The sequence below is a fragment of the Bos javanicus genome, chromosome X (assembly GCF_032452875.1).
Source record: "Bos javanicus breed banteng chromosome X, ARS-OSU_banteng_1.0, whole genome shotgun sequence".
Classification (NCBI taxonomy): domain Eukaryota; kingdom Metazoa; phylum Chordata; class Mammalia; order Artiodactyla; family Bovidae; genus Bos; species Bos javanicus.
The window spans coordinates 20609081-20753259 of record NC_083897.1 but is presented as its reverse complement, the minus strand read 5'-3'; the positions used below and the strand labels follow the sequence as shown (position 1 = coordinate 20753259).

Genomic DNA, 144179 nt, shown 5'->3' with positions numbered 1-144179 from the left:
ATAGTTTTGGAAGTCCTAGCTATAGCAATCAGAGAAGAAACAGAAATAGAAGGAATCCAGATGGGGAAAAGAAGAAGTAAAGCTCTCACTGTTTGCAGATGACATGATACTATACATAGAAAACCCTAAAGATACCATTAGAAAATTACTAGAGCTAATCAGTGAATTTAGCAAAGTTGCAGGATACAAAAATCAATACACAGAAGTCACTTGCATTCCTGTATACTAACAATGGAAAATCAGAAAGAGAAATTAAGGAATCAATCCCATTCACCATTGAAACATTAAGAATAAAATACCTAGGAATAAACCTACCTAAGGAGACAAAAAAACTGTATACAGAAAATTATAAGATGAAGGAAATCAAAGATGACTAAACAGATGGAGAGATATTCCATGTTCCTGGGTAGGAAGAATTGTGAAAATGACTATACTACCAAGTGAAATCTACAGATTCAGTATGATCCCTATCAAATTACCAATGGCATTTTTCACGGAACTAGAACAAAAATTTCACAATTCATATGGAAACACAAAAGACCCTGAATAGCCAAAGCAGTCTTGAGAAAGAAGAATGGAGCTGGAGGAATTAACCTTCCTGACTTCAGATTCTTCAGATTAGGAAGAATCAAATTTCCTAATCTTCAGACTGTAGATTATACTACAAAGCTACAGTCATCAAAACAGTATGGTACTGGCACAAAAACAGAAATATAGACCAATGGAACAAGATAGAAAGCCCAGAAATAAACCCATGCATCTATGGGTACTTTATTTTTTACAAAGGAGGCTAGAATATACAATGGGGCAAAGATAGCCTCTTCAATAAGTGGTGCTGGGAAAACTGGACAGCTACATGTAAAAGAATGAAATTAGAACACTTCCTAACACCATACACAAAAGTGAAAGTGAAGTCATTCAATCGTGTCCGACTCTTTGCGACCCCATGGACTGTAGCCTACCAGGCTCCTCCCTCCATGGAATTCTCCAGGCAAGAGTACTGGAGTGGGTTGCCATTTCCTTCTCCAGGGGATCTTCCCGACCCAGGGATCAAACCCTGGTCTCTCGCATTCCAGGCAGACGCTTTAACCTCTGAGCCACCAGGGAACTCAAAATGGATTAAAGACCTAAATGTAAAACCAGAAACTATAAAACTCTTAGAGGAAAACATAGGCAGAACATTCGATGACATTAATTAAAGCAAGATCCTCTATGACCCACCTCCTAGAGTAATGGAAATAAAACAAAAGTAAACAAGTGGGACCTAGTTAAACTTAAAAGCTTTTGCACAGCAAAGGAAACTATAAATAAGGTAAAAAGACAACCCTCAGAATGGAAGAAAATAATAGCAAATGAAACAACAAACAAAGGATTAATTTCCAAAATATACAAGCAGCTCATACAACTCAATAACAGAAAAACAAACAACCCAATCAAAAAGTGGGGAAAAGACCTAAACAGACATTTCTCCAAAGAAGACATATAGATGGCTAACAAACATATGAAAAGGTGCTCAACACCGCTCATTATTAGAGAAATACAAATCAAAAATACAATGAGATATCACCTCACACCGATCAGAATGGCCATCATCAAAAAGTCTACAAACAATAAATGCTGGAGAGGGTGTGGATAAAGGGGAACCCTCTTAAACTGTTGGTGGGAATGTAAATTGATACAGCCACTATGGAAGACAATATGGAGATTCCTTAAAAAACTAGGAATAAAATCACCATATGACCCAGCAATCCCACTCCTAGGCATATACCCTGTGGAAACCAAAATTTAAAAAGACACACGTACCCTCAATGTTCACTGCAGCACTATTTACAATAGCTAGAACATGGAAGCATGTTCATTGACAGATGTCCATTGACAGATGAATGGACAAAGAAGTTGTGGTACATATACAAAATGGAATATTACTCAGCCATAAAAAGGAACACATTTGAGTCAGTTCTAATGAGATGGATGAACCTAGAGACTATTTTATTGAGTGAAGAATGTCAGAAAGAGAAAGGTAAGTATCATATACTAATACATATATATGAAATCTAGAAAGATGGTACTGATTAATTTATTTACAAGGCAGCAATGGAGAAACAGACATAGAGAACAGACTTATGGACACAAGCAGAAGGGAGGAGAGGGTGAGATGTATGGAGAGAGTAACATGGAAACTTATATTACCATATGTAAAAGAGATAGCCATTGGGAATTTGCTATATGTCTCAGGGAACTCAAACAGGGTCTGTGTATCAACCTAGAGGGGTGGGGTGGGGAGGGAGATGGGAGGGAGGTTCAAAAGGGAGGGGACATATGTATACCTATGGCTGTATTATGTTGATGATTGACACAAAACAACAAAATTCTGTAAAGCAATTATCCTTCAATTAAAAAATAAATAAATTTAATTTAAAAAAAAACAAACAGGCAGTGAGTAAGGTTTGGTGTTCATGTCATGGCTTGCCAATCTCTGCTTTAGAGAAGTCCTTATCTAATATAATCTGTGCCACAAATGCAAGCCACAGAGGTAACTTTAAATTTTTCTAGTATCCACATTTTAAAAAGCCAAAAGAAAGAGGTGTATTTTTTTAGTAGTGTATTTTTAGAGGAGTACATTAATAGTATATTTCATTTAACCCAGTATATCAAAAATATTATCATTTCAACATACAACAAACAAAGAAATTATTAATGAGATATTTTACATGTTTTTTATCATACCAAGTCTTTGAAATCGGTTAGGGGCCAAACTGAATTTCTCAAAAGGGTGTTGAAGCTTTAATCCTCTGTACTTGTGAATATGATCTCATTTGAAAGAGGGTCTTTGCAGGCAATCACACGAAGACAAACTCATTACAACGGGCTCTAATTCAATAGTACTGTTATCCTTATTAAAAGAGGACATTTGAACACAGAAACAGACACATACAAAGAGAAAAAGCTATGTAAAGACAAAGGCAGACATTGGGGTGATGGAGCAGAAGCCAAGGAATGCCCAATATTGTCAACAAAGCACCAGAAGCTAGGGGAGAGGCCTGGAACAGATCCTCCCTTAGAACTCTCAGAAAGAACCAACCTTGCAGACATGCTGACCTCAGACTTCCAGTCTCCAGACGAGGAGGAAATAAATTTCTGTTTTTTAAGCCACTCAATGGGTGGTGCTGTGTTACATCAGCTCTAGGAAATGAATACAAAATCAAAGCCTTTGTATTTACAGCACAACTCAACTGATACTAAACATATTCCAAGTGCTCAACAGCCAACCAGGGCTAGTGACTACCTACTGGAGAGTGCAGCTTGAGAGGCAGCAATTTGGCTTCCCCTCAGAGTGGGTTGAGTAGCTTAGGGAAAGAAAGGCATCAGGGAAACAGGGAGTTTGAGGACTAAGTATAAACAAAGAACTTTTTACAAATCTTGACCTTTCTTGAAAATGTATTAAATGGAATAGTGCTAGGTGTTTACTTTCTTTCAATAGTTTAGGGCCCTCAGGAACTGACCACGGCAAAGCCAAGGAGTACTCCATTTTCTTTAGTTTGGGCCAAAGTCATTTCATTTCAGAGTTCTGTTTTTGCTTCTATGGTGTATGATCATTTTTAACTCCCAACTGATTTCCTCTGAACTCAATATGTGATATTTTCCCTTGAAGTAATTTGGTGGTTTCATCATTTTATTGATCTTACTTTCCCATTAACTGTATTCGAGTATGCAATATATTATCTGAAGTGACAGGAAGATGGTAACAAAAAGCTCCATTGTTGATGTCTGACTGCTGACAGCTTTCAAGCTACTTTCCCCTTTTCCCCTTCTGCCCCACATCTAGTAAGCCAATAAGAAAGGCTGAGCCCTCTCTCGCCTGGTGCTGATGAGAAAGCTCAAACCAAGTACACCCCGAGCCATGTTCAAGACTCTTCACCCCAACCCCATCTTCTACCCACACTAAAAACCAGAGCCTCTCACCACACATCCTTTGCACAAGGCAAGTGGATGGGCTTGAATGCCAACCCTACTCTCTCCAGAAAGCCTCGTGATATGAATAATAAACCTTTTCACATCCTCTTGGTGCATGTGTGGCATCTTTGGCCTCAAGATTCAAACCAATTTGGTGTGTGAGTAGCAGGTATGATACTGCCCTTTCACAGAGGAACTCCAAGATGGTTGGTGCTGAGAACAGTAGTGTCTAAAAGATGCCCAGCACCTCCTGAAGGCCTTTCTTCTACTGCTTCCAGTTAACTACCTGGTTCCACAGCCTGCAGGCAAATCTGCACTCTGAGCTGCTCCCTAGGGCCTGCTGCCTAGTGTGCTCTTTGAACCGTGCTGCTACCTGCTAGTGAACTCACGTTAGAGTTGCTGCAGCATTTAATAAGTCCTAGCAAGCCTCAGTCACTGATTTAATCTACCCGAGTCAGAAGATTTGCATTTCAGGCCAAGACTATGGGATTGGGACCCTACTTAAAGTGGCCCTGTGTTGGGTATCTCAGCCTGTACCTATTGGTCTCAGATTGAGTCACGTGTCTCAATTCCTGCACAAGGTATGACTGATGCCATACTCAGGGGAACAACTCTCATCCAGTGATTGCTGAGTGTATGTTTCAACCAGGCATTGGTCCTATTCTATATAGTGTTCAGGGAAAAGACTGATAACATGTGCGATATGATGGTCATGGGTGGTCACTGGGGTAAGAAACAGTTGTCATATGGAATGCTGAGGTCACATGCCTAAAAGCAGATGGCATATTAGGACCCTAAATGACTCTGGTGCAACAAATATCTTGATTTTCAGTATTATAGTAGAAAGCATGCACCCCTGGTATCCCTGTGGCAAAGACCCTTATGAAAAACATCCTTAATGCTTTATTCCCAACCCTCTTAAAGAACCAGGGGTCACCATCACCTTATTGCTGCTGCTGCTGCTAAGTCGCTTCAGTCGTGTCCGACTCTGTGTGACCTCACAGACAGCAGCCCACCAGGCTCCCCGTCCCTGGGATTCTCCAGGCACGAACACTGGAGTGGGTTGCCATTTCCTTCTCCACCATCACCTTATCAGATGGTTGCAAAATGGATCAATGAAGACTCTGGGTTCAACTGAGTACCACATGTGATCAATATACCAAAAGGTTAATTCAAACTCAATTTAAGCCCAGAGTCTCTAGGCCCAATAAAACAATAATTGCCCTAACAAAGGTCCCTAACCCTGATAATACTGATTTGGGACGCTTTGGAGGAAGAAACTTATAAACATGACCAGGGTAGAGAGGAGTCCTCCAACACAAGGTATATCCAGTAATGACCAAAACGAAAAAACGAAACAAACAAAAATTGATGTGGGATGGAGGAAACAGAGAAACTACAGTTGAGACCTGCAATTTGACTCAATTGCATATCCAAATTGTTGGAAAACAATTTATGCAACAGAAAGCTAAAAGTGTGCTGATTGGGTTTTGCACTTCTAAAACGTTCTAAATTAATTTTAACATCTGCTGAAATGAACCAACTGGCAAACTTCCATGGCCTTAATTGATACTGGGGCCCAAATTAAAGCCAACCTGTAGGTCTCACTAAATTTAAACAAGGTATCCTCTATATTTTCAGATAATTACCAAACATAAAGTAGAGGTGGGGAAAGGTATGCCTCACCTTAACCATCAGGACCGCTGCCTTGACTAAGTCCCCATGGTCACACTGCCCACTTCCCTAATACATCCCATAGCGGGCATGGATGCTCTGATCAAATGAGTAATAAATTGAAATAAAATTAAATATTTGGTATTTACAACTGGTGTGACAAAATGGAACCATATAGACCTCCTCCCTGATGAAAATCAGCCAAGGGAAGAGACACATGGGACCAAGTTCCTCCAAACTGGAGCTTCCAGTTGTCCTCTCTCCACAGTCAAGGACAGCATTCGTTTCCTGGCATCAATATGTGACAATATACATTGAGTACAGTCCACGAGGGACGCTCACCTGAGCCTTGAGTCCAGAGTCTTTAGTGTTGCTTGATAGTACACCCCTGGCCAGCCGTCCATATGGCTGATCTCAAACTCCAGTCCCTCCAGAAGTCAAGTGAGACCTCATGAGGTCTCCCACACTAAATCAGACTGTTACTGTGACCCAAAGTCCTGAGACAAATGAAGATATTCCTATCGGGCATGGCATTTCAAGGGCTTATCTCCAAGAAGCTAAGGGAAAAGGCTGGACCTGCCTCTGGGCAAGGTTACATTCTTTACTACACAGCTTCCATAACTAATGTTATTGAAATTACTGGACCCAATCCACAACTGGCAAATGTTCTGCTACTAAATATTTGGTGAATATGCTCTACTCAGTGCCTATTTCCATAGTCTCTCAATTGAAGTCTGCCCTCATCTTCAAAGAGATATAATACACCTTCACCCAGCTACACACAGGGTATCTCAACAACCCTGCCATGGCACACACAATCTTTGCAGGGAAGATGTCAATGACATCCAACTTTCCTCATGAGCACAGGTATAATATCCCACTGATGACATCTTCCTCTGAAGAGATTCATCTGACACACTGATTCAGGATAAAAAATTTCCACAAAGGAGCTCACAAAGGGGGATGAGCTATTGCCCCAGCATTTGGCTAAACTCCTGGAAATCATTTGGCCAAAGGGCCACTCCACCCCAATACTGTCAAGAAACAACTATTGACCGTTTCAGCAGCCACATCATTAAAACAAGCCAAACATCTTTTAGACATTTGGGGGTTCCCAAGGCAATATATTCCTTCTTTACAAATTTTACTTCAACCCACTTATGCTGTTACTTACAAATCAGCCCATCCTGAATGAAGTTCCCACCAATGAAATGCACTTGAATGTGTCCAAAGTGCAAGATGGCAGGCACTCTCATTACTGTCTTCCAGAGAGTCTTTCACTGTAGAGGCTTGAGGAACCTCCTCTCCTGCCTCCTGGAGTCTCTGGACCACCTAGGATGGCCATAAGTTGTCTATGCAGAAAACCTTTTTTTTCTGGTGCAAAAGCTGCTCCTCAGCCCCAGGCTACATGCATTAGAGCAACAACTGCTGGCTATTTGAGCATACCAGGCCCTTCTGCAGATGGAGACTCTCACAGGAGACTCTCCACGCCAGCTGCCCAGGATGCTTTTGATCATGGTGGCAGCACCCCTCCTTATTGAAACGAAAATAATATTTCCACAATAGGGCCAAACCTGGGCCTTATAGCATAGCTCACCTAGAGGAATGGGTGGCCTCCTCTGTCCCCAGGCCCTTGACAGATCCAATGATGCTGAAGGAGATTACCTTCTTCCAGATTCAATGATCACCTGAAGAGCGCCTTGGGATCAACTTCAGATCCACAAAGGGAACTGGGACACTTTACAGACAGCAGCACTGCTGGAGAGCTGCTGCTGTTCATCATCCAACCTGGACATCCCTAATCATGGACAGGACTCAAGAGTCATCAAAACTGAGTCAACTACAGGCCATCATCTTAGCACTAGAGGATACCCTGGACAATCAATCCCATAAGCATTTGCTTGGTTGGTTTTTTTTTTTTAATAGACTCTTGGGCCACTGCCAATGGTGTGGTCACCTAGTCCAACCAACGGCAACAACAATTCCTTATCCAAGGTTTCCCCTTTTGGGTAAAGAATTCTGGGAATTTATGGCTTCGCAGTTACCCAAAATATAAATCAAGGTCACACATGTCTCTGCAAGGTCCCAGCAAGACACTCCTTATCCTCTTCAGAGTTCCAGACATCATTGATAGTGAATAAGGCATTCATTTCACTTTTCAGAATACACAATGCTAGGCTCTCGAAGCAGGTATTCAAAGGAACGTTCAAGACCCTCACTGGTCTCAGGCTGCAGACCTCACAGAGCACCATAATGGCTTACTTAAACAAGTTCAAATTCAATTAAATGAAACACAGCATAATTCAGTCATCAGTGAAACATCAGAGATGAATTACATCAAAAATAAAGAGTCTGAACCCATGTTTTATGCTTGCTGATGGCTTTCTAGCCCACTCCCTCTTTCTCATTTGTCCCAAGTTTGCACAACTCTGGAATAAAGTCCAAGTGATCCCTCCCTTCATGCCAGCAGGGAGGTTCAAACCATCAAAATTTCAAAGGAACCCTCACCCTTACCACATGCCCAAATCACAATAAAACCAAAACAACCACTAGCCTCTTCCTTCAATCAAGTTAAATGGACATGCTTGGGAGCTTGCCATGCTCGCCTTATGATGGAATAGCTTTTTTGTACCATCTTGGCGCATTATGACATCTCAGCCTTGATTTAAAAACCAATCTGAGGCTGAGATGATTCTTTCCTCATCAGGGCAACCATAAAACCAAGATTCTATCCATTAATAATAGAAAATGTACATCTCATTTCTGATGAAAGCTGACTCCACCTCCAGAAGTAACTGACTTCTAGTCACAAAAGGAGATTTTTGCAATTGTATCCATGAAAGAAGAACATGTTTGAGAAGTTTATATAATGTGTCACATACCTCCCCCACTCCCACTTAGTTACAGATTAATTTTCCCTTAAATATATTTGCAAAAGCTTACTTTTCTAGCCAGGCAGGAAAGAATGCAACATTCAAAGCCATCGTCTGTACAGAAATCCTGGTAAAGAGTTTTAAAGAACTGCAATGTCACAGCTCACCTGGTATTGTTAATCCATGAAAAGGAGAGTCAGCATTGCCCAAGAAAGCTTTGTTAATACTATAACCATCACACACTTAGCCAGCAAAAAAAAAAAAAAGTAGCAATAGTAGGATTGAATCTTGAGTAGGTTTTATAGAAATGAAGGGTCTGTAAGAGGTTATATAGTGAAAATGATACTGACAAATGCCATAGCAACCAAAACTGCTTGTTGTCTCGTGAAAATAAAAATCTTCCTGATGGTCAGGCATCTGGTGTGTGTCTGTAGATAAGTGTATGAATAAAAAGGTTCCCTCGAAATAAAATCCATTCCAGGGCTGCTAAGACTGTTCAGGGAAAGGGGTAACTTCGATCATGGAACTCTTTTTTTTTTTTTTTTCAGTCTAATCCTACACAGAAGGTATCAATTTCAGTTTCCGATGAAAACAGAAAGGAGAAATCTGTATTTATGTGAGGATGTGAAGCAGCCACTGCACCGCCTGCCTGCACAGCTGGGTTGTGCTCTCAGGCAGGGCTCTTCAGAAATACTGTATTTCCACAGAATGAGATTTCATTTCCTCCTTTTGCTAAACACTGCTCACAGCCCTCACTCACAGAGTTCTTTCTGGGTCTAACTTCCATTCTTCTTGCCCTGGTTTCAGTGCTTCTCATTTTTCTGGAGATGGTTTTCCTTTTACCTTATTGGTAGATTTGGTAAGTAGATTTGAACCTTATTGGTAGGTTCAGCATCCTGCCACTTTGAGATAAGTCCTTGGCTCTTGAATCCAGTCCTGTCCACTGGTTTATAAACTCAGAAATATTTCCATTCCATCACTATGCTCACCCTGACATTAGTCCCACTTGAACATGAGTGCTCCTCTCTCTCTCTCTGCTAGGAGTCACTGCAATTTGCTATTTCCATCTCAAAGGAATTCTAATGGAACTCTTCTTTCTCCTCTGTCTTCTCCCCTTACATACACACACTTCACAGGATCCACATTCCCAACAAAGTGGAAAGCACTACTATAACTTGAATGCATCCTATGAGCTGTCCACTTGATGAACCCCTCTGATCCTCACTCAGCCTTACAGGTTGTCATCCTCCTTCTCCATATGAGGAAACTGAGGCTGAGAATCAAAGCAGAAGCCTTGCAGCACTAGCGCTCTCAGTTCAACCTGTCCATTTTGAAGGAGATCAGCCCGGGGATTTCTTTGGAAGGAATGATGCTAAAGCTGAAACTCCAGTACTTTGGCCACCTCATTCGAAGAGCTGACTCATTGGAAAAGACTAGCACTATACACAGCTGAAATTCCCAGTTTAACCCCTGGGGCTGCCACAGCTCCCCACCATCGGGCCTGGAGATCAAGGGCAGAGTCTCAGACTCTGGGTGGGGCAGGCCACTCCCTCCATCCTCCCTCCTTGAAAAGTGCTAAAAACACCATGAAAATATCCAGTGGTCCTTTCTGGGAGTCCAGCCTTAGGTCCACCAACCAGCCACATCTCCCAAGAAGACCAAGTACACAAAACAAAAAAACCAAGGCCCCTGGGGCTCTCTGCCACTTTCTCTTGGTGGTCCAGTGCATGTCCCTCTAAACCCAAGGTGTACGTACAGACCTATACTAAGTCCTGAGCAGTGGAAGTGGCCTTCAGTATTTTTCCTGCTATGCCTTCCCAGATTTTCCCCTTGCAGGGAGGTTGCACAGTTACAGAGAAAAGCAAGCAGTTGAACACTGGCAGAAGAAATCAAGTTTGAACTTTGAACTTTGCATATGTGCAACAATAAAATTAAAAATAGAGAGGATAGGTAAGGGGGAAAAAGGAAGAAGAAAAATGTACATTTAAGAAGGCCCACACAATGGCAGTGCTTCTGCAAGCCTTGGGTTTTCTTAAAAGTGACATGCAATTGTTTCTTGCAATTGTATTTCTCTTATCATTTTCTCTCTCCAACCTCTTACAGATCTGCCTTTCACAGAAACACATTTGGTGATGGGTACTGAATTGGAACACTCTACTTGTGATAAACCTGTCCTGCCGAGTTCATATAAAAGGAGAGGGGAGGTGCGAGGAAGGGGAACTCAAGTAAGAGAAGATAATGCCATAATTGAGACAATAGTAATTCTTCTTCTTACCTTTACCGTTAAAAACATTTTAACATTTGAAGGGATGAATACATAGCCTCTCAGGCTCTGCTATTCAATAATACAATTCATTACAAGAGAGCAGAGAGGAATCTCGGTAGCATTAAGAACACCAAGCAAGGGGGAAATGAAGGCCGGTGTTACAAGCCCTATGGCCAAACCCAGAAATGAATGACAATTAGATTGCAGTTCGAAACGCTCAGGCGATCCAGACACACATTTTGAAGCCCATCCATATTTTTCAGAAGGAAGAGGGAGACGACGCCTGGAATGTTGTCTTTCAAAAGTATTAATGATGCACTATAAATTTCGTCCACGTATTAATGATAATTCAGTCCTCATTAAACGCCGGGTGCTGATAGCAACCCACATTTCGGCACAGCAGGCCCTCGCAAATTTATTTCCCTTTGTGAAACCCAGTTTTCTTTAATAATTTGTCGAAACATAGACTGAAGCTGCGCAGGGGTGAAAATCCATTTCTACGTCTGATCAAACTCAGGGTTTTCTAACCCGCAGCGCCTGCGCTCCACGGACCCGCGGGCATCTTCCTGGGGCTGCACATTTCGTGTGGTTCCCAACAGGGTACCAGAGAGAGAAAGAAGCCCCCCTTTCTCCTTGGAGTGCTTCCCCAAACATAAATGGTGGCGAGGGCAGCAGATGGCAGCCTCCAGGGCACTGCGGGATGGGGGCTGGAAGTGGCAGCTTCTGAGCCTGGCGGGCACAGCGGTCCCGAGACGGCGCGGTAGGGACCCCGGCTGCACGCTACTGAAGGCGCTGCCCTCAGGGCCAAGACCGAGCGCCCCGTTTTAAGCACAGTTTTGCTAAAGAAATAAAAGACCCGGAGCGCCACCCCCTAGGTCTGCGTCCTGGGGTCCAGGGGGACCCAGGACCCCGGGGAACGGAGATGGAGGCGCGTGGCGGTGCCAGGGGTCTTCGCAATCACTCTCGGTGATCCGAGCGGGCTGGGGGCTCGGGCACTCCCGCAGTGACAGCTCCGGGACACCAGAGGGCGCCGCGCGCACAGCTTGCTTTCGCCGCGAGCCGGGGACCGGCGGGGACTTGGGGGCCTCCGGGAGGCGAGGGACGGAAGCGAGGCTTCACCTGCCCTCCCGTCCGCCTGAACCACCGCCCCCTCCACCCACGCCCCCGGTAGCGCGCGGCCCCAGAGCTCCCTCTGCAGCCCACAGGGAGAGGCCTGCGCTTCTCGAAACATCGGATCAGGTAACCTCTGCTAACAAGCTGGCAAAACGCAAATGAAGGAGGGGGAAGCATCCATAACACCCACGGGAGCTCAAGCAAATGTCATTTTTAAACGGCTGAGAATGAGCAATTGCCATCAGACCACATCCTGCCGCACCTCGCAAATCCCTTAGCGCTGGCTCTGTCCTGAGGAATGTACCCCACCTCAGAGATGCCAGGTGCCACCCACCAAGGAGGCGTCCGCTAAGGACTGCATCACAGTCATCCGAAAAGCACCTACTATTGTACTTGCCACTGTCGCTCTGAGCACTTGCACATCAATCATTCTATTTAATCCTCAAAACTATCCCACGAGGCATTCTCAGCCTGACTTTACAGAGGCAGAAACTGTAGCTCAGAAGGGGTATAGGATCTGTTCAAGTTCACAGAAAAACCGTGTATTTTTCATGGTCCACACCGCCTCCCTGATGGGGAACACAGCTGGCCAAATGACTGCTTACACAATTCTTCAATCCAGCAAGAAATACTGGAGCTAAAAGGTATGCATATGAGAGTTTTTAAAAATAACTCAGGCTCTTAATTCCTTTTAACTTGGAAATAACCCCCAAACCTTCTTCTGGTGTCCTTTGAATGCAGTATCTCAGACTGACTGAAGTAAGCCTTCCCCACTTGAGTTAGGAAGTGATCGCCCACACCAGGAGCCATAGTGGCCCCAGACACCCAGAGTCCTTTAGACTCTCAGGCCTGGCTTCTTGCCAACATTTGCAAGATCTGCTTTCTGGGCACAGAATGGAAAAGCATCCAATAAGTGGTCCAGAGGTATCACTAAACACATTGGCGTAAACTACTGATGCCAGGATCTTACCTCCTTCCAGAAGCTTTTTCAGCCCACATTAATTTCTGTCTCTGATCTCCTCCTAGTACTTAATGTAGGAGCCACCCTGTAGCGACTTGCTTGTTTCCATGTCCTGTTCTCTGATTCTCTTGTGTGTGTCTGTCTCCACAGAGAGCTGGCAAGAACCACGGGAGCAAAGGCCATGTCAGCACTGGACAACCAGTAGCTCTTGGGGACTTGTGAAACTGAATTAGGGCTGCATCTCTACTCACAACATCTATCACTTTCCACCAATTAAACAAGGTGGCCCTGTCTGCTTTTTCGTCTAGTTTGGGGGTTTGTTTATTTGAAACACTGATGCCTGCTGACAGGTAGAGTTTATAAAAAGACAACAGTAATGGTGAAAAGGTGAATTATTTCCTTGGCATGATGTAATGTTCACTGTGTCCTCTCTTCTTGTTTGGATCCCTGTTTCATCTTTCTTTCACAGCTGTATTTTGATAACAGGTACTCACTATGCTATAGAAAACCAAAATACAAATGAATATTAATAGGAGACAGCACTGTCTGGCGAATTCCCATCTTCTCCACCATTTGCTAGTAACGCACTTCAAGCAGAGTGCTGTGTAGCAATCAGATGCGCTGGGCTGGATGTCTCTCCCTCTCTCACAATGCAGTAGCCAAACAGGCTGTTACTGATAAGAAATGGAAAGATGGGCGGTGAGGAGGAGGAAGCAAGAACTGATAAGGAAACGTGATGAAAAAGGGGTGCTGGAAACTGGGAAAGCAGCATGGCAGTATGTCTGTTGTGTGTAATCAGTCACTCAGTCGTGTCCAACTCTCTGCGACCCCAGGGCCTGTAACCCACCAGTCTTTTCTGTCCATGGGATTTCCCCAGCAAGAATACTGGAGTGGGTTGCCATTTTCCTTCTCCAGGGGATATTCCCGACCCAGGGATGGAACCCGCATCTCCCGCATTGCAGGCAGATTCTTTACTATCTGAGCCACCAGGGAAGTCCCAGTATGTATAGACAGAACCCCATAACTTGAAAGATGAAGTGCTATGCACTGAATATTTGTGTCCCTCCCCCCAGATTCATATGTCAGAATCCTAACCCCCAATGTGATAGTGTTGGGAGGTAGGGACTTGGGGAGATGCTCAGGTCACAGAGGTGGAGGCCCCATGAATGAGGTTAGTGCCCTTATAAAAGACCCCAGAGAGCAGTCTCATTCCTTATACCATGTGAGGACACAGTGAAAAGAGAGCAGTCTCTGCACCAGGAGGCAGGCTCTCACCAGACACTGAATCTACTGCTGCCTTGATCTTGGACTTCCCAGCCTCCAGAACCATGAGAAATTAATATCTGCTGTTTTTTTTTTTTTTCATTATGGCAGCTCAAAATAATATAGAGAGGAAGACCCAAATAGTTGGCACTTCTTGCTAGACCAGGTATGCCACCCAAGCAGCTCCTTTCAAAATGCACACATTTGCAGAAGCTTCAGAGTTTCCAGATCCACCCCACCATGCTGCCTCAGCTTGAAAATGAGTTCCTCAGGCTAGCTAGGTACTTTGAAGTGAAAAGGACAAGGAGAATTTCATTCAGGATCCATTCTAGTTAATAATCCCCAGTGGCTGCTAACATCACAAAGAGTGAGATGACCACACAACACGCATCTCCTAACAGAGGCACATGACACCATCTCTGTGGAACTCTTGCTGAAAGGCAAATGTGAGTCTGATCAAACATCAATCCAGCTACCCATTTACAGGAAAAACAGAGGACAGAGGAACATGTTAAAAGACATCATGGGGATGCAATCAGCAATATCCAGACTCCCAGAAACTCTACATAACAAATGATCTCATTTCTTCAACAAATAAATTGGAGAGCAAGAATGAGAGAAGATATGGGGAAACCTGTAGATTAAAAAGCTTAAATAGGGGATTCCCTAGCAGTCCAATGGTTAAGACTCCAAAGCAGCAGGCATGAGTTCGATCCATGGTCAAGGAACTAAGATTCTCGCATGCCACACAGCATGGCCCAAAAAAGTCATTAAAAAATCTTAAATACATATCAAGCAATTGCAGTGTGTAGATCATAATTAGAACCTGATTCTAACAAAATATATAACTAACAAAATCCCATAGCATCTGAGAGATGATTGGAAACTTTAATCTCATTGGAGAGCTTAGGGTATTAAAGAATTATTATTAATTGGTTTACATGTGGTAATGGTGGTGTGTCTGTGACTGTTTTTAAGACTCCCATGCTTGATCTAGATCTACATATCCAAGTATTTACAGATGAAATGATAATATCTGAGATTGGCTTCAAAATGTTCTAGGGGTGAATATTTATAATAGTATTATTCATAACAGACAAAAAGTAGAAACAACTCAAATGCCCATCAGGTGGTAAATGGAGAAGCAAAATGTGATATGTCCATACGATGGAATCAATTCAGTTCAGTCGCTCAGTCATGTCCAACTCTTTGCGACCCCATGAATCACAGCATGCCAGGCCTCCCTGTCCATCACCAACTCCCGGAGTTTATCCAAACTTATGTCCATCGAGTTGGTGATGCCATCCAGCCATCTTATCCTCTGTCGTCCCCTTCTCCTCCTGACCCCAATCCCTACAATGAAATACTATTCAGCAATTAAAAATGTATGAAGAGCTGATACACGCCACAGCTTCAAAAACATTATGCCACATGTAGAAAGCTAGAAGCAAAACCTGCATATTGTATGATTCCATTTATATAAAATGCCCTAAAAACACAAATATATAGAGACAGAAAGCAAACTGGTGGTTGCAGAGTGCTCAGGGTGAGAAAGTTCAGGAAAATGAGCACAAGGAATCTCTTTGGGGGTGATAAAAAATGTTCTAAAACTGCATGTGGTTATTGATAGTTCTACAACTCTGTATATTGACTAGAAGCCATTCAGTTTTACACTTCAAATGGGTAAATTTTTTAAAATGAGTAAATTCTATAGTTTGTAAATTATAACTCAATAAACCTATTTTGCTTTTAGTGCTTCAGGGGATGGGAGGAAGAAGTGGGTGGGAATTAAATGAGACAAGATCAGCCATAATTGCTTAAGCTGGGTGATGGGTACATGGGGTTTATTAAGCTATTGTCTTTAATTTTGCATATATCTGAGAATTTCCACAGTAAAAAATAATTAAAAAGTGAGGGGAGGAAGTTGGAGGAAGTGGAAATTGAAAGTCATCAGGAAGTGAGGTTTCTCTGGAGACCTGCTACTCTCTGCATTTCTGTCTCTCATGTGTCACATTACCTCTCACGGTGTCCCGTGCCACTCGAATGACCAACTGACAAAGCCGCTCAACATTCTCTAGTCCAAATTCCAGATGGCACTGTCTGCATGGTCTGGCTGATTGCCAAGGCCACTATTAGGCCAAGCCCTTGGTGCCAGTCCCGGTAGGATCACTCTTGGGTCAGGTGCCCATTTCTGGTCCAAACAGTGAAGAAAGAAGGAAAGAAAGGAAGGGAGGAAGAAATAAAGAAAGAAGGACATGACTTCCCTGATGGTTCAGTGGCCAAGACTCCGTGCTCCCTGGGTTCCATCCCTGGTCAGGGAACTAGATCCCACGTGCCTCAACTAAAGATCCTGCATGCCACAACTAAGACCTAATAAATACATAATTTTTTAAAAGAAAGAAGGAAGGAAAGCGAGAGAGAAAGGAAGGAAGGAGGAAGAAAGGCAGGAAAGGGGAAGAAAGAAAGACATGCAAAATGATATGCACCGAGTTCCCTGGGGAGGGGGCTGTAGAATAGGCTGTTTGCTCTAGAAGTGAAAGCTGAGTGAGACGCTAGCATGTCCTATATAGACCCCATTCCTGCTGCCCATAGAACATAACAGAAGGTGCTACCTTTCGGGAACTGCCTTTCCTGCATGCAGCTCTAGCAGTTGAGTCTGAAACTCAACAAGCAAGAATGAACGAAAAGTGATGGGATGTACCCTAGTCTAGCATTGGATGGCAAAGGTTAAAGAACAAGTCAAACTCCTCTTAAGGGCCCACGGATGTTAAGTGTGAACCTAAAGAAACTCAGGAAGTCCCCAGCAACCTATAGAGGTCAGTAATTCAGCAGGCCCAGCACCTCTCCTCAACGCCTTTTCTCTGGTAACCTACTCTCAAGAGTTTTCTCCCAAAATTAATTGACCATAAAGACCATAAGAGAGATTTAAGAATTTGGGAGAATGGCATTGAAACATGTAAAATATCATGTATGAAACGAGATGCCAGTCCAGGTTCAATGCACGATACTGGATGCTTGGGGCTAGTGCACTGGGACGACCCAGAGGGATGGTATGGGGAGGGAGGAGGGTTCAGGATGGGGAGCACATGTATACCTGTGATGGATTCATTTTGATATTTGGCAAAACTAATACAATTATGTAAAGTTTAAAAATAAAATAAAATTTAAAAAAAAAGAAAAAGAAAAGACTTCTGGGTGGCCAGACTTGTGTCTGCCTTCTTGTGGTGGGGCAAGTAAGTGACAGTGAGTGGTCGGTCCGTTAGCAGCAGGTCACCCCTGCCACCTCTGAAGAGGCTGATTACAAACATTTCCCTGGTTATTACCCCATGAGCGCACCTCCCACCTCCCACACAAGTGGCGTGTTGCCTTAGGCAGGGAAAGTGCTACATTTGAGCAAAGAAAGCTATTCAGCCTCCAAGCCCCATTGGCTTGTCCTGCTTGAATACATCACAGGAAAAGTAGGACTCTCTGCCTGCTGCAGTTACACTTCAGCTGCCACTCCAGCTCTTTGGCTGGGTCAATGCCAGCCAAATGCTGGGGCAAATTCATGATGCCAAAGAGATACTCAAGACTGCCACAGTGAATTCCAACTAACTGACCCCTTTTCCCTCTGCCTGTAAGTGCCAAAGGAGCATGTCTCTGAAGGGACCAGTCTAGCCAAAGCTGCTGCACAAGCTGCGTATCTTAGTCACTCTCCCTAATTGCTCACCATGGTGGATGTGAGGAGCTCAACACAGCTCAGCCTTCACAAAGGACATTCTGCTTCAAAATGGACCAGACTCAGGTACATTAAGGACAAGTGTGCATGCCCTGAAGTGCTGTTTGCCCAACTCTTAATCTCTACTTTCTGGATCCCAGCTTCCCCCCTCACGTGAGCTCCATGGCACACATGAGCAAGCTCTCCTGAAGGAAATCATGATGTCTCCATCAAGAAATAAAATATCAGGATGAGAGAGGTTTGAACTAATAACATTTGCCCTCCTCTACCATTTACTTTTCATTAGGCTCACTGCTTTTTTGTGTCCCTGGCTCTCTAAGTCTATTCATTTCATCCACTAGTCCTTCACCTTCAAACCATGGCTTTGCATTCAAACATAACTTCACTATTAATTGAGCTTTTACCATACTCTTGCCTGTTTTCTTCATAGATTTTGGCTGCTATAATAGAAAGCAATGGAGTCTCTTCCCCATTTGCCAGCCACAGAAGTACGTCCCAGTGATCCTATATCCACCAGCAAGCCTCCCATCACAGATAGCACCCTGACTGAGACGCCATGAGAATCTGCCACTTGACGCTCCTTCCCTCTCCTTTGTATTGTTGGTGGGGCTCAGCACAGAATTATTGTCCAAGGGCAAATGACTCCTTCCAGATACAGTCAAGGCTCTGGATCAATTCTGGTGGTTTGCTGATCACCAACACTAGTCCTAGACCATGAAGTCAGAGCATAACCAAGCTGCAGTAGGGGATGCAGAGCTCAGCACAGGCCAGGAGCCACCTTCTAGGGCTGGAGCAATGAACCCGGGATCCTTAGACTCCAGATTACATGGACTTGCCTTCACAGGTCATGAACCCCCTACAACTATATTCAGATTGGTGTGTCTGTATGTGTGTGTGTGCGCGTACATGCAATATTTGGTGGACAGGGTCCCCAGCTTTCAGTAGTTTCTCAGAGGGGTCCCTGATCTAAAAACCAAACAGTTTAGCATCACTGTACTCAAAGAAACACTAAGCTTGGTCAGCAGTTCTCCCATGACATTGTGAAGAAGAACAAAAAGCCAGTGTACAGGGCCGGGCATGATGAAACCAAGGATGAAAGTTCAGGGCCATTTTCTTCAGAGCCGCACAGCCCAGTCCCAGCCACCAATCCAGACGGAAATCCTGGCTCCAGGGTTCAGGTATCTCAGTGATCTAAAAATCTTGCCTGATTGATCCATGGACAAGAGTGTGCACTGAAAATGTAGTAATGCAAACTGAATCACTGGGATAACATTTACACATCCCTGTCCTTCCTATGGGCCAGTCCTCTCATTAAAAGGATGAAACTGAGCCCAGGGCGGGGAAATGGCCTACCTACTATCATTCAGGAAAACTGTGACTGAGACTGGCTACAAGCTGGGTTTCTCTGACACCCCCATATTACCACATAGCACCTATTGGTTTCACCTGTCCTCTCCCTGCACCCAGGGCCCCTGTGGAAGACAGAGGCCTATAGTTAGTAATAGATACTGATCAGGTCATTTTGAATAAGGCTTCTAAAATGCTGATCCTGGAATAACCAGAGTCAGCATCCCAGCGGGAGAGGGAAAACCAAAAGAAATCCACCACAGACTGACTGACTTCATTCCAGCAAATGGAACCCTGACCAAACATGAGCATTCCTTAGGAAAGAACACGAAAAGGTTAAGTATGGCTATAACCACAAGAGGGCCGTAGATAGTTTAGAAAGTACCTTATCAAAAACCCAGGGCAATGTGTACCAAGAAGCCAAAATATCAGAAACTTTGAAAGAATTACCTTTGAGCAACTAAGTAGCCAAGTGAGAGAGAGAGGAGCTGTAAGATAAACGCTCCTTCTCCAAATGGAAAGGTGGCTCAAGCAAGGAACAAAGATGCTCTTGAAAAGTGTCACAACAAAGGCACTACAACTCAGGGGGACCAAGGGAACTGAAAAGGAACCAGACGAGTTACCTAAAAGCCAAATTTGAGATCTAGCCTAAGGAGAATGCCGGCAAGACAATCAATGGGGACAACTGACAGTTCGGATAGCAGCCATGCTTGGGAGACCAAAAAGCGAACAAATACCAAGCAGAATATCAGTGGGATGTCTGCTCCCCCGCCCCCACTAGAAGTGTCCAAGTCATGAGACTAGATAGTGGCAAATGCTGTGGATGTCCAAGGCCTACAGAATAGCTTAACTCTGCACCCGTCACTAGGACTCAGGGGCAAAGCGTCTACGTGAAACTAGGTCCAAAGATGCAGCCTATCCTCAGCAAGGGCCCCACGCCAAGACTGCCACACTGCCAATACGAGCTCCATTCATAAAGTAGGGTCCTAAAGAGATCCCAGGGCACAGGCTGGGCAACACATAAGTTTTAAGTCAAAGGATGAGCTCAATGACCATTTGGACAACAGTTTACACAAGATGAAGTCATGCCAGACCAATCTATCAGAAATTTTTAAGCAGTAAAAATACATATGGATTAAAAAGGGAATGTGAAAGCAAAAGATTTTGACACAGTTCCAAACCACCATTGGAGTGCAAGTACAGTTGTATCAGGATAAATGATGGGCACAGGGACAGGAAACAGGGAAGAACCTGATTTTCTCTGAGGAGAGAAGTCTAGACCCCGTGTGTACCCCGTGTGTGTGTGCATGCTCAGTCATGTCCAACTCTGTGTCACCCCATGGACTGTAGCCCCCCAGGCTCCTCCATCCATGGGATTTCCCAGGCAAGCATACTGGAGTGGGTTACCATTTCCTACTCCAGGGGATCTTCCCGACCCAGGGATCAAACCCACATCTCCTGCATTGGCAAGTGAATTTGTTTATCACTGAGCCACCTGGGACACCCTCTAGACATTATGGCCTCCCCTCAAAAAAAACTGATAGAGAGATCTAGTTCATCTGACTTACTCAAAAATTATGTGGAAGAAAGTCAGCCTAGTAAAAACTTCAGGTTTCCAGGCAACACTCAACCCTTTTGAGTAGTAACATGTTAAGATCTTTAGATTAAACTGCAGAAGATGCTGAGAGGCTGAACGAGTGGGCTGAAAAGTAGCAGGTGAGCGTCGGTGTAGGCAAGCACAACATAATGCACCATGGAAAAGAATCCCATTAACCACTCAAAATAACACACGAAGCAATCAAGCCTTCTTTGTAGAATCCTCCGGACATCTGCATCCAAAATAAAAGGGCTAATTCTTCTATTATATAAATGGAGTGACACAGAGGTCATCCAGCTAGAGATGAGGATATGGAGACCGAGGGACAGAGCCAGGAATAGAACCCAGGCCAGAGGACTTCACTGGGAGCATAGCAATCACAGAAGAGTGCATGCATGTGTGCTCAGTCACTTCAGTCGTGTTCGACTCTGTGTGACCCTCTGGACTGTAGCCTGCCAGGCTCCTCTGTCCATGGGACTCTCCAGGCAAGAATAATGGAGTGGGTTGCCATGCCCTCCTCCAGGGGATCTTCCTTATCCAGGGATCAAACCAGCATCTCTTCTGTCTCCTGCATTGGCAGGCAGCTTCTTTACCACTAGCCCCACCTGGGAACCCCCAGCAAAGAGTATTAGCCTTAAAGTATGAGTGGACAGCGGAGAAGGCAATGGCAACCCACTCCAGTACTCTTGCCTGGAAAATCCCATGGACGGAGGAGCCTGGTAGGCTGCAGTCCATGGGGTCACTTAGAGTCAGACAGGACTGAGTGACTTCACTTTCACTTTTCACTTTCATGCACTGGAGGATGAAATGGCAACCCACTCCAGTGTTCTTGCCTGGAGAATTCCAGGGATGGGGAAGCCTGGTGGGCTGCCGTCTATGGGGTCGCACAGAGTTGGACACGACTGTTAAGTGACTTAGCAGCAGCAGCAGCAGCATGAGTGGACAGATGAAGGAGTCTTGGAAACAGTATGGTATAACGGAGGGAGCACAGGTTTTCAGATACATTCTAGCTGTGTACAAATTCAGCAAGTTGCTTAATCTTTTTGAGTCTCAGTTACCTTAACTGTAAGATGGGAATCATGACACATACTTTCCAAGGTTGTTATCAGTAGAAGTATTTTAAAAGTGCTCTACAAAGGGATCTGAAAAGATGCTTAACATCACTAGTCATTACGGGAATGCAAATCAAAACTACAATAAGATTCTACTTCACATCCACTAGGATAGCTATAATCAAAAAAGGAAAATAACAAGCACTGGCGAGGATGTGCAGAAATTGAAATCCCAATACACTACAGGTGCACATGTAAAATGGTACAGCTGTTGTGGAAAACAATTTGGCAGATCTTCAATAAGTTAAAAAGAATCAACACATGACCTAGAAATTACACTCCTAGGCATATGCCCAAAAGAATTGTAAACAGATGTTCAAACAGAAACTTGGACATGAATGTTCATTGCAGCACTATACACAATAGCCAAAAGGTAGAAACAGCTCAAATGTCCATCAACTGATACACAGATAAGCAAAAAGTGGTATATCCATACAATGAAATACTATTCAGTCATGAAAAGGGATGAAGTACTGACACATATTACAACATGCATGAACCTTGAAAACACAATGCTAAGTAAAAGAAGCCAGTCACAAAAGATGACATAGTATATGATTCCATTTATACCAAATGGCAAGAATAGGTCAATTTAATAGATTTGAGACAATAAATAGATTAAGGATTACTTAAGGCTAAGGAGTGAGTACATGGGATGTGGGATAATGGGCTGTTAGCTAAAGGGTTTCTTTTTGAGGTCATGAAAATATTCTAAAATTGAGCATGGTGATGGTTGCACATATCTGTTAATATATTCAAATCAGTTGAATTGTACACTAAATGGGTGTATGGCATGTAGTAAGTAAGTAAGTGTTAGTCACTCAGTTGTGCCCAACTCTTTGCAACCCCATGGACTGCAGCCCACCAGGCTCCTCTCTCCATGAGATTTTCCAGGCAAGGATACTGGAGTGAGTTGCTATTTCCTTCTCCAGGGGATCTTCCCAACCCAAGGGTCGAACCCGGGTCTCCTGCACTGCAGGCAGATTCTTTACCGACTGAGCTACATGTAGAATACATCTCAATATAGCTACATAAATAAACAGTATGTTCTACAGACAGTGATGTGTCGGTAAAGGTTTAGCATCTGGCTTTCAGAGAAATAAAGTCGTGATTTGTAGTGTTTGATGATTTCCATGGTAAAAATACTCCCTTGGCCAATTTCAAGTGATTAATGTGATGTCAGTCAACATGGAGTTGTAAGGAGTTGTGTGGCAGCACACCATTATAAAGTATTTGCACTATACATATACAATGGGCATAGATAATCATGGATAATAGAAAAAGGTGATGAAATAATTAGGAAGTGATGTGTTTTGAGTATTTATTACCTTTTTTAATATAATTCATTTAACTGTACACTTTGCAATTCAATTTTTAACCATCACTTGCAAAATTCCTGATAACACAACAAACCAGTACACCAGCTCTCACAAACCAGTACAGATTGTCTCTAGACTGTCTCTACCACACTGTACCACAGAACACTCTTTTTGAAGTTCACATGAGCAGCTTCCAGAAAACTGCCACCTTTTGCATTCCTCTGGGCCAAAGCTCTAAAAATTATATGGTCATTACAGTTTGATTTGAAGAGGTTGCTTTCTCCCCCTCTAATGCTGATATCTGAGCATGGCAGAAATATTTTCCTAAATGTGGAAACATAATCCTACTTTCTGTCAATTCCATTTTGAGGCACTTTGGCCACATCTCTACAGCCAACAAGCAATACTAACAGTTCAAGGAATGCACCAGAACATACTTGATGAACCAACTCTCTCTCTAGCTGACCCACAGGCTCTGTGGCTCCCTTCTGATTCTTAACCACCATCAAACTCTGGTTTTTTTCATCAAATTTCCAAGTCTTAATTCAATGAAAAGCAAAATATAAATTTGCATTTGAAAACTCCACAGACCCTAACATTTCATGCAGAGACATGGGAGATTTGAAGTGTTTGGTACTTTGAATATCCAATACTCAGCAACCATACATCAGTTTTAATCACCCAAGTCCTCCACTCACGTGTCATAAAACAGAGCAGGCCATTTCAGTGTTCCTGGCACCTGACGCGGCACCAAAGTTAGGCTGTGAAACTCTAGAGCCTTTAAACAACTTGATTCAAGAAAAGTTTAGTATGGTTCCAAAGATGAGAGGATTTAAATCTTTCTGGCCCTGAGGATGACAGTAAGCTAAGCAGCTATGGAGAGTGGGCTCTGTAGTTACCCATATGCTATTGGGGTGGCTTAGAGCAAATTATTTAGATTCTCTGAGCTTCAGTTTTCTCATCTATAAAATAAGGAATATTAACAATACCCACCTCACAAGATTGTTGGAGAATCACATGAGATAAGGTGTATAAAGTTCCTCATGTATGAGTGATAACACATTTTTAAAAATTGCTTAGGATAGGGAAGCAAAATCGTGTCTCTGCTAAGCATCTGGACTATAAATTCAGAGTCAGTCCTAAATTCAAATTCGAGCCCTGCCTGTTTCTGAGTGACTCTGAGTAAGCCACAGCTTCTGTCTAAGCCTTTGGTTCCCCATATATAAAATGAGGTAAATGATAGCACAGTGTTCATTAAATGAGCTGGGAGAAGTCAAGTGCTAGGTACACTGTTAAATCCTCAGTAAATGAGAGCTGCTAAACTGCCATGAGGGGATGTACACAATTCTGCAAGCATTTGGAAAGAGCTCACATCGTGTTCCCATCCCAGAGGGACAGAGGGGCGAGAACACTGATTACTCAAACACAAGGGTATGCTGATGAGAGCCAGGACGTGGTGCTGGGAGGCCTGATGATTCCCTCAGAGAAAGGTGAGTATTCTAATGCTGGAGGTGGGATCCTGGACACCCAAACCATTCGCTTTGGGTTTTTTTCCCCTGGGGACTTATTTTTACATACAGTTTTATTTAGGTATAATACATGTAGATTCAACTGCAAAAATCTAAACAGTACAATTTGATGAGTTTTGAGATAGGAATACACCACGAACCATCAACACCACCATCAAGATAGAGAACATATATGTTATCTCTGAAAGATTCTTCATACCCTTCCCTCTCTCTTCCCCCATCTCAACACAACCACTGATCTGCTTTATGTCACTTAGTTTGAATTTCTGGAATTTTACATAGTAAGGAATCTATATAGTATGTATTCTCTTTGAGTGGCTTCTTTCGCTCAGCATAATTATTGTGAGATTCAGCCATGCTGGTGTATATAGCAACACTTTGTTCTCTTTTCGGGTAAGTAGCCATCACCACACTCAATTTTAGAATATTTTCTTAACCACAACGTGTGAATATACCATTCACCTGTTAATAGACACTGAAGTTGTTTCCAGTTTGTATCTTACAAATAAAGGTTCTATAAACATTCATGTACATCTTTACATGGACAAATGCTTTCGTTTCTTTTAGGAATGGAAAAGCTAAGTCGTATGTTCAGTGTATATTAAACTTTTTTAAACCAGCCAAACTTTATCAATGTGGCTGTTTTATTTTACATTCCAAAAGCAGTGTATCAAAGTTATAGTTTCTCCAAATATCCTTGCCAATTATATGGCAAGGATTTATGGAGAAACAGGAAGTATTGTGATGTGTCTTGGTATGATTTTCATGTTTCCTGTGCTTGAGTTTTGCTGAGGTTCTTAGATCTGTGGGTTTATAATTTTTATTACCTTTGGGAAAGTTTCGGTGATTATCTCTTCAAATAACACTTCTGTCTTCCTAACTTCTTCTGGGGCTCCACTTACACTTATATTAGGCTACTTGAAATTGTCCCACAGCTCACTGTTTCTCTACTTATATTTTTTCTCTTCATTTTGGACAGTTTCTATTTCTATGTCTTCAAGTTCACTAAACTTTTCTGCTGCAGTATCTAATGTGCTAATAATGTCATCTTTGTATTTTTATCTCAGACATTATATTCTTCATCACCAGAAGTAAGATTTAAGTCTATTTTCTATCTTCTCTGTCTTTCCTTGACATACCTACACTTTCCTCTACCTTCTTAAACATACAAAATACATGTTTCAAGTCACTTTACTTTTTTTTGCCCAATTTCATCATTCATGTCTATTTCTATTTAAGGATTTTTCTTCTTATTATGGGTTGTGTATTTTCCTATTTTGCATGCCTTATAATATTTTATTAGATTTCAGACTTTGCAAATTTTACCTTCTGGTATGCTAGAGAATTTTGTACTCCTTTAAATATTTCTGAGCCTTGCTTTAAGTTGCAGTAAAGATACTTGAAAACAGTTCAAGTCTTTTAAAGCTTGCTTTTAAGCTTTGCTACATGGAACCAGAACAAACTTTACACCAAGGTTAACTTGGCTCCACTGCTGAGGTAATCTTCTTTGAGTACTCAGTCTAATGCCCTGAATATTTCGAGTTTCTTCTCTCTGGCTGTCGGGAAACTGAGCTATTCCCAGTCCTATGTGAGCTCTAGAAATCACTCCACCTACCCTTTTGGAGTCAGGTCTCCAGAGCTCTCTCTCTGGGAAGCTCCTCTATGAAACATCCCTTGCAAATTCTAGCCACCCTTATCTACCCCCCTGAATTCTGACCTCTGTCTTCTCAGCTTGGGCAGACTTCTAGGTTCATCCTGGGTTCCGAGCTGGTAAACTCTGTCTAGGTGGTAAACTGGGGCAATCGTAGGGCTCACCTCATTTGTTTCCCTTCCTTGACAATCACTGTCCTGCACATCCTATTGTCCAATGTGGGACAACCATTATTTCATATATTTTGCCCACTTCTTTAGTTAGTTAAGAAGGAAGGATAAATCCATCCCCTGTTACTCGTCCATGACCAGAGGCAGAGGTCCAGTTTTCAGGTTTTAAAATAGTTGAGGTGGATTAGTTTGGGGATTTTTAATAACATCAAGATATAAAATAGATGGAATCAGTCAAAACCTGACAGGACCCTTGGAGATTACCTAACACTACCCCCACTTCATTTGGTGGACTAACAGAACTGAGATCAGAGAGGGGAGGGTATCTTCCCAGAGTCACACACCTAATTCTAGCCACAGAATTAGGACTAAAAATCAGGTCTCCTGCTCTTTATTTGTATTCCATCTGGTTATTTTCTGCTGATTTTTTCTTCCAAACCATTTTATTTGGATAGATACAGCTTGGAAATCTAGACCTTCTGTCCTGCCCAAGCCCACTGAGTGGGAAAAATTAGCTCACACCCAGAGGGTATTTAATTTCATGTGATTTTTGCAATCACAATCCCTAGGGTTGGCCTAAAGTGAATACCAGAGCAGCTCATAACACTGAAAAACTTAAAATACCCCCACGGGTAGGCACTCCAGAACAAAACCACATATTTTTCCCCACTGACTTATTATGAACTCACTATGCAGGAAGGAGTGTGACTTAGAATTTAGATTGGCTAATTTAGTCATTTCACCACCTATGGGAACCATGTATCCTACAGAAAGAAGCCATTATCACTGCAACTGCATTTGTCTTACCACAATTTTAGCTATTCATCTGGATTCAAAAACTCTTTCTGGGCTTGGTCTCTGGGAGCTTTTCTTTCTGTCCTGCCTCTTGACTCTTCCAAGAAGCAGCCTAGGATACGCTCCTGCTTTGGAGTCAGAACAGGTTTTACATCTCAGCTCCAATACTTACTTGCTGTGTGACCTTGGGTAAAGTTACTTAACCTCTCTGTAAGGACTAGGAGGGTACTGGCATATATTGATTCTAACGCTCATTTCTCTTCTCATTTTAGCATCTTTGAAATCAAGATGCATATTGCCAGCAGTGGTGTGAAGGTTAAATTTGCAGTTTTTTATTCCTAATAGTATATGATGTCTTGGATTCTAAAAATACTGTATTAATCTCTAACGTGCAGAGTCCCCTCGAGGATTAAATAGGATAAAGCAAGCATACATACAGTGTGGCATGTGGTAGGTGCTAAAGGACTCCTGCACTCCCACTGTTACTGGAACCAATACCTGACTGGGTCCTGGGCCTCTGACTTCCCTCACCTGGCAGTTGGTACATGCGTCGGGGCAGTCTGATGAGGTGAACAAGTCTGGGAAGACCGGGCTGGCACACTGCTGGCTGGTGTTGCAACTTGTGGTTGTCATCAGGCCCTAGAGGCTTTCTAGTAGCTTCCTGCCCTCCAGTTCTGCTTCAATAACACCACTAGCCTGATCTTACCTCTGCTGCTAAGGTGACTTCTGGTGCCATTATCCCAGACTCTCCCTGTCTCATCCCAAAGAACCTCCACAGAATCTAACAAAGCTTGTCAGTCGAAGGGCTCTCCCAAGGCCATCGGAATCAGACCCTGCAGGGCCTGAAGCCAGATCCACATTCCCCAAGGCCCCCCACATACCTCGAGTTGGGATGCTGATACTTGCATGCCTTTGAAATTCAAGGACACCAACTCTGCTCCCGCCTGGAGGGAAAAAACGGAGAAACAGACACCTGAGGATTAATAAACCTCAAACAACTCCCTGTACAGAAAAGTGGCTTACATTTCTTCCTCAGGGCTTCCCCACCTTTTGCACTGTCTCCTGCAGGCAGACTGACTTTGGGTGCAGAGGCCTCATCGCACTCAAGCTCTCCCATCATGTCCCTTGGCACCAAGGGGTGTAGCTGCTGATTCCATGAGCCCACCTCTCTGAGGCACTTACTTCTGACATGTACCGAGAGGTTTTCTCCCTGTGCCCTGCTGGATCCCAGCAGTCCAGGAAAAATCTCAGGACCACAGTGAAAAAGAAGAAAGAGCAGGACAGACTAGACTAGCCTTTGTCTTTGGTCATTTCTCCCAGCTTGACAGTCTCCTAAGTGATTTGAAAATATGGAGTCTGAGTGAACTGCCACATGACAGTTCATGCCACCCAGGATTCTGCACCATGGCCAGTGTGAGACTGGGAATTAATAATTGTGAGTGACTATCATGGAAACTGTCTCCAAGAAAAACAACCTCAGTTATACCATTCAAACTTCAGAAGATAAAACAGGCCTAGCTCCCATCCCCAAAAAAAGACAAGAAATCTACACCAAATGATAGGACTTGAAATCCAAAGAACATCTTGAGGCCTGATTCTACACTTGCCTTGTATCCCTACCCAAAGGCATGGGGTGCAGTGCGGGGAGGGGTGGATCTCCATCCATCCCATCAATCAACTCAGAATCTTGTATCATTCTGGACCCTCCCCAGCACCTCCCCGTCCTTATCCCTCTCCACTGTCAATTTTGCTTGTCTAGGGGTCTATGCTCAGCCCCCTTGTTGTGACCTGTTGAGACTGTCTTGTCTCCTGCCACGGCCTTCTTTGTGCTCTTTCCCCATTCAAAGTCTTGCCCCCTCCACTCCCAACCCCAGATCTGCTTCTAGGAGACCCTAGAAAAACAGAACTCTTCCCACATGGCCCTGCACAGAAACCATCAATGAAAACTGAAAATCGTTTTTAAATAATATATAATCTTATCATACACTAGATGATAACTTATAACACATCCACCTTCATATTCTGAATTCATGTATAAAAAACATATAGGCCATTTTAAACAAAAGTATCTAGCAGACTTCCCTGGCACTTTTTAAGTGTTTAAGACACTACACTTCCACTGCAGGGGGAACAGGTTTGATCCCTGGTCAGGGAACTAAGATCCCGCAAGCAGCTGTGGCACAATCAAAACAAAAAATAGTATCTAATTTTATACTCTGATTTTTTTCACTTATTAAACCTTCAAAAAAATCAATGAACAATAATGGCAAAATACTTGTTAAGATTGCATGGTGAGAACAACAGGGAGTTATATGATGATCCTCATCATATTTGTGCATGTTTGAAACTGTGCATAATAAAATATATCCTCAACGGCCCTCCACGGATCTTGGGATCAAGTCCAAACCGGCATTCAGGGCCCATGAGGACTTGCCTCCACTCCATTTTTCTGGCTCACCTGCTGGCATTCACCATGCTGCAGCCTCTCTTGGCACCCAGCTCTCTGCTGCAGCCCTCTTTGCCCATGCATCTCCTTCTAGAACACATTCTCCCCGTCTGTCATGCCCAGAAGGAGGCTCATCATCCCTTGGAAACCAGATGAAAACAACCCCTCGTCTGGACCACCTTCCTGGGCCACCTTCCTGGACACGACTCTCTTCTGGGAGGCAGAGGGAGTTACAGTCTGGTGTTTGCCGGCCTGGTAAAGAGCAAACAATCGATGTGCATGTGTTTGGGAGAGACCCAGAAAGTCTTAGTTAATAGTGAAGTGAAACTCGCTCAGTCATGTCTCACTCTTTGGGACCCCATGGACTATACAGTCCATGAAATTCTCCAGGCCAGAATACTGGAGTGGGTAGCCTTTCCCTTCTCCAGGGGATCTTCCCAACCCAGGGATCAAACCCAGGTCTCCCACATTGCAGATGGGTTCTTTACCAACTGAGCTACTAGGAAAGCCCCTAGTTAACAAAACAGGTACATTTACTTGAATTTCTGGCAAGTCAGGTAATCTCGCTCGGCTTCTGCTTCTGTCTCTATAAAAATGAAGATAATAGCAGCACTTATCTCACAGGGCTGGGGTAAGGATTCGACGGTATTCTCTGTGTAAACAGTTTTCCCACAGTACCTGGGGGTGGGTGAACCAAGAGACTGACTTATAGACAGACTTCAGTCAAATACTAGAGTGGATAATTGAGCAGCTCGTCTTAGAGGAAATGCTCCCAAGGCCTACAGGAAAGGAACTGCTCTTTAGCTCTTGCTGGGAGCTAGAGCAAATTGTGGCAAATCGGTGATATCAGAGTCACTTCCTCTCAGAGTCCCGGGGAGGTTCATACTTGAGGGAGGGTGGGAGTGAGGCGGGGGGAGGGTCTTCCAAGGTCGAGGCCCCAGGCCCCGGCTAGCTTTCTGCTTCTCTTCGGAAGACGCGTGCCAGTCTCAGGCCTGGCCCTGGACCGAAATCCGGGGGGCTAGTCGGCAGGAAAACCAGCCCCGGTGACGCTCCCCAGTCTGAGTCCCCAGTGAGCTCGGACCGCCCGGGGCGCTGATGCCGGGTGAGCGGCGCTAAGCGGCCCGACGCAGTGCCCCCCGCCCGCCCGCTCCTCCGGACGCCCGCGGCCTCGTGCGTCAGCGGCGCGGGCGGGCGCGGGGGGAGGGGGGCGCCGCAAGGTGAGGGCCCCGCGCCGCCTTAAGACGCCGCGCGCCCCCGCCGCCGCTTAGAGCTCGCAGCGCGCCGCGCCGGCCGGACGTGCGGGCTCGGGCGCCCCGGCTCTCGCGGCTCGCGCCGCCAGGTTCCAGCTAGCGGCCGCCGGCGCCTCGGGAGGCCGCCCGGTCGAGCGCACCGCGTCCCGAGGGACTGGCACGCAGCTCCCGCGGCGCGACGCCTCCGGCAGCAACAGGTAAGCGGCCCCAGCCCTGCTCCCTGCGCCCAGCCGGACCCCCACGTTCTGGCGCCCCGGACGCCCCGTCCACCGCGGGCGTCCACCAGACGCCCCGCGTGGAGTCCCCCCCCGCCCCAACCCCCGGCGCGGCCCCTTCTCGGCCAGTCCCTAGCTCTCGCTTTTTCACTCGCACTTTCCCTCGTCCCCCGCCCCTATCGTCTCGATGTGTTATTCTTTCTCACATTCTCTGCTTCCCATCGTCTCTTTTTAATTTTTTTCTATCTCTGTTTCCCCCTGTCTCTTGCCCTGTCTCTCCTTCTTCTGTCTCTCTCTCATTGGCTCATTCATTGACTCTAGGTCTCTTTTCTCTATCATTCTCTCTGTCTCTGGGTGGCTCTCATTCTGTCTCTCATCTTTTTCTGTCTCTGTCTCTTGATGTTTTCTTATTCTCTTTCTCTGTCTGCCTCTCAATCTCTTGGCGCTCTCTCTCTCAGACTTCTCCCCCACCACCTCCGCCTCTTCCCCGGCTCTCCCCAGCTCACCCATCCCTCCACCCGCCACCGCCGAGGCCGGGTGGGCTGGAGAATGCAGACAGGATGCCGAATTGGGGGGCGGGGGGCATCCGCAGTAGGCATCCCCCCTGCATCCAGCCGCTTCTGAGCTGTGAGAAACTAGGAGGTTTATCCGCCAGAGCCCGCGGCGGCCAAGGCGGCAGCTGGTTTCCATGGTAAAATAAAGTCGACAGAGAGATAGGGATCAGAGACAGAGATCCAGCCAGAGATAAACCGAGGTGAGAGATCATCGGAGGAGGATAGTAAGAGAGACTGCACACACACTCAAACATACCAAAAAAAAAAAAAAGTGTTTCGCGAAAGTCCCAGAGAAGAGAGTGAGAGACAAAGAAGCTGACTCCCTTTAAGTGCACACGCTGGAAAGAGTCTGAGTAACGCAGAGGCAGAGATAATCAGGAGACACGGAGTAGATCCTGAGGGACACGGGCAGATAGTGATAAGGAGAGAACTTAAGGCGCAGGGAAGACAGAAGCTGCAGGGGGGAAACAGGGAGAGACACCGAGGGGAGAGGATCCGAGAAATTCAGAGCAAGAGCAGCGAGAGATGGGAGACGCTGAGAGACAGAACCCGAGAGAGAGAGACACACGGTGACAGGAGAGCTGGAGAGATGCGGAGACGGTCAGAGACACACATTCAGCGAGTGATACTGAACAGGTGCACCGGGGACCCACGGAGATTGTCAGGGAAATAGACTGTGGGAGAAAAGTGGGGAGACAAGACAGCATCAGGGGAAGACGCATAAGCGCACGCACTAGCAAGCGACAGAGACAGTGACTGGCAGAGACACAGAAACGAGAGGGCATCAGAAAGAGACGGAAGGCGAGACAGGGACAAGACCCAGAGAAAGACGACGAGACGCAGAGACGCGCGCGCGCGCACAGCCACGGAGAAAGTGCGCTGGCGAAAGCAGAGAGAAACTGAGGCGGAGAAGCTGACCGCGAGTGGGAGGGCGAGAGAGGGGTAACAGAAACAGAGGTGAGAGGAGAAGGACAGACTGGCAGAAGAGACACAGCGCACACGTGCTGGCAAGGGTCTGAGAAATAGGGACAGACCCCAGAGTGAGGGACAAGGGTGAGACAGAGAAAACCGGTAACGCGCGCACGCACACGCACACGCACACACACACACACACACGAGATACAGGAAAAGTGCGCTAATTAGAGACTCTGGGGAGAAAAAGACAAGTGTACACACGTAAACAGGCAGGGATGGAGCGCGCACGCGCATGCGCTAGCGGGAGAGCGCAGGGAGAGATTTCTGGAGAAACCCAAACTGCGAGACCCCCAGAGAGTGTGGGAGGCGCACGCGCCAGCTGGAGACAGCTGTGGGAGGGGTGTCTCGGAAACCCCCCAAAAGAGGGAGAGGCAGAGAGACCCAGAGAATAAGAGAAGGATTTAGAGAAACTGCCCGGACGCGGGGGAGAGACGGGGGCACGCGCACGGGGTCCCCGGGGCTGGGGTCCTGCAGCGCTGCTGCCCAGCGTGGAAGTACCCACCCCACCCCCGCGCCCCAAGCAGGGGGACTAACCCAGCCCGCGTGTTTCTTTCGTCCCCAGCCTAGGCGCTGAGTGTGTTCCGTGCGCCCCTTCGCCGCCCGCCGGGGCCGGCCCGGCGCCCGCACCTGTCGCCCTCCTGCCCCTGCCGCCATGGCGTCCACCTGCACCAACAGCACGCGCGAAAACAACAGCAGCCACGCGTGCATGCCCCTCTCCAAAATGCCCATCAGCCTGGCGCATGGCATCATTCGCTCGAGCGTTCTGCTCATCTTCCTCACCGCCTCCTTCGTGGGCAACATAGTGCTGGCGTTCGTGCTGCAGCGCAAGCCTCAGCTGCTGCAGGTGACCAACCGCTTCATCTTTAACCTCCTCGTCACTGACCTGCTGCAGATCTCGCTCGTGGCCCCCTGGGTGGTGGCCACCTCCGTACCCATCTTCTGGCCCCTCAACAGCCATTTCTGCACTGCCCTGGTTAGCCTTACTCATCTGTTTGCCTTCGCCAGCGTCAACACCATCGTGGTGGTGTCCGTGGATCGCTACCTGTCCATCATCCACCCTCTCTCCTACCCTGCGAAGATGACCCCACGCCGGGGCTACCTGCTCCTCTACGGCACCTGGATCGTGGCCATCCTGCAGAGCACGCCCCCACTCTATGGCTGGGGCCAGGCTGCTTTCGACGAGCGCAATGCCCTTTGCTCCATGATCTGGGGGGCCAGCCCCAGCTACACAATTGTCAGTGTCGTGTCCTTCATCGTCATCCCGCTGATTGTCATGATTGCCTGCTACTCTGTGGTGTTCGGGGCTGCCCGCCGGCAGCACGCACTGCTCTACAACGTCAAGAGCCACAGCTTGGAAGTGCGAGCCAAGGACCGGGTGGAGAATGAGAACGAAGAGGGCGGCAAGAAGGATGAGTTCCAGAGTGAGAGTGAGTTCCACGGCCAGGATGAAGGTGAGGTCAAGGCCAAGGTGGACAGCGAGGAAGCCATGGAGGGCAGCAAGAAGGCCAAAAAAGGGAGCGTGGAGACTGGTGAGGGGAGCATGGAGGCCACTGGCAGTGAAGAGGTCAGAGAAAGCAACTCTTTGGTGGCCAAAGGCAGCACCAAAATTCAGAGCAGCAGGAAGGCAGACAAGGGCCGCCTAGAGGTCACCCAGTGCAACATTGACCTGGGTGAAGATGACCTAGAGTTTGGTGAGGATGACCTCCATTTCAACGAGGATGACATCGAGGCGGTGAACATTCCAGAGAGTCTCCCAGTCAGTCGTCGAAACAGCAATGGTGACCCCCCTCTGCCCAGGTGCTACCAATGCAAAGCTGCTAAAGTGATCTTCCTCATCATCTTCTCCTACGTGCTGTCCCTGGGGCCCTACTGCTTTCTAGCAGTCCTGGCCGTGTGGGTGGATGTCCAAACCAAGGTACCCCAGTGGGTGATCACCATAATTATCTGGCTTTTCTTCCTGCAGTGCTGCATCCACCCCTACGTCTATGGCTACATGCACAAGACCATCAAGAAGGAGATCCAGGATATGCTGAAGAAGTTTTTCTGCAAGGAGAAGCCCCCCAAAGAAAACAGCCACCCAGACCTGCCCGGAACCGAAGCCGGCACCGAGGGTGGAACTGAAGGCAAGATCGTCCCTTCTCATGATTCTGCCACTTCGCCTTGAAGTTGGTTCTAAGGTAAACCTTGAACTGTTCACAGAATACAGGAGCAGCTTTCTCTTAAATGGACCATCCACAATCGCGTTAATGCCAACCCATACCATTCCAGGCAAAGGTTCTGCACATGCCCCTCTCACCACAAGGTAGATGCATATATGGAAGAGGTAGGAACTGGGGTCTTCCCTAAAAAGTGTGCCCCTCAAAGAATAAACTTGAGGATTCTGACTGAAATTTCTCTCCCTCCCCCCGGAAAAAAAAGTTATTAGGCTCTAAATTTCTTAAAGCAACAAGGGCTATCCAATTTGGACATGTGCTTGGTATTATGTCTGTCTCCCCAGAGCTACCATGTATCAGTTTTTGCTCTGAGGGAAAAGGAAGATGATGCTGGTGAACTTAAGGACTTGTGAGCTCATGGGAAGGGCTCCAGCGTATGTTCAACTGAAAGAAAAGCAATGGACCAAGTCATTCACGGAGCCCAGGAAGCAGAACCTGAACGACTGATCAACGTATTAGCCAAATTCTAGACTGAAGAGCCCCCACAATCTGGTGCAAAGACTATTACAGAAACTAAGGGCATTGTGTAGTTAAAAGACCAAGAAGGTTTCTATATCCTCCAAAGGGATCCAGAAAAGTGAAAGAAGATAATAGAGCATGTTTGAAATGGGGAGCTAGTCCAAGGGAGAAGATAGGAAAATCACACATCTGTGGGGCTAAACAGTTGACTTTTCTATAAAATCCTGGGTTTGGGCATGGGCGGAGGCCACAATTGTTTTATGCAAGTGGAAAATTGTCTATTGACACTGAACTATTTTCTGTCTCCTATTTGAATAATAGTGGGACAGAAATCACCACTGTTTTACAATTTTCCCTTTGTGATTGAATTGACATGCTCATGAGAATCCTCCAAATCACCTCTGCCAGTCACTTGTCCTACAAAACTCACACTGCCAATCAAGAGAGATATGCCCACTAGAAATGTCTTTTGTGTCCCTGAGATCATAAACAACACATATGATCTCCACATGGGGCAAAAGTAAGGCAGGATAAATGTTTTCCTTCGTCCAGGCACACCCATGAGTCTTTTCTACCTGTGACCATCTCTGAAACCTGTAAGCTCTCCACAGATGTGGTAGAGAAAAATAAGAGTTGGGAATAACAGAGAGGATGCTTTTTCAATACCTGGCCTATTACCTGACCTGTTCCAAACAATGCTAAATCGAAACATTCAGGTCAGACTTATCCTCATTATTTCTGTCGAAGTATATCACTTTGGGAAAACCTTTACAATATCTAAATCATCCTTAGGGTCAATACAGAGGAAGAAATTTCAAATCCCAAACCCTGAAATCACTTTGAGTGGGTATATACTTGTGTATTTCTGAGGGCATAGACCATATTGACATGACCATATAACATGGAACCAAAAAATGGTCAAGACAGTGTTTTGATCCTCCTGAATATCACATTAAAGCAACTCTGTGATCAAGTGTTCAGGCAGAAATCCAATGTTAGTATGGGTAGAGGGAGAGGAAAGAGTATTTCATGGAAAAAATGGTTGATCAGGTGCTGTATATAAAGACGGCCATATTCAGGGTTTAGTCTCATTCTTGTGTGATGACCATGTCTGTATTAGAACTGAAATTTCTTTCATTTAAAAGCCAAGCTCACTTATATTTTATCTCTTCCTCCTGACAGATTCCAGCATGAGCATCTCAAGGGGGAAGAGGTAAACAGCAGTCAGTGTATTTGGGCTGTGAATAAGTCTGCATGGAATTTGACATTGCCATGTTCAGAATTTAGGAAATAAATTTGGGGATAGTCCCAAATAGCATTGAGCTGACCCATAAATTTGATATATCCATGAAAATCATATTGATTTCAACCCCAGTAATTTGGAACTTGTGGTAATTCAGACAAGACATGGGGGCTAAAGTTTACCTTTGTAAATCATTTATTTTTATACCAAAATGTGAATTAACAGTCATAAATTTATGATACCAATTTATTGCCAAGCTCTTGTATCAGTCTGTCCTCAAAGGATTTCTGGGTGAAGAAATGGCCCATGTGACCAAACCTTCTATGGGGGGAGGGGTTTTGCCTTGAAGATCAGTCATGGTTAAAGGAGTTTGACGTAGTGGTAGCCTGTCCTTTAAGTAGAAATGCTTACCTGGGTAGGAAACAGGTTTTCAAACATAAGTGTCTCCAAATATTTTGTTGAAACTGAACTTCTTGTTTTATTTTTAAAGCGCAACCCCTTCAAAGTGTATCAGAGAAAATTGTTTGCCAAAATCCCAAATCCAAATGGAAGCAGAACCTGTCCGAGTGTGGTAAGTTCACTTAACACACACAACATCCTCCAGGGCACCAACACTCACCAATTTCCTTTTTCAAGTTCCTCTTTTCCCTAATTTAGTCATTGTCCATTCTCATAGCAAATTGGATTTTTCAAAGTCGAAAACCTTTTGAAAATAGGGGACTGGGAAAAGAGGACCTTTGAATTAAGAGCATTCTGCTTTGCTGACATCTTCTTAACGAACAATAGGGCCTCTAGTGAGCTCGGAGATAGCAACTGCTTCAAATTGTATGCTGTTTTGAATAAAACACTATCAACTTAATGAGGTTTTACTGCACATACTGTTTTGTCATTTGAAAATCTGAAAGCACACACAGAAGTCATCATTAGCCTCACAGATCCTCGTGTGCAATAGCTTTCCCTAAATGTTTTTAAAGGAGGTGTTCTTCTGCCAAGGCCACTTCATACATGCAGTATAAATCCCATTAAAGTCCAGGGGCCAGACAAACCAGACTTTGAAATGATGTGGTTTCCAATTTAATGATTTCCTTATTTAAAAATAATAGAGCATCCAGTTTGCCAAGGAGTCGCAGGTGCTTTGACTAACACACCAATTTCAACAAGCTTGGGAAGGCAGTAATAAGGAGCAAGCCCCAGGCTTCTGTGACTTTTATGATTGCAAGGGTCCATCTTCTCTATGGCACCACAAATACCAGCTGCTTGGAAGTCCTGTGTACTTCCGGCCCCCTGCCTACCTCCTGCCATTATGCCCACTGCCTTCACCCCCTCCCCCTGCTGTGCTGGCCCTTCTTGAAGCTCTGTGTGCTCACTCACCCCCATTCATCCCCTTCCCACCCAGAGCTGACAGGTTCACAGGGACCCGGGGGCCCATGAAGCAGGGAAGAACAGAAGTAAACAGAGGGACCAGCAATTAAAGGTATTTTTCTGTCTCCTCCCCCAACTCCAGTCCAATTTAAAGATGAGGGGATATCTACTTCAAATTCAGCAGGTAAGGAAAACTGCCATTTTATCATAGAGGGGGTAGGTACCTCATTTCTTATCAAAAAACACCCACTACAACACATCTTAGGGAGCACATTCAATTCTGTAGATACTATCCAATTATTTCAGCAAAAAAAAAGAAAAACAGTAGAAAAATTACCTATAAAATTGTAAGGTGCCTGATACTGCCTTATTTTCTACATAATTAGCCAATTAAGCTAGGTAAAGTTACTTCAAAAGATTTTTTCATACTACCTAAAGAGTAACATGTAAGATTAAACTACACTTTCTTTTTAGACTTTGCCAAAATGCTCTTAAAACTATCTGAAATATACCATTTGGAAGAGAAATATTATGCATCATCTGGTCATTTGAATGCTCCAAAATAAAACCCTCAGAGGTCGTTAAGATCAAACAAAGAGAGTACCAATGTCAACTTGTGGACTGAATTTTTTTTTTTCTCATAACTGCCCTCTCCCAGATTTTGAGGGAAAAAAAAATCAAAAAAGTGTTTTCCCCTCATAATATCTTTTTTATTGTATTCTTCTTTAAGACAAACCCTTGTGCTGTCAGGAGAGGCTGCTCTAAGCAAAATGTCTTTTCCCTCTAGAGCAGACAAACGATTAAAGGAACAGGTGGCTGTGAGCCAGTCACCAAGATAAGGAGAGAAAATCTGGTCAGTCATGGCTTTTAACCCTCTCGGTCCTTATCTCTGTCTCTCCTTCTCTATGGGCCAGACAGGTGCTCCTGGCCCCTCTCAAAGCCCTTCCAAGCTGAGGCATGAGGAGACAAAAGCAGTGAGCCACAAACAACAGATCATAGCTTAGAAGTCAAAAAAGGAGAGAGACCCTTGTCATAAATTCTTTCCAGTTACTTACAATCTCTTCCTCTAAGGCAAAGGCCCAACTTGCTTACAGCAGTCTTCTGCTAAAAGCAGCACTGCTGACTGAAGGAAGAACTAGGAAAGCTAAAATTCACAACTAAAGTTCATTGCTCTTTGTTAAAAAGTAGAGTAAGAATCCTCAAGGTCAGTGAAGGTTGCCAATAGTTGTCAAGTATTTTCATCACTGCCTCTCAAAGCTCACCTGTCTCAACGTCTACACACCAAGGGGAAAACACAGTAACTTGTACACTCACAAGAGGTTTGCTATGGCCAAGAATTCCTTCCTGGATCTCTCTCGTTCTAAAATACACGCAAAAACAAGATTGGTTTCAGTTTGGTGCTTCAAAGTTGAGTGGATTCCCCACCCCTTCATCTGTGCTACAACTTTGATGTTAAAACTTTTGGTATTTTTGTCCATTTCAGTGGTGTATTCCGTTCTGTAGTAATTCTTCTAAATGTAAGCTATTACTGTATATAAAATATGTGTTCTTGGAGATAAGGTGCTAGATATTAGAGTGTACGTGTCTATAGATTGTGTCACCCTCAAAAATGGGTAGTGCATTCATGTAAAGTTAGTGAATCAAATGCATGCACAATTCTATTTGTGACCCACACCTTGGTCAGTTTCCAAAGTAGAACATAGTATATTTGTGTTTAAAGTTTTCTTTTTAAAGTGTATACTACAGGATGTAGAAGAGGCTCCAAGGTGGAGTGGCAGGAAGTGGTGCCTTTCATTTCTTAAATCCCTGGTACAGTATACGACAGGTGAGAACTGATTCTCATACAATTGGTCATTATGGCAACTTAATCATCTTGGCTGAAGTTGTCACTGGCAGTTCGACGACACGCTTGGCACTGGCACGCCTGTTTTCCATTCATTGTATAGAATGCAAAATGAAAAAGACAATCCTTTCATCCTTACAAAGCAAAGACCCCAGGACAGGCTATTGGAATCCTGTTAGCAGGATGGAAAGAATGATGTACTCTCAAGATCCAACCAGTACCTGACTGTGAACTGACAGTTTGCATTGAGCAGATCTATATTGTGACCATCTCTCCCCTCCCAGAGCAGTACCACAAACCAGAAAAAGGCTGCTCTGTTTTTTTTTTTTTTTCTTTGATTGATTGCCTGAGAAGAGCTTAGATGGGTAAATAGATAAAGAAATAGTGGGACTCCTCGAGGAGTCCCAGCTAAGATGTTTGAGAATTACAATCATATAGCAGCAGCATTTGCATCAGACAAGAAAAGAGAACTATGAGATGAGTTCATTATATTTTAAGAATAAAAATAGTAAAGCTAAAAGCTATATATATATTGAATAATTTCTAAAACTGCCTTTTAATACCAAATTTTATGTGCTGTTTTTGAGACTGAAAGCAGGAGGAAAATGCATTCAGTCAATAAACAGTTTTCTTTAGCATTTTGAATTTGAATTTTTCCTTTTCCTTTTCAAAAAGTATTTGCAATTTAAAAGTGCCTTTTCAAAGGATTGCCAAACTACAATCCTGGGGCCAAGTTCCCACTGGCACAACTTACCTTCAGGTGCACAAAATGGGTGGACTTAATCCTCCTCCCCCCAGCAAGAAGAGAAACCCCTTCCCACCCCAGTCAAATTCATACATCAATACTGTTACACAGATCAGGAGTCTCAGAGACTCTGCCCAAGGAAAAGGTTTCATATATTGGTTGACTTCAATTGGATCCTTTCTAAAATGGTTACAGCGCATGTTCTTGCTGGACAGGAATAATGGACTCCTGCTTGGGGAATGCAGAGAGATTGATGTTTGTGGTTTAACTAAATATTATTAAATAATGTTTGTGTTTCTTAAATAGGTGCTGTTAATCTGTCCTTGGTATATTCTTCTTAAATATGCTAAATAAAGTCTAATTTTAATGCGTATCTGGTTATTGTTCCAAGCTCCATGGGAAAAACATAAAGGAGGGAGACACATAACCAGTTCTCCATCCCTTCTCTTTTGGTTGAACAGAGGAGACAGGGGAGAAACTAATCAGAGTACATGGTAGAATGAAATATGTGGGCTCCAATATTTTTGCATTGTTTTTCCAATATAAGGAATATGCAGTGGGAGGGGGAGTGGTCTTCAGGGGCTTGCTGGAAGAGGGGATTCTGCTTAGCCCTCCCAAAGTGAGAGTGGTCAGATTTCAAAAATAAACTTATGGCCACCAAACGGGAAAGGTGGGGAGGGATTAATTAGGAGTTTGCGATTAACAAATACACACTACTACATATAAAATATATAACCAACAAGGACCTGCTGTATAGCACAGAAAACTCTACTCAATGCTCTGTTCTAACATATATGGGAAAAGAATCTAAAAGAGTGGATATATGTGTACGCATACCTGATTCACTTTCTGGTACACCTGAAACTAACACAACATTGTACATCAACTATTCTCTCATATAGGGACTTCCTCGGTGGTCCAATGGTTACGACTCTACCCTCCCAAATGCAGGGGGCCCGACTTCGATCTCTCGTCAGGGAACTAGATTTCATATGCTGCAACTAAGACCTAGCTGTTTGTTGTTTAGTCACTCAGTCATGTCCAACTCTTTTGTGACCCCATGGACTGTAGCCCACCAGGCTCCTCTGTTCATGGAATTTCCGAGCCAAGAATACTGGAGTTGCTATTTCCTCCAACAGGTGATCTTCCCGACCCAGGAATTGAACCCACGTCTCCTGCATTGGCAGGCTGACTCTTTACCACTAAGCCACCTGGGAAGCCCCAAGACCCAGTTCAGCCGAATAAAATAAATATTTTTAAAAAACTATAATCTCATATAAAATTTTTTAAAAATGGCAAACTGAGGGTGGGTGGTCAGAGTGGAAAAATGGGGCCAGATGGCTTGTGGGGCTCTCAAACGCCAGCCTTATTCCAAAGGCCATGAAGTTGTGGGGTGGGGGTGAATAGGCTTTAAGAAACAGTACTGCCCAGCACCTGGATCACCCCCACTGGGCTCCTGGCCCTGCTGTCCTGCTACTCATGAGCAGGACACCTCCCTTGGCACAATTAAGCCACACACAGACCATTCTCACCACCACCACCACCCCCCACACACACACACAATCCAGTTCCAACTCACCAGGGTTTATGTAACAAGAGGCAGGACCGTGTTCCGTCAAGCCCCAGTTTAAGAAAATGGGTCTGCCTCTAACACCAACCGTGACATGAAAACACGGGGCACAGATGACACAAACAAATATGTCTAAAACTTAAAGAGTCTACTAGTTCCTCTCAAGTCCAGGTGCTTGACCTACTGGTAGCCCTTCTTCTCCAAATCTTATCAGTGGTGGTATAAGGAGCTGCTCCTTGTACCTCTGAAGCAGCCCTACAGAGGTTCAGGGAGCTATCCATGCCCATTTCAATCAAAAGAAAGTGCCCTCCCTTCTCCATTTTCACTCCAAAATTAAATTGAATACTTACCTACATGCTGTATTTCAAGATGTTAAAAGATGGCTGCCTTATTCACACAGTCACCTTTAACCCTGATCTGTGAATGCCCACCAGGCAGTGACCTTCTGCTATAGAAATACTTTTACTAATACCTTCTAACGAGCTACCAGTGCAAGCAAGTGAGCTCAGATAAAACTATCAGGCAGCAAACCTGGTAGGAGCTGAGTCCCCTGAAGCTGGAACAATGCTTAATGCAGAGTATTTAGAGGAGAAGGGGCCTGGTTCCAAGGCATCACCTCATAACAGCTCTTCCTCTCAGGCAGGGTTTAGGGGTCAGCTTTCGATTATGAGACTGAATGCGAAAGGTCTAAGAGGATCTAAAAATCCCACTGTCAAGAGACAACTCTGACCGTCTGTGGCCACTCCTCCCCTCAGTCTGCTCCAGGCCCCAGTCACAACCCTGCTCCTTCCAATATAGAAGAAGGCCTACTACAGGCGACCAAATGAGTTTCTTCTTCCCCAATGCAACTAGTCAACTCTTCCTCCCTCTCCTACTCTCTTTCAGAATGCAGTTCTCTGACCTTGTCCCTCTTCATTCCAGACTCTCCTTCAAGAGCCACACCACCTCTTTGATCCCTGCACACACCAACATGTATTCCTCAGCTTGAGGGCGACTTTGAGAACATTCATGAATTGAAGGGTATGTATAGATGGTTTTTAAATGTTTACCTCAATAAGACAAATATTTATCAATAATATTTACCACAAAACAATGTATGAATTTCATGCCATCTCCCCTGAAACTGCAAGCTCAAAGAATATTTGCAATACAAATTCCCAATATTTAGGGAGTTGTGACACCTGACTATTGTCTAATAGGAGCAAATAAATCCAAGAGAATTGACTTCAAAGATTTGTTATCTACACAACTAAGTCAAGCTTACACACTCTCAGCACATTCTCCAAGGGCAGCAAGCAAAAACAACAGGCAACTAAACAACCACGAATGTACAGATTCAATTGAGTAATAAGACAACAGGATCTGGTATTTCATAAACTCTGTATGCTAAACCAATGGATATTTTTAAGTGATCACCCAGATACAAAGGTGTAATATTGTTTGTACAATCAACTTAAGTTGGAAAATGTCACATTTTACCTAACATTTATTTGACAGTAGTTTTGATGTTCTGAACAGACGAGGAAGAAAAAGAAGGGGAAAAAACCTTCTCAACTGAAAAACCAATGTACTTAAATTAAGAAAAAGTACCTCCCTTGCTCTGATTGTTTTAAATTAAATACCCTTTTATGGTATCATTTCAGGAAAATAGTACTTAGAATAAACCTACTTGCCACCTTGATTTTTCTCCCATACAATCGCATTTTGTGTTACACAAACTGAGGCCAGACAGTGAGATTTTTTAATTGATATATATTTAAAAGCATGCAATTGGAAGCATATGTATCTCTGTAGATGTTCATATAAGATACAGATACATATTCAAAGGCAAGGGTGACGTGCCTTGAAGCCTTTGGCGGGATTCTTTAATCCACTTTCACCACGCTGTAGATTTTAGAAATAAAAATAAAACAGGAAAAAAATCCAACAGTTCCTGAAACAAAATGAGAAAGATCTTTGTTAACCAGACATTATAGAAAATCAAAATAGCTTTCTCAAAAATGCAAAGCACATCAGTTTGGAGATGGAGTACTGATTCTCTGCATCTCAAGACCTGTACTTTATCCAGTAAAAATCACCAGGCTCTCTTGCTGAGCAAAGAGGATGAGCAGCAGGGCTGGAGGCAGTCACCTGCAAAGGGGTGTGAGAATCCATTTGATTGAACACTGCAGGTCTCTAACCAAAGCAAAAAACAAGTAGCTTAAGTTCTCTATTTCAAAATGGATACAAAAAGGTCCAAGGCTACTTTTCTAACACAAGAAACTTTGTATAACTTGCTTCAATTTGGAAAATGTAAATAACCATTATCATTATGCATAGCAAAATCAGGAATAATCTTGGGACTTCCTTCGTGGTCCAGTGGCTAAGACTCCGCTTCCCACTGTAGGGGGCCCGGGTTCGATCTCTAGTCAGGGAACTAGATTACACATGCCACAAGGGTTCATGTGTGGCAACTAAAGATCCTGTGTACCACAACCAAGACCTGGCGCAGCCAAATAATTTTTTTAAAAGCAGGAGTAATCTATTTACTTATATAATCAGAGCATATATTAGTTTTCTAAATGAAAGTTTTATATTATTAAGCTTGAGAAACATCCCATCTCTGGGGATTTATCCTAAAGAAATGATCCTATAGAGAAAAGAATGTCATGCAAAAAATGTTCATAATACTGATTTATAATATTGCAAAACTACAAACAAACCAAATGCCCCCAAATGATGGAGTAAGATGAAATAAGAGAGGCAGCAGAAATGTCAAATAGAGACTTCCCTGGTGGTCCAGTGGCTGGGACTCTGAGCGCCCCTTGCAGGGGGCCACGGTTTGATCCCTGGTCAGGGAACTAGATCCCACGTGCTGCAACTAAGAGTTTGTATACAGCAATTAAAAAAAAAAAAAAAAGATTCCATGTGCCACAACTAAGAGCAGCGCAGCCAAATTAATTGATTAGTTTAAATTTTTTTATTTAAAAATGACAAATATAAAGATATATAAAGCAGCATGGGCCAATCTTCTTTAATAACATTTATTTATTTTCCTTTTGGCTACATTAGGTCTTCGTTGCTTTGCTTAGGCTTTCACTAATCTTCATTGCGGTGTGCGGGTTTCTCATTGCAGTGGCTTCTCTTATTGTGGAGCACAGGCTCTAGGGCTTGTGGGCTTCAGCAGTTGTGGCTCACAGGCTTTAGAGCACTGGCTCAGGAGTTGTGGCACGGGGGCTTAGTTAATCAGAGGCATGTGGAATCTTCCTCAGTCAGGGATCAAATTCGTGTCCCCTGCACTGGAAGGTGGATTCTTATCCACTGTGCCACCAGGGAAGTCCTGGGGCAATCTTTATAATATGGTATTAGGTGAAAAAAGCCAGGTCTTAAACAACTTCCAGGTTATCACACCTATGAGAACATTACATAAGCTTTAAACCCATAGACTAGAGCACAGCATAAATGAAAGAAGATACTTTCCTATTTTAGAGTGACATGATTATGGACAAATTTTTCTTTAACATAGAATTCCATTGACGTTCATACTATAAAAATAAATTTTCAAATGACCTTAATGTTCAATGACTTAACTGAAGAAAATTCTAATAAGATTTTGATCTAATAAGATCAAATCCCATAGTCTAAGTGGGGCACCATAAGACAAGTCAACCATCTAGAAAAATATCTTAATAGCAAGATCACAGAAAGCTTTAGGCAGGATTTGTTACATTTTTCTATGCCAATTTCTAAATTTAGAATAACTTTCCATCCTATATACCATCATGCCACTTCCCTCCCACTCTTTACAGCTCCTTGTCAGTTAATAGGGTATCAAACCAGTCAATCCTAAAGGAAATCAGTCCTGAATATTCATTGGAAGGACTGATGCTGAAGCTGAAGTCCAACACTTTGGCCACCTGATGAGAAGAGTCGACTCATTGGAAAAGACCCTGATGCTGGGAAAGATTGAAGGCAGGAGGAGAGGGCACAACAGAGGATGAGATGGTTGGATGGCATCACCAACTCAATGGACATGAATCTGAGCAAACTCCAGGAGATAGCAAAGGACAGGGAAGCCTGGCATGCTGCAGTCCATGGGGTTGCAAAGAGTCGGACATGACTGAGCGACTGAACACACACATGGTATAGTGATAAGATTATGGGCTCTAGAGGGACACAAATGTCCTCTGTTGGTTATTTGTTGATCTTAGGCAAGTGAGAGTCTTGCCAACCCTCAGTTTTCTAAGCTGAAAAATGGGGATGATAATACCTTTTCCTACTTTTGTCTCCCTTTTCTGAATCCAACAACTTCAAAGGTTCATGAGATAACATATGTCTGAATCTAAAACACTCCTGATTTCCATTTGCTGCATATTAGTCCCATAAATTATGAAAATGTCTATGAATTCTCAACTTTTTGATGCTCTACTTAAAATACCAAAATGTGTCCTACCCAAAAGACAAAAATTCATCAGCCCTCACACTGTTCTGAGAGCTGACTGAGCTAAAGAATCTGGACTTTAGAGTCACGCAGACGTTTAGCTGGGTGATGTAGAACAAGCTACCTTTCTCCTTTGTTCCTCATAACTGAAAAGGAATCATACTCCCATCCACCCAACAGGCTTGACCTGAGGCAAAAAGGACAAAATACATTGGAGTGTCTGTCAAAATAGGCACTCAAGAAATGATGTTCTGATCAATCACTGATGTTCTGATCTGGGGTTGAAAAGTATGTTCACTTGGGATTTATTTGACTTAACTCCTCAATATCAACTGTAGCCTGGAATCACCTGGGAAGATTTAACAAATACTATTGTCTGGGTCACACCCTCAGCTATGCTACTTAACTGGTTGAGATGCAGCCTGAATGTCAAGATTTTTTAAATCTCCCCAGGTCCTGCTACTATGAAACCAGGGTTCAGAACCTCTGGGCTAGCCTATCTGTCTTCCTTCCTTCAATGTTTCCTTCCTTCCTTTCTTTCTTTTTCTTCCTTCCTTCTCTGTAAACAAACATTAAATATTAAGAAAGGTGTGGAAATTTCTAAGGGCCATTGAACCACACAAGTTAAAAGCAATGTAAAGGAGCAGGCTTCCCAGGTGGCCCAGTGGTAAAGAATCTGCCTGCCAATACAGGAGATGCAAGAGACACGGATTCAATCCCTGGGTCGGGAAGATCCCCTGGAGGAGGAAATGACAACCCACTCCAGTATTCTTGCCTGGAGAATCCTATGGACAGAGGACCCTGGCAGGTTACAGTCCATGGAACTGCAAAGAGTCAGATACAACTGAGTGACTCAATAACAACAAGGGATCTGGAGAAATTAAAAAAAATTTTCTACAGCTCAATTGCTGGTACTACAACTTAAGGATAGAAAAAGGGAGATGGAACAAAAAGGGAGAAGTATTATACCCTTGATGTCTTTGCCTACATTTGTCCCAGGACAGAGAAAGTACTAAACCAGTACTAGAAATGTCCTAGTTTCTTTCTAAACTTCGTAACCTTTTCTCATTAGGTCAGGAGACACATTACAAAAAGACAAACCAACTACCGGATCTTGAATGAGGCAGTCCAAGACAAGCAGAGAAGCTCATTTTCCCCCATCCTTTCCCTAAATGCAATTCTACAATGAGAAAAACAAAATTCACAGCCCGATCTAGGACTGGCATCCAATACACATTTCCTCCAGGGCCTTCCCAAAGTCTTCATGTACACTTGAAAAAGAAGAAACTAGCTAAATAAAACATTTTGAAAGTCTATCACATTCTATTCAATATAAACAAACCTTTAAAGAGGCTTTCCACAGCTACTGTGGGGACTAAATTCCAATATATATTAATTTGAGAATTGGCACCTGTGACTAAGACATGCAGAAAAGATTTTCCTAACATTGGAATTAGAGCCATTGCACAGAAGAATAAAGAGAAAGCTTATTTGGAGCAAAGGTCTTAGGGACCTTGACTCTCTTCAGCCATATTTGATTCAGTTTTCAGTAAACACTTTCTCTGGGCCTGGCACTTGCCAGGTAATGTAAAGGATAGAAAAAGTGGCTCAGGGACTTCCCTGGCAGTCCAGTGGTTAAGACTTCTCACTTCCACTGCAGGGGGTGCAGGTTTGATCCCAAGAGGGGGAACTCAGATCCTGAGTGCTGTGAGGTGTGGTCAAAATGTAAAAAAGTAGCGGGGGGGACATCTGGTGGGGAACAATGTCAGTGGCTAATCAACATATTGCTGCTTATATAGAGGTCACAGTCAGAGACTTGGAAAGGACCCTTGACTCCAGTCTTTCTCACTTTCATATTTTATCAGTCACCAAGACCTTCCAATTCCAACTTGGAATTTGTTTGAAGTGCAAATATTTTATTTTACATTCTTACTTAAACACTTCTTTTCACCTGCCTTCATGGCCCAGTGGGCAGTGAATCACTCTCATACATACTTTTCTTCAACTGAATACTTATGTGATACAGAATACAACCACTTTTCCCCTCTCAATTGGTAACCTGTGACATTTTTTGTTTCTGTGTTTACTGCAGAAACTCTTAATAGAGACAATTTAATATAATTTATAAACATTTTATACTCACATTTGCATAATTGTATAACATAAAAATAAAAATCAGAGATAGTAAATGTAGTTTTCACTGATTCCTTGATTAATTTATGCTTACTTTCCAAGCTCAATGCTCTATCAATAATAAAATAATGCTTCCTATGATCTTTTCTCTAAAAACTTTATTATCACTTCTAGAACATGATTGGTGTTGCTTTTTTATGGGAATCTTCTGAATCCATCCCCTCCATCCACCTGTCCATCTCCATAGCCATCGGGTCTTAAGTCATACTCACTAAATCTCTCATCTACAAAACTCTCTCTCTTGGCTTGTCTTTATGGCCAGTCTCCCTCTCAAATCAATTCTTCACTCTGTCAGAGTGATTGTGATATTTCCAAAACACAAATTTGATTGCCCAGCCCCTACTTACAAACTATAAATAGCTTCCCATAGCAAAGGTACTTAAACCCTGGAGAGTATCACAAACTTGTTAAGCAATTAAAAATACAGATAAGCAAGGATTCTGATTCAGAAGCTTTGGGATAGGCCCTGGGCATCAGATTTATTGGTTTTAGTTGGTTTAGTTTAGCCAGAGATATGAACAAATACCTTCATGACCAAGACAATGACGATGATGATTATAATAATGACAATAGCTGTTATTTATTAAATGCTTGGGTTTCCCTGGTGCCTCAGTGGTAAAGAATGCCTGCAGTGCAGGAGACGACGGTTTGATCCATGGGTCAGGAAGATCCCCTAGAGAAGGGAATGGCTACCCACTCCAGTATTCTTGCCTGGAGAATTCCACAGACAGAGGAGCCTGGCGGGCTACAGTCCACAGGGCCTCAAAGAGTCGGACAGGACTTAGCAACTGAGCACAGGGAAAAGGAATAACGTCCCTTCCTTTGAAATTTTACCATGATGCTTGAAACTAGAAGAATACTAGCTACCACAGGGCCCAGAGTTAGAATAGGTCTGTAACTACCTGTACTGGGAAAAAATGTTAAGACCTTGAGGTTTTCAATATTCTTGAAAATAGAGAACACTGTGTCCTGTTCATTCCAATAGTACCCGGCATTTTGGTACATAAATATAAGCCGAAATAAAAATGAGCTGGGACTGAAGAGGTAATAGAATTATCCCAAAGATTATACTGGCCTTGACTCCCTGTATTCTAGAATAATGGGGAAAAATTGGAAGGATGTGCCTTTATTTTTTTAAGAAGGGCTGGAAGGGTTGAAAGAGCATGAAAAAGACTTGGAATGGGCTGTTATCATCATCTGTCCCTGAGGGTGATGTTTTATGGCTTTAGGTACATGCGCCTGTCTTCATTGTCCCAATTACAGGAAGTCCACCAGATCTAACAGAAGGCCACAGAGGAGATTTCACAGGCATCATTTGGTGGTTTGTTTGCCCTAGCTTAAAGAAAGTACCTCTTTCTTAAGGAGGATGTGGAGAGTTGTGTTTAAGAGAATAAACAGTGGAGTCAGACCAACCAGGATTTGAATGAATCATAGCTCCCAGACTAAGCTAGCTAAGTGACCTTGAACAAGTCACTTAATCTCTCTGGACCTCAGTTCCTCATCCATGCAATAGGAGTAATATGACTTACACCTCATAATAGTTAGACAATTAGGTGAAAATTGAGATAAATGTATGTTAATAGTTGACACATAATTGACTCAATAAGAAATAAATAGTATTATATCTTATGTTTTCATATTTGCTGTAAGCACCTTGCCAAGCCCATAAAAAGTTTAATAAATATTTGTTGGCTGCTTAACAATTAGCATTAATACATCTTTATTCCTTTCTGATCTTTTGTCCTTTAGAATTTAAATTTTTAATAAGACAGAGACAATTTGGTATAATAAAGCACAAAAAGACCACTATAGCTAATATTTGTATATTAAGATAATTGGACTTTTCCTTCAGTATAGTTTATTTCATCATGCACTGTGTGAGAACATTTTTCACTTCAATTTAGTGACAAAAATATTATACAGTAGACACTCTCAAAATATACTGAACTTTATTTGCTCCTTTTAATTAATAAAAATATATTTAAAGCATAGATACTTAGTGAGAAAGTCAACAGAAAAGCACTCTGAACTTGGCTGATACTTCTGGGTCTTAGAAACTCTTTGCATCATACTGGCTTCAATCACCGCACAGTGACTGTTGATTCAGAGTCTCTGATTCTAAACATGTTCTCTTGAGATGAACAAAACTATATTTGGAAAATAGCATTAACTCCCAAGTAAAAGTGAGGTTCAAAAATAGTATTTCTTACAGTACTATTAACATTTTGGGCCAGATAATTCTTTGTTGTACATCACAGGATGTTTAGCACTATCCTTGGCCTCTACCCACTAGATGTCATCAGCATCCTCCCATCCCAGTCGTGACAATCAAAACTGTCTCCAGATATTGCTAAATGTCCTATAAGGGGATAAATTTGTCCCTGGTTGAGAACCACTGCTCAAGAAAAATAGACTGTGGCTAAATGCAAACATTTATATAAAATGGTTAATTTACTACCCAATGATAATGCCAACCAGGATTTATATTAAACCATAAACTCTATTATCATAATAGAACATAGCAGTTAAACTTTAGGAGAACGAATCTTAAGCGTTAGATCTGAATTGGTTATTCTGATCTTATATCTATTATATCAAACTAGAGATAACATTATTTCAATTAATTTTAAGACTTTAACTCATTTGTTGATATCAAAAAGAGAACTTGATGCAAATTAAAAAAATTCACTATCCTCCAATCAAGATCAAGTATCCACATCTGTGCCAACCATCAATCTCCATTAGAGATCTGAGTAAAGCGATCAAATTAGAAGATATCACAGCCTACTTGGTCATGCATAGAGTTCGTTTCTTTAATAGCTGGTTTCTTAACAGCTGGTTAAACTAGTGATACTGAAACTAGTTAGGATTTGGGACAAGTCACCCAACTTGAACTGAAGTTTATCTTTGTCTCTACAATGTAACATTTCCCTCCTGGTACCCTTTGGTGACATTATTGGTATAGTGTGGCTTATCCTTCTGCCTGTTCTTTGAATTCTATTTCAAAATGTTATTTACACATCTGTTAGTGTGCTATGTACTGAAAATTGAGTAGAGGAACACCAGCCACAATGCACATCATTTCCTTTGCCTCAAAAACTGAGAGGAAGAAAACAATGGGGTGCCATTTTAGACATACTGAGCTAACAAAAAACAAAACCATTTTAGGGGGGGTTGGTTATTGTTTCTGTTAAAATAATACTCAATGCCAGCCGAGGCTGTAGTGAAAACAATACAACTCTGCTGATGCCAGAAAAGCATAAAGAGCCATAAAAATATTTATGTTTTTTGACCCTGTCATCCCATTTCACAGACTATCCTAAGGAAATAATTCAAAGTCGGCGGGGGGGAAGGCGGTGGGGGTGGTCAACAGTGAAGAAACAGTTAAGTAATCTTCTCAACAGATTAAACAGCCATAAAAGTGGCAAATATAAAGGATATATAGGAACATACTCAATATTGAAAAGTGATAGCTATGAAGTCCTATACTTCCATTATGATGCCATGGATGAATTCAAGTACCAAAGAGGAATGTGGTGACCACCAGGAAGAACTTCGGATGAGTGCATAATTATTCTAAGTTAGTGTAAAACTCTCGGAGAAGGCAATGGCACCCCACTCCAGTACTCTTGCCTGGAAAATCCCATGGATGGAGGAGCCTGGTAGGCTGCAGTCCATGGGGTCGCTGGGAGTCGGACATGACTGAGCGACTTTCCTTTCACTTTTCACTTTCATGCATTGGAGAAGGAAATGGCAACCTACTCCAGTGTTCTTGCCTGGAGAATCCCAGGGATGGGGGAGCCTGGTGGGCTGCCATCTATGGGGTCGCACAAAGTCAGACACGACTGAAGCGACTTAGCAGCAGCAGCAGCAGTGTAAAACTCTTCAGTATATTTTACACACGAGTAGATATTGCTAATTTTAAAGTTCTCATTTAAAAAAAAAATTCACTCTCAGAAAGATCTGCCTGTAGCAAGAAAGAGTAATCAGCAATTAAGAACTGTACTTTTGTGTACATCTATATTCTCAAGACTAATTATTTCATTAAGAATGTTTTCCTCAAAAGTGAAACACCATGAGCAGAGGCAATAAGCCTTGCTTCCTGCTGTGAACCTCAAAATATAATGGTGAAATGGAATATAGAGATGCCATTCAAGAGTCTTAGGCAGAAAGGGGTTCTTAAAGAACAGTTGTAGAAAATGGATGTCAAAAGCACACTTGACGATTTAAAAATTTTTTCCTGATATGAACGATAACCAGGATTTACTTTGGGGGTTTTTCATGATTTAATTTTAAAATAGATATGGAGATCTCTTTTCCTCTCCCCACCCCCCGCCATGAAAACTAATTTGCTCTGATTCAAGACAGGGACATAGGAAGATCCTAAACTCACCTCCTCCCATAGACACACCAAACCTACAGCAATACATGAAACAAATTCCTCTGAAAAAAACCTGGCATAGCAACATCTTCACATAGGACAAATGAGAGGGGAAATTACATCATAGTGGGTAGGAAAGGCTGGGACAATGATCTCACCATAAACCCCAAATCCAGCATGGTGATACACAATTGGGAGGGAATCCAAAACCTGGAGCTTCTTTCTGAGGACCAAAGGGTTCATGCCCTACATCAGGCACTCCAACCTCTAAGACTGGCACCTGAGAAATAAACTCTCCAGACATCTGGTTTTGAAAAACCATGGGGCTCACACCCATGAGACCCAAGCAGCTGATACAAACTGAAGTTTGGCTCTTAAGGGCTCATATGCCATCTCCAAAATATACTAATAGTTCATGCAGCTCAATATATTTAAAAAAAAAAAAAAAAAAAAAAACACCCAATCCAAAAAAAATGGGCAGAAGATCTAAATAGTCATTGCTCCAAAGAAGACATAAAGATGGCCAAGAGGCCCATGAAAAGATTCTCAACATCACTAATGATTAGAGAAATGCAAATCAAAACTACAAAGAGGAATCACCTCACACCTGTCAGAATGACCATCATCAAAAGGTCTATAAATAATAAATGCTAGAGAGGGTATGGAGTAAAGGGACCCTCCTATACTGTTGCTGGGAATATAAACTGGTACAGCCACTATGGGGAACAGTATGGAGGTTCCTTAGAAAACTAAAAATAGAGCTACCATATGATCCTGCAATCCCACTCCTGGACATATATCATATATGTGGAGAAACCATAATTCAAAAAGATATAAGCACCCCAATGTTCATCGCAGCACTATTTACAATAGCCGAGACATAGAAACAACCGAAGTGCCCATAAACAATGAATGGATAAAGAAGGTGTGGTACTATATATACAATGGAATATTATTCAACTATAACAAAGAATGAAATAATGCCATATGCAGCAACATAGATGGACCTGGAGATTGTCATGCTGAGTGAAGAAGTCAGAGAACAACAAATATCACATGATATCACTTCTATGTGGAATCTTTAAAAAAGGGGAAGAAATAAACTTATCTACAAAACAGAAAGAGACACAGATGTAGAAAATAAATTTATGCTTACCAGGGGGTGGAGGGAAATAAACTGGAAGATTGGGATTGACATATACACACTATTATATACAAAATAGGTTAACTAATAAGGACCTACTGTATATCACAGGGAACTCTACTCAATACTCTGTAATAGCACCTATATAGGGAAAAAGTCTAAAAAAGAGGGGATATGTGTATATGTATAACTGATTCACTTTGCTGTACACCTGAAACTAATACAACATTGCAAATCAACTATTCTCCAATAAAAATTAATTTAAAAAATCGAAACTACAATGAAGTATAACCTCACAACAGTCAGAATGACCATCATTAAAAAGTCTACAAATAACAAATGCTGGAGAGGGTGTGCAAAAATAGGAACCCTTCTACACCGTGGGAATGTAAACTGGTGCAGCCACTATGGAAACACTATGCAGATTCTTAAGAAATTGAAAATAGATTTACCACAAGATCCAGCAATTCCACTCCTGAGTATTTATCTGAAGAATGCTGCTGCTGCTGCTAAGTCACTTCAGTCGTGTCCGACTCTGTGTGACCCCATAGATGGCAGCCCACCAGTCTCCCCTGTCCCTGGGATTCTCCAGGCAAGAACACTGGAGTGGGTTGCCATTTCCTTCTCCAATGCATGAAAGTGAAAAGTGAAAATGAAGTCGCTCGGTCATGTCCGACCGTCAGCGACCCCATGGACTGCAGCCCACCAGGCTCCTCCGTCCATGGGATTTTCCAGGCAAGAGTACTGGAGTGAGGTGCCATTGCCTTCTCCATATCTGAAGAATACAAAAACACTAATTCAAGCTATATGAACCCCTATGCTCACTGAAGCATCATTTACAACAGCCAAGATATGAAAGCAACCTAAGTGTTTATCAATAGATGAATCAATAAACAGGATGTGGTATATGTGTGTATAGATACATATATATACATAATATATATAACATAGATATATATACATAATACACATATGTTATATATATATATATCTCAGACATTAAAAAAGAATGAAATCTTGTCATTTGACCATTTGGGACAACATAGATGGGCCCACAGGGTATTATGCTAAGTAAAAGAAGTCAGACAGAGAAAAACAAATACTGTACATGGAATCTAAAACACAGAACAATTGAACAAACATAACAAAATAGAAAAGAGTCATGGATTTAGAGAACAAACAGGTGGTTGCTGGAGGTAGGGAGTAGCGGGGAGGAGTGAAACAGGTGAGGGAAATTAAGAGATACAAAATCACAGCTACAAAATAAAGAAGTCATGGGATGAATTGTACAGTATGGGGAATATAGTCAATGATTATGCAATATCTTTGTATGGTGACAGATGGTAGCTAGACTTATCATGGTGATCATTTTGAAATGGACAGAAATATCAAATCACTGTGCTGTATATCAAGAACTAACATAGTGTTGTAGGTCAATTATATTTCAACAAAGAAAGAAACAAATTCATTGAAAAAGAGATCAGATTTGTAGTTACTAGATGTGTCGGAGAAGGCAATGGCAACCCACTCCAGTACTCTCGCCTGGAAAATTCCATGGACGGAGGAGCCTGGTAGGCTGCAGTCCATAGGGTCTCGAAGAGTCGGACACGACTGAGCGACTTCACTTTCACTTTTCACTTTCATGCATTGGAGAAGGAAATGGCAACCCACTCCAGTGTTCTTGCCTGGAGAATCCCAGGGACGGGGGAGCCTGGTGGGCTGCCGTCTCTGGGGTCGCACAGAGTTGGACACGACTGACGCGACTTAGCAGCAGCAGCAGCAGCAGATGTGAGGGGTAGGGGAAGAGGAATTGGTTGAAGGCAGTCAAAAGATACAAAGTTTCAGTTATAAAATAAATAAGTATTAGGAATATAATATACAACATGGTAAGTATAATTAATACTGTTGTACATTATATATGAAAGTTGTTAAGAGTAAATCCTGAAAGTTCTCAGCAGAAGAAAAAAATTTTCTATTTTGTTAATTTTGTATCTATATGAGATGATAAATGTTCATTGAACCCACTGTGGTCATCATTTCATGATGCATGAAAGTCAATAATTATGCTGTATACCCGAAACTTATACAGAGCTGTACGTCAGCTATACCTCAATAAAAAATCTGAATAAAACCGGAAAGGAAAAAATATATACACCCTCCAGAAAGATTTTAGGCTTGTTACTATGCTGCTGCTGCTAAGTCACTTCAGTCATGTCTGACTCTGTGTGACCCCATAGACAGCAGCCCACCAGGCTCCTCTGTCCCTGGGATTCTCCAGGCAAGAATACTAGAGTGGGTTGCCATTTCCTTCTCCAATGCATGCATGCATGCTAAGTCGCTTCAGTCGTGTCCAACTTTGTGCGACCCTATGGACAGCAGCCCACCAGGCTCCTATGTCCATGGGATTCTCTAGGCAAGAATACTGGAGTGGGTTGCCATTTCCTTCTCCCCCTGTTACTATAGATGTATGAAATTTATTACCAAAAAGTGGACAGAAGATCTGAATAGACATTTTTCCAAAGAAGACATACAGAAGGCCAAAAAGTACATGAAAAGATGCTCAGTAGCACTAATCATCAGGGAAATGCAAATCAAAACCACAATGAGATACCATCTCACACCTGTTAGAATGACAATTATCAAAAACACAAGAAATAAAAAGTTTTAGGGAGGATGTGGAGAAAAGGGGACCCTGTGCACTGTTGATAGGAATATACATTGGTATAGCCACTATGGAAAATGGTATGGAGGTTCCTAAAAAAATTAAAAATAGAATTACCATATGATCCAGAAATTCGACGTCTGGGTATTTATCCAAAGAAAATGAAAACACTTACTGAAAAAAAAAAACCACGTATACCATGTTCACTGCAGTGTCATTTATAGTAGCCAAATTATGAAAACAACCTAAGTGTCTGCTGATGTATAAATGGATAAAGAAAATGTGGTATATGCATACAATGGAATATTATTCAGTGATAAAAAATACAAAAAAATCCTGCTTTTTGTGACAACATGGATGGACTTTGAGGGCGTTATGCTAAGTGAAATAAGTTAGACAAAGAAAGACAAATACTGCATGCTCTCACTTACATGTGCAATCTTAAAAAAATCAAACACCAAACTCATAGATACAGAGAATAGATTGGTGGTTTCCAGAGGCTGGGGGAGGGAGATAAGAATGTGGGCAAAATGGGTGAAGGTGGTCAAAAGGTCCAAATTTCCGGTTATGAAATAAATAAGTCATAGGGGTATGATGCACAGCATGGTGATTATAAATAGCAATACTATACTTATTAGTATTTAAAAGTTGCTAAGAGAATAAACCTTAAAAGTTCTCACTGATTCCAAACATTTTCTAACTGTGTATGACAGATGTTAACTAGACTTATTATGGTAATCATTTGATAATATATACAAATATAGAGTCATTGTGTTGTAGACCAGAAACTAATAAAATGTTGTATATCAATTACACTTCAGTCTAAAACATTTTTTAAAGTAAAATAGATATGGAAACATAGGGTATCTACCCTCTTTCATACACTATGTAATTCAAGAAGAACCATGTGCTTAGCACTATGAAGGATAGAAAATAGGCATAAGATGTGTGGTCCCTGTTCTCAAGAAGATTCCAAGTTAGGTGGAGAGACATGCAAAAAAAAAAAAAAAAATCAGGAGGATACACGCCTGAACTCAGTAAATGGTTCAGTTTAAGAGATTTAGAAAATATACGGAGCAGGGAGAACAGGAGCCCAAACACCAAGGTAAGTTTAGATCTTGATAAGGAAGTATGGCACTCTTAAAGTTTTCTAATAAGATGAATGAAATTATCACATTTAAACCCCCTCAACTCCCCATAACTCCAACAATAAAATCTAAATTCCTTAGTAGAGTTTTTGAGACCATGGCAAGATCTGCCAGTTCCTTACATCTCTAACATCACTATTGCCACCTAGTGAAATCCCCCACCCGCTGCCATGGTGAACTCCTCTGCGCTCTCTGAAGATGTCAAATTCCTTCCCCCTTCAGGATTTTTGAACATGCTGTCACCTCTGTTTGAAACACCTGATTATCCACCTCTTCTTTCATATCATTTCTTTCACAAAGCTCATCAAACCCATAATTCCTTCTTTGTCTGCCATCTATTAACATATAACATCCACAAAAGCAGGGGCCCTTACCTGTCTTGTTCACCACTATGTCCCCAGCACCTAGCCCAGAGTCTAGCGCTGTGTAAGACAGAAAAAGAAGCTTCTGAAGAAGAATAAATAGGGAGGTTGTGATTAACTATAAAGCATGGAAAATGAAAGTGAAAGTCGCTCAGTCATGTCCAACTCTTTGCGACCCCATGGACTAATACACTCCATGGAATTCTTTAGGCCAGAATACTGGAGTGGGTAGCCTTTCCCTTCTCCAGGGGGTCTTCCCAAGCCAGGGATTGAACCCAGGTCTCCCTCATTGCAGGTAGATTCTTTACCAGCTGAATTACCAGGGAAGCCCAAGAATACTGGAGTGGGTAGCCTATCCCTTCTCCAGCGGGTCTTCCCAACCCAGGAATCGAACTGGGATCTCCTGCACTGCAGGCAGATTCTTTACCAACTGAGCTATCAGGGAAGTCCATAAAACATGGAAGGGCTACGTTAAGAATTCATGCAAAATAAGCCAAGGAGATCAGAGATTAGAGATGAGGGTCAAAGAGAGAGAGAAATTCAGATGAATCAGTGGGTGGGGGAGGAAGTGCTAGATTCACTTTCTGGGGCATGAACCAACATGACATGCAAATGTTCAGAATATACATGAAGAGAGATTATGGCTAGAGACAGAGATTTGGGAGCTGTCAGCACTAAGGAGATAAATGAAGCCCTGGGACTAAATAAACTCTAAAAGGGAGAGTGCAGAAAGAAAGGACTGAAATGCTGAAGCTGGAACCTTCAATAAAGCCTAGAGTTAGGTGACAGGAAGAAGGAGGGAAACAAAAGAATTCACAATATGGCACAGGAAGAATGCCAATCATGCTAGAAGAATTTCACAGAATGGGTGTGGAGTAGTGTTTAACCAAGAAGCCAAGGAGGATGGAGACTAGGGAACGGCCATTAGGTTTTTGCAAGAGACCACTGAGAACCTTGAAAAGTCAGATATTAGTGACAGAAGCAATTTAAGTGGTGGAGACTACCAATGGGGATAGATGTTTGTCAGCAATGGAACCATTTGGGATGACATTTCACTTTTGAAAGAAGCTGCTGATAATATAAGACTCCCAGAAAAAGGTAGCCTGAGTCAAAGTGTTAGGTAATGAAGAAAACATTAGCCTGAAATCACTGCACTCAATCCATTCAACTGCACATTACACAAATAGAAAAGCCAGTAACTTAAAAGGAGAGAAATCCAAAACAAGACACTGTGGGCAGAGATGGCATGTACACACAGCAATATGGGTGAAATTCACAAACAATCTGGAGAAAAAGAAACCTGACCTCAAAAAAGCCAGACATAGAAGAGTATATCTTGTACGATTCCATTAACCTACAATTCAAAAACAGGACAAGTTAACTGATGCTGTTAAAAGTCAGGATAGTGGCTGCCTTTGGGGAAAATGAGTGGAAAGACGCCCAACAGAGGCTTTGGGTCCATGGATCATGTACTTTTTATTAACATGGCTGTCAGTTATAGAGTGTGTTCAATGCTGTACACTTATGATGTGTGCATTTTTCTGCAGGCATATTTCAGTAAAAAGTTTAAAAACCTCAAAAGCAAACATGAGGAGCCTCATTAGACTAAAATAGTGAGACACTCTCAGGCCTTCTTAAAACCGAACTCATTTTTTAGTTCCCCAACCAGGAATGGAACTCAGGCTCCCTGTAGTAGAAGTGGAAGCGTGGAGTCCCAACCACTGGACCACCAGGGAATTTCCTAAATAGAACTGAGAGATGAGAGGAGGCCTGCACAGTCTTCTCTCTACTGAAGAGTTGAGAGCAGCAGGTACACAAAAAGGACAGAAAGAAGTCACCACCGAGATGCCCAGTTTCTCAGATAACGTTTGCCTGTGTCTTAAGGCTTTGATTTCTGACAAATTTTCATTGTTAATTTTTGCATATTTGTTGAACCTGGAGGGTTAAAAGCATAGGAAAATGCTTGAAATGTTCCAAACTGACCTACACAAATGATGTGACTTGAGCTAAAACCAGAACTTAAGAAGTGAGGCAGGTAGAGGTGGACCACTGCTTCCCTTGGGCTGGCAAGGCCATAAAGCTCTCCAAATTCATTATTTCTCCAATGCGATCATTTTAGAAACCATGCCATTTTTTCACCTGCTTTAAGCATTCATCTAAACAAGAATTGCCATCACATCTGAACCAAAATAACAATCCCAAATGAGTAATCCTGAGAAGTACCCATCTTGTTCCTCACCTATAATTGCTTATATTGACTTAATCTAATTTTACTAATTTAAAAGTTATTCAAGTCAGTTAATTTTTTATGCCTGGAAGGAATTCAAAAGTGATTACACACAACCCTTACTGTGCTTTGGAACACATCCCTACTGTTTAAAAACATTCACAAGAGATGGTCTTGTAGCTAAGTACATAAGGTCCCTCCAGCTCCCCAGGCCTTGCAATCTTTTATCCCCAAAGCATAGAAATGAACATGATGACTTTGTTCCCTCTTCCTTCCATTAATTGTTAATTGATGCTTATTATATTACGGCTATCTCCAAGTCTCTTTGGAGAATCCAAAATACACAAAATGTAATCCTGTGCTTACCAGTGAACAGGAAAAAAATCAAGACCATGATCATCGTGTACCCAAAGTACAAAATGATGCTTGCAATGTCTGTGATTTTAAGTTTAGCGAAGAAGTAGTAGACTGCATAAGCAAAAAAATAAACAGCTGTAAAACTGCTGGTAAGAAAGGCTCTCCACCACCAATGATAATCCTGTGAGAAGAGGTAGAAAAAAACAACTTTTTAGATGAAACTCTAACTATACATGGGTTAGTAATTATAATAAGAGGCAACATAAAATAGGCTCTATAGGATTATGGATTAAAAGAAATAAAAGAGGAAGTTTCATAAGAAATCTAATTTCATATGTACAGTCTGACTAATGTACATCCTGCTTGGGGCGCCCTCACAATGATAAACTCTTGGTTTCCAGGGGGACCATGTGTGCCCTCAGGGACTGCACTTCTAATATGCACATCCTTTCTCTCTAGACGCTGCCTCAGCCCTGGAAGGTTTTCACGTCAGCTTCAATTTACTGGCCAGAGTTGTGCTGGGCCTGAATTGATGCCTCAGTTCAGGTAAAAAAGGTTAGTAGAGAAATTTAAGATAGATCTTTTTTCCCCCTTACAGTTTTATTGAGATATAATTGATATACAGCACTGTCTAATTTTAAGGTGTACAATATAATGACTTGACTTAACATATCATGAAATGATTATCACAGTAATTTTACTGAACATCCATCATCTCATATAGATACAAAATTAAAGAAATAGAGAAAAAAATATTTTTCCTTGTGATGAGAACTCTTAGGATTTACTATCTTAACAATGGTCATAAAGAGCACACAGCAATGTCAATTATATTTATCATGTTGTACATTACATCCCTAGTACTTGTTTATCCTATAACTGCAAGTTTGTACCTTTCAACCACCTTCATCCAATTCTCCCTCCCCCTAACCCTTGCCTCTGGTAACCACAAGTCTGATCTCTTTTTCTACAAGTTTGTTTGTCCAAGATAGACCTTTATGGTTAATGGGAATTATTTTAACTGGCTAAATTCATGACCCATGGAGTCATGACAGAGGTCAATAATCAGGTTAGTCACACCCTGCCCGTGGGTCCTTCCTGATAATAAAATTACCATAAAAGCACCATGGTCAAGGGCCAAGGGGATAAACTGTGCAGAAAAGAGTTAACATAGCAGGTCTGAGGTTGCCATCTTTAGAAAGGTCTGCTTACAAGGTTGACTCTTGGCTTAATACCTGGGAAGTTAGCATTTAATCATTCCCTGACTGATAAGACTGGTTTTCTATACCTAGACTGTACAAACTATGTGATCCGTGGCGAACACGTGCTGGAAAGTTTGGAGTTGTTAGGCAGAGTGTGCCTGTGTGACTAGGTCCCAATAAAAACCTTGGCTATTGAGTCTCTTGTGGGCTTTCCTGGGCAGACACACTGCACATATACTACTGCATTTTTTACTGCTGCAGAAGGAGCATGCTGGGTGTGTTCCCTCATGAGGGAGAGAAAACACAGGAAGACTTCACATGGGTTTTTTTTCCAGGTTCCACCTGTGTCTTTTTCCCTTACTAATCCTGTTGTGCATCCTTTTGCAGTAACAAACCTTAGCCAAGAAGATGTCTATACGCTGAGTCCCATGAGTCCTTCTAGTGAGTCACCAAATATGTGGGTGGTTTTGGGGGCACTCAAACCTTTCTAAGAAATATATGTGTGTGTGTGTGTATATATATATATATACACATAGATCTTATACCTATTAATGTTTTATTAATGATTGTTACAGAATTCCTATGACAAAATGTATCATAGAATGAATGAGTACCTAAGTCTAATATGTACATAATTATATATCTTTTACATTTATTTCTATAGCTCAAGAAAAAAAATGCTCTAAGACATCATGTATGTAATAATCATTCCCGAAACTCTCTTGTTACCTTTAGAAAGTTACATTAAATTACCAAAATAAGAGAGATCTAGAGGATTTAAGAAAATATGTTCACCACTAGCTCAGTTACTCAAAATGACATCAGGAAAAACTGAGGGTGGCATTGGGTAAAAAGAATTATATATGTCCATGGTAACCAAAAGGCAACAAAAAGAAAGAGAAAGGGCCTTTAGCAGCAACCTCAAGCCCATAAAATATAATCCTGGCCTAAGCTACAAGAGGAGAAGGCAATGGCACCCCACTCCAGTACTCTTGCCTGGAAAATCCCATGGACGGAGGAGCCTGGTAGGCTGCAGTCCATGGGGTCGCTGAGGGTCAGACACAACTGAGCGACTTCACTTTCACTTTTCACTTTCATGCATTGGAGAAGGAAATGGCAACCCACTCCAGTGTTCTTGCCTGGAGAATCCCAGGGATGGGGGAGCCTGGTGGGCTGCCGTCTATGGGGTCGCGCAGAGTCGGACACGACTGAAGTGACTTACCTTACCTTACCTTAAGCTACAAGAAAATGTTAATTGTTAAAAAGAAAACATCATCGAATCAGATGTTTTATGTCAGAACTATCAAATCAGTTCCCTGTGTTTTCCTATGTTAACTGAATACTATACAGAAATTATAGTAACTAGCCAGAGAGAAACTGCTTTCTCTTGAAAACTTTCTATCAAAGTAGCATTAACTTACTGATGAAAGAAATCAAAAAGGACACAGATAGATGGAGAAATATACCAAGTTCATGGATTGGAAGAATCAATACAGTGACAATGAGTATACTACCCAAAGCAACCTATAGATTCAATGCAATCCCTATCAAGCTACCAAAAGTATTTTTCACAGAACTAGAACAAATAATTTCACAATTCGTATGGAAATACAAAAAATCTCAAATACCAAAGCAATCTTGAGAAAGAAGATTGGAACTGGAGGAATCAACCTGCCTGACTTCAGGCTCTACTACAAAGCTACAATCATCAAGATAGTATGGTACTGGCACAAAAACAGAAATATAGATCAATGGAACAAAATAGAAAGCCCAGAGATAAACCCACACACCTATGGACACCTTATCTTTGACAAAGAAGGCAAGAATATACAATGGAGAAAAGACAATCTCTTTAAGAAGTGGTGCTGGGAAAACTGGTCAACCACTTGTAAAAGAATGAAACTAGAACACTTTCTAACACCGTACACAAAAATAAACTCAAAATGGATTAAAGATCTAAATGTAAGACCAGAAACTATAAAACTCCTAGAGGAAAACACAGGCAAAACACTCTCTGACATAAATCAAGGCAGGATCCTCTATGACCCACCTCCCAGTGTATTGGAAATAAAAGCAAAAATAAACAAATGGAACCTAATTAAACTTAAAAGCTTTTGCACAATGAAGGAAACTATAAGCAAGGTGAAAAGACAGCCTTCAGAATGGGAGGAAATAATAGCAAATGAAACAACTGACAAAGAATTAATCTCAAAAATATACAAGCAATCCCTGAAGCTCAATTCCAGAAAAATCAATGACCCAATCAAAAATGGGTCACAGAACTAAACAGACAGTTCTCCAAAGAAGACATACAGATGGCTAACAAACACATGAAAAGATGCTCAACATCACTCATTATCAGAGAAATGCAAATCAAAACCACTATGAGGTACCATTTCACACCAGTCACAATGGCTGCCATCCAAAAATCTACGAACAATAAATGCTGGAGAGGGTGTAGAGAAAAGGGAACCCTCTTATACTGTTGGTGGGAATGCAAACTAGTACAGCCACTATGGAGAACAGTGTGGAGATTCCTTAAAAAACTGGAAATAGAACTGCCTTATGATCCAGCAATCCCACTGCTGGGCATACACACTGAGGAAACCAGAAGGGAAAGAGACACGTGTACCCCAGTGTTCATCGCAGCACTGTTTATAATAGCCAGGACATGGAAGCAACCTAGATGTCCATCAGCAGATGAATGGATAAGAAAGCTGTGGTACATATACACAATGGAGTATTACTCAGCCATTAAAAAGAGTACATTTGAATCAGTTCTAATGAGGTGGATGAAACTGGAGCCTATTATACAGAGTGAAGTAAGTCAGAAAGAAAAATACCAATACAGTATACTAACACATATATATGGAATTTAGAAAGATGGTAACAATAACCCTATATGCAAGACAGCAAAAGAGACACAGATGTATAGAACAATCTTCTGGACTCTGTGGGAGAAGGCGAGGGTGGGAAGATCTGAGAGAATAGCATTGAAACATGTATATTATCATATATGAAATAGATCTCCAGTCCAGGTTTGATGCATGAGACAGGGTGCTCAGGGCTGGTGCACTGGGATGATCCAGAGGGATGGGATGGGGAGGGATGTGGGAGGGGGGTTCAAGATAGGGAACATATGTAAACCCATGGCTGATTCATATCAATGTATGGCAAAACCCACTACAATAATGTAAAGTAATTAGCCTCCAACTAAAATAAATTAATTTTTTAAAAAAGCATTAACTTGATAGCTGCATCAAAATCAAAATGTGTCATTAGGAAAACACAATATAGAAGTGATCTCAAGTTGTACAAACCATGCAGTTAACACTTAGTTTAATCCCTTTCTCAACAGACTTTTTTTTTTTTTTTTGGTGCAAAGACTCATTTATTCAAGAGCTCTTGTGAACATAAAAATACATAAAGTAGTAGATTAAAAAAGAAGTCATCACATAACAAAGCATTTTACAATCTATTTGGAGAGATTATAAAAATCTCAAAGCTATAGGGGATATCAGAGAATACCTGGCCTCTCTCCTTATTTTTAAGGATGTAAAACTGAGACCCAGCCAGGTGGATTAGCCTAAGTAATCCTAAATGGATTACCTCTAAAAGTTACTTAGAGGTAAAGACAGATTGAGACTGCTGCTGATGCTAAGTCGCTTCAGTCGTGTCCGACTCTGTGCGACCCCATGGACGGCAGCCCACCACGCTCCCCCGTCCCTGGGATTCTCCAGGCAAGAACACTGGAGTGGGTTGCCATTTCCTTCTCCAATCTCAACAGACTTCTAATAATGCAAGTTTAGAAAGCTTCAGATGTACTATTTTCTTATGTCTTTACCTCGGAACACAAATGAAAATAACACAGCAGAATGGTAGCTTCAGAACAAGTAATCAGAAGAATTATAAAGACTAAGAAAAGGAAGCCAAACATGATGTACATCTGATGAGACCTGAAAAGAAAAATGACAATTTTAAAATAAGCTTTAACTTAAGGATACACACAGAAAGATCCATCCAACTCTAAACAGTAAACTGTCACACACTTTTCTCACCTTGAGATTTTCATTCCAGACTTCATCTATTCATGTAATATCATCAAATTCATGTAGTATCCATGTAGTATCAAATATATACGTATATTCCCTCACCTACACAGCTTCAGAATTTGGCCATATTCTCTCTCATCAGAAATAGTATTGCTACTCACCAATATTTGTCTGCTCCTATAATTTAGTTTTCACTTGAAACCCATCAATTTTCTCTATACACAGTTGAAAACATGTTTTCTCTTTAGAAACGCAAATAGCATGCTGCTGCTGCTGCTGCTGCTAAGTCGCTTCAGTCATGTCCGACTCTGTGCGACCCCATAGACGGCAGCCCACCACGCTCCCCCGTCCCTGGGATTCTCCAGGCAAGAACACTGGAGTGGGTTGCCATTTCTTTCTCCAATGCATGAAAGTGAAAAGTGAAAGTGAAGTCTCTCAGTCGTATCCGACTCTTCGCGACCCCATGGACTGCAGCCACCAGGCTCCTCTGTCCATGGGATTTTCCAGGCAAGAGTACTGGAGTGGGGTGCCATTGCCTTCTCCAACCAGCGACTATATTATACAACAGAAAACCACAGAATCAAATTTTGTTTTTGGAGGTCTATTAACAGGTAGCTTCTCCAAATTGGTCTTTATAGCACAACACACATAATTCTATTAAATCTACTTTCAAACATGCATCTTTAAAAATATCACTGTGTAGATTACATTTAGACCAAACTTCAAAGGAATGAAGTAATTCCTTTCATTATTATAGAGCAAGCTGACTAAATTGGGATAAGAAATAGACATTTCAAAAAGCCTTCTGAAGAGAAGAAACTGGTGAACTGATCAATATTCCATTTTAAAACCTCATGTAAAATATACACCTGGGGGTGAGGATGAAGGATGGGGGTTGGGAAGAATCATCTCTAGAGTTCATAAATATATACAAAGTTGTACACAACAAGCACCCTGGTTTCTCATTGAAACAAAAATTAAATCATTTAAAGAATCTTGGCTCAAGCAGTAAAGAATCTGCCTGCAATATGAGAGACCCAGGTTCAATCCCTGGGTCAGGAAGATCTCCTGAATAAGGACATGGCAACCCACTCCAGTATTCTTGCCTGGAGAATTCCATGGACAGAGGAGCCTGGTGGGCCACAGCCCATGGGGTTGCAAAGAGAGTCGGACACGACTGAGCAACTAACACTTCAAATAATCTTTTAGTTTTGCTTTAAAAATACTTTCCCATCAAAAATATCTGCAAAATTTGGTTACTATAAAGGTAACAGATTTTACTGCTTATCTTTCAAACAACTTTGACACAGTGCTGTTTATAAAAGGTGGGCAATTAATGTCTATGATTAAACCTAATTTCCTAGTACATCAAAGCTTTGTCTAGAAGATTCTTTTGGGACAGAAGTGTTATAAACATGCACAATTGGTGACTGCATTTTATTTTATTGTGCATTTGCCCCATCTCCAAAAATCCCTCCAGAGTAAATCCCACTTGGCAGCTCCCAAAACCAAAATGCTGTCAAGAATCAGGAAGTAAGAAAAAAAAGGGACTTGGAGCAACTGAAATAGCTGTCACAAAGCAGGGGCACTAAAACTGTAGCACTTTAATCAGAGAGCACTGGTTCTTACTTCACATGCATTTCTATATTGGTTATTGGTGCATGTGTGCTCAGTTGTGTCCAGCTCTTTGTGACCCCATGGACTGTAGCCCACCAGGCTCCTCTGTCCATGAGGTTCTCCAGGCAAGAATACTGAAGTGGGTTGCCATTTCCTCCTCCAGGGGATCTTCCTAACCCAGGAATCAAACCTGAGGTTCCTGCATCTCCTGCATTGGAAGGCAGATTCTTTACAACTGAGCTACCTGGGAAGCTCCATATTGGTTATTAGAATTCTTAAATTACAACAGATTAAAAGTAGCAGATAAAAAGAGGAAGGCTATAAGGAAAAGGCATCTGACAGCACAACTAACAGTTGACAGAAAGGAAGATAGAAAACCATGACTTATAGCTCAGTACAGATGAAGACCCAAAATCAGTGCTATTCACGTTATTTTTAGTAGAGAAAATAAATGAAATCTTGCATGGGAGGCCAGTATGGAAAACCGATACAAATCAAAGCTTCCCCTTCCATCTTTAGGTACCTCCCTCCAAGGGACACCCCCATTCAACCCCCTGCAAAGTCTCAGAGAAGTATGGTTTGAGACCAACTTTTCTAAGTCACCTGGAAAGGATTAAAAAGAGGCTATTAATTTTCAAAAAGGAAAGCTTTATAGACATTTCCATCCAAAAGTGGCTTTTAAATGTTGTAAATTAAGTCTTAGTTTCCTAGGAAATTCCTTCGGGTCAGATTGCTATTCCCTGGATAAAACAGGGTAGTACATGAAGTCTTACTATACCAGAATTCGACCTCGACATATAGGAAAATTGATTTATTAACAATTAATATTTTGGAGATTAAGAAGATATGAATACCTATGGCTGATTCATGTTGATGCTTGACAGAAAACAACACAATTCTGTAAAGCAATTATCCTTCAATTAAAAAATAAATAAGCTAAAAAGAAGATAATGATACTCACCAAATGCTGTTTAGAATAAAAAATAGTTGGATAAAAATACAACCAAAAGGTAAAACGCCACCAATGATGATACTAAAAAGTGGTCTTCTAATGAAATCCTGGTGAGGAATATGACGAGGAATCTGGTTTGTACCAACCGGATAGTCAAACTGCTCGAAAATAAATCAAGTGAAAATCAGAATGAAATAAAACTGAAGTAAATTTATACAGACAGCATCACAATACACAATCTTAAATCTGAACATTTTCAAGAGCAGTTATATGGGCAAAGGCTATACCAATGCTCTGCCACAGAAATACTATGATGCAAGCCACAAAGGCAGTAAGTATCCAGTTTCTTATATATGTTATTTGATCTAATGATCTAACATGCCCAAATAGTATCATTTACATTTGTGACCAATATAAAATTATTAATCAAGATATTTTACATTCTTCTTGTTGTTGTTGTTCTAAGTGGTTGAAAACCAGTGTGTATTTTACACTTACAGCACATAATTCAGACTAGCCACATTCCAAGTACTCAAAAACTATAGTTGTTGAGTGGCCACCATGTTAGATAGGACACAGGTAAACAATAAGGATGTTTATCTTTCCTTACACATTTCAAGGGAGATATTGGACAAAACTTACTAGTGACTGTTTCAATGTAAAATAATATATGACGTCAAAAAGTTCTCTCTTAGAATTTGTTTAATAATTTATCTCTGAAAATTTGTCAACAGTTTTCAGAAATTTTTCTTTTTCTGCTCTATATGGAACTCCACTTCCTGTTTTGTCTTGTCTGACTTCTCCCATGCAAATTCATGCTATGTCCTCATAATACAACCCTTTTGTAGTGTGGCCTCATTTAGTCTTTTTGGTATACTGTTCCTTTTCCCTATATGTTGAATAGGCTATCAAATATGTAAACTGGGTGAGAAGATACAAACTATTACACAGAGAATGGATAAACAACAAGATCCTACTGTATAACACAGGGAACTATATTCAATATCCTGGGATAAACCATAACAAAAAAGAAAAAAAATCCGTCAACAGAACCCATTTCTTGGATTGTATCTTGGCTTTCTTCCCCCAACTATATAATCTCATCATTTTTCTGACTTTCTTAAAGTCAGCCTTCCTATAATATATCTTTTAAATTTTGCCCATCAGAGAGAGAGGGAAATATAAACAACCCATAAAATGTGAAATACATTAAAGAATGTCTTTTAAAGTGTTACTGTCTTTCATTTAAAGTTTGTAAAAATCTTTTATCCCTAAATGATTATTCTTTGTCATTTTCTCCAATGGTACATCTTCCATTTCCTGTATAGTCTATTCACACTGAGGTATTATTTCAGACATCATTCGATGGTCAAAAGCAGTATTTTAAAAGTTTACCTTTTGGAAACTTCCAACGTATGCACCCAAAAATGTTAATGGCACTGAAATTCCAAACCACAATGCAAGGATTCCTACCAAGGTACCAAATGAGATAGCAGATGACGACCCTTCAATCCAAAGAATTAAATTCATGATAAAGATGTCAACAAAGACCACACTAGGGGAGAAAAACCATCAGAAAATGTTACGATTTCAGGAAAATGTTATAAACATACTTGATATGAATGTTAGAACATTAAACCCTAGAAGAATATTAAATCATTCTGTGTAAACCCAGTTATTGAGTTGGAGCTTAAACTCAATACCATATATATAACAAGATAGCAATTTATTACAGGACATAATTTCTACATCTCACTCATCTTTGCAGCTCCAGAGCCTAGCAGAAAATAAATAGGGTGTGGAATAATATACCATTGAAAAACAATATGCAATAGAGTAAACACAATTAAGAAAATACATATATTAAAACAGATTTTAGAATACTAGACTGAAATGGGCTATATAAAGCCTCTTGTCAAACAAGTATTCATTTAAAACCAAGAGTTTTATGATTTCCTGTAAGAAAGTTCATTAAAAATTATCTTATACATACCTCTTTTTTTTTTTCAGAGCCTTCCTAACAAAGATTCTGCCATACAATTTCTATTAATAGCTCTAAGTGGTGGGGGGAAATGTTTACTATCATGCAGACATTTTCAGCTTTTTTTTTTTTTTTTTTTTTGACCTTCAGTACAGGAGGTAGAGAAATCTTAAAAGCTGTTTCACATGTAGTGCAAATAGGGCTCAAAGTTATTAAAAGTCCTTTTAAATTCCAGCATAGTGTAAGAAGCATTTTTGGGAATGGTGGCAGTTTGATTTGTTTTTAAAGAATGTATTTGCCAAAGTGGGGGTGAGAGATGGTAGGAGTGGGAGTTTTGGGATTAGCAGATGCAAACTGGTATACACAGAATGAATAAACAACAAGGTCCTACTGTAGAGCACAGAGGACTATATTCAATATCCTGTGATAACCATAAGGGAAAAGAATATGAAAAGAATTTAAGATGTTATGGAAAAATCTGAACAAACTTTTCGGCCAAACCTGTGCAAGTGTGTGTGACTGAATCACTTTGCTGTACAGCAGAAATTAACACAACACTGTAATTCAACTATATTTCAATAAAAAAAAATTTTTAATGTATATTGACAAAAACCTACTTGTGTATACAACCTTGTATGTAAATAAGATTTTTTTCCTCTTGATACCACCTCAGAAACTGAGTCTCATTTAAGTAATTTAGTATTTGGTTAGATTATTTCAAGTAGATTTTTGTATTCTGGATTTATAATTTTGTTGACAAAGATTTTGGTGATCAATTTGCAAGTATTTGTTAATCCTTGAGTATAAGAATCTGTTTTTTCTCTGCATGATTTCAAAACCATGAAATTTTTGCACCTTATGTCCCTGGATATGTTCCAGTGTCTCCTGGCTTATAGTCTATGGAACTTGAATAGAATTTGTGTCCTGCTGCTGTGTTAAAACTGTATAAATCTTAATTATGTTGAATTGGTTCATACTGCTTTTCAGGTCTACTATGTCCTTCTAGTTTTCTGTCTATTCATTCTATTAATGTTTTAGAGTTTGATATTGAAACTTCCCCTAAAAATCTTTATTTATCTACTTAAAAAATAATTGTAATATATAGTGGAACTACATATAACTTTGTTTTGTATTTTCCAAGTCTCCTGTAAATGTGTTATACTTCCATAATTTAAAAAATAAAAAAATTTTTTAAAGAATCTGTCTTTTAAAAATAGTATTTAATATTTTACAGCCTAACTAAGTGTAATGGAAATCACTACTTTAAATCTAGGAAATAAACCATCATGTATCTAAAGATGAATAATTTCAAATGAGCTGATAAGGTTTTTATTACTTTTTCATTTGAAATGTTTTATGGACTGGCTTAATTCTATTTAAAGTTTAACTGTGTGCTTATGGTTTATTTTGTATAAATTTTACAATAAAATAATTTAAATTTTCCCCCAAAATAAAACAAAGTGTTTAAATTCAAAATCAGCAGATCAACCCCTAAATCTAATGGATAAATCACCAGGCAAGCCCAGCTACTATGCCTGTAGATGTTCCAGACAAGTTTAATCACAGCTACAGGTAAGTATGGGTATCAGTGGTGCGGATGTGAGTGTTTCTGACAGGGATTCATCCCTTCCTCTTTCTTAACATTTATTTATTTGGCTATGCTGGGTCTCAGTTGCTACATGTGGGATCTAGTTCCCCAATCAGGGATTGAACCTAGGCCCCCTGCATTGGGAGCATGGAATCTTAACTACTGGACTACCAGGGAAGTCCCATGAGTGTTTCTGAAAGCCTAAATGATGAGGTTGAAAAGATGGGCAGAAGTTAGACTGTGGAAGGCTTTGAATGTCCAGTTAAGGAATATAGACTTTATCCTGTCAACACTAGGAAGCAACTGAAGGGTTTTTACACTCAAAGCTGTGAGGTATTCCATGCAATTTTCCAGAAAGGTGAATCTACAGCATTCCAAAGGACAAATCTAAAGGAGGAGATACTAGAGGCAAGGAGACTAGATATAAAGTGTTAAGAATCTGTACAATGTGATGATGGTTAAAATGTAAAGAATGTATACAAAAGACATGAAGAATTAAAAGACTTTGGGTTAAAGATGGCACATTGAATGCATATTTAGTTCTGCTCCCTCATCAAAACCCTGATAAAATTATAGCAAAAGGATTTTTTAAAGGCATAAGGATGGGGGGATGTTGTAAAGGGGAGAAGATATTAGCAGCAAAGTTTGGAACCAGAGAGCAGACAAATAGTAACCAAGTTAGTTGGAGTGCGAACCTGTATCCTAAGTCGTCAGTAGAAAAAGCTGAGAGGCAACTCAGTTTATACCACAGAGCTCCAAAAGGGCTTGGGAATTTGTGGTGCCAGGTACCTCTACAGGTAGGGATGAAGGAGTGGCTAAAACCAGAAGGACTGGTTCAAAGTCAGCCTGAGATGTGGACAGACCTGCAGATTCTGTCCCCCACCCCCCAACTCTGCAGAACCAAACATCATTTCACGACCCCTGCAGAAGACAGGAGGGTTAGTTCCTTAGAGAAGATTCCTGAAGCTCAGGAAAAAACTTTACCAAGACCATTTAAGATCCTCAGAGAAATTAAAGGAGACATTGCAGCCATGAGACAGGAAGAGAAATTTTAAAAGAGTTTTGAGAAAATGGAAGAGTTCTTGCTGTTGTGTTTTTGTTTTTGTGTCAGCTGTGCCACAGGACTTGTGGCATCTTAGTTTCCCTGACCAGGGATCCAGTCCCCTGCAACAGAAGCACACAGCCCTAACCACTGGACTGCCAGGAAATTTCCTAGAAGAGGTCTTAGGAATTAAAAGTATGACCAGAGGCACTTGTATGTGAAATCTAAAAAAAATAAATAAACTTATTTACAAAATGGAAAGAGACAGACATAGAAAATAAACGTATGGTTATCAAAGGGGACAGTGAAGTGAAAGTTGCTCAGTGGTGTCCGACTCTTTGAGACTCCTATAGTCCATGGAATTCTCCAGGCCAGAATACTGGAGTGGGTAGCCTTTCCCTTCTCCAGGGGATCTTCCCAACCCAGGGATCAAACCCAGGTCTCCACATTGCAGGCGGATTCTTTACCAGCTGAGCCACAAGGGAAGCACAAGAATACTGGAGTGGGTAGCCAATCCCTTCTCCAGTGGGTCTTCCTGATCCAGGAATCAAACCAGGGTCTCTGGCATTGAAGGTGGATGCTTTACCAACTCAGCTATCAGGGAAGGAAAGATGAGGAGAGGAATAAATCAGGGGGTCGGGATTAACATATGTAGCCCACCAGGCCTCTCTGTCCATGGAATTTTTCCAGGCAAGAATAGTGAAGTGGGTTGCCATTTCCTCCGCCAGGGGATCTTCCCAACCCAGGGATTGAACCGGTGTCTCCTGCATTGGCAGACAGGTTCTTTACCACTAACGCCACCTGGGAAGCCCATATATACACATCAGGGAAGTCCTATATACACACTACTATATATAAAATAGATAATCAGCAAGGACCTGCTGTATAGCACAGGAAATGATACTCAGTATTTTATAATAACCTATATGGAAATAACTTTGAAAAGAACATTTATATATATATGTATATATGTATATATACACATATAACTGAATCACTGTTTTGTACACCTGAAACTAACACACATAAATCAACTATACTCCAATTTTTTTTTTTAAATGATAAGGTAAATTTAAACCTTAGTAAAAGGTTTGGAAGATAAAGCTGATGAAATGTCTTAGAAAGCAGTTTAAAAAGAGAAAGAAATGAAGAACAGGCAAGAAAAAAAAGGAAAATTAATGATCAACCCAGGTAAATGTAAAACAAGTTACATGGATAGAGTTCTTTCTGAATATCTTTTAGGGATAGTAAGTAATTTGCTGAAGATCAAACAGCTGGGATTCTTACTCAGATGTGTGTGTGTGTGTTTTTTAACAGCAAGCTTTCTCCATCCCACTGTGCTATAATAAAGCGTCTACAGTAGGAACCAACCAGACCAATCGCATCTACCTTCTCCTCCCCAAAACATTTTGTCAAAGATCAGAGACAGGGAATGTGGTGACAGCCACTTGATGCTGCACCAGGTTAGGCTTTGAGGTCTACTGTTTAGAGAATCTCTGATTTCAGTCTTCAGTTGTAAATTCTCTCAAGGCCCATTCCAGTTCTAGTATTTTAAGGCTTCCTTCATATTTTCCATCTATTTTCAATTTCTTACCTAGGATCATTGTTTTGGATCCTTCCCCATCCCTCATTATAAGTGATTTTGTCCTTTCTAAACCTTCTTTCATTTTATTCTTTTATTCTTTTTTTATTCATTTATTCTTTCATTTTACCATTTCTACTTCACCTTTCCTCCTTGCGTTTACAGACTCTTCCATTAACACTTTTTTCAGTAGGCATATCTATTCTGCTCTTTAAAGGCTCATACTTCGCTCCTGTTGGAGATATAGCTTCCAGTCCTTTCAAACACCAGCATGTACAACAATAAAACCTCCACCTCATGTCTCATCAGTTTCTGGCTTCTCAATAAGGGAGTTTAGTTTCCCATGATTTAACCATACTTCCTCAAATGTTTTTTTAATACCTTTCTGCTCTAATGAATTTGTTTAGCCGCAATATTCCTCTGCCACATTTTCTAGCTTTGGAAAGATTCATTTTAACTGTTATCTTTCCATAGCCAGAAAAATTACTTCTCAGTTGACAAATCATAACCTTCTTTCTTATATATAAACTCAATTAACCCGTCTCAACGATTTCCCTTTTGAAAGTACACTCTAGAATGCTAATATGTGTTTAACAATTCTGTAACTGTCCTTCCATTTCATGTTTTTATATTCTAAGTATTTCTTCCTTTGTCGATGTCTAATTATTTCTAGACCTTTTCATAGAATCTTAAACAGCAAAACTAGAAGGAAACTTAAGAGGTTACCTGGGTCCATCTCCTACTTGAAACATTTATTCACACATTCATCAAACATTTATTGAGTACCTATGAGTTAGGCCCTGGTGTTCCAAGATAAATAAAACAAACATCCTTGCTCTGAAAAAGCTCAGTCTAGTGGCGGACAGAGATAAACAAATTACAACATAGGAAATACTATAGCAGATAATAGATATAAAACAGTAAGAACACAGAAGAAGAGAGTGACCAAAAATGCTTTGTAGATCACAAAACAATTTCACAATCCATTAGCTCATTTACTTTACTTTTTTTTTTTTTTTTCCCCTTCCCAGCCTTGGAGTTGGAGGGGGCTTCCTACACCCAGGGCTGACCCTGTGCCCCCACCATCATCCTGTTTTTCCCCAACTCCCGCAGGACAAAGTCCCAGTCCCTCAGCCTGGTGCTCAGGCCTCTCTGGTCCAGCCCTGGCTCCCTGGCCTTCCATCACCCCTCCTCGGTGCCTCTGCAGCTCCAAGCTGCTCAGACTTTCCCAACAGACCAGACTGCTGCTTGCCTTGTGCCTTCGCCCCTGCTGTGCCTTCTGCTTGGGTGCCTTTCCCTCATTTACTTTTCTAAATGACTCTGTGACACAAGCATTACACGCAAGGAAATGGACAATCAGAAAGGTTATAGGACATATCCAAAGTCACTTAGCTAATACTGAGTACTAGAATTCAACCTTCCTTCTTCTAATTTTAAAGTTTGGGTACATGCCCATCAACCTCTGCTGACTCTTCCCTTTCTTACCTACCGCTTTTGGGGCTACATGCAGCAAAATTACATCATTTAATAATTTTACTTTTTTCAATTTCTCTTAGGAAGTGTATGCTCATTAATTGAACTGCTTCTCCATGTAAATTCAAAACCATTTTTACATTGTCCATGTCCATACCATGAGGCACTGAAACTCTTTCAAATTACCACATTTTAACAAATAAGAATCCCAATACCTTAAGATTCTCCCTCTCATCTACTTAAGAAAGCCCCTAAACCTCTTGATAATCACGATGGTGTGATCACTGACCTAGAGCCAGACATCCTGGAACGTGAAGTCAAGGGGGCCTTAGAAAGCATCGCTACGAACAAAGCTAGTGGAGGTGATGGAATTCCAGTTGAGCTATTTCAAATCTTGAAAGATGATGCTGTGAAAGTGCTGCACTCAATATGCCAGCAAATTTGGAAAACTCAGCAGTGGCCACAGGACTGGAAAAGGTCTGTTTTCATTCCAATCCCAAAGAAAGGCAATGCCAAAGAGTGTTCAAACTACCACACAATTGCACTCATCTCACACGCTAGTAAGGTAATGCTCAAAATTCTCCAAGCTAGGCTTCAGCAATACGTGAACTGTGAACTTCCAGATGTTCAAGCTGGTTTTAGAAAAGGCAGAGGAACCAGAGATCAAATTGCCAACATCCGCTGGATCATGGAAAAAGCAAGAGAGTTCCAGAAAAACATCTATTTCTGCTTTATTGACTATGCCAAAGCCTTTGACTGTGTGGATCACAATAAACTGTGGAAAATTCTGAAAGAGATGGGAATACCAGACCACCTGACCTGCCTCTTGAGAAATCTGTATGCAGGTCAGGAAGCAACAGTTAGAACTGGACATGGAACAACAGACTGGTTCCAAATAGGAAAAGGAGTACGTCAAGGCTGTATATTATCACCCTGCTTATTTAACTTCTATGCAGAGTACATCATGAGAAATGCTGGGCTGGAGGAAGCACAAGCTGGAATCAAGATTGCCGGGAGAAATATCAAAAACCTCAGATATGCAGATGACATCACCTTTATGGCAGAAAGTGAAGAGGAACTAAAAAGTCTCTTGATGAAAGTAAAAGAGGAGAGTGAAAAAGTTGGCTTAAAGCTCAATATTCAGAAAATGAAGATCATGGCATCTGGTCCCATCACTTCATGGGAAATAGATGGAGAAACAGTGGAAACAGTTTCAGACTTTATTTTGGGGGCTCCAAAATCACTGCAGATGGTGATTGCAGCCATGAAATTAAAAGACGCTTACTGCTTGGAAGAAAAGTTATGACCAACCTAGATAGCATATTGAAAAGCAGAGACATTACTTTGCCGACAAAGTCCGTCTAGTCAAGGCTATGGTTTTTCCAGTGGTCATGTATGGATGTGAGAGTTGGACTGTGAAGAAAGCTGAGCACCAAAGAATTGATGCTTTTGATCTGTGGTGTTGGAGAAGACTCTTGAGAGTCCCTTGGACTGCAAGGAGATCCAACTAGTCCATTCTAAAGGAGATCAGCCCTGGGTGTTCTTTGGAAGGAATGATGCTAAAGCTGAAACTCCAGTACTTTGGCCATCTCATGCAAAGAGTTGACTCATTGGAAAAGACTCTGATGCTGGGAGGGATTGGGGGCAGGAGGAGAAGGGGACGACAGAGGATGAGATGGCTGGATGGCGTCACCAACTTGATGGACGTGTTTGAGTGAACTCAGGAAGATGGTGATGGACAGGGAGGCCTGGTGTGCTGCGATTCATGGGGTTGCAAAGAGTCGGACACGACTGAGCGACTGAACCGAACTGAACACATGTATATGGTATACAATATGAAAAGAAAAAGAAACATAGAGAAACAGCGAAAATAAGTATAAAACAGTCTCCTTCACACTCCTGTCCCCCAGCCATGCAGCAACCCACCTAGGGGACAACTACTGTTAACAGCTGCTTTTCAAATAAAAAAAAATACATTTTCATAAAACTGTGATTTGATACTGAACCATTTCATAGTCCCTGTAACCCTGAGCCATGTTATTAGGGACTTCCACTCGAATTTTTTAATTTTGCTGTCTAAAACATCCTTCAAAATTGATCCCATAGAAAACAAGATAAAAACAGCTCATAGTGCACTGAAAATGCTAATTCATTTCCAGACATTAATTGTTCAATTTAGTTAATCAAGCTTAGTGACACAGCATATTCTAATTCTTTTAAATTTTCTATTCTAATGACGTACGTAACTTCTTTTTACAATGAGATGGAACATCTGTCTGATGAAAAATAGGCCATTATTATTCATCTGAAGCCATGAAGGCAGTTTCAGGAGAGATTTACATTTATTTCCTCTCCAGTGCCTAGCATAATGCATTAAATATAGTAAAAAAAAATTTTCAAAAATACAATAAGTAAGTTGAATGAGTAACTACATAATGAAGAGAATAGTAGATGGTTTATTGACTAGTTCTTGCTCACAATATCCCTTGTATTACAATCCAGTATAATGACTTTTGCACAATGGCACTTTTGTGCCAAAGTTACTCAATTTCAGATTCATCTGAGTCTTGAACTTGAAGCAACAAATATTTGAAATATCGTCAAGGACATTGCTTTCTTACATAAAGGTATTAAAGCTCAGGAAAGACCACCCATTCTAGTTCACTTGAAAAGAGTTATAGAAAAAGCAGATGGCTCTATTCAAGGTGGCAAGGGGAAAAGGAGTGCATTGTCCTTATTTTAAATAAATCAAAAACTCTGTGGTACATGTATTTGATGTGCAAACTTGGAATATTCAAGCCTTTCCCTGGAGTTGAAGGGAAAAGCCACACGTAGATAAAACATTATGAGTCTACTGAATGTATCATCTATCACTGCATTGCACTGATGACGGCTTTATACTCAGTCACAGAGCATTTGCTCTCATTTTGTCACTGATTAGTATACAATGTAACTGAATTTATTATGTATAACTTCCATTATAGAATTTCCACCATTGTGACGGGGCTTCCCAGGTGGCTCAGTGGTAAAGAATCTGCCTGCCAATACAGGTGATGAAGGAGAGGTGATGCAGGAGACACAGTTTTGATGCCTGGGTTGGGAAGATCCCCTGCAGGAGGAAATGGCAACCCACTCCAGTATTCTTGCCTGGGAAATCCTATGGACAGCGAAGTCTGGTGGGCTACAGTCCATAGAGTCACAGAGTCGGACACAACTGAGTGACTGAGCATACATATATGCATTATTGTGACACACTTCTAGCATTAAGGACATGGGAATTTTACAACAAATAGAAATTAAATTACCACAAAACAGGACTTCCCTGGTGGTTCAGTGATTGGGAATCCACCTACCAGTGCAGGGGACATGGGTTTGACCCCTGATCTGGGAAGATTTCACATACCATGGAGCAACTAACCCCATGAGGCACAACTACTGAGCCCACGCCCCTAGAGTCTGGGCTCCATAACAGAAGAAGCCACCGCAATGAGAAGTCTGTGCACCACAATTAGAGAAAGCCATGCAGCAATCAAGTCCCAGTGCAGCCAAAAGACACAATTTTTTTTAAGTTCCATGTAACAATTAAGATATAATCCATGACATTTCCTACAAAAAAAAAGTCCTCCAGAACATATTAAAGAAAGAATTTTTTTAAATCAAACATGCTATGGATTGAATTGTTTCTCCCAAAAATCTTATATTAAAATCCTAATCCCTACTTTGCTCAATGTCATGTGGCAGTCTGAATGGGAGGGGAGTTTAAGGGAGAATGGATACATGTATATGTATGGTTGAGTCCCTTCACAGTTCACCTGAAACTATCACAATATTGTCAATCACATATACCCCAAAACTAAATAAAAAGTTTAAAAAAAAAAAAAAAACCCTAATCCCTAATGTGATAGTGTTTGGAAATGGGGCCTTGGGAGAGGGATTAGGTTTAGATGAGGTCATGAGGGTGCAGCCTTCATGATGGCATTAGTGCCCTTACAAGAAGAGATACTGTAGAGTTCAGTGTCTCTCTTTTCCTCTGCCATGTAAGGATGCATCAAGATGGCAGCCATCAGCAACCAAGAAGAGAGCACTCACCAGGACCCTATCCTGTTGATGCCCTGATCTTGGGCTTCCCAGCCTCCAGAACTGTGAGAAAATAAATGGCTGTTGTTTAAGCCACCCAGTCTGTGGTATTCTGTTACAGTAGCCCGAGCTGACTAAGATAAAACATATTAAAGAATCTGAAGATAAAACTCAAAACAAGTCAGCACCTTATTGGTGAGGCATTATGGGAAGAGCACTGGTCAGGGATATTGGGTTGGCCAAAAAGTTCACTCATGCTTTTCCACAAGATGGAAAAACCCGAATTAACTTTTTGGCCAAGCCAATACATAGCCTGAGCTCCATTACTGACTTCACGTATGACCTTGAACATGTTGATTCTGCATCTTTAGAATTAGGGGACCAGAAGAGCTCCCTAAGAGCCACTGTGCAGCACCACCCTGACTCCCTCTCTGACCATGACTCTGCCTGGGGTCTGCAGTCACTAATGACACTGCAGTAACAAGGTGAGATAGGAAGAAATAATCACAGAAGGCAGAGACAAGGAGAATAACACAATGTGGTATATAAGCTGCCACTCTAACATGATACATAAGGCAAGATGCATAACTGAGATGAGCATTTATGAAACCTGCTTCAAAAACAAAGATCAAAATTGAATACTGCAGCACCATCACCATCTCTTTGTACTAAGGGTTACAAAAAGATGAAAAGAATGCAAATACACCAAAAAAGAATGCTGCAGCCACAGAAAAAACAGTGGTCACTCACCTCCATTCTACTCTTCATTATTGTGTACAATGATTTTTCCAAGGTAAAGTATAAGAAAGATTATAATTGTGTAGAGAAAGGAGAACATCATATACTAACCCAGGACACAGCAGTGCCGTCAGCAAGAAATTTGTCTTCCACTTCAGACCTCTAAACGCTGAGGAAGTAAAGGACAGAATAATTACTAGGGCAACTAGATTTAGTCCACTTTACAAATATTTTACAGTAACGAGGACACAATTATATTTTGCTAGGTCAGCTAAAATTCCTGATGCAATTTTTTAAATTTTCAAGCTTTTTAATTTCTATATTTAACACACCAACTTGGAATAATAATAGTAATGCTTACACTTGTACACCTTAGCAGACACGTATCCAGCAGATGCTCCCATAAGGACCCATAACACAACAGAACAGGTCATTAAAGCACCACGATTAGCAGGAGAAAGAAAACCAAGACAGGCAAGAACTAAAAACACAAAGAAGAAATATCAAACCAGTGACAATGATAGCCTCAAAACACATAAGGCTTTATAATATATTAAAGACACCTTATTAAGACATTTTTATGAAACAGCATACAGGGAAATTCTCTGATGTTACTTACTTAGCTAATTTTTTGACAATCTGTTCTTAACGAAAAGTCTGATCCCATACAAGGCAAACTGTGTTTTCAATTTAGTCTTTAACCTCCTTGTTTAAATCATTAATTATATTATTTTAAATCAAAATCAAAGAGAAGATCGTCCCTTTCCCTACTCCAGTAGTCACTCCCTAAAGAGCAAATCATTTTTCCCCACAAAAATTTCCTTCTGTTTCCTTTTATTCAAGGCGGGGGGGGGGGGGGGCCGGAACATCACAATGAGACTTGGTCCCAGAAAAACATAACCTTAAGAGCTAAATTTAGAAGTTATCATTGACATCTGAAACACCTAACAAGCCATTTATTTACAGAAGCTTTGTTTGTGAAAATCCCCACTCTGGTTATCAAAAACTGACAAACTCTACTCTTGGTTGATAATGAAGGCAGAGAGAGTTCATCAGCCATTGTAAACCTACTAACGATGCCACTTCATTTATACATTTCAAGACCAGCGCTTAGGCTTGCCTTAGCATTTCAAAATCCTAATCTCTGAATTACAATTCCCTGAGCCCACCTAAAATATGATCTACCCACATGCAAAGCAAGGAACATGTATATTGGACATTACAATAAATTATTCAGAACTGAAGAAACTATGAAAGGTCCTTGATATAGGAACATATTCAGATCCATACCCTTAAAATAAAATACAAATTTTATTTTAAATATACTACAAATACTCATTAAAATATACTATAAAATACACATTTCCTTAAACTTTAGGGTAGAATTTTCAGTTCTTTTGTACACATGAATCAAAGTTTAACCTATGTCAGGATGTTGAAGATGACACATATTGATCTGAGCCTACTCACATAGAGTAATAAATGTCATAATCAAAACTTGTGTTCCTTGACCCAGTAAAATTGATAACAACATTCCAAGCCTTGGAGGTCTGAATACATCTGCATGAACAAGCTTCCAACCGTAATCCTTCTGGATATCTTCCTGCATAAGAGAAAGTCTTTAATAAACGCAGGAGTTATTATGACAGAAAGTTACAAGAGCTCTGAAAGTTAGCAGAAAACTAATTTTCCTCTACAGACAAACTAATGGCTCATTTTGGATAAAGTAGGTCTCGGGCAGGTATGTGATCCTGCCATACAAATGAGCCATTCTCTAAATTTTGCACTGAAGGGAGTGTGTTAATTATGTAAAGCACACAACTGGCTTGATTTTCATGGAAAAAGCAACATGATTTAACATACAAAAAATAATTCAACTAATTCTATAGAAATTAAAAATTCATCAATACATAAATGATCATAAGAGTCAGAAGAGTATAAATTAAATAAAACTAAATTTGCCATAAATTGTGGTATTTTGCAATGTTTTGTACATATTCTCATGTTCCAAATTAATGAAAATCTTAAATAATGATATTTTGAAAGATCAGAACATGGAAAGGTATATAATCAAAGAGTCGATAGCAAATAACTCTCTAATAAACTTACCTATACTTTTTAAGAATCTACACAATACTCTATACTTTGATTCAGCACAATATGCAAAATTACTAGACATTAAAATGTGTTATATTCAAGGTGCTATACTCTAAGTAGAAACATAACCTTGAGAACTGGGCAAAGCAGGCATTCAAATATTGGCTGAATCAAATATGTGCATTTTTATTTACAGGAAAACAAACCTGATTATATCTGATAATATCTTTGTGGAGAGTTCTTAATATGATCATAGCCACCATTCCAGTTAAGAAGAGAACAATGACAAATGAATTCAAGATACTACAAAATGGAAAGAAGGAAAAATAGAAGTTAAACCTCAAATTTCTTATTTGAACAGTAAAAAATAAAATTTGTGCACATGTAAAAGACATTCAAATTGTCATGTCAATCAGTTTTCTAAAGTTAAATTTGGATCAAAGGCTAATACATTTGGATAATACCTCAATATATTAAATGAACTTAAAGTTCTATCACAAAAGTTCATTACCAATTAAGCAATAGAAGCAACACTATTCTTAAGGTTATTTTACAACTTTTTAAGAGTACATTCCCAAAAATAAACAAGGGGAAATGAAAAAGATCAGGAACGCAAACTTAGTTCCAGAACATGAAACTGAGAATGGAAGTCCAGGAGTCAAGGTTAAATTGATGACTGCCTGACTGTCCTTGGGTAGATCCTTAGATGGACCAAGGCTTTTAACTTTATCAAGTTTCAGGGTAAAGATCCCATGGACCACTTACCTACCAGCTCTTACTGGTTCCAAAACTGAATCTTAAAAATTATGTCCAAATGAAAACCAAGACCTTTAGCCATCCCACCACCCAGCCAAATCCAGACACATTTAAAAAAGTTTCACCAGAATCTCTGAAAAGACCAGCACTGTTGTAGAAAAGTGCCGCTAAGATGTCTAAAATGTCTGTTAAATGTCATAAGTAAATTAGCTCGAGACAGAAACTAAAGTACATTTATTATTACATCATAAATATTAATACTAGAGATTAGCCCCACCATTGATCTGGATGCCCTTTCCTTTCATGACCCCTTTAAAGAAACCATTTTAAAAAATTTTATTTGAAGAGACTCCTCGGAGGTTTGACAAAATGGGACGTGGACTATTGCCCCAACAGAAGATTTTCTAGAAAAGTTAAGATATGATCATTATAATGAGGAGGAGAAGGAGGGAGAGGAGAAGGAAGACTGAGGATAGAAATAGGAGGAGGAGGAGAATGGGAGCTATTCTCACGTTAAAGGCAACAGCATTGTAAATCAACTGTACTTCAATAAAATGAAATTTTAAAAAATAAAGTTGATAACTAATGAGAACCTACTGTTAGCTCAGGGAACCCTACTCAGTGCTCTGTGGTGACCTAAATGGGAAGGAAATCCAAAAAAGAGGGGATATATGTAAACACATAGCTGATTCACTCTGCTGTACAGCAGAAACTACCTCAATATTGTAAAGCAACTATACACCAATAAAATTTTTCTTTAATTAATTTTACTTAGAGGCTAATTACTTTACAATATTGTGGTGGTTTCTGCCATACATTGAAATGAATCAGCCATGGGTGTACATGTGTCCTCCATCCCAAAATAAAATATTTTTTTAAAAACAAAGGCAACGGCAGTATAAGGAAAATCATTACCTCAGAAGACCATACTCATAGAATTATACCCTTCCTTACTTTCATCTTTTGGACTTTCCTGATGGCTCAGACAGTAAAGCGTCTGTCTACAATGTGGGAGACCTGGGTTTGATCCCGGGGTCAGGAAGATCCCCTGGAGAAGGAAATAGCAATCCACTTCAGTACTATTGCCTGGAAAATCCCATGGACAGAGGAGCCTGGTAGGGTACAGTCCATGGGGTCACAAAGAGTCAGGACACGACTGAGCGACTTCACTTTCACTTTACTTTCATCTTTACCTTTATAGTCTTCCTCCATCCAAAACTGCTTTATTATAAGAGATGAAGGGGGAAAGGTACTATGTGTACAGTTTCATCTATTTCTCATCAGCTTCTCTGATCAGTCTCCTAAATTACTAACTGAAGATCCTATGCTCGCTGTCAGCACTTTAGGAAAGCCTCAATCATCACATTCTCAGCTGGTCCATCCTTCAGTTTCATGTTGAAACTATTCCTTCCACAGTCACGAAGGACTTCTAACTCTGTGGTTTGATCCTGTTGAAGATTCCTGAGGAATCAAGTCCCTTCACTGTGATTCCACTAGAATGTAAGCTTCCTGCGAGAGGAAGCCTGGGTGCCTTATTCACTGGCATGTCTGAGCACCTCCCCTAGTGCTTGGCATCCTAATAGGGATGAAAATGAACACCTGGAGAATGAATCGACCTTCACTCACAGACATTATCTCCACACAATTGTCTCATCTAAATGACTTGCCTTGATTAAGTGACCACTTGCAGTGCTTTGGTTTCTCATCTGTAATCTTTTCATCTTTCTCTGCTCTTTTCCCAGTGTTTCATGACATCTTTACCTTCCTCCACTCCAGTTGGTTACTGCTTTTCCTACACTCTACTTTGCTCAGACTTTCTGACCCCACAAATGAAAGCATCTGTCTTGTTCTCCTTCCATCTTCTGCACAGGGTCCACTATCACAGTCCTATCCTGCCTACTTCCCAGCATGTATTACTCTTTACACGCAGACATGCTATCTCTTGGACATCTCAGCCTTCTTTTTCCCTTGAGCATAAACATTAGTATATTTACAACAGATTTTCCTTTTTGTTTCTCTTTGTGTATGTAGAGAGGTGGGGGAGGAGAAGAAGAGGGGAAATTAGCCAGAGAGAAGAAAAACTGTCACTCAAGATCATCTCTGATAGGGGGTTAGGGGAAAGGGAATTGGGTGAAGTAATTAAAAGGTACAAACGTGCAGTTGTAAGATAAATAAGTACTAGAGATATAATGTACAATATGATAAATATAATTAACACTAATGTACGTTATACTGAAAGTTGTTAAGACTGTAAATCCTAAGAGTTTTCATCACTGAGGGGAAATTTTTTACATTGCTTTCATTTCGTATCTATAGGAGATCACTGATATTCACTAAACTTCGTGTGGTCATCAATACAAGTCAGATCATTATTCTGCACACTTTAAACTTATACTATTATATGTCAATTATATCTCAATAAAACTGGAAGGAACAAAAGATCATCTCTGGTAACAAAATAATTTTTAAAATACACACATGCATATATATGTGTGTGTGTGTATATACATTTCCCACCGTGAAGCTACTTACTCTTTAATTCATAAAGTGCTTACCTAAACCACTGAATGCTGGTATGAGACATAGATTCCAAAATATAATCCCACCTAGAACCCCACCTGATCTGTTTGTTTTCCTAGAAACAAAAATACAAAAATCACATGACCAAATTTTAACTGACCTTTTATTAAAGGTTATAATCCTAAAACAGAAAGTTATTCTGCCTGTACATTCTCCATTTCTTTACTGCTAACTTCATGGAATCATGCAATCTAGCCTGACATTTTCATCTTACTTTTATTTACTGATATCCTATCTCATTTCAGGCTTCCCTGGTGGCTCAGATGGTAAAGCATCTGCCTGCAATGCAGGAGACCCGGGTTCAATCCCTGGGTTGGGAAGATCCCCTGGAGAAGGAAATGGCAACCCACTCCAGCACTCTTGCCTGGAAAATCCCACGGACGGAGAAGCCTTGTAGGCTACAGTCCATGGGGTCACAAAGAGTCAGACAAGACTGAGCAATTTCACTTCACTATCTCATTTCAGAAAGGGACTGGGAAAAAAAATATAGTTTACTGTTCATCAGAAATAATAGCACCTTTTGTTATTTTTCTGTCACCCTAAATCCACCCCATACTTCATTTCTTTTTGTCCAGACCACATTTTCATCTTAACTGAAACTTCATAGGCATATATAATGAGAGTCACTGTGGTTTGTTTTTAAATTTAAAAACCTAAAAATAATCAAAAATCCCCATCAGAATAGGAATAAACAAACTATGGTAGTCCATGCTAAGAAATACTATGTAACCATTAAAAAGAATGATGTACATCTCTAGGTGATGACATGTTTATGAAATAGCATTAAATGAAAAAATAAAGGTGGAAAGTACATAGTAAGACACGTATGTACAGCAAGATTCTATTCCCCCTCCAAAAAAAATACATATTTTGTAGATGCAAACATTTTTCTGCAAGAAAAAACAATGGTTATACTTTCGGAGGAAGAGACTAGAAATTAGGGGAAGGGTAGTAAAGGAAGGCAGAATTTTACTTATACATTTTCTATATGGTTTGAAGCCTTCACCACATATAAGTATTATCAATATTATTATTTTAATTGAACTAAAATTTTGAACTATAAGACAACTTGCTTCACTACAACATGCCAAATCCACCTCCTGCAAATAGGTTTATTATTATTTTGTTTACTTAGAAAACAGTATTCAATTTCTGTCATTATTTCTTACAGAATATTCTAATATTTTACTTTTGTACTTTAAGTATTTTGAAATGTTTCAGCAACAAACTGATAAAAAGTTTTTTAATATTGTGGCTCTCAATACTTATTAAAACCTAAGAAAATATAATCACCAGTTGTTCCTGCTGATGTATGATCAAACTGAACCTTTCAATAGCTTTCTTATAAAATAGCCCCAATAAATGAATATCTTAAAAGATAATCCCTGATAAACATTTAAACCATTAATGTGGTATTATTACCCCTTAAATTAATGGCATACTCTTAGCAAAAGGAAAACACAGGTAACAAACGGACCAAATATGACTTATTATTTAAAATTTGGTATCTGCACCCATCATTTAAAAAGTGGATATTTAATTTAAAAAAACACAGGGTTTTTAAAGTACCTTTAATATTAATTTCTCATTTTAATTAGTTTCTCATTTAAATGCTTTCTTCTCCGCAATCACCCACTGTGTTTCTTCAGTCTTTTAACTTCATTGAGGCTTTCAATGGCTAAGTCAAAGATCTCTCCTGGTAAATGTCACATTGCACTTGAAATTATGTGGTTTATTTTCAAATATCTTTTGATAATGATTTCTAAAATAATTCCAGTGATAAGAAAACAGACTCTGTATGATTTCAATACTTTTAGACCATGAAATTTTGCACCTTGTTTTATGTCCGTGGATATGTTCTAGGGTCTCCTGATTTATAGTCTATGGGAACTTGAATAGAATTTGTATCCTGCTGTTGTATGAAAATTGCATAAATCTTAATTATGTTAAATTGGTTCATAGTACTTTTCAGGTCTGCTATAGCCTTCTACTTTTCTGTCTATTCATCCTATTAATGTTTGAGAGTTTGATATTGAAGCTCCAACTAAAAATCTTAATTTATCTACTTAAAAATAATTGTAATATATAATGGAACTATAGTAACTTTGTTCTGTATTTTCCAAGTCTCCTATAGATGTATTATCATACTTTTATAATTTAAAAAAATTTTTAATGGGCAGAAAAAATTAATAAAATTAGGTATCTATGTTTTTTGTAAAGTGTGGGGGATGGGTATGAAGAAAGTCAATGTACACTGCTTTTAAAAAAATGGAAATGATGGATTTTAATTGAAATGACTTTTAATTCAACAGTAGACTTTAGCTAACACCTGATGACCCAGTGTTCATGATGAACATCATCTATGAAAGGTCAGGTTGACATTTTGTATCTACTGATGTGAGGTATCATTTTGCAGTCTTCCTGTTGAGAATCCATGGCCTGAGCCTGGTCATGAAGAACCATCAGACAGACCCAGGTTGATGGTCATCCTACAGAATGTAAGGTCTGTACTCTTCAAAATTTTCAAGAATATGAAACATAAGGAAAGACTGAAGAACTGGCCCAGATTGGAGGAGATCAAAAACTAAATATAACATGTAATCCTGGAAAGGATACTGAACCAGAAAGGGGAAAAGTGATATTGTTGGCCAGCTGGCAAAATCTGAATGGATGGATATGAATCAGATGGTAATGTAATGCTGTAATGCCAATATTGATTCCTGGTTTACACAGTTGTATACTTGTTTTAGGGAAAGACACTCTGGCAGATTTAGGGGTGATGAGACAACATCTAGCTCTCAAAGGATTCACAGAAAGACTAATGATAATGGACACAGAGAGAAGAGCGAATAATGGAGCAAATGAAGTAAAATGTTAAACATTGGAGTATCTAGTTAAAGGGACTATAAGAGTTCTTTGTGTTATTTTAGCAATTTTTCTGTAGTATGAAATTGTTTACTTTTAGAAAATCTGAATTTACAGACTGACAAATTCAGGGATAGATATTCATTGCATGAAAGGATTTGTCTTAGCCATTTTATTATTAAAATATTATTATTATAACAAAGTGTGACTTAATTTGTCAAAATTTGAATTGCATGCATTTCTTCACCAGACTACTGTCCATTGCCTTAAGCAAGTTAACGCATATCAAGCCCTTTAACAAGGAGTGAAATAAGTGAGGGAAATTAAAAGGTCCAAACTTTCAGTTGCATAATAAATGAGTCACAAGTATGAAATGTACAGGGTGAGGAGTCAATGATTATGTAATACCTCTGTATGGCGACAGATGGACTAGACTTATCGTGGTGATCATTTTAAAATGGATAGAAATATCGGATCACTGTTTTGTAACAAACAAGAACTAACATAGTATTGTAAGTTAATTATACTTCTAAACCAACAAATAAATCAATCCACAGAAAAAGGGATCATATTTGTAGTTACCAGAGATGGAAGTGGGGAGAGGGGGAATTAGATGAAGGTGGTCAAAGGGACAAATTTCCAGTTATGAGGTGAACAAGTACTAGGGATGTAATGTGCAACATGATAAATGTAATTAACACTGCTGTATGTTACATATGAGAGTTGTTACAAGATTAAATCCCAAGAGTTCTCATCACACGGAAAAAATATTGCTTTGCTATTTCTTTAATTTTGTATCTATATGAGATGATGAATGTTCACTACATTTATTGTGGTCATCATTTCATGATATAAGTCAAACCATAATGCTGTACACCTTAAACTCATACAGTACTCAGTCACTCAGTTGTGTCCGACTCTGTGACCCCATGGACCGTAGCCCACCAGACTCCTCTGTCCATGGGATTTCCCAGGCAAGAATACTCGAGTGGGTTGCCATGCCCTGCTCTGGGGGATTTTCCCGACAAAGGGATTGAATCCACATCTCTTGCATCTCCTGCATTGGCAGAAGAATTCTTTACCACTGCAGCACCTGGGAAGCCCCTAAACTCATACCATGCTGTTTATCAATTATAGCTCAATAAAACTGGAAGAAAAAATAAAACGTAAAAAAAAGAGGTACTTTCAAATATACATGATGAAGTTTGGCTTTTAAATACAAAGAGAGCCTAGAAAATCTGCAGTTGTTAAATCAAGTAGTTTTTGCACCAAACACTGCCATCTGCTGGAAATAACAGTCCACAACACATACTACTCCTCCATAAGACAATAAGAAATTATTTTAAAATCCTAAGTCATATTTGAGACAAAATGACAAATGTAAAAAGATAACTAAATGGTGGAACCCATTTTTTAAATCCATTTAAAAGCAATTATTCTGCATCTTTACATCCCAGAGTTTCAAAATCTTTTATAAGACATAAAAGCATATGAGGTAGGCAGGTCTTTAATGCTCTTTCTAATGAAATCACAAGAAGCAAAGGCAGAAATATAGATGAGAGTTCTTGATTCAGGACCCAGTGTATGATGGGTTTCACTCAGTAAAAACACCTGCAGGGAATCAAAGAAATCAAGGGGTAGGCAACTAGAGCTTCTTTTAGTCTAGTTGTTTTCAACAGGGAGAACAGCACCCTCTAGGGGACATAATGAAACGATGAGAGGATACTACTGGAATTAGAAGCATAGTAGAATGCCAGACAGGGCATTGGGAGACCCACACAAAAAATTGAGAACTTCCAAAAGCCCCATCCACCATTTATGTGCGTGCAAAACTGCTTATGATTATCTGCAGCTAGCTTCTAACTTCATTTTACAATTAAAGTATTTTTGTGTGCTAAATCTTTTCAGTCGTGTCCAACTCTTTGCAACCCATGGACCGTGACCCGCCAGGCTTCTCTGTACATATGAATCTCGAGGCAAGAATAATGGAGTTGGTTCCCGTACCCTCCTCCAGGGGCTCTTCCTGACCAAGGGATCGAACTCTTTGTCTCCGGCATCTGCTGCATTGGCAAGCAAGTTAATATACATTTATTTTTCCCCCAGGAATGCAAGTACCATGTAAATTGAGGGAAAATGGTACTGTTTGGCTTGAAACTTTATTAAAATTGATCAACATCTCAGAAAATCATGGCATCCTTTAGAAAGATGTGATATTTGAGCTACCAATATACAATAGTCTCACATTCATCTGTATTCATATACATATCATATTTACAATGATTATACACATAGGTCCCTGGAGGAGGAAATTGCAATATACTCCAGTATTCTTGCCAGGAAAATCCCATGGACCAAAGAACCTGGGAGACTGTATGTAGTCCATAGGGTCCCATAGAGTGGGACATGACTGAGCATGTGAATACACATAGATGCAAGCATCTAACAATGACTGAAATACATCTTATTAAAAATGGATTTTTTTAATTTCTCCTTTATATTATAGTTGTGGTGTTATACTGATGTCTCTTGAAACTATGTGTAAGACAAGTTTAATTATCTAGTATCTATTAAAATTATTTTACAACAGCAAAGGGAGAAGGATAAAACATTTGTTATTAAAAGAAGATATTAATCTGATAGGGTTGAGCTCCATTCCCTCACTTTACTATGGGGAAACTGAAGTCCAGAAAAGAAAATGAACCTGCTCAAGGTCAAGTATGAGTTTGAAGTAAACCAGTACCAAAACTCTCTGATTCTCAAATTCAGTTATTAGTCTATGGTGCCTGAAAATCAGGAATGCATCTTGCAAAAAAATGCAAGACCTGTGGCTAGGGTCTCAAGCTAGCCCACAGCTAAAGCTTATATAACTCACATACACAGATACATAGCTAAAATTAATGTGATTAGAGTGAAATCAAAAAAATCTTTAATTGGTGGTATAAACAGTAAGTTTTTTAAAGTAAAATATGATGAGTAGAAATATCTTAGCCCGGCATTCAAGGCCATTCAAAATGTGTTTCAAATCTACCTTTCTACGAATACTGTTTACACATAAACCATTAAAGTCTGGGGTGTTATACTGAATCTTTTTGGCCTTTATATACCCAGGACTTAACACCTGGCACCTAGGATGCACTTATTACCTATTGCTGAATGAATAAACAAATGAAAAAATTTCTTTCAGACAAATCTATTCACTGTTCCCCACATACACATGTACATTCTCACTTGGAAAGCCCTTCCTCTAGCCCCCCTCCAAATTCCTAAATTCCAGGTCTTTTAACTCAGTCTATGACCTTTCCCAAAATGCCTTCCTCAGCATCCTTCAAGGACTAGCTCAAGGCCTCTCTCTTAAAAAGTCTTTCTAGCACCTGGGAGTTCTGCCCAGCCTGGGCCTGGATGGTGGGATCTGGCCTCCGCTGCCCACCAGAACCCCGGGGCTTCTGGGAACCAATCCAGCCCCTCCACCAGCCCCCCAGGGCCTCGCCTTCTGGATGCCCCAGGGCCTGCTGGCCTCTAGACACTGTCTTCCTGCCAGAGCCCCGCCCTCCCCTGGGGGCTGTCTGTAAAGCCCTCCCATCCCCACCCTTTGTTTCCAGGCATAGTTCCTGCCCATTGTAAACTCATACCTTGGGGACTTCCCTGGCAGTCAGGGAAGCAAGATTTCACATGTCAAAAAATAAATAGATAAAAAATTAAAATAAACTCACACCATTAAAGTGGTTGTTTTAGGAGCCTGGATTCTGTAGCCAACTTAATCTAGATTTATAATCCTTTACATTTGTGACCTTGGGCAAGTGACTTTATGAGTCTCAGTTTTATAGTCTATAAAATGAAGATTTAAAGGGAATTGCTGGTGGTCCAGTGGTTAGGACTTGGCACTTTCATTGCTGTGGCCTGGGTTCAATCCCTGATCGGGGAACTAAGATTCTGCAAGCCAAGAGGCCAAAAAAAAAAAAAAAATGGGGATTTAAAATACCTGCCTTCAGAGTTAAGTATGAAAAATAAAGTTAAACTAGGTACTTTATAAAAATTCCCATGCTAGGCACATAATCATGCATGCCAAGTCGCTCAGGTGTGTCCAACTCTTTGCCACCCGGTGGACTGTAGCCCGCCAGGCTCCTCTGTCCATGGGGTGCCCCAGGCAAGAATACTGGAGTGGGTTGTCATGCCCTCCTCCAGGGGATCTCCCTGACCCAGGGATCGAACCCGCATCTCCTGCATTGGCTGGTGGATTCTTTACCACTGAGCCACCAGGGAAGCACCATGTCACCAACTAGAGACATTAATAATACTGCACTAGATTTACACCTTCCCTTTCTTCTAAGTGTAATTCTTATGTCTCCTGCATTGCATTACTGCTGAGCCACCAGAGAAGCCCAGGAACATAATAGATCCTCAAAAATATTTGTTATATAAACAGATGAATAAAAGGTCTTCATTCAAATGTTAATCATTATGGTCCCATCCTTCAGTAACTTCTGAACAAAATCATTATATAAACTATATATGAAAAAGTTGGCTTAAAGCTCAACATTCAGAAAACTAAGATCATGGCATCCAGTCCCATCACTTCATGGCAAATAGATGGGGAAACAGCAGAAACAGTGGCTGACTTTATTTTTCTGGGCTCCAAAATCACTGCAGATGGTGATTGTAGCCATGAAATTAAAAGACACTTACTCCTTGGAAGGAGTTATGGCCAACCTAGACAGCATATTAAAAAGCAGAGACATTACTTTGCCAACAAAGGTCCGTCTAGTCAAGGCTATGGTTTTTCCCATGTTTGGATGTGAGAGTTGGACTGTGAAGAAAGCTGAGCACCAAAGAATTGATGCTTTTGAACTGTGGTGTTGGAGAAGACTCTTGAGAGTCCCTTGGACTGCAAGGAGATCCAACCAGTCCATCCTAAAGGAGATCAGTCCTGGGTGATCATTGGAAGGACTGATGTTGAAGGTGAAACTCCAATACTCTGGCCACCTGATGCAAAGAGGTGACTCACTTGAAAAGACCCTGATGCTGGGAAAGATTGAGGGCAGGAGGAGAAGGGGACAACAGAGGATGAGATGGTTGGATGGTATCACCAACTCGATGGACATGGGTTTGGGTGGACTCTGGGAGTTGGTGATGGACAGGGAGGCCTGGTGTGCTGTGGTTCATGGGGTCGCAAAGAGTCAGACACGACTGAGCAACTGAACTGAACTTGTGGATAATGGGAGCCAGGTTTCTCAATATCAGAGAAAGAAGTTACAGATCAGCAAGGGGAAAGGGCTAGCACGACCACTGCTATACTGACATACTGATCAGGGAGATCAGTATGAATTCCTATTTATCATATTTATTTTATCCATTTATTTTTATATTTTCCCATTTACAATTAGAAAATAATCTATGGAGTGCTACTTTGTCACTGTGAGAATAACCCAGTTTCTCCAGCACTCAGTCATCTACAGTTTTAATATCCTTTAATCAATTATTGACCTGAATCAATTATTTAGTTGGAGGATAAAAGGAGACTTATTTTCTTTTTTTTCTCCTTACTGCACTGTCTGGCATGTGGGATCTTAATTCCCCAACCAGGGACTGAACTTGTGCCCCCTGCATTGGAAGCGAGGCGTTCTAACCACTGAACCACTGGGGAAATCCAGAAAAAGAGACTTATTTTCAAATTCTGTCATTCCCACTGAAGCAATTCAATAAATGATAATTAAGTACACAGCTTCTCATTTGTCTACTGAAAGCTATGTTATAGGTTCAATACAATTTTTTATTGTAGAGAATTGAACTTTCATTTTCATAATATTAAATTTAAAATAATATAATCTCACCAAGTTTAAATTTAAATAATGCAGAAGAAAATTTAATCATATGGCAAGTGTTTACATTATATGGTTAATTAAAAGGGCAGGTTACAAAACAATGTAGCTCATCCAATTCTCACAACCTAATGATACTACTAGTAGCAAGCATTGTTTGAGCTCCTTCTTTGTGTCAGAAACTATACCACGTGCCTTTAGTTATATTTCCTTATTTAAATTTCACAACTGTGATGTAGATAATTACTATTATTGACCCCGTTTTACAAATGAAGAAACTGAAGATCGAAGTGGTAAATGGTAGGCAAGATCTAGTATAGTAAGTAGTGGTAGAAAACAGGAACTCAAACCCAGCTGTCTGATTTCAGAATTCTCTCTTAATTCCATACACCAAAATTTTCATGGTGGTTCTCAGCACATGGTGGTATTCTAAATGACTTTTATTTACATTTTGTGATCTTTCTATATTTTTAAAATGAACATGAATTACTACTATAATTTTTTTTTTACTTAAAACAACTGACAAGGACCTACTAAATAGCACAGGAAACTATATTCGCTATTATGTAATAACCTATAAGGGGAAAGAATCTAAAAAAGAATATATATATATATATGCGTGTGTGTAACTGAATCTGTGCTGTACACCTGAAACTTACATGATATTGTATATCAACTATAGTTCAATAAATTTTTTTAATTTAAAATGTAAAAATTTCTAGTTTAATAGAATCTTGTAAGCTACGATAAGACACAACCACCTTATACACCTAGTGTGCACATAGTAGAATCTGCAGTGGGATAGAAATGTTACTCCAGAATAGTACTCCATAGTCAAAGAGGAGTCTAAACTGTTGAGTTAGACTCAGTCAAAGGTTTCTCTATTAGGAGACTTTAAAACACTAATGTGGGCTTCCCAGGTGATTCAGCGGTAAAGAATCTGCCTACCAAGCAGGAGTGTGAATTTGATCCCTGAGTCGGGCAGGTCTCCTAGAGAAGAAAATGGCAACCCACTCCAGTATTCTTGCCTGGGAAATCCCACGGACAGAGGAAGCCAGTGGGCTACAGTCCATGGGGTCGAAAAAAGTCAAACATAGCAACTAAAAAACAATATCAAACACTCATGTGCTTTGTGAAGCTACAAAAGCAGACAGTAGGAAGTAGCATTTTCCAAATTTGACTAGCATTCTTGGGAATGCACTTTGGGACATGTTGATATGTACGATTATCATGGGTAAAAAATTTTAAAAAAACACAAACATTTTGAACCCAAGACAGAAAATAAAGAAACAGCACCATGAGAGATATTCATAACCACTCTTCCTGGCGCCCTCCCCACAACTGTAACAGCAACTTTCTGGTGTTCAGATACAGAATATTGTGGTTAAAAGCAATTAAGTAAAGGCAAAAAAAGAATATTGTGGCTTAGTGCATTCTCACTGTATAAGTGTACTCTGCACCTATGAGCTACTTTTGCATAAGACATTTGTAAAGCAAGCGGTCCTGTATCTGAGAGAAGGCACAGGAAACACTGTGTGTCTACTACTGGCTAGGAGCTGTGCTAAATATTTTATATGTTTGTTCACTTATCTCTGCTAGCAATCACATGAGGTGACTATTTTATCCCCATTTTACAGGTCAGGAAATATAGGCTCAATGTAACCTGCCCAAGTTCACACAGCTAAGAAATGTCAAAGCCAGGATTCAGACCTTGGGTTTGTCTGGTTCTTTCCATTGTACCACATCTGGAAGCCACAGGCCTTCTAAGCACCTTAAATGAGTTTCAGTGGGAAGGAAAATTCCTCTTCTGAAATAGCTTCCAGGATTAAGGAAAGTTAAAGAACAAGGAGTTAAGATCTAACCCCAAATAAGGCAATTTCCTCAAAACCCCCACATGCTACGCTGCTGCTGCTGCTGCTAAGTTGCTTCAGTCGTGTCTGACTCTGTGCGACCCCATAGACGGCAGCCCACCAGGCTCCCCCGTCCCTGGGATTCTCCAGGCAAGAACACTGGAGTGGGTTGCCATTTCCTTCTCCAATGCAGGAAAGTGAAAAGTGAAAGTGAAGTCGCTCAGTCGTGTCCGACTCTTAGCAACCCCATGGACTGCATCCCACCAGGCTCCTCCGTCCATGGGATTTTCCAGGCAAGAGTACTGGAGTGGGGTGCCGTGGCCTTCTCCGCCCATATGCTATAGCTGCATCTAAACCTGCACCTTAGCTCTTTTGACTGCCACAGTTGCTTCCAGCAGGCAGACAGACCACCAAGACCATACCATGTAGGCCTCTGGCTTGAGTCTAAACTTCAGTTTAGATGTGCTTTCCCTTGACATTTCCTGTAAACATAAGCGTTCTTACACTTAAATTTTTTTATTTTATTATTTTTTTCTTCCAGCTTTACTGAGTATAATTGATATACAGCACTGTATACATTTAAGGTGTATAGCATAATGATGGGACTTAACATATGTCATGAAATCATGACCAGAATAGGTTTAGTGAGCATCCATCATCTCATATAGATACAAAATTAAAGAAATTAAAAAATATGTTTTCCTTAGGATCAGAACTCCTAGGATTTACTCCCAACTTTCATATATAACATACAGCATTAATTATATTTATCATGATGTACACTACATCCCTAGCACTTATTTATCTTATAACTCCAAGTTTGTAGTTATGATCACCATCATTTAATTCCTCCCTCCCCTCATCCCCTGCTTCCAGTAACCACAAAGCTAATCTCTTTCTCTGAGTTTGTTTTTGAAGTATAATTGACCTACAAATCTGTCAGTTCTTGTTACACAACATAGTGATTCAATATTTCTATACATTTCAAAATGATCACCACAAATAAGTCTGTTACCATCCTACACTTAATTTTAATAGCCAATTGATAAGTGATAAAAATGTATAAGAGCTTCCACTCTTCAATCTACTTCTGATAATAGCTTGGAGTCGGAATACTATTTTCAATCACTAGGGAAAGGTTATTTTAATTTCTTCAGGGTGTACTTCATTCCTTTTCCCAGATTACACTTCTGTGTTTCATCCAGAGATTAGAAGACTGGACTATACTTATTGGACTGGTAAATTGCCTGTTTTCACCAATTGTATTTTGGGTAAACTGCAGGATGTAGGATCAAGTAATCCTGACCTCTAGCTGGATGACTCAAAGTACACACACACCTCTCTAACATAAACGCTTCTCATTTTCTTTACAGTAACTCTGTAGGCAGAAAATATAATAGACCTTTAATATAGAAAGCCAGAATGGAATAGTGGAAAAACTATGAGTTTGGGGCCAAACAGACCTGAGTTTGAATATCACTTCCACCTCCTGCTAGCTATGATCTGGAGAAAATTACTTCAGCTCACTGGGCTTCAGGATCCTCATTTATAAAATGGAGATAACCACTCTAGGTGATACATAGGGACAAAAGCAAGGCATCCCCAAACTGGAATTGCTTTGAGAATGAGATTAGGAAGAATTGTGTTATAATGGCTGTCAGGCCATCTATAGAAATGACACAAACCAAGCACAATTTGTAAGTGTTCAAAGAGATTTGAGACCTGATCCCAAATAAGGTGATTAGGGTTTTGTCTCAGGACAGCACATCCAAAGCTGTAAGAAATAAGCCTTGTATAAAATCAAGTATAATCAAAGCTGAATCAAAAATATGACACATAGTCTTTAAGAAAAACTATAAAGAGAAATACATATACCTACATAGTGATAAAAAGTTTTCCCTATGAAAGGAAAGCCCCAGTGTTCATTTTCTGGAGAAGTACCTCTAATACTGTCCAAGGCTAAGAGTACCTGACCCATGAATATAAACATCTGGTCCATGTGCCATACGAATATCATCTTTTAATACTTGTCTTCCTTTTTCTCTGGGGTCCTATGTTCACCAAGAAACTTTCTACTTATTCTATTCTGTTTATATTTGTTTTCTCATATCTCTTTATCATAGGCAGATGTGCTAACCAGCTAACATGAATGATGTGGTCAACAAGGCATTTAGATTTCTCCAAATAAATTATGAAATTGGTGTTCTGGTTTAGATATTAGACCCTTAGGAGTTTGCCTAGTATGAATCTATCTTACTTTGTTATACTCACAGAATTAAAATTCTGAAGCAAGATTTTTTAAATTGACAGAAACCTAGCATTGCTGAGCATGCCAGGGAACAACCTAGCAACTTTTGTGTGAAGAATTTGGTAATGTGTTATCAAAATGTGTACACCCTGGGACTTCCCTGGTGGTCCAGTGGCTAAGACTCTGTGCTCCCAATACAGGGTCCCGGGTTTGATCCCTGATAAGGGAACTAGATCCCACATGCTGCAACTAAAGATCTTGCATGCAACAACAAAGATCAAAGATCCTGTGTGCTGCAACTAAAACCCAGAGCAGGCAAACAAATAAATACGTCTTTTTAATGTTTACACCCTGTTATCTAAATTCCTACTTCTAGGAATTTAATGCAAGCCTGGTAGGCTACAGTCCATCTGGTCGCAAAGAGTCGGACACGACTGAGCGACTTTATTTTCATTTCATAGGATAGTTATATACTTGATTTGGAAGAAAAAGTAAGATTATGGCATGGAATACTTACTTCAAATTTCACAGAATAAGTGTAGATGATGTTCAACTTATCTGTATAGTCTCCAGGGATTTCCATAGGGGTTCCATTGCAAGTTAGATGGTTTTCATCTACATGTTTGTAGCTAGTAAAAGAGAGGGAGAAAAGAAAGGGAAGGGAATTTTGATATCAAATTGAAATTGTAAATTTCTGATTCATGGTTCTTTGGGCATGTAATAACAGCAGGATGATAAAAATGGGCCTTTCATTATATTCTGCATTTAAAACTCTTTACAATTTAAAATATTCTTGTTTCTAAATGTCCCTAACATGCAAATAGACTCAATATCCTGCCGAAAACACAACACTTAAGAACTTTCTCTTTGCCTGTGGATAGATTTTTTTTAATCCTTCTATTAGTAAATGGCTTTATTTTTCATCTTTCATCCCATCCCTCTCTTCTATATACTAAAAAAAAAAAATCTATCTTGTAACCTCAACTATAGTTAGAAAATCAAATAGATGAGACAGAAGTCATATTTATAAGCACCCAGAGATTTGAGGGCCTACTGTGTGTAAAATGCCATGCTTAGCCATAAAAGGGCCTGAGGATATATCTATGTGAACCTTTTGTGTTTGAAAAAGAGAATGATTATTAAAACCCAAAGATGGAAAACAAAAACTAGAGAAGCTTCAAACTAGACAGGACTGGTGAAGCTAGCAAATGCCTGGTCATAAATAAAGTGACTCTTCCATTTCTTGAAAAATAAAAGAATAAAGGGGAGAGAGAAAAATCAAAAGGAGAAACCATGTTGCTTCATTTATGAATTAGTTAACTCAACATACAGTTTACCCCATGGTTTCTGTCTAAAGATTAATATGCAGTCTCTACACATACATGCACAATCAAACCACTCACTCACAACTGCAAAGGTTATTGGTGTGCACATCTTTTGTATTCATTCTTGTAACCCTACTGTCTGGTCCATATGTGCCCTTACAAGTGTAGGATAAACGTATTCTTTTAAAGCCAAAATACATTTTAAAATAGCTATGAATTAGAGAAATCATAATTGTTAAGGCTACAGGTCAACATTTCACACTGAAGGGAAAAATTAAATTACTGCATGATAATGCATATCAAGTATGCTCTGAAGTACGGGTCTTAAACCCCATACAGGGAAGATCTGCATTTCATTTAAGAGACTGTGTGGCAAAAATTCTATAAAGGTCTCTAATCAAGTTAGAAGCCCTATTTTAAACCACTGGCCTTATACATGGATTGTATAAGGCTTTCCAAGCCACTTTCACAACTTCAACTTTTACTCTGAGATGGGAAGTCACTGGAAGAGTCTAAATTTAAACACGAGCTGAAATTTAAAAAGGCTCACGTACGTGTACGGCTGAGTCCCTTCGCTATTCACCTGAAACTATGACAACATTGTTAATCATCTATACCCCAACACAAAATAAAAGTTTAAAATGAAAAAAAAATAAAAAGGAATGCTCTGAATGCTGTATTGAGAAAAGGTTATGAGAAGACAAGGGTAGCAGCAAGGAGACCAGCTAGGTTTCTGCACCACCCAGGTAAGTATGACGATGTCCTGGACCAGCTGATAGTGCTGGAGGTGATGAGAAGTGGTGTATTCTAAATACGTTTTTAAAATAGAGCCACATGGGTTCTTCCATGGTGGTCTCTGGGCTTCCATCACAGGGAGCATGGGATCCATCCCTGGTCTAGCAACTAAGATTCCACAAGCCATATGGTGCTGCCAAAAAAAAAAAAAAAAGCCAGAGCCACATGATATACTAAAGGATTGGACCAGATATAGGGTATGAGGGAAGAATGATAAAGAGAAATCAAGGGTGATGTCATGGTTTGGGGGTCTGAGCAACTAGAAGGATATAGTTGCCATCTACTGAGATGGAGAAGACAACAAGAGAAGTGGGTTTGGAGGGAAGATTAGAAGATTATTTGGGGACATGTTAAGTTGGAAATGCCTATTAGACATCCAAGTGGCAAATAGACAGCTAAATATACAGGTCTAGAGACCTAAGAGGGGCTTCCCAGGTGGCATTAGTGGTAAAGAATCTGCCTGCCAATGCAGGAGACACAGTAGACATGGGTTTGATCCCTAGGTCAGGAAGAGGCCCTGGAGGAGGGCATGACAACCCTCTCCAGTATTCATGCCTGGAGAAACCCATGGACAGAGGAGACTGGTGGGCTACGGCCCATAGAGTAGCAAAGAGTCGGACATGACTGAAGCAACTGAGCACACACACAGAGACTTAAGTGTCATTGTGGTATCTGATGCCAGGAGACAGGGTAAGATCACCAAGGTGAGTATAAAGAAAGAGGCAGAGCTCAAATACTGAGTTCTGGAGCCCTCTGATATTAAGAGCTTGGAGGAAAGAGGGACTTCCCTGGCAGTCCAGTGGTTATGACTCCATACTCTCACTGCCAAGGGCCCAGGTTCAACCCCTGGTTGGAGAACTAAAATCCCACAACCGTGTGGTAAACCCAAAAATGACAAAAAAAAAAAAAAAAAAGAAAGAAAGAGAGGTTGGGGAATTTGGAAGACTGATGAGCAACCAGTGAGACAAGAGAAAACCAGGAAGTGGTAACCCAAAAGCCAATGCAGCAGGTGTTTTAAGGAAAAAGAGATAATCAGCTATGGCAACCATCAGGGAAATTAACAGGGTACAGTACCTGAAAGAAAACACAAGACTTCAGACTTAGAAAACCATTAGGCCTAACTCACATCTATGACCTTGAGCAGACTGCCCAATTCTGAAAAAGATGAATTTTAACACAGTCCTTATACTCAGGGGGACCAAATAAATGAGCTTTACTGTGATTAGATAAAAGTTTTATTGCATGCATACATAAGTGATTACCATGAGCAGGATAGATAAATACAGCTCTAAAAAATGATTTTCTTGGCTTTTTTTTAACTCTGAGCCTGAGAGTATGAAATGTGCCTGTAAGCACTAAATTTGATTTTCATATAGCTGATGAGATTAGCTTCCTATATCATACTTTGTATGTTAACTACCTTTCTACCCAAATGACTTTCAACAGGAGCAGCCATTCTGAGTCAGATCTCACAGTCCACGAACCTAAAATTCTATTCCCACTTATCAGAAGTGACATACACAAAGAAGCATGGGTGATTGCCCTTGACAATTGTTAGCATTCCCTGGCCTCTCTGGGTAGCTCTGTTTATCCTGTTAATGATAAACACGCCCTGATCCTTTTAATCTTTCTTTCATTCCCTATCTGCAATACCTTATGAAATAAATCTTCAAAAAATTTTAACATAGCCACTAATTTCCAAAAGAATATCTTTTTATAAAGATAAATCAGAGTTGGAAAGTACCAGTGTTCTTCATCTTCTGGGGTCTTGTTTATCTAATGAAATATATGGACCCTTTTACCCAGAAAAATACACATCAATAAAAACTGGGTTTGATGCATCAGAATCTATATTCAGTTCAGTTCAGTTCAGTCGCTCAGTCGTGTCCGACTCTTTGAGACCCCATGAATCGCAGCACGCCAGGCCTCCCTGTCCATCACCAACTCCCAGAGTTCACTCAGACTCACATCCATCGAGTCAGTGATGCCATCCAGCCATCTCACCCTCTGTCGTCCCCTTCTCCTCCTGCCCCCAATCCCTCCCAGCATCAGAATCTCTTCCAATGAGTCAACTCTTTGCATGAGGTGGCCAAAGTACTGGAGTTTCAGCTTCAGCATCTATATTAAAATTAACCCTAACCCCTAATTCAGTGCCCTCCTTTTGTAGATGAGGAAATTGAGCCTGTGAGACATCAAGTTAATGTACCCAGGGCCAAAAGCTTGGTACAGTACATTCTTTAACTATTCTTTCCTTTTGGTCATTAGTTGTGACAGATGGAACAACCTTGGCTAAAATAAAATAGGCTAGTAGACTTAAAAACAATGAAATCTGATCCATCTTGATGAACTTAGGGTTGACTTCCAAAATGGAACCAGCAGATATGAGACTAAAAAATCCAAATTTCCAAATTCCTTGTTCTGTGTTCAGAAAACTATACCACACTTACCTCCTTTAATATTTCACCTTAGTCTCAAAGGATAACTTCCTCCATCCTAATATACCAGATTTTGTAACATTTTACCCATATCGATCACGATTTGATATACTGTATGATTTATTTCTCCTCCCTCTTTTAATTGAAGAGTACCAATCTTATCCTACAGTTTCAAAGAATCTTGAAGTTAGAACATCATTTGCACCTATCCAGTCTCTTACCCAATGCAGAACTGCCCTTGAAATTCATTAAGTATTCACTTACTAGGGACCAGACACTATGCTGGGTGCTTAATTATGAAATCTCTAAGAGCTGGGTCATCTAGGCTCTTCCTACAACATCTAGGGGTTAACTACTCACTACTTCTTGAGAGTGCTTATTCAACTGTTAGAGAGCTCTAACTGCTAGCAGATTCTTCCTCAAACCCAGCTGATACCTGCCTAATAGACTCCACTGTAACTAGAATTCTCCTCTGAACAAACACAAACCTTAAGGTAATCTCTGTCATATGGCAGCAACTAAAGAAGAGTTAGGACACCCTCAATAAGGCTATTCTCTTCCAGATCTGTCAGTTCTTTCTCACACTACATGTTACTCGCATGCTTACTATAAGTAAAAGGGAATAAAATTGTCTATTTGATTTTTTAAACTTTATGTCTAAGGTTATATCACACATATATCCTAAAAATGAAAATTCTGGTGAGATCTTCTACATTTTGAATTAATTTTTAAATTAATGGAACTAATTTAAAAGATATTCTATAATTACCTTTTGGGCTCAAGTCTAGCAGAAACCAATTTTGAAACATACCAATCTACTTCATTTTCACTGTGATATGTAATGGTAATATCAACGTGGTTGAAGATGTAGTAAGTATTAGTTTTGTTGAATTCAGGCTGCAAAAATATAAAGAAATTTGAAAGAAGTTTGAATGTTTCCTATAAACTCAAAAATATAAATCGTGAGCATGGAATGAAAATGGGATATATTAGTTCTAAAAAACCAAGCTATAAATTAAGAATACTGAAGTGTAAATGTGTTTTTATAAGATTAAAAGTGCAGCCCTGAACATCTGGCCTAAAATTAATATGTTACTTAATTCTATTGTCTTAAACAGTTGTTACAAAGGAATAATATTGAAAATGTAAAATTCACAAATGCATACATTGCTGGTTTTAACCACACAAAAATATGAAGTAATGCAAATAAACTAATAAAATGTTATAGGTACTTAAAATTTAAGCATATCAAGAGTTTGGCCTTTATTTATGGTTAAAGTAAGGAAACAAGAAAAAATAGAAGACGTGTTGCAGAATGCAAACTGTGGTGTCTCTGGGTAGTGAGACTACAGGCATTCATTTGTCCACTGGTTCTTTAGATTTTTCTGTACTTATCAAATTTTGTATAATGAGGGTATATTTACATTTATAATCAGAGGCATAAAACAGAGGCACCAAAAAGTGAATTAAACTCTATCAGTCAAGTACTCATTAGTTCGTTCCCTAACAGCCACAACTATATCTGTAGGTAATTATCCTACATCAATGCTTCTTAAACTTGAAAGTTTATTCAAATCACCCAGGGATCTTGTTAAAATGCAGATTCTGACTCACTGGGCCTAGGGTGAGACTTGAGATTCTATATGTCTAACAAGCTCCCAGGTGGTGCCAATGCTACTGGTCCTGGAACACACTTTGAGAACCATTGCTCTAATTCAGAAGAAAGAAAACTTCTGACTGCTCTTTTCTGGTAAAAGTGGTTAAGGGAGAGTGAATGATTATTTTTCCATAAGGATGTGGGAGAAGCTTCTGTATAAGACTTATGATGGGTTGGACTATCCCCCAGTACAGTGAAATGAAAGATAATATAACCATACAGAGAAATACAATGCAGCTACAGTAGATCTGCACGTACTGATATGGAGGTATGGCCATGACAGACACTAATAGAAGCAGCACACTGTGCTTAGTCACTCAGGCACATCCAACTCTTTGTGGCCCCATGGATTCTAGCCCTCCAGGCTCCTCTGTCCATGGGGATTCTCCAGGCAAGAATACTGGAGTGGGTTGCTGTGCCCTCCTCCAGCAGATCTTCCCCACCCAGGGACTGAACTCAGGTCTCCCGCATTGCAGGTGGATTCTTCACCATCTGAGCTGCCAGGGAAACTCAAGAATTCTGGAGTGGGTAGCCTATCTCTTTCTCCAGGGGGTCTTCCCAACCCAGGAATTGAACTGGGGTCCCCTGCATTGTAGGCAGATTCTTTACCGGCTAAGCTACCAGGAAAGCCCCAGAAGCAGCACAGCATAGGGGTTAAAGAAGTGGACTCCACAGTCAAATTGCCAAGGTTGAAGACTCAGGTATGGCATGTACCAGCCTGTGTGATGTTGGCCAAGTTGCTTAACCAATCAGTGTCTTGATTTCTGCACCTTTACTGTAGACATCATAACAGGGTGTGTGTTAGTTGCTCAGTCGTGTCCAACACTTTGTGACCCCATGGTCTGCCCATGGAATTCTCCACACAAGAATACTGGAGTGGGTTGTCATTCCCTTCTCCAGGGGATCTTCCCAACTTGGGGATTGAACCCGGGTCTCCTGCATTGCAGGCAGATTCTTTACCATCTGAACTACAGGGTGCTGGAAGCATTAAATCAACGCATGAAAAGCATTTCAACTACCATGAGGCATAAAGTACTGGATCTGAGAGATAACATGGTAACAAGGTCCTTCAGGATCTGAATCCTGCTTATCTCTCCAGACTCATCTGCTGCCATAGCCTCTACTTAAAATCTGATGTTACTACAAAAGAATTCTTTATTCTGTGCTCTCACAGCACTCAGCTCATATCTGTGCCACTTATATCAGATTGTAGTCGATGTATTTACATGTTTACATTCCCTAGTAAATTGTGTTCCCCATATGATCACAAGGCTAGGAATTTTGTCTGGCTCATTCATTCATTCAACAAATATTTTTGAACATCTACTATGTGCCAGGCACTTCTCAAACATGTTCTCAGAGCTAATATCCTGTAGATGTTCAAAAAATACAAAAAGCAGTTTGGGATGGTGCAAAGAGAACAGAATTTGGATCAAAAAAACATTGGCATGAGGGAATTCCCTGGCAGTCAAGTGGTTAAAACTCAGTGCTTTCACTGCCATAGCCTGCGTTCAGTCCCTGGTTGGGGAACTAAGATCCTGCAAGCTGCATGGTGTAGCCAAAAAGCAACAACAACATTGAGATGGAATTCATATTTTGCCACATACAATCTTTTGTATGTCAATTTTTCTGGGCCTTGGTTTTCTTAGCTGTAAAATGGGGCTGCTGCTGCTGTTGCTTAGTTGCTCAGTCATGTCCGACTCTTTGCTACACTATGGACCGTAGCCCACCTGTAGCTCCTCTGTCCATGGGGATTCTCCAGGCAAGAGTACCAGAGTGGGTTTCCATGCCCTCCTCCAGGGAATCTGCCCAACCCAGGGATCGAACCCAGGTCTCCTGCATTGCAGGCAGATTCTTTACTACTGAACCACCAGGGAAGTCCATAAAATGGGGCTACCATCACTTAATTCATGAAATTATTAAGAGGAATAAGTGAGAAATCATATGGAAAGAGCTAGTACAGTACTTGGCACAGAATAAGGAAGTCATTAAAAGATTCCTTCCTACTACATATTAAAATTATGCTTTAAAACTTTAACTAGATTTCCAATTCCCATCTTATTTGGGCCAAATCTCCTGCTGCAAAGCACAAATGATAAACATAACACATATCTCCTTAAAAGCAACATGAGCATAGGATGTAGCACATTGACCCCTAATGTAAACTATGGACTTTAAGTGGTCACCATGTGATGCATCAATGCAGGCTCATCAGTTGTAATGAATGTCCCACTCTGGTGGAGGATGCTGAGAATGGAGGAGGTTATGTCTGTATGGCACAGAGGGTATATGGGAAATCTCTGTACCTTCCTCTCAATTTTACTATGAACCTAAACCTGCTCTAAAGAAATAGGCTTTAAAATTTAAAAAAGCAACATGAGGTGACAAGAAAGTAAGGAACTACCAATGCCAAATTCTTTTTTTTTAATTATTCTTATTTTTTAATTAATTTTTTGGCCATGCCATGTGGCATATAGGATCTTAGTTCCTTGAACCAGGTATCAAACCCATGCCCCTTGCATTGGAAGCCCAGAGTCTTAACCACTGGACTGCCAGGGAGGTCCCAATGCCAAATTCTAAGGGGAAGCAGCAAGCCAGAGAGGTCAGCTGGGTAAGGAAGCACTGATGCCGCTCTTGCCCTGAGGACACCTGCTAATTTGGGCAAACCTGAACTTCGGTTTGGGTAGCTTCCAAAGGAGGAGGAAGGGGCACTCAGGGAGGGCCCTCCCAGATGAGAAGGCTAATATGAAACCCTCTGCACACTAAGCTGAGACCACCTACCCCTTCCAAAAGCAACATACTCAGGATAAAGGTGAGCCAGAAGTGAGCCTACTCCTATAGTCCCAATGGACTATTGGGAAGATGGCCTCAAAGATAAACAGAACCAGATGCGGGTAGGGGGAGAGAAATAAACTGTCCTCAAAAATCATAGATTTGCAGGCTGGATTTACATCATCTAAGTTGCCTCAGGAAGTTTAAATTATGAATTTGCCTTAAGGTGTTCCCGGACTGGTCTTTCCCAAAGACACCAATGTGGAAGTAAATGAAAATCCTCTCTGAAGGAAAGTACTTTGACCCTAGGACTCAAACTCCACAAATACTACTTGAGAACAATGAATATGAAGTCAAAATAATGAAGCATACAAGGTAAAAAGGAATCATGAGCGGGAACTAGCAGAAACAAATTTGTAAAGATTTCAGATCCAGGAATGATAGAGGCAGATTTAAAATTAACCAAACTTAATATATTTCAAAGACATCAAACACAAGTGTGAAAGCATGTGCATAAAATAGATAAGTATAAAATAATGACCTAGCAGATTTGAAAAACAACAAAACTTGTAGAAATGAGAAAGATTATTACTGAAATTTTAAAAGAAGGAACATGTGAAAAGAGAATTTATAGACTAGAAGATACACCAGAAGAACACAGTACAGAAAAAAAATAGAAAATACAGAAAAAAACTTAAGACATGTAGAGAAGAAAAAAATACTTAACATAGCTTTAATTGCAGTCTAAAAAGGAAAGAAGAAAATATCTGACTATGGCTGAGAATTACAGAACTGATAAAAGGCACCAATTCAGGAAACTCAAGGAATTAACACCACGATTAAAAACACAGCAAAACAAAAATCCATAACCAGATGCATAATCATGAAACTGAATAACACCCTCTAAGAAACAGGTGACTGGAAGGTCCCTGGTAGCCTAGTGGCTAAGATTCTGAGCTTTCACTGCCTCAGCCCTGGTTCAGTCTCTGGTTAGGAAATTGAGATCCTGAAAACCATATGGTGTGGCCAAAAAAAAAAGTGACTAAGAAGTAGGTAGAAATGAAAAGACTATAACAGAAATTCAAACCTTAAATATTAGAAGAATTACAACAATAAAATGTAGACCACATAAAGACTTTTCAAAGAAATATCATATTTCATGGAATTGAAAATACCACCATTTGCAAAATATCATTTTATGTGCTGCTAAAAAAATACACTGCCAATTAAACTTTAACATGCCATCAACTGGAAGACACATCTTGATTTCATAAATGATAAAATATGGGGAAACATGAGTCTTAGAATCAATAAAATGTGGAATATCAAAATAGTAAACAAAATGTAATATAACAGAACTGAGAGTAAATGTTATAGCAATACATGTAAATGGACTTAACTCAGCCATTAAGAGGAAAAGATTTTTCAGAAGATGCCCTGAAGCAAAACCCAACAACATGTTGTATAAAAGAGACACATCCAAAAGAGATCTGGAAAGTTAAATTGAAAGGATAGGCAAAGTCACACCAAGCAAATGTATGCAAAAAGAAAACAGGAGAGTGGAATCTCCTCCTCCAGACATGATGGAAGAACACGAGACTAGATTTACTCTTTCACCTTAAACAATTTTTTCAAATGGTTAAAATATTTGAAAACGGTTTTCAGACCTTGGACAACAAAGAACATTAAGAGAGTGATCACCTAGAGAAGGGGAAGCCTCAAGCTTCCTTCCCAGAGAGAATTTCCAGGCTGTGGTGCAGAGAAGGGGTACCCAAGGAAGCCCCGCAATCTCCCCAGTTGGGAAGACAAAGTTCAAAGTCCAGAGAGGCCAAGGGGGCTGGATTTTGTTGGGCAGAATACCAGAGACAGGGAAGCTGCACAGAGATTTTTGGAGATAAACGAGGGCTCTCTTTCATCAGAGTATTGATCAGTGCATGCGTGTAAGGTGTGCCAGTTATTGATTTATTGCCTCTCATTGCCAAATTCATGCTCTTTGACCTCTGTGAAAATTATCTGGGCCCTTTGAGTATTTTAACTAGGTTTCCTTTGCAAGCTGGCACTGAATGAAGCTTTGTCAGTAGAGGGCGCTGCCTAGATGCTGCGAGAGAAAAGGTTTTTGTTTCCTGGTTGATGGAAGCTTACGGTTTCTGAAGCCTCAGCATCCTCTAAGGAATAGTGGATCCAGTTATCACAGTAAAAGAAAGAAACAAAAGACACCAGGTGGAGGGGGATGAACAAGCAGAGCACAGAAGACTTTTAAGGCAGTGAAACTACTCTGTAGGATATTATAACAGTGGACACATGTCATTATACATTTGTCCAAACCCATAAAATACACACAAGAGTGAACCCTAATGTAAACTATGGGCTTTAGGTGAAATGTGTATCACATTAATTAATGTGTATCACATAGTGCTATAGTGTGTATCTTCACTGTGTATCAATGAAGATTCATCAGTTGTAACAAATGTACCACATTCTGGTGAGTGATGTTGATAATGAGGGAAGCTATGCATGTGTGAGGGCAGAAGGCACCTGGGAAGTCTCTGTACCTGCCATTTCATTTTTCTTGACCTAAAACTGCTCTAAATAATAAACCTATTTTTTAAAAAGAGACATTATGTGCATCCTGATGAAAGAACACATCACTACCTTATCTTGTCAAAGAGATCAAACCTGAATCTAATCAAGCCACTAGATCCATCTATCAATTTCAAAGAAAACAGGGACAGAGGAAAATGTACCATTGTTTGGATGAATGATACAGGAATAGACAAATGTATAAATCTGTGATAAATCAAATCCAAAGATGTTAATTATAGAATCTAGGTGCTGGGTATCTGAGTGTCCACTATACAATTCATTCAGCTTTTCTGTGTGTTTGAAAATGCTCCCCCCAAAAAGAGAATGTTCAGTCCATGGGGTCGCAAAGAGTCAGGACACAACTGAGCAACTTCACTTTCACTTACACAAGAAAATATTGATAAAAGATATATAAAATGCTCAAGTTTAAACCATAGTGTTGAGAGATGTAGACTTGGGTCATAAAACTGTAAAAGAAACTCAAGGAAGTGATTAGGGTGAAAAGTTAGGATTGTGGTTATTTTAAGGGACGCAACAGAGTTTCAATGGGTAGGATACATGGATACCTTCTGAGGAGGCTGACCAAATTCAATTTCTTGATCTGGCTGACATTTACAAAGGTGTTCCCCTTATAATAGTTCATTAAACTTTATATCTGCTCTGTGTGGTTTTCTGTTATCTGTTTTTGTTTGTTTGTTTTAACAAAAAGGGTTTTTATTAAGTCCATATCCTTTGGAGAGTTCCCTGGTGGTCTAGTGGTTAGGATTTGGCACTTTCACTGCCATGGCCATAGTTCAATCTCTGGTCAAGGAACTAAGATCCCATAAACTACATGACCCAGCCAAAAATAAGAACCATTCCATATAGAATTTCATCTAGAGTATCAAACACAGACTTTATTTACCCAAATTTCTCCTATTCATTAACTTCTCTCTTCTGCTATTTGCTGCTTTTCCTCCCACATTCCCTATGTCAATGTTTACCATTGTGAAGAATATATATCACTGGGGATATATGAGATAATCTTAGGTAGTAGATGAAAAAACAATCTGTATTCTACTTTTCTATGTACTTGAAAATAGATGAATAAAATATATATGTACACTAAGCCTGTAATTTCTATAATTTCCTTTTAAATAAGTTCTTATAAGTTAAATTAGAAATAAATACATATTTGCCATCTCTTTTGCAGAGCATTGTATTAACAAGCCTCCTAGACTGAGCCACATGACTATTGAGGTCCTTAACAAAACAATAGCTTTTATAAAGCAATTATATTCCAGTTTTTTTTAAAGGAAAGAAAAACTTTTGAAAAATAAAACAATTATTTTGTTACTACTTCTAAACTCTATCCCATTTATCTCAACTTTCTTACCTCAGAGTGATTTCTCTGTGCTCCAAGAATTGGAGCTTCTGGCCTTGGTCTTCTCTGTATTCCACTCCAAATCCTTATGCTTGTCAGATCTAAAGCCATTTGTCTTTATATCTTTACCTTTGCTAGTAATATCTCATAAATGAAATCATACAACCTGTAAAATTTTATTTCTGGCTTCTTTCGCTTATACAAGTTTGAGATCTCTCCATGTTGTGCATGTGTCAACAGTTTGCTCATTTTAATTGCTGAGTTGTTGTACAAGGAATGAATACCCCATATCGTCTTCATTTACTCACCTGCTGAGCGGCATTCACATTGTTTGCAGATGTTAGCTGACATAAATTGTTACAAATGTTTGTGTAAAAAAAAAAAAAAAAAAGCCCCCTTTTTCCCAGGATGTCTTTACTGGAGATGGGAGAAGAGATGGAGTTTTCATGTAACTAGGACTTTTAGTGGCCTGCTCTGATATGCTGGAATCCCTGAGACATGTATACAAACTACACCTCAGGCCCCATGAGTCTTGTTAGATATGTCAAGCCTTTGATATTAAAAAAATACCTCTGAAATCTATTAAAGATTAAATATCTATTGCTTTATATATCATGGTCACTATACTTTTTGCTATAGCTATTTTAACTAGCAGTACCAAATATAACTTTCCTTTCTAAATTCATAACAATAAAACTTTAAAGAAATTTTTAAAATTACAGATAAATAATAATTACAAGTGCCTCAGTTATGGCACAAATCACCAAGGTGGTCCCTGAATGACTGAAATGCAAGAAGCACAGCCCCTTTCTCTGGAAAGAAACAATGAAGGGTACCATCATTTAGACTCCAAAACAGAAACCTGGCAGGCAGCCTCTGCTCCTCTCTCTCCCTTCCCCTTCAGCCCATTGCAGATCCACATTGAATCTCTCCATATAAGAAAGATTCTAAGTAGTGCTGCCCTTCCATGACCATTCAGCCTCCAAGGCAGCCCCAAGACACTTCTGTTACCCTAGGACCCAATAGAAAACAGTTTGAGAACCACAAGATAAATTTCAAACCATGTGATTGGGACTTCCAAGCTAAAAAGATCTGAGTTGGAGTCCTATGTCTCCCACTTACTAGCTGTCTGCCCCTAGTCATGTCCCTTACTGTTTCTGAGATTGAATTTTATCATCTGTAAAACAGCAATAGTAGATTCTAGCAACAGGGCTGTTTCAAGGATTAAATTAATCACTGTGTATAGGGTGATATAACATTGCTTCTGGCTCATAATAGGCATTTAATGTGACTTTCCTTACCACTGTATACAGGACCTCCTGCCATGATTGGCTTCTACCTACCCCTGTTTTGAGCTTCATCTCTACATGCATCCCCAAAACTCCAAACCTTATGCTGCAGATATACCCAATTACTCACAGTCCCTCAATCACAGCATGCTATTTCAGACTTCCAATCTCTTGACCAATCTCACACTGATTTCCCTTTTAGAAATGCTCACCCACCCATTCGTCTAACAAATACTTTTTCATTCCCTTAATTATATCCTCCTTGCTCCTTAGTCTCCTACCATAAAACATTTTATTGCATCAGTTTGCTCACAAGTCTATCTCCTACTTAGGACTATGAACTTCTAGAGGGCAAGGGACCACTTGTCTGTGTATCCTCAACCTCTAGCATAAAATGGAGACAATAGTAGCTGTCCCATTCATGTTTAAGTGACTATGCTGCTGCTGCTGCTGCTAAGTCGCTTCAGTCCTGTCTGACTCTGTGCGACCCCATAGACGGCAGCCCACCAGGCTCCCCCGTCCCTGGGATTCTCCAGGCAAGAACACTGGAGTGGGTTGCCATTTCCTTCTCCATATTATATCATATTATAATATATATTTATTATATATAAATATATTATACATTATATATTTATTAATACATTAAAATCTCTTTAGTTTTTCTGTAAGAAAAACTTTTCGTAAGAGGAAGTTAATGTTTAGTAATTAATGTTTTAAAATCTTATTTTATTTGGAAATGACCTAGCTATTTAATAAATTTATTATTTAGTTTAGTACAACTCTAGAAATTTAAGTTATCCCAATCCTAGGAGATTATTTTAGATTATAATAAATATAAATATTTTTAATAGTTTATCTAAAAGTTTTTATCTCATTTCTATATTTATATATATAAAGACTTACCTTTTTTTAAGTAACTAGAAAGCAAATTGTAAATGAAGCAACATTCTTATATTTCTATAGTAAGTTCTCAATACTTACATGCATGAAGCAAGCATCACTGGATTCACCACTTTGGGGAACAAAGCATCCTACTGGAAATCCTGTTGTACAGTACTTATTCCCACCATTTATATCACGACACCATACCACTGGCATATTATCAATAATCCTAAATATAAATATTTTTAAGGAAAAGATTTAATAAGCAATTCATATAAAGCAAAACTAACATCATCTTACATATATTTAAGTTCAGATTCTTGTTTATTTTTGTTTTGGCCACACCACATGGCTTGCAAGATCTTAGTTCCCCAACAAGGGATTGAACCCAGGCCCATAGCAGTGAAAGTGCTGAGTCTTAACCACTGGACTGCCAAGGAATTCTCCAGAAGCAGTTTTAAAATCTATTTAATATCTACCTGAAATTATATACTATTTTTTATGGATTGGCTTTGATTAAAAATCTTAACTTATGGGGAGGAGGTAGGAGGGAGGGCTTAACAAGTAAGAGGTATATGTATACATACAGCAGATTGATGCTACTGTACAGCAGAAACTAACACAACATGTAAAGAAATTACATTCCAATTTATTTTTATTAATTTATTTGTACTCCAATACTTAATCTTTTTAAGAATCTGAACTTAAGGAATTCTCTGGTTGTCCAGTGGTTAGTACTCCACTCTTTCACTGCCAAGGGCCTGGGTTCAATCCCTGGTCAGGGAACTAAGATCCCACATGCTGTGTGGCATGGCCAAAAAAATGAAAAAAAAAATTTTTTTAATTCTTCCACTCATTACCCATTCAACAACTATTTACTGAACACCTGCCATATGCTAGGCACTAATACATAAATTTGTTTTCAGATAAGAAATAAAAAGGATGCTACATAAAATCTAGCAAATAAAGAAGTCACCCACAAGTTTACCAACTGTCAAACATTGTTTTTCATTCTGTTCTCTTTCCTTGAAGATGATTTTTAACTCCCCAATCAAGATTTCCCCCAATCCATTCCTAAATGCCAGCATATTTTCAAAGAATGCAAACTGGTTAATTACTTTACAGTAAACTACTAATTTATACTATCACAACATACATTTCTCCAAAGGTAAATAAAACCTATAAAACTGCTTCTGAAGGGAATTGAAAATTTAAGTCATACGATGTCAGATGCAAACCTACCAGTGATGTTGATAATTCAGTTGTATTCCTTTCTTCAAAAAATCCAGCTTTTTCTTTTGATCTTCCTTTGCTGTGTCATAAGATTTCATACAAACTTTCACACATGTCTCTGACTTGTTAAAGGAAAACTGTTAGGAAAGAAAATTTAAAAATTAAGAGATTGGACTAAGTTGTACAAACCAAATGTCACAAAGTAAGCACTTTATCTTATAGATAAAACTTTTCTTCAGAGATTTCAGTATGCCATGATTCTCAACACGATTTCCTCTACACTTCAGTACACATCTGAAATAATTAAACTAGACACACACTGCTTTCAAGAGAACCTGCCTTCTTCAGTACTATATAAGGTGGGGTATAAAATCCACTGCAGCTTTCTATAAATTACCCTGATCTAGAACACTTCACTTAAAACTTATAATAAAATTGGTTGTAGTGATGGTTATAGAACTCTATGAATATACTAAAAAGCACTGAAATGGACACTTATGAGTGGGTAAATTATTCGGCATGCAAATGATCCCTTAATAAAAGTGTTACCAAAAAATGAGAAGAAAATATTTGAAACTTTTAATATGAAATCTCTTATTTACAAAGTCTGGCTACTGGAGATGAGCAAGGTGAAGTGCTAGTGTTGTTAATCAGAAAACAATGAGCAAGAATAAACTATGAAAATTCAACACCTGATATCCTGAAATCATACAATATTAACCCCAAACTGAGTTGAACTGTCATGTTTCTTCAGTGCAAAGCATAGCATTTCTTGAAAAGGTGGGCTTTTCTTTTAGTACAATGGTACAATTGGGGGAGTGTGTGCAACTTTAATCATCAAAAAGCAAATGCCTGACACACAGACCAATGGAACAGATCAACAGAGAACCTAGGAATTACACCTACACAACTAGGCCCAAGTGACTTTTTTTACAAAGGTGCAAAAGCAAGTAGTGGAGAAAGAATTGAAATTGTTGAAAAGGTCTTTTCAGCAAATGGTACTGAAGTAATTGCACACCTACAGGCCAAAAAAGAAAGAAAAAAAATTTCAACCCAAACCTCATACCTTATACAAAAAATAATTCACAATGGATCACAGACTTAAAGATATAAAGCTAAATTAAAAAACTTCTAGAAGAAAGCATAGAAAAAAGTTTTTAGGCCTGAAGGCTATACAAAGTCTTCTTAGACTAGACACCAGAAGCATGATTCATAAAAGGAAAACTTGATTATTGGACCACATAAAATTTAAAGTATTTGCTTCATGAAAGACCCTAATAAGAAGTAAAAAAAAAAAAAAAACAAGTCACAGACAGGCAGAAACTATTTGCAAATGACTGTTGCAACAAAGGAATCATAACTAGAATACATAAAGAATTCTGAAAACTAAACAGAAAAAGAACAGTAAATGGAGAACTTTAGGGAGCTCTGTGCTGATAGAACTATGCTATGTATTGACTGTGGTAGTAGGTACACAAACCTGCATCACACACACAAATAAGTGCATGTAAAACTAGTGAAATCTGAATAAGCTCTGTGCATTGTCTACTAGTTTTGCTTTCATAGTGTAGTTATACAAGATGTTGTTGCTGTTGTCAGTCACTCAGTCGTGTCCAATTCTTTGTGAGCCCACAGACTGCAGTACTCCAGGCTTCCCTGTACTTCACTATCTCCCAGAGTTTACTCAAACTCATGTCCATTGAGTCACTGATGCTATCTAACCATCTCATCCTCTGCCATCCTCTTCTCCTTTTAACGTGCAAGATGCTACCATTGGGCAAACCTGGGCAAAGCGTACATGAGACCTCCCTGTTCATTCTTTTGTCATTTCCTGTGAATCTGTAATTACTTCAAAATAAAAAGTTGGAAAACAGGCTAATGCCTGATGGTTTCACATATATAGATCAAATTATACACTTTTAATATGTATAGTTTATTGTACTTTAGTTATACTTCCATGAAGTTGGGAAAAAAAGAAGAAAAAAATTAGTGCCTTTGTAATCATAACTGCTCATGAAAACATCCTTACTCTATCCTCACATCTATTAAGATATTGAGGGCAATATCAATAGACACTGAGAGTCCAATTATATCTACTTATATCACCCTACCCAAAATATATAAGAACAAACAATTAAACTTTTTCTCTTTATGAAGCAAAAATAAAATGTGAAAGGCAAAATCATTGTGTGGAACCACCAACTACTGCAGAAAGCTTAAAGAGCATAGAGTCATCCCACAGTATGTCATTGTGCTCAGTCTCTGAGTCATGTCTAACTCTCTATGACCCCATGAACTATAGCCCACCAGGCTCCTCTGTCCATGGAATTTTCCAGGAAAATACTGGAGTGGGTTGCCATTTCCTCCTCTAGGGGATCTTCCCAATCCAGGGATCAAAATCGCATCTCTTGCTTCTCCTGCATTGTCATGCTGATTCCTTACCACTAGCACCACCTGGGAAGCCCAGTGAAGTATATCGAAGTGGAAGACATCAAGATCCACAGACACCAAAATCCACCATTGCCCAAGTCCCTGATATAAAATGGTAGAGTATACACATATGGGGCTTCCCAGGTGGCGCTAGTGGTACAGAACCTGCCTGCCAATGCAGGAGACAGAAGACACTGGTTCCATTCCTGGGTCAGGAAGATCCCCTGGAGGATAGCATGCCAACCCACTTCAGTATTCTTGCCTGAAGAACACCATGGATAGAGGAGCCTGGTGGGCTACACTCCAGAGGGTCACAAAGAGTCTGACACGACTGAGGTGACTTAGCATGCATGCATACGCATATAACTTATACACATCCTCCCCTATATAGGTAACCCTTGAACAATGCAGAGGTTAGGGGATCAACCCTCCCTGAAGCTGAAAATCTACCTACAACTTATAGGTGGGCTTTCACATAGACGGTTCCTCTGAATGAGTCCACATCCACAGATTCAGCCAACCATACAGATCATATAGTGGAAAAAAAAATCTGCGTATAAGTAGATTCACACTGTTCAAACTTGTGTTGTTCAAGGGTCAACTATACTTCAGATCATCTCTAGATTACCTACAATACTTAATATACAATGTAAATGCTGTGTAATTAGTTTTAAGCATAATGTAAATATCGTGTAAATTCTAATTTTGCTTTTGGGGACTCTGGAATTTTTTTACCTGAATATTTTTGATTCTCAGTTGGTTGAATCTTCAGATGCAGAACCCTCGGATTTGGAGGGCCGACTATATTAATGCATTCTTCTGGCAACACCAGATTCTACCTCCTTTCCTTTTTCTTTTCCTTTTAAAGCAATGACTCTTTGGTATGACTGTTGACCCTTGAACAACTACAAGTTTGAACTGCCTAGGTCTACTCTTATATGTGGATTTTTTTTCAATAAAGGTTCGACATCCACGTATTCAACCAACTGTGGATGGCAGATGGAAAACTTAACACGTGAACCACGGTTCGTTCAATCTACAGATGCAGAACCTGCCTGTATGGAGGGCTGACTATGGGACTTTGAGCATATGTGGATTTTGGCATCCACAGTGGGTCCTGGAACCAACTTCTCATGGATACATTTTAAAATAAAATTTTAAATAAGATCAACCAAATAACCTCATAAGGAGACGATGTTATTCTTTCTCCAAACAGTACTTGTCCGAGATTTTCAGAAGGACTTTGCTTTTTGAAGTCATGACAGAAATCAAATCTAAAAAAAGAAAAGTTTAAGTAAGGTTAAAAAAAATTCAACAAAGAAATCAGTCCTGATCATTTATATAGCTGCTCCACCTTTCATGATAGATTCTATGTTTCTCTTTAAATTGTTCAACCTCTGATAATTATGAATTCATGATTCAAAATGCTCATGGTACTGCTCTTGACTTTTGTAATGTAGGTAATCACAATCAGAAGGAAACTAACACTATTTTTAGGGTTAAACTTCAAATGACATGTAAGCACAAATAAGGAAATCATGGCTTAAAGTCTGTACTGATTCTAACCTGAGACATTTAGAAACTGTAATTATCAGTTCAGACCAAAAGGGAATTTAAAAAAAAAAGCCCCCAAACACATCCTCACATATTCACAAATCAAATGGTTACTAACTGAAAAGAATCACAACTACCTTTAAGTGAATTTGAATGTAAAATGGTTTACGTAGAAGATAAAATAAATAGTAGGCCTGAGTAATATTTTTAATACTCATACTAACACCCTACATTTACACCTGGTATTTTAATGAAAATGAGACCTGATTTTATTTCTGCTTAATTAGAGGTAGTAAAGCAATACCAAAGGAAACTATGATCATTTTTTTCCAAGAAGTGCATCATTTGTTGTTATTGTCAAATGAATGCTCATACTTAATCTTCAATATATAATAACTACTCATTACTAAACTAATCACCTTCATCCATTAAAATCTTAGTAGAAACCTACCTATTCGATGTTTTAGAAATAAGGTGCAACTGCAAAGATATTTTTTCAAGGTTCAAAGTGTAGCAAATTTATAATTTGCCTTTCTTATAAAGAAAAATCAAGAATGGAAACTTCCTAATCTTTTAAGCATTTGTCTTACATTGAAAGTTCTGTATTCTAATCATTTTTTCTGTTACCTTTATTATACCTTTATTATTACCTTTATTATATTATTATAATATTACCACATTTCTTAATATACCCATGGCTTGCATTCACTAACTTTAAAAACTGAAGGCACATCTTAACAGTATTATATCATAAATTAATATAAAATTTATATATAATATTATATATTATATATATTATATTATTAATATAAAATTTATATATAATATTATATATTATATATATTATATTGTATTGTTATATATAATATATTATAATATATTATATACTATATAATATATTAGTATAATATATAGTATATAATAATATATAATATAATAATAGTATATAATATAGTATATATAATATATAGTATATAATTATATATATAATATATATAAAGTATATATAATATACTATACTATATAATATATAGTATATAATATAATATATAGTATATAATATATAATAGCTATAATATATATGATAATATATATTATATACTACAATATATAATATTAAATATATTGTATATTATATATTATATATATTATATAATATACATAATATAAAATTAATATAAATTAATCACAATTATATCAACTATATCAGATATAATTATAATACTTATAACTTACGTATTATATTCATAAGGTAGCACAGACTCTACTGAGTCCAATCTGTTTACATACAGTTCTACTGATGACTGCAAGAAGGAAAAAAAAAACATTAATAATACAAAGTAAAATAAGGTAGCACTTGCAAAATACATAATGAAGTAACTGAAAGGTAACTGGGTTTATTACTCCCGCCAATTTATAACTGTATATTTATAAATGTATAACAGTGTAGTGTAATACATTTATAACACAGTACAGTTATAAATTTTAACACAGTATAGCGATAAATTCATAACATTTCATTTATCTGGCATTATCAGGGTCTCTGAACATATGAATTTTTCAGATACCTCAGCCATTCTTAACTTTTTAAAATCATAGAACCCTTTGAGAATATGATGAAAACTATGGCCCATCTCCCCAGAAAAGCACACACATTCACCAAATTCCATATTCAGCTTTAAGAGGCTTCATAGGGACCCTAGCATCCATGGAACTCAAGAACTTGAAATAATTAAGCTACCTGCATAAGTGCTTTTTTTTGCATTATTTTAACTATTTTTATAATTATTCTAAAATACACTTCACTCTTTCCTATCTTAAATAGAACATTATGATCACAATTTAACCTTCCTTGATGACTCAGGGTCATTTTGAGCATCAGCCATTGCACTTGCTTTGACTCTATGACATCTTCAGTGTCAACTGAAATGAGAAGAGTTATTTGCCCCAAAACTGAATGGCAAGAGATGACTACTCACACCCCCACTACCCACACTCCCTCAACTCTACCAAAGAATATAAACTTGTTTGTAAAGATTTTATGTCTCTTTCCTTATGGCTGTTGCTGTCATTAACATGTATACTCTGATTTTATTTTGGTAAAAAAAAATGCATGTGAACTCTCATTCACTCCTGGTTGGGAATGTAAAATGGTATGGCTACTTTGGAAGACAGTTTAGCAGTTTCTCACGAAACTAAATATACTTTTACCACATGATCCAGGAATTTTGCTCCTTGGTATTTACTCAAAACAGTTGAAAACATGTCCATACAAAAAACTTACACACAATGTTTATGGCAGCTTATTCATCATTGTCAAAATTTGGAAGCAACCAAGGTGTCCTTTAGTAGATGAATAGATAAATGCACTGTGGCACATCTAGACAATGGAATATTATTCAGCACTAAAAAGAAATGAACTAGTCCACTATGAAAAGACATGAAAGCGACTTTAATCATATTACTGTGTGAAAGATGCCAAGCTGAAAAGGCTACATACTGTATGATTTCAACTATGTGACATTCTGGAAAAGGGAGAAGTGTAGAGACAATAAATACATCACTGGTTGTCATGGGTTAAAGGGACATTAGGATGAGTGAGCAGAGAACATAGAGGATTTTTAGGGTAATGAAATTACCCTGTATGATATTATAATGATGGATACACATCACTATACATTTGTTCAAACTCATAGGATGTACAATACTAAGATTAAACTGTAATGTAAACTATGGACTTTAGGTGATGATGTTATTCAGTGCAGGTTCACCAACTGTAAGAAATGTACCTCTGGTTGGGGATGTTAATAATGGGAGAGGCTATGCATGTCGGGGGCGGGGTGGGGGTAGGGGGGCAAGGCATATGGTAACTCTATATACTCTCTGCTCAATTCTGCTGTGAATCTAAAACTCCTCAAAAAAATATAGTTTATTCAAAGTATAAATGTGCACTGTTGTTCAGTCGCTCAGTTGTGTCCGAATCTCTGGGACTCCATGGATTGCAGCACACCAGGCTTCCCTGTCCTTCACTGTCTCCCAGAGTTTGCTCAAATTCCTGTTCTCTGAGTCTGTGATGCCATCCAATCATCTCATCTCACTATGCAATTTCTGCCTATCTGAAATCAAGAGGCCGGACACTATCTGATTTCAACCAATCGGAAATCAAGAGGCTGGACACTATTGAATTCGGGAAGTTTGGCATGCTAAACATAAAATGAGAGACTCACCAAAGGAAAGAAGGTACAATCTCAGAATCAAAAGTAGAACACATTCAAGGAGGCAAGTAAATCTAAAAAGAGCTTACAAAAAAGAAATTCCAGACATTTGATATGGTTAAAGATTATATTATTTTTGCTAGGAAGTCTGCTGAAATAAAGAAGAAAGAGACAGGACTAGGCATTACCAGTCAGAGAAAAGGCAGGTGTAAAATAGTTTTTAATGACATTTCTTACTTACTGTACTTGGCAAGATGATGGCTCAAAACACTACTATCAATACTTCTCACAGGAAAAGGCAAGCTCCAGGTTTTAAGTGCAAATTTGCTGCGCCAAGACCTGGTCTCTAAAAACCCCAACTTTCAATTTGTTAAGTCTGTAGTCAAGCCACACCTAGCACTGTTCTTAGCTCTAAAGCCTTTGCGGTTCCTTCTACCAAAACATTGCGCACACACTTGACTGGCAACTTGAGATCAGAAAATAAGTCTTACTATTGATTCGTACTTTTTGAATGGATTACTTGCAAAAAAAAATTTACAGCGAGTTTCTAGTTTAAAAAAATAAGGCTGCCAAGGAAGGAAGTCAAAATTTATCAGGGGGACGTGTGCAAGAGGAACTGAGCAAGAAATCTCTGGCTAAAGAAAACTCATGATGATAACGGTCACCACTTATTGAAAGCTTACCATGTGCCAGATGTTTTTGTCAGTGCTTTTCATACCTTGTCTCGTTTTATTCTCACAAGTCTGAGAGGTAAATATTATCTTGCTTTTTGCAGAGAGGGCCCAAGGGAAACCAACATGAATTAACAAGAATTAAACAGGTAAAAGTCTGAGACCACAGGAGTGAGGAGTGACACACACATGATGTGACTATACGTAAGATCAAGTGAGAAGTGTGTCTTGAAAGGCAGATTGTAAAAAGGGGACAACAAGAAGGGGAAGTGGGGGAGAAGACTATACGTAGGGGAAGAGGAAGGAACCACCGGAAGAGGAAGGAACCACCGAGACGGAGGGGGAGGGGAGGAGCTATGAAGGGGCGGGGCTATGACGGGGAGGGGCTATGACGGGGAGGGGCTATGATGGGGAGGAGCTATGGAGGGGAGGGGCTATGACGAAGGAGGGGCTATGATGGGAGGAGCTATGACGGGGGAGGGGCTATTACAGGGAGAGCTATGGAGGGGCGGGGCTATAACGGGGGAGGGGCTATTACAGGGAGGAGCTATGGAGGGGAGGGGCTATGGCGAAGGAGGGGCTATGACGGGGGAGCGGCTATGACGGGGAGGGGCTATAACGGGGAGGAGCTATGGAGGGTAGGTTGGAACCACTTGGGAGGGGCTGTGAGGGAGTAGGCAGGACCATGCAGGAGCAGGAACTAGGGGGAACCGAGATAAGGAAGGGGCGGGGCCAAGGGGAGGGCGGGGGCAAAAGGGAGGGCGGAACCTAGGAGAAGAGGGGAAGGGAGGGGCTGAGCTGAGAGGGAGGGGACCGGAGGGGAGGGGCTGAGCCGAGAGGGAGAGAAAGAGGATCAAGGGAAAAAGATAGATCCGGATCTGCCAAGTGCGAGGTTCTGCGATTGAGACCCTGAGACACACCCACAGAGGGGGCTTAGGCATTCCGGGTAGAGTCAGAGAGCTCTCAGCACTGGTCGGCCCCGGTGTGCCTGATACTCCAACCCGAAGCCTTCCCCTCACATCTCACTTCCTCCCTCTAGTCCTCACCTGACAGTAATTGGTCTCTCCGTTCACTTCGCAGAAATTGACTGGCGCCAACCCGGGAAGATAGAAAGCGTTGGAGCTGGCGGTCTGAAGGCCCAGGATCAGTCCCAGCACCAGCAACCCCCTGAGCCCGGGGAGGGTGGGCCATAGGCTCCAGGGGTAGGTTCCCATGCAGAAACAACGGATACTCATTTAAGTAGCCGGTTCTGCGCTTGGGGACACACCCACCGCGGGTGTGATTGGACCCAATGGAAAGAAGAAGCGGAAATGATGAGGAGAACAGAAAGGACAGAGGAAAGCCCAGCCCGGCTAGTGAGACTTAGCACTCTGGGGAAGGCCAACTGTTAAGGCGAGATACTGGCTTGGAACTCGGTTGCTACGCGACCTGGCTGCCTTTATGAGCTCGCGCGCGCGCGCGCGCGCCGTACGCATGCGTGATGGTCCTGCTGCATCTTCCCCCGCCCTCCCCCCTCCCAGCATCACCCCCTCCCCTCCCTCCCAGCATCCCCTGCGGAACACGTTCCCGCGGTTTGGGCGACTTCTCGCGCGCCTCCTTCAGAGGTTCCTCGCAGAGTCTGGAGGGAGGGTGCAGGGTGGGGGAATGGTTGCAGAGGTGGGGATGAAGTCTGAGAGATTTCAACTTTCCAACATCCCAGAGTCTGGCATCCTCTTGACTTTGCCTCGCAGTACCAGAGTAGCAGGGTTACCGGGCGGTAAGCCGCCCAGCCATCTTCAGGTCTTGCTGCTGGTGGGTGGAAGGGAGAAGACAGGAAATTCCTGGACCTTGTTGCCCGCTATGATTATTATTACGGGCTTGAAATGCAGCTAATCCAAAACTGATGTTCTGTAAGTGTACATTGCATGTTACTGTTGTTCAGTCGCTAAGTCATATCCCAGTCTGCAAGCCCAGGGACTGCAGCAGACCAGGCTCCTCTGGCCTCCCCTATCTCCCGGAGCTTGCTCAAGTTCATGTCCATTGAATCCGTGATCCCATCCAACCATCTCATCTTCTGTCGTCCCCTTCTACTCCTGCCCTCAATCTTTCCCAGCATCAGGGTCGTTTCCAATGAGTCATCTCTTCACATCAAATGACCAAAGTATTGGAGTTTCAGCTTCAGCATCAGTCCTTCCAATGAATAGTCGGGGTTGATTTCCTTTAGGATTGATTGGTTTGATCTCCTTGCTGTCCAAGGGGCTCGCAAGAGTCTTCTCCAGCACCACAGTTCAAAAGCACCAATTCTTCCACACTCAGCTTTCTTTATAATCCAACTCTCACATCCATACATGACTACTGGAAAAACCATAGCTTTGACTATAGGGACCTTTGTCAGCAAAGTGATGTCTCTGGTTTTTAACATGCAGTCTGGGTTTGTCATAGATTTCCTTCCAAGGAGCATCTTTTAATTTCATGGCTGCAGTCACCGTCTGCAGTAATTTGAGAGTCCAAGAAAATAAAATCTGTCACTGCTTCTACTTTAACCCCTTCTGTTTGCCATTAAGTGATGGGACCAGATACCATGATCTTAGTTTTGTTTTATATTGAGTTTCAAGCCAGTTTTTTCCCTTTCCTCTTTCACCCTCATCAAGAGGTTCTTTAGTTCCTCTTCACTTTCTGCCACCAGCGTGTTATCTGTATATCGGAGGTTATTGATATTTCTCAGGGCAATCTTGATTCCAGCTTGTGCTTCTTCCAGCCCAGCATTTCTCATGATGTACTCTGCATATAAGTTAAATAAGCAGGGTGTTAATATACAGCTTTGATACTCCTTTCCCAACTTTGAACCAATCCATTGGTCCATGTCTGGTTCTAAATATTGCTTCTTGACCCTCATACAGGCTTCTCAGGAGACAGGTAAGGCGGTCTGCTTCTCCCATCTCTTTAAGAATTTTCCACAGTTTGTTGTGATCCACACATTCAAAAGCTTTATCATAGTTAATTAAGCAGAAGTAGGTGTTTTTCTGGAATTCTCTTGCTTTCTCCATGATCCAACAAATGTAGGCAATTTGATCTCTGGTTCCTCTGCCTTTTCTAAACCTAGCTTGTACATCTGGAAGTTCTTGATTCACATACTGCTGAAACCTAACTTGAAGGATTTTGAGCATAACCTTGCTAATATGTGAAATGAGCGCAATTGTACGATAGTTTGAATATTTTTTAGCATCACCCTTTGAGATTGGTTTGAAAACTGACCTTTTCCAGTCGTGTGGTCACTGTTGAGTTTTCCAAATTTGCTGACATATTGAATGCAGCACCTTAACAGCATCGTTTTTTAGGATTTGAAATAGCTCAGCTGAAATTCCATCACCTCCACTAGCTTTGTTTGTAATAACGCTTCCTAAAGCCCACTTGACTTCACACCCCAGTATGTCTGGCTCTAGATCAGTGACCACACCTTCATTGTTATTCGGGTCATTAAGACCTTTTCTGTATAGTTCTTCTGTGTATTCTTGTCATCTCTTCTGCTTCTGTTAGGTCCTTACCATTTCTGTCCTTTATCATGCCCATTCTTGCATGAAATGTTCTCTTGATAGCCCCAGTTTTCTTGAAGAGATCTCTAGACTTTCCTATTCTATTGTTTTTCTCTACTTTGCATTGTTCATTGAAGAAGGCCCTGTTATCTCTCCTTGCTATTCTCTGGAACTCTGCATTCAGTTGGGTATATCTTTACTTTTCTCCCTTGCCTTTCCCTTTTCTTCTTTCCTCAGCTATTTGCAAAGCCTCCTCAGGCAATCAGTTTGCCTTCTTGCATTTCTTTTTCTTTGGGTTAGCTCCAGTTACTGTCTCCTGTACAGTGTTACAAACCTGCATCTGTCATTCTTCAGGCACCCTATTTACCAGATCTAATCCCTTGAATCTATTCATCACCTCCACAGTATAATCATACGGGATTTGATTTAGGTCATACCTGAAAGGCCTAGTGGTTTTCCCTACTTTCTTCCATTTAAGCCTGAATTTTGCAATAAGTAGCTGATGATCTGAGCCACAGTCAGCCCCAGGTCTTGTTTTTGCTCACTGTATAGAGCTTCTCCATCTTTGGCTGCAAAGAACATAATCTGATTTCACTACTGACCACCTGGTGATGTCCATGTGTAATGATCTCTTGGGTTGTTAGAAAAGGGTGTTTGCTATGACCAGTGTGTTCTCTTGACAAAACTCTGTTAGCCTTTGCCCTGCTTCATTTTGTACTCCAAGACCAAACTTGCCTATCATTCTGGGTATCTCTTGACTTCCTACTTTTGCATTCCAGTCCCCTGTGATGAAAAGGACATCTTTTTTGGTGCTGGTTCTAGAAGATGTGGTAGGTCTTCACAGAACTGTTCAACTTAAACTTCTTTGGCATCAGTGGTTGGGACATAGAGTTGGATTATGGTGATGCTGGATGGTTTGCCTTGCAATGGTACATTGCACACCAGGCTTCAAAGACTTTGCATGATAAAAAGAATGTAAAACCTCCCCAACTTCATATTGATTACATGTTGAAATGATAATATTTAGGGTGAAAGTCGCTCAGTCATGTCCGACTCTTTGCAACCCCATGGACTGTAGCCTACCAGGCTCCTCTGTCCATGGAATTCTCCAGGCCAAAATACTGGAGTGGGTAGCAATTTTCTTCTCCAGGGGGTCTTCCCAACCCAGGAATCGAACCCAGGTCTCCTGCATTGCAGGCAGATTCTTTACTGTCTGAGCCACCAGGGAAATATTGCATTAAATAAAACATTAAAATTAACTCCATCTGTTTCTTTTTTGTGACTTAATTTTTTATTGAACTATAGTTGATTTACAATGTTGTATTAGTTTCAAGTGTACAGCACAGGGATTCAGTTATATATGTGTATATATCTATTCTTTTTCAGAGTTGTTTCCATTATAGGTTATTACAAGATATTGAATATAGTTCCCTGTGCTATACAGTATGTCCTTGTGTTTACTTTATAATAATAATGTGCATCTGTTAATCTCAAACTCCGAATTTGTCCATTTCTTCATTTTTTTAAGTGTGGCTACTAGAACATTTAAGATTATATATGCTGTTGGACAGCACAATCTGGGGAAGGAGGAAAAAGGGAGGGAAACTGAAGAAGAGAGAGTAGAAGGAAGGGGGTTGCTCTTAGATTCTGAAAGAAACTTTTCTTTCTCTTAGGGCAGGGATCTTATTTTGCAGCCTCTGTCAGAATCCTTACCTTCTGCTCCTTGTTCTGTCTTTTAATGCAAAGTGTCTGTATTTGCACCTAGAGAGTATTGTAGGTGCGTGCTCAATCTTGTCTGACTCTTTGTGACTCCATAGACTGTAGCCTGCCAAGCTCTTCTGTTCATGGGATTTTTCAGGCAAGAATACTGGAGTGGGTTGCCATTTCCCATTCCAGCGGATCTTCCCAACCCAGGGATTGAACCTGCATCTCCTTCAAGTCTTCTGGATTGGAGGTGGACTCTACTGCTGAGCCACCAGGGGAAGTATTGTAGGCATCACAGGACAAAAATAGAAGAGCGTATTATTTTCCCTCCTTGTGTCTCAAGAGTTTTGGAGAACAGAGGTCATTTGTTTATGTTGAGATGTGTGTCCCTGGCCAAGGGCATTTCTGTGCAAGTTCCCTCACTCCAAGAGTTCTGCATCTTCTGCAGATTGGCAGGGGCGATTCAAGACCAAACAAAGGCAGCTAACTGGCCAATAGCAGAAGCTGGTAGAAATTTTAGCGAGGTAACTCCTGGACCCAAGAGGTAGGAAAGGTTGTTGGGGAAATGAATGGAGAAAATGTACTAATGATCAGAATTAGTCATGTTGTTAGTAAAAGGATTAAACTTGACCAAGAAAATTGGAGAAGCCCCTGTAAAGATTTGAAAAACAGGATAACCCAGCAGGCCGGAACTGCTGCAGCCTGGGCAGCCTGCCAAGTGCCTGCGGATTCTGCTAACCCAGGGGGGTGGGGTTCTGGGCACTGCCTAGAGGAGGGGTGCCCCCCAGGTCCTCTACAGGATGCCTGCCCCTGCCCCTCTGCTCACTCTCCAGAGAGATTCTGAGAAGCAGGAAAGAGCAGTGGTCAGCAGATTACCATCCTCACCCTCTACAACTCCAATAGTGCCATCAAGGTTTTCCATTAAAGCTCCCTGCCACGCTGTGTCTCTTAACCTCTAGAAGTGAAGCATCACAGAAAGCTATGTCTCCATTCTCTGCAACAAGACATAGCCCTCCTGGTGTTATCAGTGTGTGATCATCACCAGCCCCAGCCTTCTGCTGGACCCGGAGATACAGCATATTCTCTGTGCTGTAGAGGCTCTAGGAATTTGTATTCTGCCTCTTCACTCAATTGCCTTGGAAGACTGACCTAAGAAAACATTGGTACAATTTATGCCAGAGAATATTTTGCTTGTGTTTTCTTCTAGGTGTTTTATGGTGTCATGTCTTATATTTAACTCTCTAATCCATTTTGAGTTTATTTTTGTATATAGTGTTAGAGAATGTTCTACAATTATTCTTTTAGCTGTGCAGTTTTCTCAGCACCACTTATTGGAGAGACTGTCTTTTCTCCTTTGTATATTCTTGCTTCCTTTGTCAAAGATTAATTGACCATAGGTGTGTGAGTTCACTTCTGGGCTCTCTATTCTGTTCCCTTGATCTATCTGTATGTTTTTTTGTGCTAACACCACACTGTTTTGATAACTGTAGATTTATCTGAAGTCTGGGAGGATTATGTCACTTGCTTTATTCTTTTTCCTCAGTATTGCTTTGACAGTTCTGGGTCTTTTATGATTCCACAGCGTTTTTAGGATTATTTGTTCCTTGGGAAAATGCCATGGATAATTTGATAGGGGTTACGTTAAATCTCTAGATTGCTCTGGATAGTATGCCCATTTTAAGGATATTAATTCTTCTAATCCAAGAGCATGGGATATCTTTCCATTTCAAAGAAATTAGTTTCTTAATGTAGACTATGCCCCAAACTCCAGGAAGACATGGGTTCTCTCTCCTGAGCCATGATGAATGTTGGTAGAAAAGTAGAGCATGAGCACTGTATTAATTGTATGTGCTTACTTGTCTCTCTACCTCTACTGAAAGTAAGCTTCTTGAGCACAGGATCCATTTCTTATCTTCAAATCCATAGCGCACATCTGGGCCCTTTGTAATTCAGAATAAATGAAAATATGAATTAATACATGAACTCACACTGTCACAGACATTTTGTGTTTTACCTTATTTGGAAATCAAAAGAGGATGCAATCAAAGGACAGATAAGAGTAAGTACAGATAAGAAGGATAATACCCCCTTTATTTATGTAGCAGTAGAGTTTGCAAAGTTTGTGCCCATCCATTACTTCAAGTGATTAAGAGGTAGGCAGGGTATTTATTTAATGTGAAGTAACTGAGACCAGGAGAAGTTAATTTGCTTGTCCAAGGTCACACAGATAATCGATGACCAAGTCAAGGCTGGAAAACAGGCCTCCTGATATCTAATATAGTTCTTAAATTAATGGAATTAAAAGAAAGTGAAGGAATTCTCTGATGGTCCAATAATTGGAACTCCATGCTTTCACTGCAGGGTCCCCAAGTTCAATCCTTAATTGGAGAACTAACATCCTGCAAACCTTGTGGCATTGCCAAAAATAAAGAAATGTTTTAAAAGGGAGTGAAAAATGTTTGGTAATAAAAAAAAAGAAATAAACTCATTTTATAATGTAGCTGTTACATTTCCAGCTACATTAACTAAGAATGTTCTGGAAACAAGCAGGTAAAGGATTGCTGCTGCTAAGTCACTTTAGTCGTGTCCGACTCTGTGCGACCCCATAGACGGCAGCCCACCAGGCTCCCCCGTCCCTGGGATTCTCCAGGCAAGAACACCGGAGTGGGTTGCCATTTCCTTTTCCAATGCATCAAAGTGGAAAGTGAAAATGAAGTCGCTCAGTCGTGTCCGACTCTTAGCGACCCCATGGACTGCAGCCTACCAGGCTCCTCCGTCCATGGGATTTTCCAAGGAAGAGTACTGGAGTGGGGTGCCATTGCCTTCTCTGAAATATCAGGTTAGGAGCTATCTTTGACAAAGGCACATAGATTTAACCATGGGATTTGTGAAATGCAGTGTCACTCAGACAACATTGTAAAGGGAGAGAAACACAAGGAATGGCACCTCACAAAAGCAGATGCTTCAGGACACATTAGTGAAAATGTATAAAACAGACCAATGCAACTATTAGGTTTTAATAGTTATTTTTCCCCATGTTTCTAACCATGTGGAGTTAAAGGTATCCAAGCTACAATCCCCATCCTCTTTCCAGTTCACTTCAACGTGCCCATACCAAAATTGAGTAGAACAAAGGAATACTGGAATCCAGCAGAATCATACTCTATTTAAGCCATGTTTCTAAATCAGCATATTGGAACATCAAAAAGAGAACTAACCTGCCATGGTAGGTCAGTGTGTCAGCTCCAGAAACTACAGCACATGTTTCATAGATGGGGCAGATTAGCTTATTCCTTGGGCTTCCCACCTTGGCTCACTTTTTCCTTCCCCATTGCCCACAGTCTAAATATGTTTCTCTCAAAACTGATAGTACCAATGTGATCATGTCACACTCCTCTTTAAAATCATTTACTGGGGCTTCCCTGGAGGCTCAGTGGTAAACTGCCTGCCAATGCAGGAGACACAGGTTCAATCCTGGATCCGGGAAGATCCCACATAACCACGGAGCAACTAAGCCCGTGCGCCACAACTATGGCAGAGTCTGTGCACTGGAGGGAACCACGGCAACTGAGCCTACGTGCTGCAGCCACTGAAGCCTGTGCGCCCTGGAGGCCGTACTCTGAACTAGAGTAGCCGCCGTGATGAGAAGCCCGCACACCACAGCTATAGAGTAGCCCCCACTCACTGCAACTAGAGAAAAGCCCACACAGCAACAAAGACCCAGCATAGCAAAGACCCAGCACAGTAAAAAAATAAATAAATAAATATAATTAGAATCCCTTACTGAGCAAATTAATGCAATATGGGGTCCCAGATTGGATCCTGCTGCCCGCACGCGTGCGTGCGCGCACACACACACACACACACACACACAAGGACATTAGTGGGAAAACTGGTGAAATCCAAATAAAGTCTGTAGTGTAGTTAATATTAATAGTATTGTACCAATCTTGATTTCTTAGTTTGATCATTCTACCGTGGTTATGTAAGAGGTTCATGTTAAAAGAAGCTCAGTGAATACGTATATGACACCTTTTTGTACTATTTTTGCAACACTTTAGTAAATCTAAAATTATCTCAGAATAAAAAGTGGAAAAAAAAATCTTCTCCTAGCTCTTCATTACCCTAAGAATTAAGTACAAATTCTTTGCCTTTGCTCAGGAAGACATGCATGACCTAACCCTTCACCCCCACATACGTACATGCTCCAGCATCAAAATTTAGTGCAGGGAAGGAGGGCGGAGGGCGGGGGGTGGGGGGAAGGATGGGAATTTCACTCCCTCAGTCAGGCCACTCTCTGATTCCACTCCAAAAAACTACTTTCAGTTACATGAAAAGGCCATTCTCTCTAGCCTCTGAACAAATTGATCCTTGCTGTTTCTTCATCTAGTAGGCCCTGCTGATCCTGCCACCCTCTCTTCCACATTTTGCTTGGCTGAAATCTTGTTTGTATATTTCTTGGAAAGTTACCTTTCCTAGCAAATCTTCCCTGAAAACCCGCCCCCCCCTACTCCACATATATACCACTCCCTCCCCACGGATACACCACAGAGTTGGATTAAGTGTCCTTTATATGTGCTCCCACTACACCCTATGTGTTTTTGCGATTTGTCACTTTTACACTGTATTATAGTTCTGTCTCCCCCATTAATCAGTTGTTGACTCTGGGTCTTCTCCTTCTAGCCACACCTATGACTTTCATACAGCAAGGCAGACATTAAAATAGCTTGATTTGACAGGTTTAAAACTTTGAGGATTAAAAAAAAAAACTTTGAGGATTGAGTTTTCCATTCAAGTAATTATTCGTATAGTTTATATATTCTATGATATGGTGAGAACAGAGAGGTTTCCTTTTTTTCCTTGATACTGCTGAGTTTCTGTGAGTCATATTTCTGCACCAATATTAATTTATTATCCAAAGGGTACACTATATCCCTTTATTATGGGGATCATTGAGAAATGATGAGCGCAATAAGTCTAATTTAGCTTCTATCACTATACATACTTCATCTTTGTGATGAAACTTTTAGGATTTACTCTCTTAGCAAGTTTCAAATATGCAATACAGTGTTATTAACTATAGTCACTGTGTTATAAACACTACACCCCATGGGACTTATTTTATAGCTGGAAGTTTGTATCTTTTCGCTCCCTTCACCTATTTTACCCCAATCCTCCACCTCTGGCATCCACCAATCTCTTCTCTATACCCATGAGCTCAGTTTTTGTTCTTTTATTTTGTTTAGATTCCACATATAGATGGCAGCATATGGTATTTATCTTTCTTTCTCTGCCTCACCTCACTTAGAATATCTCCCTCAGGTCTATCCATATTGTCACAAATGGCAAGATTTCCTTCTTTTTCTGGCTGAATAATATTCCATTTGTGTGTTGCATGCGTGACTGTGTATCTATCTGTCTACCACATTTTCTTTATCCATTCATCCATCGATGATGAACACTTAAGTTGCTTTCCTGTATCTTGGCCATTGTAAATAATGTTGCAAAGGATGTGGGGGAAGAGGCAACGTATCTTTTCCAGTTACTGTTTTCATTTTCTTTAGATAAATACCTAGAAGTACAATGACTGAATCATATGGTAGTTCTATTTTTAATTTTTTGAGGACCCTCCATATTGTTTTACATAGTTGTTGTTGTTTAGTTGTTCTGCTGCTAAGTCACTTCAGTCGTGTCCGACTCTGTGCGACCCCATAGATGGCAGCCCACCAGGCTCCCCTGTCCCTGGGATTCTCCAGGCAAGAACACTGGAGTGGGTTGCCCTTTCCTTCTCCAATGCATGAAAGGGAAAAGTGAAAGTGAAGTCGCTCAGTCGTGTCCGACCCTCAGCGATCCCATGGACTGCAGCCTACCAGGCTCCTTCATCCATGGGGTTTTCCAGGCAAGAGTACTGGAGTGGGGTGCCATTGCCTTCTCCGTTTAGTTGTTTAGTCGTGTCTAACTCTTTGCAACCCTATGGACTGTAGCCCGCCAGGCTCCTCTGTCCATGGGGATTCTCCAGGCAAGAATACTGGAGTGGGTTGCCATTTCCTTCTCCAGGAGACCTTCCTGACCCAAGTATCGAACCTGCATCTCCTGCATTGCAGGTGGATTCTTTACTGCTGAGTCACCTGCAAAGCCTGTTTTCCATACTGGCTGTACCAATTTCTTTCCTTCCCTGATAGCTGAGTTGGTAAAGCATCCGCCTGCAATGCAGGAGACCCTGGTTCGATTCCTGGGTCAGGAATATCTGCTGGAGAAGGGATAGGCTACCCACTCCAGCATTCTTGTGCTTCCCTGGTGGCTTAGCTGGTAAAGAATCCACAATCAATGCGGGAGACCTGGGTTTGATCCCTGGGTTGGGAAGATCCACTGGAGAAAGGAAAGGCTACCTACTCCAGTACTCTTGCCTGGAAAATCCCATGGATGGAGGAGCCTGGTAGTCTACGGTCCATGGGGTTGCAAAGAGTCAGACACGACTGAGTGACTTCACTTTCCTTTTCCTTTGTACCAAATTACATTCCCACCAACACTGCATGCTCTTTTCTACATCCTTGCTAACATTTGTTATTTCTGTTCTTTTTGATAATAACCATTGCAACGGTGTGAGATGATATCTCTTTGTGGTTTATTTATTTCTTTATTTTTGACTGCACTGGGTCTTCATTGCTGCAGGCGGGCTTTCTCCAGTTGTGGCAAGAGGGGGCTACTCTCTGTTTATGGTGCATGGGATTCTCACTGTATTGGGTTCTCTTGTTGCAGAGCACAGGCACACATTTGGGAGAGTACTGAATGAGAAAAGAAGATGATCTAGGGCAAGTCTTTAAAAAAATTCAACGAATTTGTGGTCTAGTAGAGAAGGATAAGGTGCAGGGTTGTTAGAAAAAGAGCAAGCAGAGAGGTAGGTGGAAAACCAGAACGTTAAATATAAGAAAGTTTAGAAGTCAAAGGAAGAGAGTGCTTCAAGGAGAGAGTGGCCAAGAAGAAAAAAAAAGGCCAAGTAAAAGAGCAGAAAACATCTTTATCTTTTTGATGTGGTGACACAGATGTCATTGGCAACATGAAAGAGAGCTATTTCAGGGAAATGATCTGGATAAAAGCCATATTGGAGTGGGTTGAGAATTGAGTGAGAGGTGATAAAATGGAGTAGTTGGTATAGATAACTCTTTTTTGACAACTCTTTCTTTTACTTGATTTTTAATTAAATAAATAATATATAAATATATTTTCCTTTTAAAAAAATTAAAACATTACAAACAAGACTAAACTCCTCTTTGATCACTGCCACCAGTCCTGGTTTTCTTCTCCATCTTTCAGAGGTAACCATAGTTATTTGTTTGGTATGTCCTTCCTGGCTTTTTTCTATATATTAATATATTACTGTTATAGGTAACAGCATAATTTAACAAAGTTGTTGTTCAGTTGCCAAGCTGTGTCCGACTCTTTGTGACCTCACGGACTGCAGCACACCAGGCCTCCCTGTCCCTCACCATCTCTCAGAGTTTGCCTAGGTTCATGTCTATTGAATTGGTGATGCCATCCAACCATCTCATTCTCTGTCGCCCTCTTTTCCTTCTGCCTTCAATCTTTGCCAGCATCAGGTCTTTTCCAATGAGTCAGCTGTTTGCATCCCTCTTCATGGATCACTGCCTTGTCGTGGGGAAGGGGCTTGTGTAATTCAATGAAGCTATGAGACACTGAAGATGGACAGGTCATAGTGAAGAGGTCTCACAAAACATGGCCCACTGGAGGAGGGAATGGCAAACCACTCCAATATTCTTGTTGTGAGAACCCCATGAACTGTATAAAAAGGCAAAATAATAATAATGCTATGCTATGCTATGTCACTTCAGTCGTGTCCGACTCTGTGTGACCCCAGAGATGGCAGCCCACCAGGCTCCCCCATCCCTGGGATTCTCCAGGCAAGAACACTGGAGTGGGTTGCCATTTCCTTCTCCAGTGCATGAAAGTGAAAAGAGAAAGTGAAGTCGCTCAGTCGTGTCTGACTCCTAGCAACCCCATGGACTGCAGCCCACCAGGCTCCTCCATCTATGGGATTTTCCAGGCAAGAGTACTGGAGTGGGGTGCCATCGCCTTCTCCGACACCTGGGAAGCCCATTTATATCAATACATGTATTATATAGTATAATATGATATATGGAATGAACTACTTCATTTTTTAAATAAATGCACCACAGATATCACATACTATATTATAATTTATTTGACATTCTTCTACTGATAGTCTTTTAAGTGCTTTTATTTTTTCCCCCAAGTCACTCACAATTCTGCAAAACACTGCCTTATATACACTGACTTTGTCAAAGAAGGCAAAAGGAAGAGTATGCTCATTTAAATTTCAATAGACACAATTGCAATACCAAACTGCCCTCCCTCCCAAATGACTGCACCAATTTTCCCTCCCATCAGCAGTGGGAGACTAGTAAGACTACTGACTACCCCTTATCCCACATCTGCAGCAACTCTTTCAAGATATTTGGCTGGGGAGGGAGTAAACTATCCCCTGGTAGCTAGAAGGGGGTGAAAGATTGGAAGAGAGAGTTTTGTATATGAGAAAGGCAAGAGTATGTTTTTGGGGTTTTTTTTTTGGTTTGTTTTTAATTCATTTTTATTGGAGTATTGTTGATTTACAATGTTGTGTTAGAGCATTTTGCGGGGCCCTGCTGGGAGGCATGTGGGATCTTAGTTTCCCAACCAGGGATCAAACCCCTGCCCCCTGCAGTGGAACCACTGAGTCCTAACTGCTGGACTGCCAGGGACATCCCAGAGCATGCTTTCATGTGCATGAGAAAGTTCCAGTTGAGAAGGAGAGGTTGCATATACATGATGAAAAAGAGACAATTAATGACATAACATTCCCAGGAGAGCAGAGGAGGACATTATCCCAAGAAGAAATAGAAGGAATGGCCTTACGTGAAAAAAGGCATCATTCTTCTATTGCATTGGTTCTCTAACTGGATTGAGCCTCAGAATTCCCTGGCGACAACAAGAGCAAAAGACAAACAAAACAAAGGTAAATAAATAAAACAGAATTCCCTGGAGAGCGTCTTAAAACTGATCACTGCCCCCTCCTCCACCAGAGTTTGTGATTATGTAGGTTTGGAGGTGGGATCTGCAAATCTGCATTTCTAACAAGTTCCCAGACAGTGTTGATTCTGTTGCTCTGTTCTGGCGGATTAACTACACTTTGGGAACCACTATCCTATGTAGCAGGAGGCAAGGAAGACAGGGTAGGTGAGGAGATGGGTAGATACGTGTATTTGGCCAGCAGAAGATGAGGGAGTTCCTATCTAATGTCTTCTATTTTCTCTGTGAAATGAGAGTTGTGGTCAAGTATTGAATGTTTGAGGGCAAGTAGGAGGTGGTGCTTGGGTAGGAGGTTAGAGAAGAGTGGGGAAGGTTGTAAAAAATGGTTGCAGAAGGCAGGTGAGTGGATTGACCAAAAATATGTAATAAAATTACTAGGCAATACTGAAGTCTCATTTGGGGTCTGTGATCATGAATTTTACAATAGGCCCAACCTGCCCAATTATGTGACTTTTTCCAGTAGCCATGGAGAACATAAATTATCAGTTTTACTCAAGACCAAGGTTTTGCCACTCTAATGACTCAAGGAGACAAACAGTAGTTCAAGCTGGAAGCCTGACACCACCATTGATTTCTCCCTCAGTCGCAGTGCGTCATCAAAATTAATAGTTAACACACAATATCAATTGTGCTTACTGTACTTTAGAAAATGTGGTAAACATGCTGTGTATATTAACTCATTTCATCCTGACACTTCCTATAAGTACCATTATTATCATCATTTTGTAGATGCACACACTGAGTGAGGTGCAGAGAAATTACGGATTTGCCTGAATCCGTCCTGCAGGTTCGATCCCTGGGTTGGGAAGATCCTCTGGAGAAAGCAATGGCAACCCGCTGCAGTATTCTTGCCTGGAAAATTCCATGGGCAGAAGCCTTGTGGGCCAAAGTCCATAGGATCACAAAGAGTCTGACACAACTGAAATGACTTAGCATGCACACATGCAACTAAAAAGTGGGAGAGCCAGGCTTCGAACCAGGCATTCTAGCACCAGGGGTTAGTTCTTAGGTAGACTATTCGGCACTGTTTCAACTTCCCATCTATCATATATATACATATACATATATATGTATATATATACGTGTATAGGCCACATCACAGGGCATGGGGGAATCTTAATTCTCTGATCAGGGGTACATTAAGCACTGGACAACCAGCAAATTGCTCCAACTATCTTTCTGATCTCTCCACTTTTCATCCTGTCCACAACCCCTAATCCATGCCACATCAGAGCTTATGCAGCCTTAAACTCCTTTACCAGCTTCCATGCTTTCCACTGAAGCTCATTCTCCATGGAGCTGCCAGAGTTATCTTTCAAACTAGCAGTCAGCTCCAGTGCTTCTCCCGGACTGAAGCTCTCCAGTGGCTCCCATCGTTCTTAGCATACACTCCACAAATACTCACTATGACTTATAGGATCCTGGGTGATCTGATGCTGTCCTAACCTTCCAACTGGATTAACTGTCATTGTTTGCCCTAAATCACCATAGTGACTTCCTTTAAGTGCTTCATATACATCTCATTCTTTTCCTCAGCAGGGCCTTTGCACATGCTGCTACAACAATCTAGAATGTTCTTCCCATGGGTGGTTGCTTCTCATCCTTAAACTCTCAGCCTACATGACACTACCCCCAGGGAGATCTCCTCTGGCTATTGCAAGTCTCCTCCCATGGCACACACATTAAAAAAAAAAAAAAGAAAGATCTCTATTGTTGCAGCTGATTCACAGAGGTTTTCACTACTTATTGTTTGTTTTCTTGTTTTTCTCACAACCTCCTCCCCAACTAGAATGTAATAGAATGTAAACTTCACGAGGGTGGGGACCAAGTACATTTTAGTCACCACTGTGTACCAGTTTCCTACCATAGTGATCAACAGAGTATGTACCCCGTGAATATTTGGCAAGAGAATGAGTTAATTAATTGGAGGTATCTGAGTAGTAATGTCACTCAGGAAGCTGAACATTCAGGTTGAGGAGCCAAACAGAGAGATTTGCCACAGAAATATAAATGCTGAGGCAGAGAGTTCCTTAGTGGCTAAGTGGTTAGGACTCTGCACTCCACTGCCAGGGACCCAGGTTGGATCCTTGATCAGGGAACTAAGATCCCTGAAAGCCTCCTGGTGCCCCCTAAAAAGCAAGCAAACAAACAAAAAACCCTTGAGACCACAGAGATATTACTGTAGTGGGCTTCCTGGGAATGGATGAGATTACTTAAGGGGTGAGAAGAGAATGAAAAAACAAGAGCATGTGTCAATGAGACTGAAGAAACTGTAATATTTAAAGATGGACTGGAAAATTCTTGAAGAAAATATTTTTCAAAATGAAAGTTTTTGTTACAATTATGTTACATGTAATTTCTAATTTGTTGTTATTTAGTTGCTCAGTTGTTTCTGACTTTTTGTGACCCCATGGACTGTAGCTCGCCAGGCTCCTCTGTCCATGGCATTTCCTAGGCAAGAATACTAGAGTGGGTTGCCATTCCCTCTTCCAGAGGATCTTTCTGACCCAGGGATCGAACCCCTGTCTCCTGCATTGGCATGTGGATTCTTGACTACTGAGCCACCAGGGATGCCCAATTTCTAATTTATAATATATAATTACAAATATTGATTTACTGCAGCTAATAAAGCTGATAGAGTTCCTTATTCTCAGTTATTTTTTCATGTATACATTTAGTTTTTGTTTTTTTAAACCACTTGGCTAGTGGGATCTTAGTTCTCCTGACCAGGGATTTAACTTTTGCCCCCTAAAGTGGAAGTCCAGAGTCTTAACCACTGGACCACCAGGGAAGCCCCCTTAGCTTTTTAAATTCTAATAAAGTTATGAAAATATCAAAGGCTGTTGAGAACCATGGTTGAACAAAGTTAGTTTGCAGTTTGAAAAAAAAGAATGAGTGAACCATCCAAGCAATTTGAGAATGAACGAATGCTCTTATAGTTAAGTGAATCAGTGTTTTCATTCGTGCTGTCTGGGTTTCATGTCAAGAAGTCCTTTAGGTCTACCTTCAAAATATATCCAGAATCAGACAACTTCTCCCCACCACCAGCAGCAATGCTGTCCCAGCACGCAAGGCCTTATTACAGTAGCTTTCACTAGGTCTCCCTGCTCTCAGCCCTGCTCCCATGAAAGAAAAATATTGCCTGCCTTATTATCAAACAAAAGATGCTGTGATCATCAAGGCATCAGCCACTGCCACCGTGCAAGGGTGAGACTGGAGGGAGCCCCCAAATGTGCACCCTGGGGGACTCAGGATGGGAAAGAATGGGGTACCAGCCCTGGATAGTTAAGGCGCATAGTAAAAGAATGATTTCAATGAGTCCAGACTCTTGTATCTTCCCATACAAAGAAAAAGCACTAGATTCATTAACCTGAAATGTCTGGTTTTCTTTTAATTAACAGTAATCTTGTGATTACTGAAGTTGAAGCTCCAGTACTTTGGCCACCTATACAAAGAGCTGACTCATTGGAAAAAAGACCCTGAGGCTGGGAAAGATTGAGGGCAAGAGGAGAAGCGGGTGAGAGAAGATGGGATGGTTGGACGGCATCACCAACTCAATGGGCATGAGTTTGAGCAAGTTCCAGGAGATAGTGAAGGACAGGGAAGCCTGCTGTGCTGCAGTCCATGGGGTTGCAAAGTCGGAGGGACATGACTTAGGGACTGAACAACAACAAAAAATCTTGTGATGTTCCAACTACCTGGGTTTTTGTCGCAAAAACTACTATATATCCTGGCTCCTCCCTTGTCTCTTTGGAGCAGTCCCTCAGAGCGATCTGAGAGGCTCAAGTCCTCAAAATTTCCACCAAATAAAACAAAATTCTCAACTTTTTGGTTGTTCATTTTTCTCAGTTGACACTCCCTACACTGTCTGCTGCATACAGCAGCAATGTAATCCTGTTCTGGGGTAAGACAAATCTGTCCTTCCTCTGGTCAAAGCCCTCCAGTGGCTTTTGATTTTAATCCCTGGTGGCTCAGTTGTAAAACTTCCGCCTGCTAATGCAGGAGACACAGGAGACTTGGGTTCAATCCCTGGGGCAGGAAGATCCCTGGAGAAGAAAATGGCAACCCACTCCAGTATTCTTGCCTAGAGAATCCCATGGACAGAGGAGCTTGGCAGGCTACAGTCCATGGGGTCGCAAGAGTCAGGCATGACTGAGCGACTAAACAAAAAGGTGAAGGAGAGCAGAAATGGGCACATCCAAGTCAAAAATCCTCTTTGCCATGAGGATTATATTGAGATGACTACTAAGAAACAGCAGGGGGCTTCCCAAGTGGCTCAATGGTAATGAATCCGCCTGCCAATGCAGGAGACATGGGTTCAATCCCTAGGCTGGAAAGATCCTACTTGCCTGGGAGCAGCTGAGCTCCTGTGCCACCACTACTGAGACTGTGTTCGAGAGCCCAGGAGCTGCAACTACGGAGCCCATGTGGCGCAACTACTGAAGCCTGAGAGCCTTAAAGCCTGTGCTCCCCAACGAGGGAAGCAGTGAGAAGTCTGCACACTGCCCGCAACTAAAGACTAAGCCCAAGCAGCAAAGACCCAGCACAGCCAAAAATAAATAAATTTGAAGAAACAGCAGACACAGGAAAAGTTTTTAAAATCATGAAGAAGTTGCCCTTTGTAAGAGACATTTACATTTACAAGGAAAATCTCCATTTGTAAGTGTCTTTCTCCCTATGCAGAAGAAACAGAAGGATAATCTTATCTTTAGAAACTCTTATCAATAGAGAGTGGAATATTTGTGATTTGCATCACAATCATATTCTTGTTTACTGTGCTTGGCTTGATAGTCTTAGGTATCTGGTTCCTACAACATCTGTTTTAGCTGACGAGGTATTTAAAATGGTGGCTTGAGTGGAAGGGGGAGGGCCAAGATTGGGGTAGAGGATAAAAGGGACAAACCATTGGGTTAGCCAAAAAGTTACTTTAAAAACCCGAACAAACCCATTTTTCAGTTTAAAAACTCCAACGAACTTTTGGGCCAACCCAATATTGTGCACAAAATAAGCTACACACAACATTGTAAAGCAACTATACTCAAATAGAAACTTTTGAAAAAATATACTACTGTTGGGCCAGTGTGAGGAAAGCAGGAGAGACTCCATCTTGAAGCCTGTCATCAATCTTAAAGACAGGATGGAAACGGGGCCTGAACCCGCCCAAGAGTGAGGAAACTGTTGCTATTGAAAACCAGGTCTCCTGGAGACATCCCACCCTACAGATGGCAAACGAGACTGTAGTTGACTCAGGCTGCCCCTGTTAGATTAACCATGGAGACATCCCTTCTTAATGTATAATCATTGTTGTCCATGATTGAGTTTTACAATAAAGAAGTTGCTAACATGTAACCAGTCACATAGAGGGGTGTGGGGGCAGGGGTTATAAAACTGGCCTCTCAGAAACATCAGGGTCCTTGTTGGGAACTGATTCCCCTTGGACCAGCTGGTGTAATAAACTGTACTCCACTGTCTTGAGTGTCCTCCGAGGTGTGTTTTGCCACTCCGGATTCCACAATACTACAAGGATATACTGTGCAACACAAAAACATAGCCAATATTTTACAATAACTATAAATGGAGTATAACCTTTAAAACTTGTGAATCACTATATTGTACATTTGTAACATATAATATTGTACATCAACTATACTTCAATTAAAAAATGAAATAAAATGATGGCTTGAGTCATTTCCTGAATTACTCAGTTTTCCTGGTTATCCTCCATGTATACGGGAGGTATGCATGTTATTAAACTTGTTTCTTTTTCTCCTATTAATGTCTTTTTATTACAGTGGGAGGCAGGGACATCTCAACCAAGAACCTTGAAGAGTAGAAGGAAAATGATTTTTCCTCCCCAACAAAGGCAAAGTCTCTACCAATGGCCTACAAAACCCTCCACGATCTGGCCTTAGCCTTGTGCTCTGCTATTTTTGTGTTCGTTCACTCAGTTTCATCCATACTGATCCCTTTGCTCTTTTTAGAAGGGGGCAGGTATGCTTCAGTCTTTCTGGCACACTCTTCCCCCAT

The 144179-nt window shown here is 40.5% G+C and overlaps 2 protein-coding genes across 6 annotated transcripts; one reads left to right on the top strand and one right to left on the bottom strand.

Moving 5' to 3' along the window:
• The first annotated feature begins 31358 nt into the window (after positions 1-31358).
• Positions 31359-39044, top strand: GPR101 (G protein-coupled receptor 101). The gene has a single exon (XM_061408494.1). It carries the CDS (start codon positions 33435-33437, stop codon positions 34944-34946), a length of 1512 nt encoding a protein of 503 aa, XP_061264478.1. The 5' UTR covers positions 31359-33434; the 3' UTR covers positions 34947-39044.
• A 4908-nt stretch (positions 39045-43952) lies between these two features.
• LOC133242360 (transmembrane 9 superfamily member 2-like) lies at positions 43953-125370 on the bottom strand. Of its 5 annotated transcripts, XM_061408489.1 has the most exons (17): positions 124878-125368; positions 121182-121249; positions 119572-119665; positions 115971-116098; positions 114828-114957; positions 104952-105079; positions 100145-100256; positions 86824-86903; positions 83719-83815; positions 82886-83018; positions 81777-81896; positions 81527-81584; positions 70330-70489; positions 68944-69092; positions 66158-66269; positions 61121-61292; positions 43953-44150 (listed from the first exon to the last, which is right to left on the bottom strand). In XM_061408489.1, exons 1-17 carry the CDS (start codon positions 125064-125066, stop codon positions 44083-44085), a joined length of 1998 nt encoding a protein of 665 aa, XP_061264473.1. In that variant the 5' UTR covers positions 125067-125368; the 3' UTR covers positions 43953-44082. The 5 variants fall into 5 exon arrangements, with proteins under 5 accessions (XP_061264473.1, XP_061264474.1, XP_061264475.1 ...); XM_061408490.1 differs by lacking the exon at positions 81777-81896 and having other exon boundaries at positions 124878-125370; XM_061408491.1 differs by lacking the exon at positions 61121-61292 and having other exon boundaries at positions 124878-125369.
• Positions 125371-144179: the final 18809 nt, after the last annotated feature.

Coding starts and splice junctions, on each gene's coding strand:
- GPR101 (XM_061408494.1), top strand. CDS start 33,435: ATGGCGTCCACCTGCACCAACAGCACGCGCGAAAACAACAGCAGCCAC.
- LOC133242360 (XM_061408489.1), bottom strand. CDS start 125,066: ATGAGTATCCGTTGTTTCTGCATGGGAACCTACCCCTGGAGCCTATGG. Junction 121,250..124,877: donor GAGAGACCAATTACTGTCAG/GTGAGGACTAGA, acceptor TCCTTCTTGCAG/TCATCAGTAGAACTGTATGT. Junction 69,093..70,329: donor ACGTTGGAAGTTTCCAAAAG/GTAAACTTTTAA, acceptor ATTTTCGAGCAG/TTTGACTATCCGGTTGGTAC.